General features: G+C 42.1%; 5 protein-coding genes across 16 annotated transcripts; 3 read left to right on the top strand and 2 right to left on the bottom strand.

Moving 5' to 3' along the window:
• The first annotated feature begins 1,066 nt into the window (after positions 1–1,066).
• On the top strand, positions 1,067–35,437 carry elmo2 (engulfment and cell motility 2). Of its 7 annotated transcripts, none has more exons than XM_036950235.1 (23): positions 1,068–1,195; positions 2,652–2,722; positions 15,010–15,110; positions 15,928–15,968; positions 17,367–17,439; positions 18,740–18,790; positions 21,772–21,941; positions 22,321–22,420; positions 23,205–23,350; positions 23,662–23,740; positions 27,750–27,785; positions 28,221–28,271; positions 28,413–28,535; positions 28,648–28,767; positions 28,930–29,034; positions 29,194–29,302; positions 29,544–29,680; positions 29,922–30,085; positions 31,735–31,847; positions 32,016–32,123; positions 32,467–32,549; positions 33,556–33,633; positions 33,792–35,437. In XM_036950235.1, the coding sequence occupies exons 3-23, from the start codon at positions 15,033–15,035 to the stop codon at positions 33,990–33,992; spliced, it is 2,166 nt and encodes a 721-aa protein (XP_036806130.1). In that variant the 5' UTR covers positions 1,068–1,195; positions 2,652–2,722; positions 15,010–15,032; the 3' UTR covers positions 33,993–35,437. The 7 variants fall into 7 exon arrangements, with proteins under 7 accessions (XP_021424616.1, XP_036806130.1, XP_036806127.1 ...); XM_036950232.1 differs by having other exon boundaries at positions 23,205–23,356; XM_036950233.1 differs by having other exon boundaries at positions 1,180–1,199; positions 23,205–23,356.
• A 10,299-nt stretch (positions 35,438–45,736) lies between these two features.
• LOC110494154 (TBC1 domain family member 20) lies at positions 45,737–57,724 on the top strand. Of its 2 annotated transcripts, none has more exons than XM_021568935.2 (8): positions 45,737–46,522; positions 48,386–48,571; positions 50,653–50,733; positions 51,265–51,451; positions 51,811–51,912; positions 52,048–52,189; positions 52,524–52,708; positions 56,117–57,724. In XM_021568935.2, the coding sequence occupies exons 1-8, from the start codon at positions 46,465–46,467 to the stop codon at positions 56,382–56,384; spliced, it is 1,209 nt and encodes a 402-aa protein (XP_021424610.1). In that variant the 5' UTR covers positions 45,737–46,464; the 3' UTR covers positions 56,385–57,724. The 2 variants fall into 2 exon arrangements, with proteins under 2 accessions (XP_021424610.1, XP_036806125.1); XM_036950230.1 differs by lacking the exon at positions 45,737–46,522 and adding an exon at positions 46,616–47,140.
• A 177-nt stretch (positions 57,725–57,901) lies between these two features.
• Positions 57,902–70,334, bottom strand: rbck1 (RanBP-type and C3HC4-type zinc finger containing 1). 3 transcript variants are annotated; one of them, XM_021568931.2, is made up of 13 exons: positions 69,989–70,334; positions 69,769–69,816; positions 69,421–69,565; positions 68,726–68,822; positions 68,395–68,593; positions 68,097–68,203; positions 67,817–67,990; positions 67,459–67,619; positions 65,708–65,819; positions 65,229–65,408; positions 65,012–65,110; positions 64,535–64,678; positions 57,902–59,093 (listed from the first exon to the last, which is right to left on the bottom strand). In XM_021568931.2, the coding sequence occupies exons 1-13, from the start codon at positions 69,990–69,992 to the stop codon at positions 59,013–59,015; spliced, it is 1,551 nt and encodes a 516-aa protein (XP_021424606.1). In that variant the 5' UTR covers positions 69,993–70,334; the 3' UTR covers positions 57,902–59,012. The 3 variants fall into 3 exon arrangements, with proteins under 3 accessions (XP_021424606.1, XP_021424608.1, XP_021424607.1); XM_021568933.2 differs by having other exon boundaries at positions 70,032–70,334; XM_021568932.2 differs by having other exon boundaries at positions 70,113–70,334.
• A 245-nt stretch (positions 70,335–70,579) lies between these two features.
• LOC110494155 (repressor of RNA polymerase III transcription MAF1 homolog) lies at positions 70,580–76,597 on the top strand. Of its 2 annotated transcripts, none has more exons than XM_021568938.2 (7): positions 70,580–71,476; positions 71,679–71,807; positions 72,537–72,705; positions 73,108–73,229; positions 73,908–74,027; positions 74,683–74,775; positions 74,963–76,597. In XM_021568938.2, exons 1-7 carry the CDS (start codon positions 71,394–71,396, stop codon positions 74,985–74,987), a joined length of 741 nt encoding a protein of 246 aa, XP_021424613.1. In that variant the 5' UTR covers positions 70,580–71,393; the 3' UTR covers positions 74,988–76,597. The 2 variants fall into 2 exon arrangements, with proteins under 2 accessions (XP_021424613.1, XP_021424612.1); XM_021568937.2 differs by having other exon boundaries at positions 74,960–76,597.
• Positions 76,598–79,299: 2,702 nt separating this feature from the next.
• Positions 79,300–84,585, bottom strand: LOC110494152 (tribbles homolog 2). 2 transcript variants are annotated; one of them, XM_021568930.2, is made up of 4 exons: positions 83,734–84,585; positions 82,591–82,893; positions 81,992–82,284; positions 79,300–81,546 (listed from the first exon to the last, which is right to left on the bottom strand). In XM_021568930.2, the coding sequence occupies exons 2-4, from the start codon at positions 82,891–82,893 to the stop codon at positions 81,087–81,089; spliced, it is 1,056 nt and encodes a 351-aa protein (XP_021424605.2). In that variant the 5' UTR covers positions 83,734–84,585; the 3' UTR covers positions 79,300–81,086. The 2 variants fall into 2 exon arrangements, with proteins under 2 accessions (XP_021424605.2, XP_036806124.1); XM_036950229.1 differs by having other exon boundaries at positions 82,591–82,895; positions 83,742–84,585.
• Positions 84,586–121,896: the final 37,311 nt, after the last annotated feature.

Genomic DNA, 121,896 nt, shown 5'->3' with positions numbered 1-121,896 from the left:
TTTCACTCTGAATTAGGTTTAGTATTGTGGATGTTGTTGATCCATCCTCAATTTTCTCCTATCACAGCGCTAAACTCTCAACATTTATTTCATTTTTCGCCAATTTCGTGATATCCAATTGTTAGTCTTGTCCCATCGCTGGAATTCCCGTATGGACTCGGGAGAGGCGAAGGTCGAGAGCCATGCGTCCTCCAAAACACGACCCCCGCCAAGCCGCACTGCTTCTTGGGAGGCCTCTAACTTTTAAAAAATCACCATTGGCCTCATGGGGAAATCCCTGAGTAGTTTCCTTCCTTTCTGGCAACTGAGTTAGGAAGGATTCCCGTGTCTTTGTAATGACTGGTTGTATTGATACACCATCCAAAGTGTAATTAATAACTTCACCATGCTCAAAGGGATATTCAATGTCTGCTTTAAATTTTTATTTGTATTTTTTTACACCCATCTACCAATAGCTGCCCTTTGCGAGGCAACCTCCCTGGTCTTTGTGGTTTCATTTGTTTGAAATTCAGTGCTTGACAGAGATGAGGTAGTCATGAAAAACGTATGTTAAACACTATTATTCCACACAGAGGGAGTTCATGCAATTTGTGTGACTTGTTAAGTATATTTTTACTCCTGAACTTATTTAGGCTTGCCATAACAAATGGGCTGAATACTTATTGGCTCAAGATACTTCAGCTTTTTTAAATTTGTAATTTAAAAAAAAATCTAAAAATCTAATTCCACTTTGACATATGTGGTATTGTATCTAGGCCAGTGACACCACATCGCTATTGTATCCATTTTAAATCCAGGCTGTAAAACAACAATGTGGATAAAGTAAAGGGCTGTGATTACTTTCTGTTGTCTGAATGGAAAATAAAAACATACATGTCTGTAGTAAATGCTGTTTTAGATCCCCCCCCCCCCTTTCCTTGGTAGATATAATATTTTTTGAATATGGTGTCATGAGATCAATTATAACATGTACATGTCACATTAGGATATGTATTAAATGTTAATGTGTGCATTGCCCTGCACATGCACTGATTCAAATCAAAATGTTGAATTTCTGTGAAAGACAGGATTCTTGTGCAGTAGCCATGGACATATACTTTATGTCCCGCCTACGAGGCGTGGTGATGTATCGTCTTACCACAGATGCTGCATTGGTGGAAGTATCAAACGGCGGCGATCCGGTCCAGGCCATGGGGTAGGTAACCGCAGTTACATGAACTATTTACTATCAGTAAATGAACCATTTTGAGTAATTATAGAATTTTGTCGTTATATTGTAGTCACTGTTGCGCACCTGCAGACCAAAAAGCACATCGGCCAGTAGCCTAGTGAAAAATAGATGTTTGCGAATGAACAAATCGCTCTCCTATGGAATATCGTGTGTAGGCTTTTTTTCTCAGTGTGGTGATTCACTCTTGAGACGAATACGTTCTATAAATTCATACAGTTAGGATTTTATTCACTTGGATGGGATTTAATTGTTGAAATATGAATGCCCAGAAGTTATGTTGAGCGCTGGCTACAATTTAATTCAAGGTAGCTGTTTCTTAAATTAGTAAATGGATTTACATGCTTTGCCATCCGATGTGGCTCATTTACAGCCCCACTGCCTTCGGTTGCTAGTAAATTATCAACGCTCACTAGGCTACATGTGAGGTTATCATGGTTTTTAAAATGATTATTAATATCCGTTTCACAATTTGGCCAGGTTTCTGAAAATACAGCGTTAAGAGCAGGAATGTCATTTTAAAGCAATGCATTGTGGCTGCAGCCCATTCTGTCATAATTACACTGGCCTTACAAGGTGGTGGTGGTCAGCAGTAATTGATGCTGGATACATTTGTAACAATGTATCCAGCTGCCTTGTGTGACACACTGAAACCACCCTCATCTGTCTGAGGGGGGACTCTCTGTCCCCATCATTCTACAGAAGGTCGATATTTGTCCTCCTGCAAGCTGGGGACGTGTCACTCCGTAACCTATCAGATCAGGTACCTACCTACCTGTCATACTATGTGAAGAGCCAGGATCATGCATGAGTCCTGAAAACAAAGGATTAACTAATTTTCCTGTAACATTGCCACTCAGGATTTGTAGTTAGGGCCAGTACATGGTAGGCTATGGGGTCTTTAGGATCAGTTATCTGAAGTCTCTCCTAACTTTTACAGATTAGGTACGTCAGTGGTTGCTTGAGTAGCTGAGCTCCTCAGCAGCATCACCAGCAGACAGTATTATCCTTTATTTTAGTCAGGATGCCTTTGAAAATGTGTATTTTGTCTTGCAGTTTTTACATTCCCACATCAATAAGAATTGCAAGACAGAATCCCTCTGTCTATAAAATAAGAAATTCAATACACTCAAATGATGTCAGTTAAAAGCGTTCTGCAAGATTGAAACCAATCTGAGATGCAATTAAAACAGTTTTAGAAGGAATGTCTGCATGAAAGCAGGTTGTCTGTATTTGACTGGTTATTAACATCACGACAAGGATAAAGGGAACTTCTCAAGGAAGGGATTTTATAGGGGTGGAGAAGCATTTAAAGGTGGAATGTTTGACTATATTTTACAGTTCCTCTAATGATACTTTCCCACTGTTAGGCTTTGCACCAGTGTTTGACCCAAAGATGCCTTGACAGTTTCTGTCTTTACAGGGGAACTGATGCCATGGTCTGAAACGTGAGATTGAGAGAGCGAGTGAGGTGCCCACTCAACGCTCCAACAGGTGAGGATGGTCACCATATCTTGTTAAGATGAGACCCAGGATGAGAGGAGAAAACATAAACCATGGCACCCACTTAACCTCTGGGATATTCAGGACGGTAGCGTCCCACCTCAACAACAGCCAGTGAAAGTGCCAAATTTAAAACAACAAATCTCATAATTAAAATTCCTCAAGCATACAAGTATTTTACACCATTTTAAAGATAAACTTCTCATTAATCCAGCCACAGCGTCTGATTTCAAATAGGCTTTACGGCGAAAGCACACCAAACGATTATGTTAGGTAAGCAGCTAAGTCACAGAAAAACACAGCCATTTTTCCAGCCAAAGAGAGGAATCACAAAAAGCAGAAATAGAGAGAAAATTCATCACTAACCTTTGATGATCTTCATCAGATGACACTCATATGACTTCATGTTACACAATACATGTATGTTTTGTTCGATACAGTTCATATTTATATCCCAAAATCTGAGTTTACATTGGCGTTATGTTCAATAGTTCCAAAACATCTGGTGATTTTGCAGAGAGCCACATCAATTTACAGAAATACTTATCATAAATGTTGTGTTATACATGGAACTTTAGATACACCTCTCCTTAATACAACCGCTGTGTCAGATTTCAAAAAAGCTTTACCGAAAAAGCACACCATACAATAATCTGAGTACAGAGCTCAGACAACAAAACAGCCAAACAGATATCCACCATGTTGTGCAGTCAACAGAAGTCAGAAAAAGCATTATAAATATTCACTTACCTTTGATGATCTTCATCAGAATGCACTCCCAGGAATCCCAGTTCCACATTAAACGTTTGATTTGTTCGATAAAGTTCATTTATGTCCAAATACCTCCTTTTTGTTTGCGTATTTAGTACACATTCCAAACTTACGACGCACAGGCAAGTCCATGCGAAAGTTCAGACAATGTTATATTACAGTTCGTATAAACATGTCAAACGAAGTATAGAATCAATCTTCATAAATCTTCGATATTGTTCCAACCGGAGAATTCCTTTGTCTGTAGAAGTGCAATATGACCCCATAGACACGGTGTATTCGATAGGCAATGAGTTGAAAAACTACAAACCTCCTGGTTGGATTTTTTTTTCTCAGGTTTTTGCCTGCCATATGAGTTCTGTTATACTCACATACATCATTCAAACAGTTTTAGAAACTTCAGTGTGTTTTCTATCCAAATCTACTAATAATATGCATATATTAGCAACTGGGCCTGAGTAGCTGGCAGTTAACTCTGGGCACCTTATTCATCCAAGCTACTCAATACTGCCCCCCAGTCCCAAAGAAGTTAACAGTTAACGAGATTAGCATTGCCGACTTGATAGATTTGCCTTTAGGCATTAGAGAAGAGCCCTGGCTGAGATTCTTCTTCAAATGTGTGGGGGAAAGTTGTGCTAGGATGGAAAAGGAGTAGGTCTTTTTGTTTTGAATTCACATTGAACAAGATGGCTGTCTAGACTGCATAGTCCTCGTTATGGGCAGAGGGAGAAGCCTACTAAATTAAGAATGTCTCTCTCAGGCTTACTGGGCATCTGTTTTCAATTCCCTCCCTTATTGCCCAGGCACATAGGTCCTGACATGTACTGACTGTCTGATTTGCCTCCTCCAACCTAGACACACACACACACACACATACTGTTTCTCTTAATAACCTCTTAGCCTTGTCCTTCATGGACTCTGGTTTCTTATTGGTGCTTAGTGGTTTCCCCCACCATTGTGGCTGTAAGCATATGGCCCTCTGACAACTACTGGAATTCTGAGTTAGTATTCAGACGGTATCCTCACTATGCTGGACTTAGTGTTTCATGCCATGCATATCGTTCCCCATGTAGAATATTGACTCAGCTCTTATTTTCTTAATTTAAAATTAAATTATATATCAGTCATGTTTGCTTGCTTTGGTTCAAGAATTTCATTGATACCCTAATTTTTTAAGATTTTTGTAGAGCTAGTCAGTGAACTGAGAAAATTAACACCATTCTTGCCAGCTCTAGGTACTAGCACACAGCTCTAGCTCTAGCACGCAGTGATGCAATCTTCATAGACAAATATTGGCAGCAGAATGGTCTTACTGAAGAGCTCAGTGACTTTCAACGTGTAACTACCGTAGGATGCCACCTTTAAAAGTCAGTTAGTTAAATTTCTACCCTGCTAGAGCTGCCCGGTCAACTGTAAGTGTGCTGTTCTTGTGAAGTGGAAACGTCTAGAAGCAACGACGACACAATCGCAAAGTGGTAGGCCACACAAGTTCGCAGAAAGGGACAGAGTGCTGAAGTGCGGAGCTCGTAATAATAGTCTGTCCTCGGTTGCAACACTCACTACCAAGTTCCAAACTGCCTCTGGAAGCACAAGAACTGTTTGTCGGGAGCTTCATGAAATGGGTTTCCATGGCCGAGCAGCCGCACTCAAGCCTAAGATCACCATGCGCAATGCCAAGCGGTGGCTGGAGTGGTCTATAGCTCGCCGCCATTGGACTCTGGAGCAGTGGAAACGTGTTCTCTGGAGTGATGAATCACGATTCACTATCTGGCAGTCCAAGGAACGAATCTGGGTTTGGCGGATGCCAGGAGAACACTACATGCCTGAATGCATAGTGCTAACTGTACAGTTTGGTGGAGGAGGAATAATGGTCTGGGGCTGTTTTTCATGGTTCGGGCTAGGCCCCTTAGTTCCAGTGAAGGGAAACCTCAGCGCTACAGCATACAATGGCATTCTAAAATCAGCAAAAAAAAAAAGAAACATCTCATTTTTCAGGACCCTGTCTTTCAAAGATAATTCAAAATCCAAATAACTTCACAGATCTTCATTGTAAAGGGTTTTAACACCGTTTCCCATGCTTGTTCAATGAACCATAAACAATTAATGAATATGGACATGTGGAACGGTCGTTAAGACACTAACAGCTTACAGACCATAGGCTATTAAGGTCACAGTAATGAAAACTTAGGGCACTAAAGAGGCCTTTCTACTGACTCTGAAAAACACCAAAAGAAAGATGCCCAGAGTTCCTGCGTGAACGTGCCTTAGGCATGCTGATAGGAGGTATGAGGAGAGGTGATGATATGTGGCCAGGGCAATAAATTACAATGTCCGTACTGTGAGATGCCTAAGACAGCGCTACAGGGAGACGGGGGACAGCTGATTGTCCTCGCAGTGGCAGACTGTGTAACATCAGGTACAGGATGGCAACAACAACTGCCCTAGTTACACCAGGAACGCACAATCCCTCCATCAGTGCTCAGACTGTCCGCAATAGGCTGAGAGAGGCTGGACTGAGGGTTTGTAGGCCTGTTCTAAGGCAGGTCCTCACCAGACATCACCGGCAACAACGTTGCCTACAAGCACAAACCCACCGTCGCTGGACCAGACAGAACTGGAAAAAGTGCTTTTCATTGACGAGTCATGGTTTTGTTTCACCAGGGGTGATGGTCGGATTCGCGTTTATCATCGAAGGAATGTGCATTACACCGAGGCCTGTACTCTGGAGTGGGATCGATTTGGAGGTGGAGGGTCCTTTATGGTCTGGGGCGGTGTGTCACAGCATCATCGGACTGAGATTGTTGTCATTGCAGGCAATCTCAACGCTGTGCGTTACAGGGAAGACATCCTCCTCCCTCATGTGGTACCCTTCCTGCAGGCTCATCCTGACATGACCCTCCAGCATGACAATGCCACCAGCCATACTGCTCATTCTGTGTGTGATTTCCTGCAAGACAGGAATGTCAGTGTTCTGCCATGGCCAGCGAAGAGCCCGGATCTGAATCCCATTGAACACGCCTGGGACCTGTTGGATCGGAGGGCTAGGGCCATTCCCCATAGAAATGTCCGGGAACTTGCAGGTGCCTTGTTGAAAGAGTGGGGTAACATCTCACAGAAAGAACTGCCAAATCTGGTGCAGTCCATAAGGAGGAGATGCACTTGTTGTTCAGTTGTTGAATCTTATGTTCATACAAATATTTACACATGTTAAGTTTGAAAATAAACACAGTTGACAGTGAGGGGACATTTCTTTCTTTGCTGAGTTCAGATGATTCTGTGCTTCCAACTTTGGCAACAGTTTGGGGAAGACCCTTGTCTGTTTCAGCATGACAATGCCCCCGTGCACAAAGCGAGGTCCATACAGAAATGGTTTGTCGAGACCGGTTTGGAAGAACTTGACTGGCCTGCACAGAGCCCTGACCTCAACCCCATCGAACACCTTTGGGATTAATTGGAACGCTAAATGCGATCCAGGCCTAATCAATCGCCCAACATCAGTGCCTGACCTCACTAATACTCTTGTGACTGAATGGAAGCAAGTCCCCACAGCAATGTTCCAGCATTTAGTTGGAGGGGGGGCAACTCCATATTAATGTCCATGATCCTGGAATGAGATGTTTGTGTAAGTAGGTGTCCACATACTTATGGCCATGTAGCGTATCAGAAGTCCATTCACAAAGTGGAGCTGACAGCTGCAGTACCATTTGTACTGGACTTGACTAGTGCTGTGGCTCAAACTGTTATCGTAGAGGTTCCTTTGTGGAGACTGCAGTCAGCGGTAGAGGTCTTCACAGGTCCAACTTCCAAAATGGACCTGGGGTTTTCCCGCCCTGACCAGATATAAATAAATGTTTTGAATATAGACCTGTTCCGAATGGACACGGGGACAACTAGACCCGTTCCGTATAGACCGGGTTGGATCCATACCCAGTCCGATCTGAGTGAGGGAAGCAGCAGATGTTTTTTTTTTTTTTGAGCTACTGATAACCAGACCTGAAAGCGCAAGAGGGAGAGAGAAGTGCCGCTCTAGCAGGCAGGGGAGCTGTCGTTCTGTGAACGTACTGTGAGCGAGTGGCACAGGAGCAGGAAGGGAGAGACTAGAGACCGCAACCAATCAAGCGGACTCGCGCTATAGTAGACATAGCTGATGTGACTTGGTTATTTATCATCCAATATGATTGCTCAGTACCTGTCTTGACTGCGTCAAACCGGGAAACGCTAGTTAAGCTAGGTAACGTTTGCTAGTTAGGCTAGTTGAGGCTGCAGTGCATGTGCTTTCTCATCCTACAGTTACACAACAACTCCATCCACTCCTTGAACTTTTAATTCCTTCATTGTAATTCCATCTTCCATTGATTAGATACAGTGGGGCAAAAAAGTATTTAGTCAGCCACCAACTGCAAGTTCTCCCACTTAAAAAGATGAGAGGCCTGTAATTTTCATCATAGGTACACTTCAACTATGACAGGCAAAATGAGAAATAAAATCACATTTTAGGATTTTTAATGAATTTATTTACAAATTATGGTGGAAAATAAACTTTTATTATTGACCAAATACTTATCTCAATACTTTGTTTTATACCCTTTGTTGGCAATGACAGAGGTCAAATGTTTTCTGTAAGTCTTCACAAGGTTTTCACACACTGTTGCTGGTATTTTGGCCCATTCCTCCATGCAGATCTCCTCTAGAGCAGTGATGTTTTGGGGCTGTTGCTGGGCAACACGGACTTTCAACTCCCTCCAAAGATTTTCTATGGGGTTGAGATCTGGAGACTGCCTAGGCCACTCCAGGACCTTGAAATGCTTCTTACGAAGCCACTCCTTCGTTGCCCGGGTGGTGTGTTTGGGATCATTGTCATGCTGAAAGACCCAGCCACGTTTCATCTTCAATGCCCTTGCTGATGGAAGGAGGTTTTCACTCAAAATCTCAAGATACATGGCCCCATTCATTCTTTCCCTTACACGGATCAGTCGTCCTGGTCCCTTTGCAGAAAAACAGCCCCAAAGCATGATGTTTCCACCCCCATGCTTCACAGTAGGTATGGTGTTCTTTGGATGCAACTCAGCATTCTTTGTCCTCCAAACACAACGAGTTGAGTTTTTACCAAAAAGTTATATTTTGGTTTCATCTGACCATATGACATTCTCCCAATCTTCTTCTGGATCATCCAAATGCTCTCTAGCAAACTTCATCCGGGCCTGGACATGTACTGGCTTAAGCAGGGGGACACGTCTGGCACTGCAGGATTTGAGTCCCTGACGGCGTAGTGTGTTACTGATGGTAGGCTTTGTTACTTTGGTCCCAGCTCTCTGCAGGTCATTCACTAGGTCCCCCCGTGTGGTTCTGGGATTTTTGCTCACCGTTCTTGTGATCATTTTGACCCCACGGGGTGAGATCTTGCGTGGAGCCCCAGATCGAGGGAGATTATCAGTGGTCTTGTATGTCTTCCATTTCCTAATAATTGCTCCCACAGTTGATTTCTTGAAACCAAGCTGCTTACCTATTGCAGATTCAGTCTTCCCAGCCTGGTGCAGGTCTACAATTTTGTTTCTGGTGTCCTTTGACAGCTCTTTGGTCTTGGCCATAGTGGAGTTTGGAGTGTGACTGTTTGAGGTTGTGGACAGGTGTCTTTTATACTGATAACAAGTTCAAACAGGTGCCATTAATACAGGTAACGAGTGGAGGACAGAGGAGCCTCTTAAAGAAGAAGTTACAGGTCTGTGAGTGCCAGAAATCTTGCTTGTTTGTAGGTGACCAAATACTTATTTTCCACCATAATTTGCAAATAAATTCATAAAAAATCCTATAATGTGATTTTCTGGATTTTATTTTCTTCTCATTTTGTCTGTCATAGTTGAAGTGTACCTATGATGAAAATTACAGGCCTCTCTCATCTTTAAGTGGGAGAACTTGCACAATTGGTGGCTTATTTAAATACTTTTTTGCCCCACTGTATCTCCTAACTTTTGCCACACATGGAGGCTCTGACTGTAGCCTATTGCCACTTTGACTTATGATTGGCCAACAATAAGCTACACACGTCACGCTCCACTCTCATGAAAAAGCATGAGCAGCAGCATAAATAATACAATTTCTCTTTCTACTGCAGCGGTCTCGTTCGAATCTGTACGGCCGTTCTGGACAAGTCGGTTAAAATTACACATACCCGAGACCTGTGAAAATCAGATCAGACCCGTGACATTATTTAGAATTCTGGATCCGGTCCTGCATTGGGTCTTGAGTATTCGGGTACAGGTGGATGGATCTGTGAGGACCTCTAGTCAGTGACTTTCGGACTGGACGATTGTGTCCGAAATGGCACCCTGTTCCCAATGTAGTGCACTACTTTTGACCAGAGCTCTAATAGGCCCTAGTTATTCCCATTTGGGACTGGGAATGGACTTCTCTTATTTATACCCCCAGACAATGGCAGCATTGTGGCCCAGATGATGTGTCATGGCAGGAGTTCCTGTCTGGCAAGGTTAAGTTAGCCATTACATGTGCCTTGTCTTCCGGCATCTATTTTCATGTTGTTGTTGATGTTTGGCCACAAATGCACTGACAAGAAAAACATGTTGTCTGTGAAATGAAAAACTAGAAATGACTTTGAGAATTAAACCCTCACAAAGAATCCCCAACGCTTTTGATGTGTTCTTATAAACCGTTTGTGTAATTGTATGCAGCAGTGAAACATGGTTCATTAGCTAATGCTTTTGTGTATAACAGTGTGGTTAACTTTACAGGTCTGTTTTTCTTGTTCTTTCATTTGTGGATGTGGTTTGTTATAGTGAAGTCAGAGTATCTGAATGTGCTCTGATGAGCTGTCCTGCACTTGCCAGTCTTGGACTAAAGTCTTCCAAGTATTTTTCTGCAGCTTTTTCACAGCCTGTTTAGGCAGCCTGTTGCACAATGCCCCATTCATCATTCCAAGCCAAGTCTCATCACTGATTGTTGTTTGACTTGGTGTTCTCATTCAGCTAAATTCTCCTATCCCCTATCCTTCCTACCAGGCAAGTCTCCTCATGTATGGATATTATTGCCTGATTTGAGAGAAGAGGAAATACTTTATCAAAAGGCAGGATTGAATTGGATCCAGCTGGTTATTAGAGGTGTTACGAATGGAATGACATTTTCCTCAAGAAAGTAAACAAGTGTTTTCACAGACCATTTTAAGTGTTGATCATTAGGCCACTACTGCAGATTATGAATTTAACTTTGTCTTTTCAGTAGAATCAATTGATCATCAACTGAAATGCTTGAATTTATTAGTTCATGGTCCCTGAAATTGTTTGCTGTGAAAATATCCGTATTGAAACTCAGGTGTCCTCAGAGAACCAAGGCAAGCAAACAGACACTTTTAAACCATGTCCACACACCATCTGATCTCCAGCCAGAGTCAGGGCCGGATTACTGAACAGGCACGCAAAGAAAACAATTCTGAAGTTTTGGGGGGCCGAGATAGCATAGGATAGCAAAATGTGTACAATTGCAGGAAATTAACTTTATAACTGCAATGTATTTCATGCCAAATGTGAACAAAAGCATGAACTGAGCTGTATAACAGCCCCCGGAGACAGGAGAGGGAAATCCCCCCCCCCCCTCCTCCAAAAAGCCCCCTACCCTTCTCTTCTCCCCCTACCGCCCAATACTCAACAAAACATTTTGATTACAGCTATTTGGCATTTGCCCAGTGCAGTGACAAGCACTGCTTGATTATGTGTTGTGTGGTTCCCCAAGTAAAATGCCCGCTGTTGGCACTGATTTCTACTGCTTTGACGCGCACTCTCATCTGTCGTCACACGACGCCAGCCGAGTGCGGAGCAAAGAATCCCTGTGGATTTAGAATAGGGAGGCTAGCAGGGGTATACCTGATGCTGGTGCTGTTGTATCTGCAGTAGATCGGGGAGCTGTGCTAAACCAACCCCAGCCCACGTACAGGTTCTAGGGCTCCTGAGTGGGAGGACTGAGCCTGCCAGAGATGTGGATGTATGAAACTTGCTGTTTCTCACTACCACAGATTGTGTGTGTGTGACTGCATTCACATTTTCTGTAAAGAAATGCGGATAAAGATTCTCAGTCCGTAGGCATCTGAATACAATGTCAATGAATGAGAATGTTTTGATTTTTCTGGCAGTAACACCAGAGAATACCACCCTATAGTGGAGTTTCCCATATATTCATTTAGCTGCAGCTTTTAAAGGAATAGTGCAATGTTTTGGCAATTTAAGCTGTTTAAAAAAAAAAAAAATGTTTTACTCATAGATACCATTGTTATGTCTTTGCATGCAGTTTGAAAGAAGTTGCTAACTAGCATTAGCACAATAACTGGACCTCTATGTGAACAGCTAGCCTGCTGGATGTCTACAGATGTGGTCAGCAACAGGCGAGGGGGGGATTTTTTGGTAAAAAATATTAAAATCACCAGAAATTCAGCTAAAACTTTGTTTAATTTAGTTAATCTGTTCACCTACTATTCCCACGAATAAAAGAGCCATGTGATTGTGTCTCAATGCAATCGAGTTGTAAAATTATTACTTTCAAATACAATCTTTTTTTGAGTATGGTGGTGGTCAATTTGCAGTGTACAAATTATTATAAATGTTACGGACCAAATCGTCCTGTGGCTGAATCAGTTGCCTACCGCTGGTCTACAGGAACAGCTAGCATGCTAGCTTTTCCCATAAACTTCCAGTCATTGCGCTAACACTAGTTAGCAATGGCTTGCGAAACTACCTTCAACTTCCTTCAAATTGCACGCAGACAAAAATGGTATCCATGAGTTAGTGACTCTTTGTTAGTAGAAAAAATGCTTAATTTCCCAAATCTTGTACTATCCTTTGAAGATCAGTGACAAGTCACAATGTATATTTGTAGCAAACCGAGCGACCAGTGTGGTGAATGAGAGCCACAAGCAAACAGCCATTGCTTTCTCATCTCCCTATAGTGTAGTGGTGCTCATCTGTTATACACTGCTCAAAAAAAAGGGATCACTAAAATAACACATCCTAGATCTGAATGAATGAAATATTCTTATTAAATACTTTTTTCTTTACATAGTTGAATGTGCTGAGAACAAAATTACACAAATTATCAATGGAAATCAAATTTATCAACCCATGGAGGTCTGGATTTGGAGTCACACTAAAAATTAAAGTGGAAAACCACACTACAGGCTGATCCAACTTTGATGTAATGTCCTTAAAACAAGTCAAAATGAGGCTCAGTAGTGTGTGTGGCCTCCACGTGCCTGTATGACCTCCCTACAACGCCTGGGCATGCTACTGATGAGGTGGCGGATGGTCTCCTGAGGGATCTCCTCCCAGACCTGGACTAAAGCATCCGCCAACTCCTGGACAGTCTGTGGGACATGATGTCCCAGATGTGCTAAATTGGATTCAGGTCTGGGGAACGGGCAGGCCAGTCCATAGCATCAATGCCTTCCTCTTGCAGGAACTGCTGACACACACCAGCCACATGAGGTCTAGCATTGTCTTGCATTAGGAGGAACCCAGGGCCAACCGCACCAGCATATGGTCTCACAAGGGGTCTGAGGATCTCATCTTGGTACCTAATGGCAGTCAGGCTACCTCTGGCGAGCACATGGAGGGCTGTGCGCCCCCCCCCCCCCCCCCAAAGAAATGCCACCCCACACCATGACTGACCCACCGCCAAACCGGTCATGCTGGAGGATGTTGCAGGCAGCAGAACGTTCTCCACGGCGTCTCCAGACTCTGTCTGTCACGTGCTCAGTGTGAACCTGCTTTCATCTGTGAAGAGCACAGGGCGCAGGGGCGAATTTGCCAATCTTGGTGTTCTCTGGCAAATGCCAAACGTCCTGCATGGTGTTGGGCTGTAAGCACAACCCCACCTGTGGACATCGGGCCCTCATACCACCCTCATGGAGTCTGTTTCTGACCGTTTGAGCAGACACATGCACATTTGTGGCCTGCTGGAGGTCATTTTGCAGGGCTCTGGCAGTGCTCCTCCTGCTCCCCCTTGCACAAAGGCAGAGGTAGCGGTCCTGCTGCTGGGTTGTTGCCCTCCTACGGCCTCCTCCACGTCTCCTGATGTAATGGCCTGTCTCCTGGTAGCGCCTCCATGCTCTGGACACTACGCTGACAGACACAGCAAACCTTCTTGCCACATCTCGTATTGATGTGCCATCCTGGATGAGCTGCACTACCTGAGCCACTTGTGTGGGTTGTAGACTCCGTCTCATGCTACCACTAGAGTGAAAGCACCGCCAGCATTCAAAAGTGACCAAAACATCAGCCAGGAAGCATAGGAACTGAGAAGTGGTCTGTGGTCACCACCTGCAGAACCACTCCTTTATTGGGGGTGTCTTGCTAATTGCCTATAATTTCCACCTGTTGTCTATTCCATTTGCACAACAGCATGTGAAATTTATTGTCAATCAGTGTTGCTTCCTAAGTGGACAGTTTGATTTCACAGAAGTGTGATTGACTTGGAGTTACATTGTGTTTAAGTGTTCCCTTTATTTTTTTGAGCAGTGTATTTCAGATGGTGTCAACATAGTTGCATTTTGGAGTAGAATGTATTTTTCAAAAGTCACCAGAAGTGACCTTCTCAGTCGTTCTACAAAAAAAAAATCTCCCAGGATGCATGTGCCCTGACCCCCGCAGCAAAGAGCACAAACCTCACCCCCCTCCCCATGCTGTCTTTGCCACCGCTGCTGAAAAAAATCCTAGAGAAAACTGCATCGGAAGACAGACAAAATAATGTGTGTTTTAACAAGACACGGGATGTTTTTCTTTGTCAAATCTGGTTGGTTTTAGTGCGTGTCTATTTCTGGCAGCGACAGAGCTGGAGTCTAGTTCAGGCTACAAGATGCATAATATCAGCCTGTTTTCTACTCTGTGGTGCAGGGCTTTGATGTTGAAAACCCCTGGGCACTGATATTTAGACTTTTTCTCCCCATCGTTGGGCTTGTCCATCAGGCTGTTGAAATGCCCCTTTTGAAGTGGATGTAGGTAATAGATAAACAAAGTGTGGTGCTACCTACCACGGGTAATACATCTGAGGATTTAATGGCATTCATAGCTGATACCTTAAGCCACTGCAGCTGTAAAAACTGTCCTGGGCCCATCTTTTTACATTAACATGTCCTCTTAAAAACAACATTTTGTCATGTGGGGAAAGCATAACCAAAGATGGGCTATGGCAAACTGGACTGTAATGAGACAAAATTGAGTAGATGTTGTTGCTAAAATGTACATTTAAGAGGAGTGTACTTGTCTGACCTTGTGCCAATGATAAGGAACAGGCTTTCTAGAATACTTTTCGACAGGCGTCATGGTGTTTTTAAGCCACAATTGGGTTTTAACTATGAAATGTAAAAATTGCTGTCAAACCTTCATACCAACATAATGTGATCATGGTGACCTATGTAATAATGTAACATGGTGGCAGACATGGGATCCCTATATCTAACAGTGTAACAGTAATAAAGGGCTCTCATCTTCTCTGTGATGTCTGTCCTCCAGTGGCGTGTGAAAGGACAGCAGCCATGCCACCCCACTCTGACATCGTCAAGGTGGCCATCGAGTGGCCCGGCGCCAATGCCCAGCTCATCGAGATTGACCAGGTCGGTGCCTGTCTAACCCCCCCCTAAAGGACAAGACATACCAACATGAATGTCGGTCATGCGCAGTAGAATACCTGCTTGGTATCGGCGAACGGTGTCGATTCAACGTGTAGAATCGTCGGGAAATTAACAGAAAAATGAGAGCCGATATTCTGTGGTCAGAGGCGATAGGATGGCCACTGTGCTCGGCTGCTGATTGTGTTGGTTGGTCTTGTCCTTAACAACATCAATCCTCCACTCTGTATACTCAACCAAACATTTTATAGAAGTCTATTTTCCGGGTGCCGGAGACTTTAAACTCCAGAGACTCCATGTTAAGTAATTGTAGGGAAAAGACATCTACAGTATGTTTCTGCTCAGACCAGCATAAACTACTGAGATTTTGTTGGTAAGTCTAGCACATCTTTCGACTCTCAGCATGAACTGTAATGTATGTCGCTGGCAATGACATGAAACCAAATCCATCAACGTTTGTTTTCCACTGAATGCCAAGCTAGGCAAGGAATGAGAACCATTGTTGAAGATACTTTAGGGCAGCGTTTCCTAAACTCGGTCCTGGGGACCAACAAGGGGTGCACGTTTTTGTTTTTTGCCCTCGAACTACACAGCTGATTCAAATAGTCAAAGCTTGATGAGTTCATTATTTGAATCAGCTGTGTAGTGCTAAGACAACCAAAACGTGCAACCCTTGGGGTCCACAGGATTGCCTTTGTAAAGCTCTGCTATAGGGCCTTTTTATGACCAATCGGCAACTTTCCTGTGATTCCAGTGGCTTTGCAGAGTTTGACTGTTTTTTTTGTCTGTTGTGTGTTTGCAGAAGAAGCCTCTGTCCTCTATAATACGGGAGGTGTGTGATGGGTAAGCACCAGGTCCACACCCAGCTGTTTCTGCTCACGCTGGAGATAATGGCCGCACAATGTTTACGACTGATTTATATATGTGTGTGATATGAGCACACACGTGAACGCACACACGTGAACGCACACACAGACACACACACCCTGCGTTCACTTATGTAAGATTAGTGCTAGCTAGACAGACTTAGTTAGGGCCAAATGTATAGCAGGTCCATATTGAGAACACACAAAGGAACATTAGTAAGAGCCATTACACATGGACTGGATCACACATGAGTTTCATTACAATGACAGAATTCTTATTATAAAATGACTTCTTTAAGGGTCTATATATATATATTCTATATTATAATATATTACCCTGTGTAGAAATGGAACAGTTTGTGCCTGTTGGAATACTGCAGAACGTTCTGCTCAAAATACAAAACATGTCATTTGAATGCTTTCTACATTCTTGCTCCATCATACCCATTGATTCACTATGCTATATTATCACACAAGTTTAGAATGCTATTGCATTCAAAGATGTTGGATATCATTCTTCACTTTTGAGGTGCAGATATTTCTACAATAACATACGAGGCATTTCAGTGTTATCTCCAGATACACATAAATGCTGTGGCTGCTTGGCTCCCGAGTGGTGCTGCGGTCTAAGGCACTGCAAGAGGAGTCACTGCAGTCCCTGGTTCGAACCCAGGCTGCATCACATCTGGCTGTGATTGGGAGTCCCATTGGGCGGCGCACAATTGGCCCAGCGTCGTTTGGGTTTGCCCTGGGTAGTCCGTCATTGTAAATAAGAATTTGTTCTTAACTGACTTAAACACACACCTCTAGCCAATACACTAAAGGAGGTCTAATGGCTCATAGATGGGGGCCAGACTTGAACTTTTAATGTGTTTATACTTATGTAACCATTTAGACCCCCCCCCCCCCCCCCCCCCCTCGAGTGCCTCCTCCCATTGCCTTTCCTTTTCCTCTCTCTTGTCTCCTGGTCCACCTTGTCTGTCTATGATTACTGAGACTTTTCTTAACTCGCTACTTCTCCTTATCCCTCTCTCTCCAGTGCTTCCTCCTACTCTCTTGCTCTCCCTCTCGCATCTGAATGTATTTTTTTCGCCCACTGAATATCACCCTGTACAATCTTCTCCATCTGCTCCTCTTGCAAATAGAAATGCTCGAGGCTCCGATAATGACTTTTATTAACCTTATGCACATGGTATGTATTTTCTGTAGGGTGGAAAAACAAATGCACAGCATTACAGTAGGTCTTATTGAGATACGTGTGGGTTTAGCTTCTGCCTGCCTCATGTTTAGGGAGGTCAGTGCACTCTGGTATTGAGTGGAAAATTGGCGAATTCATTCACCTACTTTTCAATTGATTTTGTGCGTGTGTCCACAGCTGGTCTCTGTCTGGCTCTGAGCAGTTTGCCCTGCGTTACGCTGACGGTCCTCAGCTCTACATCACTGAACAGGTGAGCCTCAACACCTGGCAGAATTCATTACTATAATACACTACGTGGTTCCTTAGTTAATATGTTACTGTTAGTACACTATATGACCAAAAGTATGTGGACACCTGTTCGTCGAACATCTCATTACAAAATCATGGGCATTAATATGGAGTTGGTCCCCTCCTTTGCTGCTATAGCAGCCTCCACTCTTCTGGAAATGCTTTCCATCAGATATTGGAACATTGCTGCAGGGACTTGCTTCCATTCAGCCACGAACATTAGCGATTAGGGCTGGCTCGCAGTCGGCATTCAAATTCGTCCCAAAAGTGTTTGATGGGGTTGAGGTCAGGGCTCAGTTCAGGCCAGTCAAGTTCTTCCACACTGATCTCGACAAACCATTCCTGTATGGACCTCTCTTTGTGCACAGGGGCCATTGTCATGTGAAAACATGAAAGGGCCTTCCCCAAACTGTTTGCACAGAATTGTCTAGAATGTCATTGTAACCTGTAGCGCTAAGATTTCACTTCACTGGAACTAAGGGGGCTAGCCCGAAACATGAAAAACATCCTACTCCACCAAACTATACAGTTGGCACTATGCATTGGGGCAGGTAGCATTCTGGCATCCGCCAAACCCAGATTTGTCTGTCGGACTACCAGATGGTGAAGCGTGATTCATCATTCCAGAGAATGCGTTTCCACTGCCCCAGAGTCCAATGGAGTCCCCAGAGTCCCCAGAGTCCAATTTACACCACTCCAGCTGAAGCTTGGTGATCTTAGGCCTGTGTGTGGGTGCTCGGCCATGGAAACCCATTTCATGAAGCTCCCAACAAAGTTATTGTGCTGACTTTGCTTCCAGAGGCATTTTGGAAATTGGTCATGTGTGTTGCAACCGAGGACAGAAGATTTTACGCTCTTCAGCACTCGGCGGTCATTTTCTGTGAGCTTGTGTGGCCTACCACTTCTCGGCTGAGCCGTTGTTGCTCCTAGACGTTTCCACTTCACAATAACAGTTGACCAGGGCAGAAATTTGACGAGCTGACTTGTTGGTAAGGTGGCATCCTATGATAGTGCCACGTTGAAAGTCACTGAGCTCTTCAATAAGGCCATTCTACAGACAATGTTTGTCTATGGAGATTGCATGGCGGTGTGCTCGCCATACACCTGTCAGCATGAGTGTGGCTGAAATGGCCGAATCCACTCATTTTAAGAGGTGCCCACATACTTTTGTGTATATATAGTGTATGTCATATCACCAATATGAAGTTGTTGCTACAGCATCATGCTGTGGTAGTAGCAATGTTCACCGTCTTTCTTTCCAGAGCCGTAGTGAAATGAAGAATGGGACCATCCTTCGATTAGCCATATCTCCCGTGAGACACTTTCTCTTCTTGTACATGCAGTTATTTTCATTTTTTTCAAGTAAATTACCAGTATTTCTTAGGTATATTTTATTAACTCTATATAGTGACTGCAATGCTCATAGTTTCACCAATGATAAACAGGGAGAGGCTATACAGACATGCCTGGTGCCCAAAATTGATAACCTATGTCGCGTAGTGAGAGTTGAGTGTGGACTAATGGATTCGGTTCAGTCAGTCATCCTGATGAGCCCTCCTCAGCTAGCTAGTTTATGCTTGTGGCTAGAAACTTCAGTGAGAATGTGAAACTTGTTTGCCGAAGTTGGGACTTGGGAGTGTTCAGAATTATTCCGTTTTTATTGGACTACATAATCAACAAATGTGCTTTAGCTGCCTGTCACCCTTGCCTGATATTAGCTACACTATAGCTACTTCCCTAAAAATGAGTTACTGCAGGACAGCCAGAAAGTACTGACCCTACCTTTACGCTTGTTTACGCTGAGCTATGGGGTCGGAATGCAATCTTGCTTACATTAAGACACCGAGGAGCCGGCATGAGATATGGGTCGGAAAATGTACCTCAATTCAGGGATGGGATATCAAATAAAACATGTATTTGCCACTGTACTCCACACTGCCGCATAGAGAAGATTGAAATACTGCTGCTTTTTCCGGAAAACTTCCCTTTTTGTCCTCATGCTAGCTAGCAGTAGCCACCGCAGCCAATTTTAGAATGGCAGTGTCAGCCAATCAGCTCCGTTGTTGTTTGTGACGTATCATTCCATAATGGCTACTGGTAGCTAGCATGAGGATGCAAAGGGCAGTTTTCGGGAAAAGTATTTCAATCTTAGCAATGGAGCAGTGTAGATAATTGTACAATTTTGGAGTACCGTGGTATATCCCATCCCAGCATTAAGGTACGTTTTCAGACCCATATTGCGCGTTGGCTCCACGGTGTCTTAATGTAACCATGAATGTGTTCTGACCCCAGTGCAGCTCAGTTTAAACGAGCGTAAGGGTAGGGTCGGTATCTTCTGGTAGGCTTGGGTGGTATATCATATACCTGGTTATTTGGAAAAAAACATGGGATGGTTTTTCAATACCTTCAAAATTATTTATTAGACATTTTTGAATAAATCTGAATATTTGTAGCTACTTTTTAACTTAATACCTGCAGTCAACTTGTGCAATACTTTAGGAGATAAAGCAGGTTGTGTTCTTTAATTTCACCTGTCACATTATTTTACATAATGAAGCTTACCGTATTTTCTCAGAACAGTTGAGCCAGTCTGTTTGTAAATAGCACAACGGGAGACGGCGGGAGCTGGTGAGTCTATAGTGTTCTATATCGGCGAGGCTCTGTTGTGCGGTGTACATGGGGAGATGAAGTTACACTTGTATTCAATTCACTACTAAATTTTTGCCATCAGATATCTTATAATGGCTTTGTTGTGGAAATTTCCTCTATTTACCAAATCATGAGAGCAAACCACACACAAGTCAGAGTTAGTTATCACAAAAGTCCATCTTTAATTATATGAGCTCTATCACAACCCTGTGACTCTCAGATCAATTCAGTGTCTATCAATGAATTCTCTGAGAGTCCCTTACACATTTCAACTGAGATCCTTTATAGCAAAGACACACATAGTGAGACAGCATAGGCATCATTTATCATTCAGCTTTGTCTCCTAAACTATGTTATTTTCTCAAACTCAGAACCATAAACCAATCCTCCATATCAACAGGCATATATCAAATCCATCCTATCTTGACAAGATCACAGAGACACACTGACTGGCACACAGACATTGTGGAGCCAAGAGATACATGCTTGACCTCTCCCCTCTCTCCGGCCCAAGCAACTTAGTCTTGACATAGAATATAAAACATCTTACCTATGTTAACAACTAATTCTGATTATTCCCCAACAGCTTTCTGCCAGAAGTCAAAGAGCTCTGGATGAGTTATCTGTAGAGCTTACATTTTTCCTTATGCTTCCTACTAGTGTTTTTTAAAAATCCGTTCTTCTCCTCTGTGCTCCGTGTACACATTCTGCTCTTCCTTCAGAAAAGCATTCATCACAACTTTGTTCATTTGCACAATTTATCTTGTTCACTTTTGCTTGTAAATATCCACACTAATCGAAAATGACATTCGGTAGCTACTAGCTATGCTTGTATTTCTTATGAGCTGTTTTTTTCCTGTCTTTGGGATTAGTTTATGTCCGTTTATGTCTTTCATTAGCATTTAGCTAACAGCGTCTTTGTGATTTCGCTATTAGTTTGTGCTCATTTTGTTAGCATTCTGGTAAGAGGCCCAATGGTCATCCCGATAGTTACAGCAAGTTATTTCTCGTGTAGGCTGCTATCCTACTCAAAAATATAATAGAGTATTGAACAAATTGGCTAATGCCAGCGACGTTATACAGCTGCCCGGTGACGAAACTATTGCCCAGTGGGAAGCAACAGTGGAAAGCAGTGAAGCGCCTCGGTACAACATACAACACCTTTGCATTGGTCATTCACACAGGCTTGCGTTAGCTAATTGGCATGTCACGGTGACATCCAGATTCCAGATGGTGACCAATACTAAGTTATTTATCCCTCGCCCATCAAAAATAAACACAACTTTCTTTTACAAGTTTTAACTAGCGCAGTGCTGTTGTTGCCAGATAGCCAGCATAAACTAGTTAGCTGGAAAGGGCTTATCAGAACGACTGACTGAACTGAATCCATTAGTTTCCACTCTGCTCTCAGCTGAGTGACATGTCATCAAGTTGGGCACCTGAAGTATCCGTATAGCTTCTCCCTAATAAACAGATCAAAAACATGGCAGCTGCTTTAGACTAACCCTATTGCTGACTTATACGTTTCGGTCACTGCCTACATGTATCAAGCTAATGTAGTTGTTGAGGTAAACCAGGTAAAAAAAAAAATGTCAATAATGGCCAACATTGCCTTGCCTGACCCCCACCCACCCACCCACAATAGGCCCGTGCAGCACGGCAGCTCCTGGACAGGATCCAGTCTCATGGCATAGATGCCCGCCTGGAGGCCCTGAAGGAGCTGGCCAAGCTGTCAGCTGACCCCACCTTTGCCACCGAGTTCATCAACATGGAGGGCATCGGGACCCTGGCGCGCCTTGTGGAGAGCGGCACCCAGTGAGTCTCATGCAGTGTATGGTAAACTGCCACTAGACGCTGATCTTGGGTCAGTTATTCATTTTCCCCACTAATGATTAAGGTAATAACTGGGCGAGGGGAAGCTGATTCTAGATCTCTACCTACTGGGAAACTTCACTCTGGAGCGAGTCTCATTATGGTCTTGTACAGACAGACACACCATGTTGTAGGGTACATACCACACCACAGCCCTTGGGCTACTTCTACTGGCTACTATAAGCCTTTCTGGATATGGTTGCCGTAGGCTAACACTGATTGCCCTATACTGATACCTTGCTGTTTGTGGCTGCAGTTGTCTTGCTTCTTTTCCCCATAAGTTGGTGAGTGTTGTCCTCTGACTCTGGTTTCCTCTCATCAGCTTTGGAGAGATGCTGGCCTTCACTCTCACTGCCTTCCTGGAGCTGATGGACCATGGAATAGTGTCCTGGGACCTCATCTCTCTGTCTTTCATCAAACAGGTCAGAATCCATACCTGCCTCAACTAAACAGTTCAGGCTGCATATATCGGAAATGCTATTCCCTATACAGTGCACAACTTTTGACCAGGGTGCATAGAGCTCTGGTTAAAAGTGCACTTCATAGGGAAAAGAAAGTGCACTTCATAGGGAATACGGTGCCATTTCGTAAGGCAGACACTCTCAACGTAACACTTGTCATATAAGGAAGCCACTGTCAGATTCCTACACCATCCACAATGGAAGTAAGACTCAATGTATTTCTGACTTATTTTGATGGAACTTGGCCCTATACATTATGTGAACTATCTTTCTCAGTTTGAACACTGGTAAAATGAATTTGGGTGGGTTCAGTAGTTTGAGGCCTATCTCGAAGTCCTCCCCCATGTTTTTTTTTTTCTCTTTTCTTTAATTACTTGACCTTCAACACCTCACTGGTTGCCAGAACTGAGTGGGTTGCGGTTACCTAGCAACCCCCCATGTTATTTGGAGCTCTTTCAGCTGAATTGTCTGTGAAGTTTTCACCCTGATGAAGTCCTCTGAAGTGCTGCACAGCAACAAGCACTGTAGAATTTAGATGCATCATTTTCTATAGGCTGTGCATTTATGCACAAGTATGGATATTATTCATTTTTTTTGTCAACTGTATGTCATTTCATAGACCTACTTTTCAAGTCCTAGTCTCGAGTTTTCAAATCTACTTCCATAAACCAAGTTGTAATCAAGAAGACCCTAGATTTATGTGTCCATTTTAATGGAGTATTTCCCTCCTATCCTGTCTGGTCAGATTGCGGGCTATGTGAACCAGCCGATGGTGGATGTGTCAATCCTGCAGCGCTCTCTGGCCATCCTGGAGAGCATGGTCCTCAACAGCCACAGCCTCTACCACCGGGTGGCGCAGGATATCACTGTTGGACAGCTCATCGGACACCTGCAAGTGTGAGCACACACACACGCACTGGGGCCTCCCACATACAGCTATGTGGGGGATGTAGTCGAAGTTAGTGTGTAGAAATGTAGTGGCGTAACTTACTAATGTCGGTGGAATCAAACGTAGATGACGAGCCTTGCCTTGCTACGCAACCTTATGACTAAGCTTAGAAGTGTAGAACCCCAGACTAATACTATCTGAGTACTGTATTAATACATTTAACCAGCTGCTACTTTAGTTTTTGTAACCGTGTGAGAATTCCTAGAACCAGATGCTTCTAACTGGTGTTGCTGTGTCTGATATGCCTTTTTAGATCCAATCAGGAGATCCAGACGTATGCCATCGCACTCATCAACGCCCTCTTCCTCAAGGCACCGGAGGATAGACGGCAGGTTAGTACAGTACCTGCTCACCAATACACCGAAAGGGTACCCTTGCAATATACACTACATGACCAAAAGTATGTGGACACTAGGGATCTTACGGTGACCGTATTCCCGCCACACTGGCCGTCACGAGTCATGACGGCAGTCAAATTCCACTTGACCGTTTAGTCATGGTGATTAGGCTTCTCCAAGCTCTGATGCTGCTGATGGCTATTAGTAGCCTACCAAACATGCTAACTGCCTGGTACTCAGCTCTCTATAGTCCCTCTAATCACTCTGACATCGATGCAAATGTAATCGAAAATCTAATTTAACACTTCATGAGAGCCCATGAGCTCATGTTGCGCAACATTTCAATAGGCTATGCAATTGCATGAGAAAACAGAGTGATGGCCTCTACTAAAAAGAGGATCCCACCAGATTTCTATAGACTAGACCTACTATATTTATTTCTCAACTTTTCTAATATTAAGCACATCGCGTCTCTTTACAACAGGAGTATAGCCAACCTGCCTGGCATGAAAATAAACCACGGAAAAAGCATACTCCATTCGCTATCTAATTGCATAGATGGCACATTCTTTTTCCACTGCTCCAGTTTCGTGACCGGTTCATGATAGTGGTCCGTTCTAAATTTAAAACAAATTTCACACACATATTATTTAGTATATGTAAAGACAATATTGAATCAAGAATGTTGTGATGGGTGACAATATTAGCCTATCACTTTGTGAATGATATATTATCACTTGTGAATCATGCCCAGCTGTTGCACATGCTTTTTTTGTGAGACTTTTTCCAAATGAAAGTCACACACCTCATATAGCCTAGCCCATAGGCCTACAGTGCCTTCGGAAAGTATTCAGACCCCTTGACTTTTTTAACATTTTGTTTAGTTACAGCATTATTTTAAATAATCCTAAACAATCTACACACAATACCCCATAATAACAGCGAAACAGGTTTTTAGAATTTTAGCAAATTTATTAAAAATAAAAAGCAGAAACCTTATTTGCATAAGTATTCAGACCCTTTGCTTTGAGACTCGAAATTGAACTCCGGTGCATCCCGTTTCCATTGATCATCCTTGAGCTGTTTCTATAACTTGATTGGAGCCCATATGTGGTAAATTCAATTGGTTGGACATTATTTGGAAAAGCACACACCTGTCCATATAAGGTCACACAGTTGACAGTGCATGTCAGAGGAAAAAGCAAGCCATGAGGTCAAAGGAATTGTCCGAATAGCTCCGAGACGGGATTGTGTCGAGGCACAGATCTGGGGAAGGGTACCAAAACATTTCTGCAGCATTGAAGGTCCCCAAGAACACAGTGGCCTTCATCATTCTTAAATGGAAGAGGTTTGGAACCACCAAGACTCTTCCTAGAGCTCGCCGCCCGGCTCTAGGAAGTGCGCAATCGGGGGAGAACGGCTTTGGTCAGGGAGGTGACCAAGAACCCGATGGTCACTCTGACATAGATCTAGAGTTCCTCTGTAGAGATGGGATAAACTTTGAGTGACAACCATCTCTGCAGCACTCCACCAATCATGTCTTTATGGTAGAGTGGCCTGACGGAGTTGGAGTTTGCCCAAAAGGCCTCTCAGACCATGAGAAATAAGATGCTCTGGTCTGATGAAACCACGATTGAACTATTTGGCCTGAATTTTATAACCCTTGACAAGCACACCTGATTAAACTTGTCAACAAGCCCTCAATGAGCTGAATGAGGTATGTTTGTCCAGGGTTACAACACACTGCTGTAGTAGATGGCTTGCTCTCCAATACAATGTAGAGGAGTCATGAAATAAACGTGGTTGCATGAAGATAATGTAAACGTGTGAAAAGTCATTTCAATACCCTCTTTTCCAGGACAAAAATACCATACCAGTTTAACATATTTATTCACACAAAACAAAATACATTTTTTTTAGTAAGGCAACACAATATATATAGACAATGATTTATATATGAATACCATATGTACAGTTGAAGTCGGAAGTTTACATACACCTTGGCCAAATACATTTAAACTCTGTTTTTCACAATTCCCGACATTTAATCCTAGTAAAAATTCCCTGTCTTAGGTCAATTAGGATCACCACTTTATTATAAGAATGTGCAATGTCAGAATAATAGTAGAGATAATTATTTATTTCAGCTTTTATTTCTTTCATCACATTCCCAGTGGATCAGAAGTTTACATACACTCAATTAGTATTTGGTAGCATTGCCTTTAAATTGTTTAACTTGGGTCAAACGTTTCAGGTAGCCTTCCACAATGCATGGCTGTGTGCTCGATTTTATATACCTGTCAGTAACGGGTGTGGCTGAAGTAGCCAAATCCACTAATTTGAAAGGGTGTTCACATACTTTTGTGTGTATATATAGTGTATTTACACTGAACCATGGTCACTCATACATGCATAACACCTACAGTGCCTTCAGAAAGTATTCACACCCCTGAACTTTTTCCACATTTTGTTAAATTGATTTTTTTGTCACTGGCCTACACACAATACCCCATCATGTCTAAATGTGTACAAATCAATGAATGAAAATGAAAAGCTGAAATGTATTGAGTCAAGTATTTCATCCCTTTGTTTATGGCAAGCCTAGGTAAGTTCAGGAGTAAAAATTTGCATAATAAGTTGCATGGACTCACTCTGTGATATTAGTGTTCAACATGATTTTTGAAATACTACCTCATCTATGTACCCCACACATACAATACATAAGGGAATAATTGGTAGATGGGTAAAAAATATCCCTTTGAGAATGATGAAGTTATTAATTACACTTTGGATGGTGTATCAATACACCCAGTCACTATAAAGATACAGGAATCCTTCCTAACTCAGATAGGAAGGAAGATAGGAAGGAAACATCTCAGCGATTTCACCATGAGGCCAATGGTGACTTTAAAACAGAGTTGAATGGTTGTGATTGGAGAAAACTGAAGATGGATCAACAACATTGTAGTTACTCCACAACACTAACCTAATTGACAGAGTGAAAATAAGGAAGCCTGTACAGAATACAAATATTCCAAAACATTCATCCTGTTGGCAACAAGTCACCTAAAGTAATTACGTTTTTGTCCTGTATACAATGTGTTATGTTTGGGCCAAATCCAACACATTACTGAGCACCACTCCATATTTTCAAGCGTTGGTGGCTGCATCATGTTATGGGTATGTTTGTAATTGTTAAGGACTGGGGAGTTTTTCAAGATAAAACAATAAACTATGGTGCTAAGCACAGGCTAAATCCTTGCGGAAAACCTGGATCAGTCTGCTTTCCACCAGACACTGGGGGATAAATGTACTTTTCAGCAGGACAATAACCTAAAACAAGGTTTCCCGAAGTCGTTCCTGTGCAGTCCCTGAGACGACCAGCCCTGAGAGGGTGGAGAGGAGGATTTCATGCTTCATGGTGTCAGCCTGAGCTCTCTCCATTAGCCCCTAGAGCAGGGTTCCAGCCCGCTGGCCCAATTTTATTTGACCCCCAAATTTTGTGAGCAAAAACAAAGTATTTAAAAAAAAAAAAGTATTTTTTTATTGTTCTAGTTTTCGTTGTTGGACATAAACTCTAAAATCATCAAGAAATCATCTCAAAGTGATTAGGAAATCTGTTCCCAAGTTTTCCCATTAATAGAGGCAAAGGCCTATGTGATCGTATCCAAATGTTATCAAGGTTTGAAATTATTCTGTTTTTGTCATGCTATATCTGTTTGGGATTCTTGAGGTCAATTTGCAGTGTACAAATTATTTATGACCATGTTCCGGCTCCCCCGCAATCCACTCAAGGACATCGCCGTGTCATGTCACATACTGTACTGTTGTGCTCCGCGTTGCCATGCCATATCGTGCTGTACCTTACTGTACCATGCTGTTACTGTGCATGCTGTATCTTGTGATGTATGCCTGTATCTCATGAACCATGTATAAGTGTGCACTATTTGTTTCCATTGCCATTGCCATCACCGGGAACCCCTCCCAATCCACCCCCTCTCAGGAAGAGCATAATAACCCCCTGGACCAGCGGCTCACTGTGAGTACACTTCATCCCACAATCCTTCGCTCCATCCCCTCCGCCCCCTCTTCCCTCTGATCCATAGAGAACCATGGACTGCCACCCTCAGAGTTCAATCCACTCAGATGAAGTCAGTGGGGAAGAATACAGTATGCAATCTTGTCATAGTAACTCTGGGTCCCTATAGTGGTAGCAGCTGCGTTCTGCACTATTAGACATGTCTCACTGGTGATGACATCTATGATGATGTGACCCCCCCCCCCCACACACACACACACACAATAAATATGGAATTGTAACAGTTATGAATCCATCCAGGGCCTAGTGATTTGATTGTGAGCCTTTCCTCAAATGAGCCTTTTGATATTGTTGTCTGGTAATAAGCTTATTGCCTAGCTGTTCCATACTGGCCTTGCTTTTGAGGCTCACTGTATTTGTCTATTTCCCTCTCAGGAGATGGCGAGCACCCTGGCCCAGAAACACCTGCGATCCATCATCCTCAATGTGAGTTTGGGGGAAAGCCTGAGTGTAATTGTCTTGGATAACCAGTCACAACCAAACAGCCCTTCATAATAACATGATGCTTTCTAAACAGTACAGATGGAGAGGTGCTGCTGCTCCTAATATGTGTGTCATCTCTCACAGCACGTTATCCGAGGCAACAGACCAATCAAAGCCGAGATGGCGCACCAGCTCTACGTGCTGCAGGTGCTGACCTTTAACCTTCTGGAGGAACGCATGATGACCAAGATGGATCCCAGCGACCAGGTAAAACGACCAGAAGCAGTTTTTATTTTTGTATTCCCTGAGTCTTTTACCTCAACCCTTTTCACCCTCATACCATTTGATGTTTTTAAGTTCTGCGCTCATCCATTTCCAGGCCCAGAGGGACATCATTTTCGAGTTGCGCAGGATTGCGTTTGACGGGGAGAACGACCCCAGTGGCACGGAGAAGAGAAAGGCCATGTACACCAAGGACTACAAGATGCTGGGCTTCACTGTGAGTCCAGCTAGTGGGTTGCTTTCATCTGCATAACTGCTCTCTAGAGAGGTTGTTTGGGTCGGAGAGTGAGTGGATGTGTTAAAACGGTTGTTTGGGGTCATAAAGGGATTGCTATGGGTCTGTCCTTGTCATTGACTCACCTGTCGGTTGTTTCTCCAGAACCATGTGAACCCTGCCATGGACTTCACGCAGACCCCTCCAGGGATGCTGGCCCTGGACAACATGCTCTACCTGGCCAAGCTGCACCAGGACACCTACATCAGGGTGTGTGTGTGTGCCATTTTAAGACAGAGCCTGTACCACACTCTCCAGTGACTGTTTTCTGTGACAAAAAGTTCAGAACAAATACATGTTATATTTCAAATGGTAGCACTGGAGTTTTCCCGAGTGTGACCATATATGTGTGTGTGTCACTCACATCAGATTGTTCTGGAGAACAGCAGCCGCGAGGACAAACACGAGTGTCCTTTTGGTCGCTGTGCCATCGAGCTCACTCGTATGCTGTGTGAGATACTACAAGTGGGAGAATTGCGTGAGTACACTTCTCGCAGATGGACACCACACATTACGATGGCTTTAAGGCGGACGTGGCATTCAAGGAAGCCTCAATCTTTTTGGGGCTTGTCCAAGCTAATCAGAGTGGCCAACCTCATTCATTTTTAATGTACTTGTATCCTCAGAGGGATAACTGGTGTATAATTTTTCAGGACAACCTCATGCATTATAATAAGTATTCGATGGTGTGTGTGTGTGTGTGTGTTCCTTCTCTCCAGCCAACGAGGGCTGCAACGACTACCACCCCATGTTCTTTACTCACGACCGGGCGTGGGAGGAGTTCTTCTGCGTCTGCATCCAACTGCTCAACAAGACCTGGAAGGAGATGAGGGCCACGGCTGAGGACTTCAACAAGGTCAGAGTTCATCCACCGGAGTCGGTTGATCACTTGGTTACTTAGGACTTAGGCCGTTAATGACTCCTATCCATCCCACTTTGTTTATCTGGTTGACTCTGGTTGGTAAAGGAAAAGCTGATAACTCGCATGGCTTCAATGTAATGTAACAAGTGCCAATGTTTTGACAGCTAAGCTGCCTTAATTTATCAGGGTTTTCACTAAATGTTTGACTCTGGTTGTTAACCCATTGGTTGGCCAGGTGATGCAGGTTGTTCGGGAGCAGATCACCCGGGCTCTGGCCATGAAGCCCTCGTCCCTGGACCATCTGAAGGGTAAACTGCGAGGCCTCAGCTACTCTGAGATACTGCGTCTGCGCCAGTCGGAGAGGATGAGTCAGGACGACTTCCAGTCACCACCCATTATGTCAGTCCCACATCCACGTTAACTTTTTGACTTTGTCCATCAGATTAGTCTGCCTCTGTGTTTGGGTTTAACCCCTCGTGTCAGCATTTTAGCGCCTCTTCAGACTTTGTTTTCATTTCAAAAGTTTCATGGTACTGTATGACAGGATTGGGGTCAATTCCATTTAAATTCAGGAAGGAAACTATGGAGCCCCTTAGGGGTCAAGGTGGAGAAAAAAACTGCCAGGCTAATCCATTCCCTTGTTTTTTTTTTATCCATTTCTTCAGATTCTTTATTCGTTCCCTCAGTTTATTCCTGATTTGTGTAGCTCTAAGCCTAAACACTCCATTCTCCTCATGTAGGCTACCATGACAGCCCCACATGGCCGATAACATATTATCGGCCATGTCAATTACATGCTTCAAATGGTGATGATCACTGACCATTCAATAGCTTATTTCCAGTTTCAGTGTTTTCATATGCCTCCGAGTCATATGGGCAAATAGGTAACGGGTGTGCAAAACCCATGAAGTAGGCTAGGTCATTTCAATAGCCTGAAAAGCCAGGAGCCTCACTAGCAGTCAACTGGATGATGCATGTTTACGATGCAAACCAAATAGGCTACACAGTTGTCTATTTTGCGCACCTCTCATCCCTGTGACCCAGTGTTTGACCCCTCGTGCATAAAGTTAGTGCCAAGTACTCCAGTAAAACATGGTGCAGCCAAGCGCCTGGGTGTGTTTGTTGTTTACAATTGTGCATGTGACTCATAGAAGGCAGAAAGGAAAGGCATGCAAATTGATTGTGCATCATTTCCAAGAAGCTTCGGTGTTACCAGGTACAATGATGCACTCGTCCCTGCGCTCGGCAGGTGAACTTCTTGTGCGACGTAGCCAACCAGACACAGATCGATGGTTTAAATCAACTCTGGCTCTATGTTCATAACTAAAACTGTCTATTTCCTTTGTTGCGATGACAATGCGTCACCTGGAAATTAACTAAGTTCCAGGCTAGGGTAGGTAGCTAAAGAACTCTTCCAGAATACAGATATAGAACAGCGAAGGTCATGAAGCAGAGCCAGATGGAATTCTTGCCTAGGGATGAGAGCTCATCACTGCACCGTATTTGTACCTTGAGGGGTTTTGCACGCCCGTTACCTATTATTTGCCCATATGACTCTGAGGCATATGAAAACACTGAAACTGGAAATAAGCTATTGAATGGTCAGTGTTCATCACCATTTGAAGCATGTAATTGACTAATTATATTTAGGCTGCAATATGTTATCGGCCATGTGGAGCTGTCATGGTAGCCTACATAAGGCGATTAATTTTTTTGTTATCTGTGAACGGATACAAAAACAGAGGGAACAAATAAAAAATCCAGAGGGAATGGATAAAAAAAAAGTGGGACCAGATTAGCCTGGCTTTTTTAAATTTCTTTCTCCACCATGACTAAAGGGGCTCTGTGGGACACTGAAATTCCAATTCCACTTTTTTTCTCATTGAAAAGCATTCAGGAAAATTGGAATTTCAGTTTACGTTCTGAATTGACTGAATTGAAATGGAGTTGACTCCCACCCTGCTCTATGAACAATATAGGTTAGTTAGCATGTGTGTGTTTTGGTTGCTGTTCAATGCTAACAGACCTATGTGAGTGTTGTGTTGCAGTGAGCTACGCGAGAGGATTCAGCCAGAGATCCTGGAGCTGATCAAGCAGCAGAGGCTCAACCGCCTGTGTGAGGGAAGCTGCTTCCGCAAGCTGGGCAACCGCCGCAGACAAGGTGGGCACACACACTTAAATAAACAAAGTGGTAGGAGCAAGAGCAGTGTGCGGGTTTTCTTTTAAAAAGCATTATTCCTACGCACCTGCAACAAGATATGTTTTTGAATATTTGCTGAGCACTACCTTTGTGGTTTTTTTCACTGCCGTCATCTTTTGTCCTCCTCAGAGAAGTTCTGGTTCTGCCGCCTGTCTCTGAACCACAAGGTGCTGCACTATGGAGATCTGGACGAGTCTCCCCAGGGGGAAGTGCCCCTTGAGCTGCTCACCGACAAGAGTGAGTCTCCTGGCTGCAACTTTGTGTCTCCCCCCACTCACTCTCAGTGATGGGGTCACCGTGACCTGTGCAATCGTGACTATTTGAGATTCGAGTGAGGTTGCCTATCAAAAGGCAAGCTAATCAGGTGAAGTCTCATTGAACATGGAGAGGCATTTAGTTCTGAGCTGATGTTGCACAGATTCACTTGTCGTCTGGAGGGCAGACGATCCAGTCAAGTGTTACGACTGACACTGACTGATCCACATCACACCTAGGTCAGTGGAACTGTGCAGTGGTTGACTTAGATAAATGCCTGTTCATCTCGTCTTAATTTCCTGCTCTTTGTCATCTTCCCCTTCAGTCCCCGTGTCTGATATTAAGTCTGTGGTGACGGGGAAGGACTGCCCCCACATGAAGGAGAAGAGTGCACTGAAACAAAACAAGGTAGGCTACTGTGGCCTCTTATCAGCAGAGTGCATCCCAAATGGTAACCTATTCCCTATATACTGCACTACTTGGATATAGGGTGCAATTTGGGACATAGACCTATTGGTGTGATGTCTGTTAGCATGACTGATATGTAGCTACGAGCCCTACCTCTTCTTCAGCTCATTGGTTATGGAGTATCTAGGGAGTTTCTCAGTCCTCTGTTCTCTCCTCGACTCCTCCGTCCTCTCCTACGCGACCTGGAAACCAATAAGTGGTCTCCATATGTATGAGAGTGTCAGTTCGTTAATATGTCAACGGAGGACTTTGCTCCTCTTCTCGATTGCCATCTCCAGCGGAGGACACTCCGGTGTATCCTACTGCGGGAAGACTTTTGAATTCTGCCACATCCCCTTTGAAACAGCTGTTTTCTCGGGTGAGAAAAGCATGTACACATTTAAAAGCTATATGTAACAGTGTTGCTTCTGTCCCTCTCCTTGCCCCGGCCTGGGCTTGAACCAGGAACCCTCTGAACACATCAACAAGAGCCTTCCACGGTACTATTCACTCCACTAAAAGCCACGGCACTTGCAGAGCAAGTGAAACAACTACTCCAAGGTCTCAGAGCAAGTGACGTCGCTGATTGAAACACTACTAGCGCACTCTGCTAACTAGCGAGCCATTTCACACCGGTTACATATACGCTACTTATCCTTTTATCTATAAAATAGCACAACTAGCTACATTTATTTTTATCTCTTTACACATGTTTTGGGATTCCACCTCCTGGAAACGTCCTTTGTCTGATAATGTGCTAAAGAAGGAGTCTCATTTCATTCAAGCCCATTTGTTTTCACGTTTCCTCGTCTCCTCTCCTCGATTACTTTTTTCAAAAAGGATGCAAGGAGAGGACAGAGGAGAGGATGTGAGGAAATCCAATTGAGATTCTCCACATCATCCTAGTGCACTGCATGATGTTTATATTAGAGGTTTGGACATGAGGTGTGCTCTCTTGTTTGGGTAGGAGGTTTTAGAGCTGGCCTTCTCCGTCCTGTACGATCCTGATGAGAACCTCAACTTTGTGGCCCCCAACAAATATGAGGTGAACGGCATGTTTAACCCCTCAGAATTAATAACTCTGAAGACATGATCTGCTTTGTATGTGAGGGCATACCGCAAATGTACTGTATGTTATCTGACCCGTGCTCTCTATTTGCTTTGTGTGTTGTGTGCGTGCATGCGCCTGCCTGCACTGAGCAGTACTGTGTCTGGACTGATGGGCTGTGTGCGTTGCTGGGCCGAGAGATGGGCAGTGACCTCACCCGCAGCGACCTGGACACGCTCATCTCTATGGAGATGAAGCTCCGCCTCCTGGACCTGGAGAACATCGCCATACCTGAAGCCCCTCCCCCTGTGCCAAAAGAGCCCAGCACTTACAACTTCACCTACAACTACGGCTGAGGGGTTTGTGTGAGAGAGCTGGGCCGTATTTGTGTCGGTGTGTGTGTGTGGGGCACGGTTGCGTGTGCATTTGTGTGTAATAAGACGGAGGAAACCACTCATCCCCTAGCCACTTAATCTTGAAATCAACATCACTTGTCTGATACTCTGAAATCCAACTGCCCACAAATAATACAGGCAGGCTACGTAACACTAGACAACAAAATGTTCCATTGTATTCTTTTTAAAAAGCAACGTTATGGTACATGCTTGATACGAACCTGAAAGTTAATATTTTGTTTCGTAATTCAAATACTTCATGGCCGTACCACCTTTTTTGTTAAATAAGCTCTGTGTTTTGAACAGTTACAGCTGAGCCCCAAAATTGCTTCATGCATCGTTATAACAATAGAACCAGATCTGTTTGAACTGACACATCACGGCCCAGGGTCTTTTCCAAGGTGTTGTATTCAAGCCACTCCCCGTGGCTGCTCATCCTCTAATTCAGTACTAATCAATATTATGGATGTTTGTTATGCAGAATCTGATTATATTTTTGTAAATGACTGTGGACTCAGCTTTGAAGAGAAGGAACATCAACGTTCTAGCAACCTACTCATTTGACTTTAAAAGATTGAGCTAGGTATTAAACTGACAGAGGTATCAGAGAAAGCAGTAAGCCATTTGTAGGCTTATTTGTCTTCTATAATTATTATACTTTGCACAGTCAAACTCAGTTGCCAAATGGTGATCTGTATGTGGAGACATTTAACACTAAACAAAATGGACCTTTCACCACGCAAGCACTCTGAAGTCACATATTCTCTGGAATTATTAGGTTAGGAGATGGCCAAAATGCCTCGTAACATGAATCCTCAATGGTCAAGGTGTCAAATATTGAATAATGTGTTTTTGTTGTATCTTGCACTGCTGATGAAAGTAACAAGAAATGTGCTCAGTATATGCTATTGGAGTTTGGTTACACTGTACGTAAATGAATAGGATTCAGTGGTCTTGTATTGCAAGTTATTTGTAAAAGGGTTCTACCTTTGTAAAGGGGTTCTGATATTTGATGTCCCATTGTTCATAGTACACAATCTAAAAGGGATGTTATGTCAAAGACATCACTGTCAAAAGCGTGTAGCTGCTTAGAGAATTCTACAAAATGCCACATTGAACAAAGTCGGGTTGCTAATGGACACCCCAACAGTATAGAGGCTTCTGAAGAGGCTTAAGCATTAGGTACTCTTTAACATGACGTGCTAAACCATGACCGTGTTCAGGCTAGTGCTGTTAGTGAATGACATGTTAGTCATGAAATACATGTACAGTTGAAGTCAGAAGTTTACATACACTTAGGTTGGAATCATTAAAACTCGTTTTTCAACCACACCACAAATTTCTTGTTAACAAACTATAGTTTTGGCAAGTCAGTTAGGACATCTACTTTATGCATTACACAGGTCATTTTTCCAACAATTGTTTACAGACAGATTATTTCACTTGTAATTCACTGTATCACAAATCCAGTGGGTCAGAAGTCTACATACACTAAGTTGACTGTGCCTTTGAACAGCTTGGAAAATTCCAGAAAATGATGTCATGGCTTTAGAAGCTTCTGATAGGCTAATTGATATCATTTGAGTCAATTGGAGGTGTACCTGTGGGTGTATTTCAAGGCCTACCTTCAAACTCAGTGCCTCTCTGCTTGACATCATGGGGAAATCAAAACAATTCAGCCAAGACCTCAGAAAAAGAATTGTAGACTATTTCCAAACGCCTGAAGGTACCACGTTCATCTGCACAAAACAATAGTACACAAGTATAAACACCATGGGACCATGCAGCCGTCATACCGCTCAGGAGGGAGACGTGTTCGATCTCCTAGAGATGAACGTACTTTAGTGCAAAAAGTGCAAATCAATCCCAGAACAACAGCAAAGGACCTTGTGAAGATGCTGGAGGAAACCAGTACAAAAGTATCTATATTCACAGTAAAACGAGTCCTATATCGACATAACCTGAAAGGCCGCTCAGCAAGGAAGAAGCCACTGCTCCAAAACCTCCATAAAAAAGCCAGACTACGGTTTGCAACTGCACATGGGGACAAAGATTGTACTTTTTGGAGAAATGTCCTCTGGTCTGATGAAACAAAAATGGAACTGTTGGCAATAATGACCATCGTTATGTTTGGAGGAAAAAGGGGGAGGCTTGCAAGCCGAAGAACACCATCCCAACCGTGAAGCACAGGGGTGGGAGCATCATGTTGTGGGGGTGCTTTGCTGCAAGAGGGACTGGTGCACTTCACAAAATAGATGGCATCAGTATTGGAGTAGCCATCACAGCTCCATGACCACAATCCTATAGAAAATGTGTGGGCAGAACTGAAAAAGCATGTGCGAGCAAGGAGGCCTACAAACCTGACTCAGTTACACCAGCTCTGTCAGGAGGAATGGGCCAAAATTCACCTAACTTATTGTGGGAAGCTACCTGAAATGTTTGACCCAAGTTAAACAATTTAAAGGCAATGCTACCAAATACAAATTGAGTGTATGTGAACTTCTGACCCACTGGGAATGTGATGAAAGAAATAAAAGCTTAAATAAATCATTCTCTCTACTATTATTCTGACATTTCACAATCTTAAAATAAAGTGGTGATCCTAACTGACCTAAGACAGGGAATTTTTACTAGGATTAAATGTCAGGAATTTAGCCAAATGTATTTGGCTAAGGTGTATGTAAACTTCCGACTTCAACTGTACGTATGGTATTCATATATAAATCATTGTCTGTATATATTGTTGCCTTACTAAAAAAATGTGTTTTGTGTGAATAAATATGTTAAACTCGTATGGTATGTTTGTCCTGGAAAAAAGGGTATTGAAATGACTTTTCACACGTTTACATTATCTTTATGCAACCACGTTTATGTCATGACTCGTAGGCCATACAAGCTCATAGAAACTGGATTGCTGAGTTCTAAATCGTGTAGCGTGTAAAAATTGTCTGTTCTCGGTTGAAACACTCAGTGAGTTCCAAACTGCCTTTGGAAGTAATGTCAGCACAATAACTGTTCGTTGGGAGCTTTATGAAATGGGTTTCTATGGCCGAGCACACAAGCTTAAGATGGCCATGTGCAATGCCAGGGGTTGGCTAGAATGGTGTAAAGCTCGCCGCCAATGGACTCTGGAGCAGTGGAAACGCGCTGTCTGGAGTAATGAATCACACTTCACTATCTGACAGTCCGAAGGACAAATCTGAGTTTGGCGGATGCCAGGAGAACAGTACCTGCCCGAATGCATAGTACCATCAGTAAAGTTTGGTGGAGGAGGATAATGGTCTGGGGCTTTTTTTCATTGTTAGTTCCAGTGATGGAAAATCTTAAAACTACAGTATGCAATGACCTTTTAGATGATTCTGTTCTTCCGACCTTGTGGAACAGTTTGGGGAAGGCCCTTTCCTGTTTCAGCATGACAATAACCCTGTGCACAAAACAAGTTCCATACAGAAATGGTTTGTTGAGATCAGTGTGGAAGAACTTAACTGGCCTGCACAGAGCCCTGACCTCAACCCGATCGAACACCTTTTGGGATGAATTGGAACGCCGTCTATGAGCCAGGCTTAATCGCCCAACATCGGTGTCTGACCTCACTAATGTTCTTGTGGCTGAACGGCAGCAAGTCCCCACAGCAAAGTTCCAACATTTTGTGGAAAGCCATCCGAGAAGAGTGGAGGCTTTATAGCAGCAGGGTTGGGACCAACTCCATATTATTACCAATGACTTTGTAATGAGATGTTCGACGAGCAGGAGTCCACATACTTTTGGTAATGTTGTGTAGGGCCGGCAGGCCAGGAAGATAGGTCCGGCTGGCTGGCCAGGTAGGAAGGTCTGGTCGGCCAGGTAGATGGGTCGGCAGACCTTCACGGTAGATAGGACTGGCCAGCCAGATAGGTCCAGCCAGCAAGCCGGCAAGGTAGGTTGGTCCAGCCAGGTAGATAGGTAAGGCCAGCCAGTCAGCCAGATAGATAGGTCTGGCTGGCCAGGAGGTTGTAGGTCCGGCCTGCCAGGTAGGTAGGTCCTGCCGGCCAGTTAGGTAGGTCCGGACCTACCTATCTTGTCGGCCATCCGGCCGGACCTAGCTGTTAACCAGCTGGCCGGACCTAACTATACCGCTGGCCGGACGGACTTAGCTATCTGACCATCTGGCTACAGTGCATATAGAAAGTATTCAGACCCCTTAATCCAAATTTTGTTACGCTACAGCCTTATTTTTAAATGTATTAAATTGTTTTTCCCCTCATCAATCTACACACAATATCCCATAATGTTTTTAGGACATTTTTGCAAATATATTAATAAAAGATTAACTGATATCACATTTTATGTAAGTATTCAGACCCTTTACTCAGTACTTTGTTGAAGCACCTTTGGTAGCGATTACAGCCTTGAGTCTTCTTGGGTATGATGCTACAAGCTTGCCACACCTGTATTTAGGGAGTTTCTCCCATTCTTCTCTGCAGATCCTCTCAAGTTCTGTCAGATTGGATGGGGAGCATTGCTGCACAGCTATTTTCAGGTCTCTCCAGAGATGTTCGATCGAGTTCAAGTCCGGGCTCTGGCTGGGCCACTCAAGGACATTCGGAGACTTGTCCCGAAGCCACTTCTGGATCGTCTTGGCTGTGTGCTTAGGGTCATTGTCCTGTTGGAAGATGAACCTTCGCCCCAGTCTGAGGTCCTGATCGCTCTTGAACAGGTTTTCATCAAGGATCTCGCTGTACTTTGCGCCATTCATCTTTCCCTCTATCCTTTTCCAGTGATTTGGAAAGGTGTGTGCCTTTCCAAATCATGTCCAATCAACTGAATCTACCATAGGTGGACACAATCAAGTTGTAGACACATGTCAAGGATGATCAATGGAAACAGGATGCACCTGAGCTCAATTTTGAGTCTCATAGCATACCTTATTTCCTTACATAAATAAGGTATTTCTGTTTTTAATTTTTAATACATTTGCAAATATTTATAAAAACCTGTTTTCAAATTGTCATTATGGGGAATTGTGTGTAGTTTAATGAGGGGCAAAAATGATGTAATCAATTTTAGAATAAGGCTGTAATGTGACAAAATGTGGAAAAAATCAAGGGGTCTGAATACTTCACGAATGCACTGTATCTGGCTGGCTGTCCTGGACCTACCTACAGTTGAAGTCATAAGTTTACATACACCTTAGCCAAATACATTTAAACTGTTTTTCACAATTCCTGACATTTAATCCTAGTAAAAATTCCCTGTCTTAGGTCAGTTAGGATCACCACTTTATTTTAAAAATGTGAAATGTCAGAATAATAGTGATTTATTTCTGCTTTTATTTCTTTCATCACATTCCCAGTGGGTCAGAAGTTTACATACACTCAATTCATATTTGGTAGCATTGCCTTTAAATTGTTTAACTTGGGTGAAATGTTTTGGGTAGCCTTCCACAAGCTTCCCACAATAAATTGGGTGGATTTTGGCTCATTCCTCCTGACAGAGCTGGTGTATCGGAATCGGGTTTGTAGGCCTCCTTGCTTTTTCAGTTCTGCCCATAAATGTTCTATAGGATTGAGGTCAGGGCTTTGTGATGGCCACTCCAATACCTTGACTTTGTTGTCCTTAAGCCATTTTGCCACAACTTGGGGTCATTGTCCATTTGGAAGACCCATTTGCGATCAAGCTTTATTGTTGCTTCAATATATCCACATATTATTCCTCCCTCATGATGCCATCTATTTTGTGAAGTGCACCAGTCCCTCCTGCAGCAAAGCACCCCCACAACATGATGCTGCCACCCCCGTGCTTCACGGTTGGGATGGTGTTCTTCGGCTTGCAAGCATCCCCCCTTTTCATCCAAACATAACGATGGTCATTATGGCCAAACAGTTCTATTTTTGTTTCATCAGACCAGAGGACTTCTCCAAAAAAGTACGATCTTTGTCCCCATGTGCAGTTGCAAACTGTAGTTTGGCTTTTTTATGGCGGTTTTGGAGCAGTGGTTTCTTCCATGCTGAGCAGCCTTTCAGGTTATGTCGATATAGAACTCGTTTTACTGTGGATATAGATACTTTTGTACCTGTTTCTTCCAGCATCTTCACAAGGTCCTTTGCTGCTGTTCTGGGATTGATTTGCACTTTTCACACTAAAGTATGTTCATCTCTAGGAGACAGAACGTGTCTCCTTCCTGAGAGGTACGACGGCTGTGTGGTCCCATGGTGTTTATACAGTGGGGCAGAAAAGTATTTAGTCAGCCACCAATTGTGCAAGTTCTCCCACTTAAAAAGATGAGGCCTGTAATTTTCATCATAGGTTCACTTCAACTATGACAGACAAAATGAGAAGAAAAAAAAAAATCCTACAAACAAGCAAGATTTCTGGCTCTCGCAGACCTTCTTTGAGGGTCCTCTGTCCTCCACTCGTTACCTGTATTAAATGGCATATGTTTGAACTTGTTATCAGTATAAAAGACACCTGTCCACAACCTCAAACAGTCACACTCCAAACTCCACTATGGCGAAGACCAAAGAGCTGTCAAAGGACACCAGAAACAAAATTGTAGACCTGCACCAGGCTGGGAAGACTGAATCTGCAATAGGTAAGCAGCTTGGTTTGAAGAAATCAACTGTGGGAGCAATTATTAGGAAATGGAAGACATACAAGACTACTGATAATCTCCCTCAATCTGAGGCGCCACACAAGATCTCACCCCGTGGGGTCAAAATGATCACAAGAACGGTGAGCAAAAATCCCAGAACCACACGGGGGGACCTAGTGAATGACCTGCAGAGAGCTGGGACCAAAGTAACAAAGCCTACCATCAGTAACACACTACGCCGCCAGGGACTCAAATCCTGCAGTGCCAGACGTGTCCCCCTGCTTAAGCCAGTACATGTCCAGGCCCGTCTGAAGTTTGCTAGAGAGCATTTGGATGATCCAGAAGAAGATTGGGAGAATGTCATATGGTCAGATGAAACCAAAATAGAACTTTTTGGTAAAAACTCAACTCGTCGTGTTTGGAGGACAAAGAATGCTGAGTTGCATCCAAAGAACACCATACCTACTGTGAAGCATGGGGGTGGAAACATCATGCTTTGGGGCTGTTTCTCTGAAAAGGGACCAGGACGACTGATCCGTGTAAGGGAAAGAATGAATGGGGCCATGTATTGTGAGATTTTGAGTGAAAACCTCCTTCCATCAGCAAGGGCATTGAAGATGAAACGTGGCTGGGTCTTTCAGCATGACAATGATCCCAAACACGAAGGAGTGGCTTCGTAAGAAGCATTTCAAGGTCCTGGAGTGGCCTAGCTAGTCTCCAGATCTCAACCCCATAGAAAATCTTTGGAGGGAGTTGAAAGTCCGTGTTGCCCAGCACCAGCCCCAAAACATCACTTCTCTAGAGGAGATCTGCATGGAGGAATGGGCCAAAATACCAGCAACAGTGTGTGATAATAAACCTTGTGAAGACTTACAGAAAACGTTTGACCTCTGTTATATACCCTTTGTTGGCAATGACAAAGTATTGTGAAACTTTTTTGTTATTGACCAAATACTTATTTTCCACCATAATTTGCAAATAAATTAATTAAAAATCCAATAAATAAATTAAAAATCCTATCATGTGGTTTTCAGGATTTTTTCCCCCTCATTTTGTCTGTCATAGTTGAAGTGTACCTATGATAAATTACAGGCCTCATCTTTTTAAGTGGGAGAACTTATTTTAAGTGGGAGAACAATTGGTGGCTGACTATATACTTTTCTGCCCCACTGTACTTGCGTACTATTGTTTGTACATATGAATGTGGTACCTTCAGGCATTTGGAAATTGCTCCCACGGATGAAGCAGACTTGTGATCTACCAATTTTTTCCGGAGGTCTTGGCTGATTTCTTTTGATTTTCCCATGATGTCAAGCAAAGTGGCAAGATTTTGAAGGTAGGCCTTGAAATACATCCACAGGTACACCTCCAATTGACTCAAATGATGTCAATTAGCCTATCAGAAGCTTCTATAGCCATGAAATTTTCTGGAAATTTCCAAGCTGTTTAAAGGCACAGTCAACTTAGTGTATTTAACTTCTGACCCATTGGAATTGTGATAGTGAATTATAAGTGAAATAATCTGTCTGTAAACAACAAAAATTACTTGTGTCATGAACAAAGTAGATTTCCTAACCGATTTACCCAAACTATAGTTTGTTAACCAGATATTTGTGGAGTGGTTGAAAAACAAGTTTTAATGACAACCTAAGTGTATGTAAACTTCAGACTTCAACTGGATCTGCCCGGCTTGCCGTACCTACCTATCTGGCTGGCCAGCCTTACTTCTATATCTGGCCCGGACAGACCTACATATCTGGCCGGTTGGCTGGTCTGGACGGCCGGACCTAGCTATTTGGCAGACCAGACCTACCTATCTGGCTGGACCTAGCTATGTGGTAGGACTGCAGGCCGGGCCTACCTATCTATCTGGCAGGCCGTCAATACATACAGTACCGGTCAAAAGTTCGGACACACCTACTCATTCAAGGTTTTAAATGTTTTTTAAACTATTTTCTGCATTGTAGAATAATAGTGAAGACATCAAAACTATGAAATAACACACATGGAATCATGGAGTAACCAAAAAAGTGCAAAACAAATCAAAATATATTTTTCATTTGAGATTCTTCAAAGTAGCCACCTATCTGGCAGACCGGACCTACCTATCTGACTGGCCAGCCGCACCTATATATCTGGCCGGCCAGACCTAGTTATCTTACCGGCTGAAGGGACCTAGATATTCGACAGACCAGACCTAACTATCTGGTTGGCCGGCCGGCAGTACCAAACTATCTGGCTGGCCGGCAGGACCAAACTATCTGGCTGGCCAGCCGGACCGAGCTATATGGCTGGCCTGGGTCCGGTTTGCCAAATAGCTAGGTCCGATCTGCCAAATAGCTATCTTGTTGGCCTGTCGGCAGGACCGAGCTCTCTGGCTGGCCGACTGGACCCACCTATCTGGCTGGCCAGCCGGACCTAGCTATGTGACCGGCCGACCAGACCTAGCTATTTGGCAGGCCGACAGGCCGGCCAGATATATAGGTGTATAGGTGTGGCCAGATATATAGGTGTGGCCTGCACATATATTTATATTTATATTTATATATATATATATATGTGTGTATTTATTTATATATTTATATATATATTTATATATATATATATTTATATGTATTTATTTATATATATATAAATAAATATATATATTAATATAAGGACAAGGATATCCCTGCCGGCCTAACCCGGACGACGCTGGGCCAATTATGTGCCGCCCCATGAGCCTCCCGGCTGCGACGGAGCCTGGACTTGAACCCAGAATCTCTAGTGGAACAGCTAGCACAGCGATACAGTGCCTTAGACCACTGCGCCACCCGGGAGGCGACCTACATGTCTTGCCGGCCAACCGGACCTACCTATCTGACTGGCAGGCCGACCTGACCCACCTATCTGACTGGCAGGCCGACCTGACCAATCTATCTGTCTGGCGGGACCTAGTAATCTGGCTGGACCCACCTATCTGACTGGCAGGCCGACCGGACCCACTTATCTGACTGGCAGGCCGACCGGACCCACTTATCTGACTGGCAGGCCGACCGGACCCACTTATCTGACTGGCAGGCCGACCGGACCCACTTATCTGACTGGCAGGCCGACCGGAACCACCTATCTGGCCGGACCCTAACTATCTGGCCGGCTGGACGGACCTACCTATCTGTCTGGACCTACCTATCTGGCCGGCCGTCATGGACCTATATACAGTGCCTTGCGAAAGTATTTGGCCCCCTTGAACTTTGCGACCTTTTGCCACATTTCAGGCTTCAAACATAAAGATATAAAACTGTATTTTTTTTGTGAAGAATCAACAACAAGTGGGACACAATCATGAAGTGGAACGACATTTATTGGATATTTCAAACTTTTTTAACAAATCAAAAACTGAAAAATTGGGCGTGCAAAATTATTCAGCCCCCTTAAGTTAATACTTTGTAGCGCCACCTTTTGCTGCGATTACAGCTGTAAGTCGCTTGGGGTATGTCTCTATCAGTTTTGCACATCGAGAGACTGACATTTTTTCCCATTCCTCCTTGCAAAACAGCTCGAGCTCAGTGAGGTTGGATGGAGAGCATTTGTGAACAGCAGTTTTCAGTTCTTTCCACAGATTCTCGATTGGATTCAGGTCTGGACTTTGACTTGGCCATTCTAACACCTGGATATGTTTATTTTTGAACCATTCCATTGTAGATTTTGCTTTATGTTTTGGATCATTGTCTTGTTGGAAGACAAATCTCCGTCCCAGTCTCAGGTCTTTTGCAGACTCCATCAGGTTTTCTTCCAGAATGGTCCTGTATTTGGCTCGCAAAGTTCAAGGGGGCCGAATACTTTCGCAGACACAATGCCACAGATGTCTCAAACTTTGAGGGAGTGTGTAATTGGCATGCTGACTGCAGCAATGTCCACCAGAGCTGTTGCCAGAGAATTACGTTTTAGAGATATTGGCAATATGTCCAACCGGCCTCACAACCGCGGACCACGTGTTTGGTGTTGTGTGGGCGAGTGGTTTGCTGATGTCAATGTTGTGAACAGAGTGCCCCATGTTGGCAGTGGGGTTATGATATGGGCAGGCATAAGCTACGGACAATGAACACAACTGCATTTTATCAATGGCAATTTGAATGCACAGCGACACCGTGTTGAGATCCTGAGGTCCATTGTCGTACCATTCATCCGCCACCATCACCTCATGTTTCAGCATGATAATACACAACCCCATGTCGCAAGGATCTGTAAACAATTCCTGAAACCTGAAAATGTCTGCATTACTCACAATTCCTGAAAACTGGCCTGCATACTCAGACATGTAACCCATTGAGCATGTTTGGAATGCTCTGGATCAACCTGTAAAACAGCGTTTTCCAGTTCCCGCCAATATCCAGCAACTTCGCACAGCCATTGAAAAGGAATGGGACAACATTCCACAGGACACTATCAACAGTCTGATCAACTCTATGCGAAGGAGATGTGTTATGCTACACTCCAGATACTGACAGGTTCTGATCCACACCCCTACTTTTTTTTTTAAAGGTATCTGTGACCAACAGATGCATAACTGTATTCCCAGTCATGAAATCCATTGATTATGGCCGAATTAATTTATTACTCAGTACCCCCACCAATGTATGCTGGGTGTAATAACTGCCGTGGTTGATGCTTTTTGCCTACTCGGAAATGACGATATGAAACGTTGATTTGAACCGTCTGGCTTTAATTGTGGGTCAGGCGGCGCCCCTATGATTCATATCCCGTGATTTCTGATGATAGTTCCCCATTATATCGATTGATTGGGTCTGTATGTGGTAGGAATTACAACCCTTGTTGAAAAGGGCAGTGGCTTCGGCTAACCTCATATAAATATATATATATGAAAAAAGACGGGTTCCAGCAGCATCCTTGCTCTGTACGTCAACATCACCTGTAGCGTATTCATTACGCCGATTCTGTTGAAAAATGTTTTTTAAACGGAAGCAAACTGAACGAAACGTGGAGGGACTTAACAAAAACTGTCGTTTTGCTATGTTTGCTTCCGTTTGGTTCTTAAACGCTAAACCATATACAGTTATCTGTAAGTAAAGGGTTTCCGTAATGAATATGCCCCTGCTCGACAGCAATCAGCGCGGGCACCTTCACCAAAGCATCGAATCACAGAGTTTCTAAACCCAGAGGCGCAACATTACGAGACTTCCGGGAAGGCTGGCTAAATAGACGAGGCGGGAAGTCAATGAGAGAAGTGAACAATTATTATTTAGTTTTTAATTTTCTCTAAATCTAAAGGCACAACTTAGATTCGAGCCAATGTTTTAAGTAATCGAACATGGTATTACCCCAACCTTGTGAAAGTAACAAACTGACACGTTTTCATTTTCGTCAAAAACGACTTGATAACGAAAGACTTCCGTTGATTTGACGGCCTGCACATGTGGAGTTTGGCGCTAGACGACCGTTAGTCCCGATTACAAGTTTATACGCATGAGCCTTGCTTATACAACGTCGCCATGACATCGCCTACAAGCGTGATCGGGGAATTCTATTGGATAAACAGTTTTAGCCTATCTTCATACTGTACAGTCTTTGATCAAATTAATTGTCCGGCAAAAGCCTAACGTAGCTAGCTGCCTAGCTAAATTGTATCTTTCTAAATTATTACGTTAATTATGTGAGTAATCAAATGTTTGCAATTGGCTATACTTTGCGATAAAATAACCAATAGCTGAATGACGTAGATAACTGATATATTTAGCAAGCTAGGCTAGCTTGGTATTGGTAACATTTGTCATGTACAGCTAATCAGTTTGTTGGAGAAAGAAAATGATATCTATCCAATAGTATAATCTACGATGACGAGAAGATTGTAGTGTGGAAACCATGAAAAGATCTAGAAGTGTTGGTGCGTCTTCACCTTTGAATGGGATTGGAAAACAAGGTAACGTTATTCTAACGTCGTGGACGTTCATTGTTTTTTTTGTTTAGCTAGCTAGTTAACGTTAGCTAGCTGTTAGCTAGTTACCCAATTAGTTGAGAGGATGTGACGAATGTGTCTGGCTAGCTAACTAGTTGTCGTGCCATGACGCATGTTTGCAAACTTGTTTTAACTAGATTAGCTAGCTAACGTTTACGTTAACAGCTGGAAAACGAAATGCATTACAGTTAGCTAACAACACACCATTCATTGACTGGTAGTTACCCAGGCATTATTTGACATGGTCTCCTTAACTCTTTCACCAATCACCGGAACAGTACTAGGAACGTATAAGAGAACGGGGTTATACTACAGGCTTCCTTAAAATACATAGCTAAATTAACTATAATAAATATTTAATACTCCTGAAAGCACACAAGTATTGGCAGTTTGTGTGGCTCAGTGACATCAATATCCAGCAAAGGCACAGTGCAGGGGGACTGTCAAAAGGTCATGAATTGGGCTAGCCAGGTACTAACGTTACATTACATGATGGTTGTAACTCCCCAACCCAGTGGTTAATTTACTGAAGTACTCCCTCACACTTCAGTCAGCTGGGTGTCTGCGGTTCAGTTTTGTCAGGTATGTACTTGCTTGTCTGTTGCAGTGTTTCCTAAACAAAATGTTTTATTTTAGGAACTCAGTCCAGCTTTCAACTCATTCTTGAAAGTTTTAATAGTAGAATGCACAAGGTGCAATTTCGAAATTGGGTAGTGCATCATCAGGTTTCCTCTTGTCATGTCAGTCATTGCCAGTGGTGGAAAAAGTACCCAATTATCAAGTGAAAGTCACCCAGAAAAATACTACTTTAGTAAAAGTCAATAAGTATTTGGGTTTTAAATGTTCTTGAGTATCAAAAGTAAAAGTATAAATCATTTCAAATTCCTGATATTAAGCAAACCACGCAGCACCATTTTCTTGTTTTTATGTATTGTTTTACAGATAGCCAGGGGCTATCTCCAACACTGACATAATTAAGCATTTGTGTTTAGTGAGTGTCTTATGTATGTTATAATAAGCACATCAGACTGTTTTAAAAAAAAAAATTTTTTTACAGATAGCCAGGGGCACACAACAACACGTAGACATGATTTACAAACAAAACATTTGTGTTTAGTGGGTCCTACAGATCAGAGGCAGTAGACATGACCAGGGATGTTGTCTTGATAAGTGAGTGGACCGATTCCTGTCCTGCTAAGCATTGAAAATGCGAGTACTTTTAGGTGTCAGGGAAAATGTATGGAGTAAAAAGCACATTCTTTTCTTTAACAATGTAGTGGAGAAAAAGTAAAAGTTGTCAAATGTAAATAGTAAAGTACAGATACCTAAATAAACTACGTAAGTAAAAATACTTTAAAGTACTACTTAAGTACTTTACACCACTGGTCATTGCATACCTTAGAGAGCTATTTATAACTTATCAGAAATGTCCAGATCACCTAGCCCATGTAGGTGTTTTTTAGCCCATAAATTTTGTTGTAATGTTTGAGTCACTCAAATATCACATAAATAAACAATAAATATGACAAAATGTGTAGAATTGCACAAATGGGCTTTTAACCTACAAAATGTTCTGTGTTAACAAGAGGGGTGTGAACAGTGCTTGTGCCTATAGAAATAGACATGTGCGTGGGGGGGGTTCAGGATGTTCCCCACTGCTGGAAGGGGGGCCTGAGTAAAAACGTTTAGGAACCCCAGGTCTGATGGATACTTTGCCTGTCCGCTTCCGAGTTTAGCTATCTCAGGAGGATGTTCTGGCTAATGGCCACTGTGCTACTGTAACTGCTGTGAGTTGAGACCTCACCTGAACCATTGTCATGTGGACAGATGGGGACCCCCGGAGGAAGAGGAAGTTAGCGGAGATCTCTCAGGCCCTGAACGTGACGCCAGTTGATGTGGCAGTGCTGAGGAGGATGGCCATCAGCGAGGGGGGGCTGCTCACTGATGAGATCCGCTGTAAAGTGTGGCCACGGCTGCTCAACGTGCCCACCGACATCCTGCCTGAGAAATCAGGTGAGCTGCCTTGCCACTGCCACTGACAAACCAGGGATGCCACTAAGGCTAAAAAGGGTAATAGTCCTGTATCAAGCGTAGGGGCATGTATTGGAGTTATTTTTAAGGGGGATTTAGGGTTTGGCAGGGGTCTGAGCTTAATTGACAGCAGATTTTGTCACTTGAGTTAGTCTACTAATTGCTGAACCTGAGAGTTTCATAAATTACAGTAGAGTCCACATCGCCACTGCAATTGCCTATATATCTTCCATGCGCCCAACAACCGTTGTTGGTTAACAGTAGTAATGCACGGATGTAACATTTTTGGCCAATACAGATATCCAATATTGTAGGCCGTCATTGTGTAGGCCGTCACACCACACTGACTAAAAAGTTATTTTGTTGGCATTTACATATGTCCCCATTACCAGTAAAACATAATCAAATCCTATTTCATTCACTTGCTGCGCTGTTTCGTTATTCAGTCGTTTGATTCTCAACCAGGATTTCTATGGAACGATGTTTGGGTCTTTTCGTGTCTTAAAATATACTATTTAACACGATTTGACGTGTCGATTAAGCTTGTTGACCAATCAGGACCTGAATATGACTGCACATCATATAATAATTTAACGCGTTGGTAATTTTTTCAACGTAGTTATTACACGTTTACGTCATGTACCACTCACTCGTATTTCATATGTCATAACAATTCATTGATGTATGCTATGATGCTGGTAAAGTTGTCTCGCGCACCTACAGTGCTGGTCATTTTAAAAAAAAAGCTAGCTAGCTCATGGATTCACACAATGTTCTTTCCCAAAAACATAGCAAAACGACATATGTTTCAGTAGCTATAGTTTGCTAGCTAACTATATAGCTAGGTGTCATCTAAAATAACCCTAATTTATAAGACAGTTCTTATTTGATTAATGGTGTTCGGACCCATCTATGTGAAGCTAGTCACAATAAGGATTAGCCACAACAGTGGACCTTGCGGTTAGCCTTCAGAATAAAAGTATGGCATAATTATACTAATTGTATTTATTTTCATTACTGTCGATGACATACTTTTAGTTAGAAGGCAAACCGCAAATTCCTTTTTTTGTGCCTAATCCTTATTGTGGCTAGTTTCACAACCCGGTCCGGTCGAGCCTCAATAGCCAGATGAAGCTAGCTGGCTGCATATAACGTTAGCTTTGGGCAACAAGGTTAAGTAGCTGGCTAGCTATTTATTTTCATGATCTTAAGTTCAATTTCAATAGAGCAACAAGTGGCAACCTAGCTAATACTTACTCACAAGGATTCCTAAATCATTGCTAAGAATAATGAAAATGACTGCAGTTTCTACTGGTCATTGTTTTCAGGCTGGTTGTATTGGTGCTATCTAGGTACCAAGCTAAAGCTAACTACGCCAGATGTTGTGGTCAAACAAATGATGCTTTATTACCAACGCGGTATTGTAAACACATAGTTCGTGACCGGTGTTTTCTTGTTTGCAGAATTTTTTGGGTACATTTTTGACAGTGCTACTGTATCTTTTTTGACACGCAAAGACCCAAACGGTGTTCCATAGTATGTACTTCTTAAAGCTAATAGCAGTGACGCCATTACTGTGTAACTCCAGTAGGGCAACATCTGAAAAATAGCGCACTTGGTAGTGTTTACCGGGTGCACGACCAGTCGGCGAAAGCCAACATCACCCACGACAGAGAACGGTTGATTGTCAAGGGCAATGAATTCCATTATCTTGGCTTTAATGGATTACGCCTTTGAGTTGTCTTGCTGAAATTGTCTTACACTTTCAAATGACTGCTCGACTTGTTGACTGCTCGAGCCACACAGCAGACATTGTGGGCTAAGTTAGGAATGCTGTGTTGCACATTTAGAGGCAAATTTTACGTGGCGTCATTACGTAATGTTCATACCTATATAAACGTAGGTACGTCAGCTTTGACATCGGTTTTGCACATCGGTGTTAAACTAGACATCGGCCGATACCGATGTTGGCATTTTTGAGCTAATATCGGCGGATTCCGATATGTTCACCCGATATATCGTGCATTCCTAGTTAAGTGTGACCTGATCTCTCTCTTCTCCAGAGGAAGTAGAGCGGGAGAATAATAAGGACTATAACCAGGTGCTGTTGGATGTCCAGCGTTCCCTGCGAAGATTCCCTCCTGGTGAGTGACACTGGTCTTAGAATAGCACTAAATCATGTGAGGCAGTGGTGTGGTTTGTCATCATTGTCTGATCTGGCTGCCTCCCGCTTGAATTTGACTTGTGTGATGTAGGCCTACAGACTACGCAACCCTGTCAGTTTGTATTTGTTTCTTTTGGAGAGTGTCCTAGATGTCTATATGTTACTGCTTTTATTTATTAAAGCAGCAGAAAGTCCCAAAATGATTACTGGGAATTCTTTGGAATTCTGCCATGCTTGTGTTTCACTGGCCAAGAATTCAGGACAACCTTTTTGTATGTGAAAGTTTGGTTTGTCAGGAAGGGTGTGACGTCTTCTTTTTCAGTTGTATACTACAGAAGCCTAATTTGGGAGCTGCCTGCATAACTTGGTCTCCTGTTGACATCCGTGCATAAGATACACAAAGGCCAAGTTATACATGCTTTTCCCTAGTTAGGATTTGGCCCATAATGAGGAAATCAGCTGGGCCTTTTGACTTGTGACCTTTTGACATTTGACTCATCTCCCTGTGTAGGCATGCCAGACGAGCAGCGAGAGGGCCTCCAGGAGGAGCTGATTGACATCATCCTGCGGGTGCTGGGAAGGAACACTCAGCTGCACTACTACCAGGGCTACCATGACATCGTGGTCACCTTCCTGCTGGTGCTGGGCGAGCGGCTTGCTACCGCTCTGGTGGAGAAACTCTCCACGCACCACCTCAGGTGGGTCTCTGTCTCTCTAGGTGCTTCCCTCCCATAGGAGCTTGGCTTTCAAAGGGGTTTTAAGTAGAATGGAAGCCATGTAGAAAATAGAACATAGCCAGTTACAATAACAGCACCTCCTGTTAGTTTCAGCATTTTATACTGTGTACAGGTTTAAATAACTGTAAACTGCGCACAGCTGGCTAGATGAGTCATCCTATACAGTTGCTGCTGGAGACGAGGCAAGTCTCGAAGCATTTAATTTAACAATACGCAGTGCTACTTTCTATTTTATGATTTGACAGACTGTCTTGTTGATTATCTGATTCTGGTTCAGTTTGTCAAGTGTCCAGTTTCTCTCTCCTGTTTCTTTACTGCAGGGACTTTATGGACCCCACCATGGACAACACTAAACACATCCTTAACTATCTGATGCCAATCATCGAGAGGGTCAATCCAGAGGTGCATGACTTCATGCAGCAGTAAGCATCTTTTCTCTTGTTCTGTTGGTACAATCAGTAATTTGTTCAAATAACTAATGAGCACAACTGATGTAGCTATAATACCAATTATTTGACTTATTGCTAAATGGGTGTCATTACGTTTTGTGTCCTCAGGGCGGAGGTGGGCACCATCTTTGCCCTTAGCTGGCTCATCACCTGGTTTGGCCATGTCCTGTCAGATTTCCGACACGTTGTGCGGTTGTATGACTTCTTCCTGGCCTGCCATCCCCTGATGCCAATCTATTTTGCTGCTGTGGTGAGTGTTCTTTTTAGGACTAAAGTAGAGCATTTTTCTAAGTGACTCCAAACATAACCCTATTTTTTTGTCAGTTGACATGGATCTGATAAAATGTGACTTTAGCCATCCTTAGAGTTCAAATGTGCCTTTTATAAAAAAATACAAATAAATGTTTTTTTCCAGCAGCAAAGAGCTTAGCTGACCACTTATGCTGTGTTCTTGTCTTCGGACAATGTCTTCTAAGTTGCCGTAGAAGTTTGATAACATCTATTGAATTCAATAAAATGTTAACTGCTTGTTGTACTGTGGGTGTGTGCGCGCTCACACGCCGTTTGGTCGGTGTCTGTTTCAGATTGTGCAGTACCGGGAGGACGAGGTGTTGGACTGTGAGTGTGACATGGCGTCGGTGCACCATCTCCTGTCCCAGATCCCCCAGGACCTGCCCTACGAGACGCTCATCAGCCGCGCAGGAGACCTTTTTGTCCAGTTCCCCCCCTCCGAGCTGGCCAGGGAGGCTGCCCAGCAGTACAGTCAACAGTAAGCCTGCCTGCCTCTCTCGCTTGACTCTGTCATGTAGTCTCTCCCATGGATTCTCTCACCCTCCCCCACTAGATCCTCTACCTCCTCCTACATCTCCTTTCTCCAAGCCTCTTTTCCTTTTTCTGTCTTTCCCCCTTTCTTTTTCTCTTTCTTTCCCCCCTCTTTTTATTTGCTGTTGCGAGTCATTAACACTCTGAGATGAGAGAGTGTAATCTGACAAAATAACCTTCATCTCCCCTGACAGGTGAACTGGGCGCTAATAACCTGACACTGAGCTAATTCTGTCTACTCCTTCACACTAGCCTGTACGACAATTATCATGTACTTATTTCCAGCGTATTTAAACAATGACACAGGAATTTGAACATGTACGTGTGTCTTTCTATAAATAATGTGGCCAATGTGTGACATTGGGATAAACATTTCTAAATAGTTTGAAACTAAACTAAAATACATTTTATGCAGTTACAAATGTGTACTTTGAGGAATAAAAGTGAATATATGCAAATTGGCCCATAACTCCAGCTATATAACAACATAGGCCTAGACTATACATCCTTTAAGCAGGGTTCATTTATTTAATTGTACATATAGGGCCTAATATAGAACCCTCCCTCCCCCAAAAGCATGCAAAAGTAGGCCATAACCACTTTAGAAATAATGAATTCTTTAGGCCTTGCTTAGGCATTGATATTCAATTATTACATTCTTAAAATATGAGAATAATGTGGACATTGCATGACTACATAGATTGGGGTAAGTCTGGCGACTTTTCTGTTTCCTGTGTGGCAGACGCAGGCACACATAAAGCCATGAATAGCGGTAGCATTAATCTCACCGTCGCTGTTTTTATAATGAGAAAGTGACCAAAAACCAGGTTGCTTTTTTAAACAGAAGGATTTGTATGGAAAGCCAAGTTGAAGCCAACATTAGATGTTGTCCTCATAATAACCGCACATGGTTTTAACTCAACAGAGTAGAGTAACACCCTTCAATTGAAGTAGCGGGAAACATACAAAAGTGGTCACATCTTACAAAAACGGCTAAAAATGTAATCACAGATAATTATAAGGGAGCATGGGAATTTATCAATTGACTACAATAATTACAAGGACTTTTCAACCACCACATGTTTAAGGTAGGCCTATACCAGTACTTGAATTTCTGAGCTCCAAGTTCAAGTAGGTTACTTCAAGCTCCTTATATTGTTTAACATTGCAGTTGTAAAATGGAAGCCAAAATGTATTTATCATGTTGTTTAATTGAAAAACAGAAAGGAAAACGCAGCACACTGCTGCTCATGCTCCCAGGTGATATTTATCTACAACAGCGTTTCGTCCCTTAGGTCTTCATCAGGCGTTGTTGTAGATAAATATCACTTGGGAGCATGAGCAGCAGTGTGCTGCGTTTTTCAATTAAACAACACGATAAATACATTTTGGCTCCAGCAACTGCAGAAGGATGTGCTTATGTTCTTCAGCTTTTGTTCATGTTATTTCATTACCAGATCATATTGTCCAATAAGCCCACTAGGCTATGTCATTTGTTGCCATATATATGCAGAATAATTATTAGGAATAGCGTTGGGTGTTGCGCTATAGCCTATCCTACACAATTGCACACAGTAGACTATCCAATCATGAACTCGTTACCTTGATGCATTCTCTGTTAAATCTAACGAGATCCTGTTGTAAATCAAACCGACAACAACCGATGATCAACAACAATTCACTAGGGATATTCGATCCAACGTGGATCCAGGCACAACTGTCTTCACCAGCGTAACGAATGAGAGACAAATATTCTTGACATTCCTTGCGAACACTTGGACTGTTGTTTTAATCACATGCGCGATCACAACAGCTTTTTGTCACTTGACGACTATTATTCTGAAAATTCCTTCCTGGATCAGATGATGTGTGAAAATACGCATCCAACAAGTATTATGCATAATTATTGAAGAACCACAGTGTCAATTTAGGTTTGAAGTATAAAGGTAAGGTGACTCTCGGTTAGAAGCATTCGTTTTTTGCAATCACATACATTATTTGGGATTTGTGTGCCCATAAAAACTGTTTTCACGCCGTAACCTAAGGAGACACAAAATGTTACACTGCGGCGTGGTAGGAAGGCCCGGAAAATCGCTAAGACTCCAACCACCCAAGCCATAGACTAATCTCTCTGCTTCCGTATGGCAAAAGGTACCGGTGCATCAAGTCTGGCAACAACAGGCTCTTGAACAGATTATACAAGCATTAAGATTGATAAATAGCTACATGGACTAATTAATTGAACTTTTTTATTTGTGCACTGTCTCCATGCACACTCACGGGGCCCTACACACTTCATCTGTTCACTCACACTTAATATGCACAATATAATTTCTACTGACCCTACAGACACGCACACTCACTCACATACAAACTGCTGCTAGTCTGTTTATCATATATCCTGTTGTCTAGTCATCTTACCCCTCCCTATACATATCTGCCTCCATCGCTCCAGTGTCCCTGCACATTGTAAATATGGTATTGAAACTGACCCTGTATATAGTATGCTTGCTTACTTATTGTGCTCTTTCTATTTCTTGTTTTTTTTCTCTAGTATAACATTGTTATTGATTATTGCATTGTTGGGTTTTGAGTTTGCAAGAAAGGTATTTCACTGTACTTATGCATGTGACATTAACTTGAAATTTAAAATTCTGAGATCTCCATACAAAAAAATCCAGGATTCTTACAGGGTTCAAGTTCATTGTCTAATTTAACTGATTCATGCGTAATATATTATATAATGACAACTTACATAGCCATAAATGCAAGGACAGACAAGTTATGTTTTATGTCATACAATTTGAGAAATCCGTCAACACAAACCATGAGAGAGGGTTAAAACAGGTTTTAAACCAACTCTTGAATTTAGTTGAATATAGCTATGTTCCCCCCTTATATCTTAATATAATGACATGGAAATAAATTGGCAGATTATCATCAATTACTTCTCAACAGCTGTAACAAGTTGTCCAGCTTAGGAAATCCTCACGGGTATCCTAGTTTATAGAAATACACACATACCCCAAGCGAAGGTTCTGTATATTTAGGAAAATACATGTCCTTCTGATGTTTGTTCTCCTAAGCTATACCACTAGTATGGGAGACCAATAGAACTAGTTTGTACTAGAACAAGTAACACGGTTAGCCCCAAACAGCCATGAAATCATGCAAATTCCTCTGCGCTATCCCAGCAGTAGCTGCCTGGTGTTAATAACATTGTCCTCTGTCTCCTCCTTCACGTTAGCCTGTAGGTCTGTTATCATGTACTTATCAGCATATTAAGCAATGACTCTTGAATTTGAACATGGCTGTAGCCCTCCTGGTGTTAAAACCATTGCCATCTGTCTCTCAGGATGGCAGCCTCCACCTTTAAAGACTTTGATCTGACCCCGGAGCAGCAGCGGCCGGACACGGTGCTGCGGAGGCGGCGGAGAGAGAAGCAGGCACTGAAGGGAGCTGCTGCAGGTGCTATGGTGGCGACCGCCCAACCCACCACGGCTCGGCGCTTCGTCCGACTGGCCGTCATGGGGCTCACTGTGGCCCTGGGGGCAGCCGCCCTAACCCTGGTCAACACGGCCCTAGAGTGGGCGCCCAAACTGGACCTACACCTCTTCCCCTGAGAGAGAGTGAAGGGGACTTGTAGGCGAGTGAAGGGGACTTGTAGGCGAGTGAAGGGGACTTGTAGGCGAGTGAAGGGGGCTGATGGCCATTACAGCAGAAGACATCCACAGGAAGGAGAGAGAATAGAGATCTTTAAAGAGAATATGAAGTTATTTTCCACATTAATATGAAGGACGTGAATGGAACAGAGACTTGACTGTCAACGTTGTATTTAATTTATATTTGTTAATAAAACCGAATGGTGATAAATGTTGTGCTGAGCGAGATTAAACTATTAGGAGTGATGGCAAGTGACAACTTATAGCAAAGACTTAGGTTTCCTAGGTTGAAGAGTTGTCACTGGGGTCGAAACTGTTGCCAATGAAGAGCGTGTGTGTGTCTGAAATGGCTCCCTATCTAGTGGACTGTATAGGGAATAGGGTTTCATTTAGACGGTCTGTGCTGTCAGGTTCAGGGGTGAGTTAAATGTCCCTCTGAACCTCACATGGGCCATATTGGCACAAGGACAGAGATCCTGCCACTGGTATGGTCCCCCCCGCAGATCATCAAGTTGAATCCTCTGCCTTCAACACATCATGTCCCTCTTCCTTTCCTTTCATTCTGTACCGAGACCAAATACACACGTCTTAGTCCCATCTTTGTATGTTTAGCACTTCATTTTCTAATTTTCTAAAGCATCATTATTATTGTTAAGTTATAGGAAATATAAGTTTTGTACAAGCACACCCATTTTTAACATTATATTAAATTAACAGAATCCACTTGGGTCTTCTGACCTTATGGATGACAATTTGCAATAGCTCTTTTCCACAGCATGCCTAAATTAGGTTAGGTTTGGAATAGGTTAGCTTTGTGATCTGCGACAAAGCACCGATAGCACTCCCAGACAATCCCATGAGCCGTGGCTTGATCCCATGCTTTTATTGCACTATAATGAAGTCCTATTACATTGTTTGTACACCCTATCACATTTCAACCAAACTCACCAAATGGCCTGGTTGTAGAAATGACAAGTTTTTTTGCACATTTAATTTTAAGAAATGTCACTTGAGCTTAAAGACTACAGTTGACACAATTTGAATGTGTCGCATTGGACCTACTGAAATTTGTTCAACAGAGATACATGAGTAGAATCATGTGTAGTCGACTCGATTGTGACACGCAGATACTCAGCGGTGCCTATTGACTCCATCAGTGTTAGCCATGGATGGTTTTCATTGCACTGAAATAGCCTCATTCTGTATCATTGCAATGGTTTTTATCTGCCTTTTATGTTGAATTGTTATATTTGTCATGAGAACAATAAAAAAAAAATTAAAAACAAGATCAATGCAAACTGCATAGGTTGAGTGGACATATCTGTTTAGTTCCTATGTATCGCTACATATAGACTATTTCATCAAGGTGAATGCAGTAGTGAAAAAATGAAGGAAACGTTGAAAATCACCGGAGTCTAAGGTTTCTACCATCTTTGTTTACGCTAAGGGCTAAAAATTACTCAAAGCAGCAGACAGACAACACAATAAAACCCCTTTATTCTGGATCATTCATGAAGAAAAGTTGTTCTTTTCCCTAAAGTAAATAATGCTTTACATTCGCCAAACAAAATAGTAATTGTGCCCTGCAATGGTATCATCCTTCAAAAAAGTAGCTAATGAACATAGCTAAGACTTGCATTATACTGCACTGTATGCAGTGTTAAAACAATTGGCTACGCCGAAACAGATCGGTTTCGTTGTAGTCATCAATAACGAAAAAGTATGGATGGCTTCTGCTGGGAGTGTTCAAAAAAACACTTCCAATAAGGCTGGAGGAGTGGTCAAACCAAACTACAGAAGAATTGGGATTGTTCATTACTGCCTTTTGATAACTTACAAAATCTAACAGAACCAATGAATGTTAAATATCCCTTAATTACAGTTGTACACATTCAGTCCAAAGAAAAGTAAATAGTTGTCCCCATTACAAGGTTACAATATGTATCTGTTTTAGTATCTCTAGTGTTAATGCTTTTAAGGTCATGACTAGAACCTTACTGCTGATGAGGAGTTAAACAATTAGCCAACATTTATTTTCTACATGAAGGACAATATACAATATTCTTCCAGTGTCTAAGACTCTTGCCATTTAACAAAACAGAAGCGTGCATCTCAAAGAAAACAATGAGCATCTTGAATTTATTTCACAACCCTGTTTTGTTTAAATGGAGTGTCCCCTGTCAGATATAGGTGGTTATACACCTCTAACATATTTAACAATTGTCCTACATGTATAGAGCAAAACGTTTATATTATTCCTCTAACTAGGTAATAAAATGTGTGATACACCAACGTCAATTGAACCATCAATTAAACACCGCCCAGGGATAATTGGTGTTCAAAGTAATATAAAAGGCCTTTGGAAGGAAGACCAGCCAGTGTCTTCACAAAGGACTGAATAACTTGATCCATGTGCAGAACTAAAGTTTTTACCCAAATCACCCCTTGACATCCGTGCATGATCTTTTCAGGTTAGTCCAGGTTAGGATTACTGAGGAGTGAAAAATAGTCTCCTTGCCTCACAGGACACTGAGTGTGTCCCGATATGGACTGCCCATCCAGCACCATGTTGAGATGGAGTGGGGCCCCTCAGTGGCAGTTCTGGCAGTTAGGGTGACAACGCGCCCCATCGAATCGACATCCACAGCCTCCTGAGTTGTCCCCAGAACCCTGCAGAGAGGCATCAGATACGTAAGGAATAATCAACAAGTTCCAAGATGAACTAGCGGAGTGGAACTGACCAACACGAGTTTAATTATTTTCCAGAGAACGCATTGAGCCCCGAGTTGATTATCCCTCATACCATGGCTATAATTTAACACATTAGCCACTAGAAATGAATGTATTTAGCAAGTTTACAAGATTGTGACAGTAGTTGCCTTAGTGACAAAACAAACAGACTTGCTAGTTTAGCTAACTAAACCATCAATCAAATGTATTTATAAAGCCCTTTTTACATCAGCTGATGTCGGTGCTGTACAGAAACCCAGCCTAAAACCCCAAACAGCAAGCAATGCAGGTGTCCTAGCTTGCTATTATGAAAATTGAACTCAACAATGCCAATAATGTTTTCAATTATACTTTTGCATTCAAAAGCAGCTCAAACATAGAACATGTAGGAACGAACTATAGCCATTGAATTCTACTGCGAAAATATACCATGCATTATGGGGAAATAATGCATGCGCTAGAATGCCCTTCAAGCCAATCAGAAGTGAGTATTAAACAATGCCATGGTACAAACTTTTTAATACACTCAGTTCTAGAGGATATGCAAAGCCTTATAGTACTGTACCATGTATTTAACACCAAAGCAGTACTGGATTGGGGTAGATCAGTTAATAATATAGATTTTTTGTGTTTTCACTATAGAATCCATCAGATTTTAATATCTGACCTAAGATATCTGAATGACTTAATAAAGAGTATAGCATTCAAACTGGGCATGGTAACTTTCAAATCTTTTGGTGACCATAGTGATATACTGCAGTGCTTTCAGAAAGTGTTCAGACCCCTTGACTTTCAAAATTTTGTTACGCCTTATTCTAAAATGGATTAAAGAAAATACATTTTTAGACATTCTGTCATTCACTACCACTACCGTTTCGTTTGATTTGCCCTTCAGTTACAATAAACTACTCTTACAGCTACTTCCTCCCCACTCTAATACCTCACCGTGCTAGACCATTCTAAGAAGAACCTACCCTATGGCACAATATCAAGATAAACTGTTTTTTAGACATTTTTGCAAATGTATACAAATTATTTTTTGACTGGTACTGTAAGTATTCAGACCCTTTGCTATAAAAGTTGAAATTGAGTACAGGTGCACCCTGTTTCCATTGATCATCCTTGAGCTGTTTCTACAACTTGATTGGAGTACACCTGTGGTAAATTAAATTGTTTGGACATGATTTGGAAAGATACACACCTGTCTGTATAAGGTCCAACAGTTGACAGTGCATGTCAGAGCAGAAACCAAGCCATGAGGTCGAAGGAATTGTCCATAGAGCTCTGAGACAGGATTGAGTAGAGGCACAGATCTAGTGAAGGGTACCAAAACATTTCTGCAGCATTGAAGGTCCCCAAGAACACAGTGGGTGGCCTCCATCATTATTAAATGGAAAAGGTTTGGAACCACCAAGACCTTGAACTGGCCGCCCGGCCAAACTGGAAGAAGGACCCAACGGTCACTCTGACAGACCTCTAGAGTTCCTCAGTGGAGATGGTTGTTCTTCTGGAAGGTTCCCCCATCTCTGTAGCACTCTGCCAATCAGGCCTTTATGCAATGGTGTAAAGTACTTAAGTAAAAATACTTTCAAGTACTACTTAAGTCGTTTTTTGGGGTATCTGTACTTTACTATTTATGTTGTTTACAACTTCTGCTTCACTACATTCCTAAAGAAAATAATGTACCTCTTACTCCATACATTTTCCCTGAAGAACTTTTTATGTTTTGAATGCTTAGCAGGACAGAAAAATGGTCCAATCCACACACTTATCAAGAGAACATCCCCGGAGACTTAACACTAGAGCACACCCCCATTCTCATCGACCGAGCTGTAGTGGAACAGATTGAGAGTTTCAAGTTCCTTGGCGTCCACATCACCAACAAACTAACATGGTCCAAGCACACCAAAACAGTCGATGAAGAGGGCACGACAAAACCTATTCCCCCTCAGTAGTCTGAAAAGATTTGGCATGGGTCCTCAGATCCTCAAAAGGATATTATACAGCTGCACCATCGAGAGCATTTGGTTGCATCACTGCCTGGTATGGCAACTGCTCGGCCTCCGACCGCAAGGCACTACAAAGGGTAGTGCGAACGGCCCGAAATATACCACTGGGGCCAAGCTTCCTGCCATCCAGGACCTCTATACCAGGCTGTGACAAAGGAAGGCCCTAAAAATTGTCAAAGACTCCAGCCACCCAAGCCATAGACTGTTCTCTCCGCTACCGGACAGCAAGCAGTACCAGAGCTTCAAGTCTAGGTCCAAGAGGCTTCTATACAGCTTCTACCCCCAAGCCAACAAATGGCTACCCAGACTATTTGCATTGAAACCCCCCCCCCCCCCCTTTTATACTGCTGCTACTCTCTGTTTATTATCTATGAATAGTCACTTTAATAACTCTACCTACATGTACATGTTACCTCAATTACCTCGACTAACCGGTTCCCCCGCACATTGACTCTGTACCGGTACCCCCTGTATATAGCCGCGCTATTGTTATTTTACTGCTGCTCTTTAATTATTTGTTACTTTTATTTCTTATTTTTTTAGGTACTTTTCTTAACTGGTTAAGTTGGTTAAGGGCTTGTAAGTAAGCATTTCACTGTAAGGTGTGCCAAACCTGTTGTATTCAGCGCATGTGACAAATACAATCCAATTTAATTTGAACGAGGGAAAGATGAACGAAACAAAGTACAGAGATTCTTGATGAAAACTGGCTCTAGAGCACTCAGGATCTCATACTGGGGCAAAGGTTCATCTTCCAACAGGACAACGACCCTAAGCACACAGCCAAGACAACTCAGGAGTGACTTCGGGACAAGTCTCTGAATGTCTTTTGAGTGGCCCAGACAGAGTGGCCAGGACTTGAACCTGATCGAACATCTCTGGAGAGACCTGAAAATAGCTGTGCAGCGATGCTCCCGATCCAACCTGACATAGCTTGAGAGGATCTGCAGAGAAGAATGGGAGAAACTCTCCAAATACAGGTGTGCCAAACTTGTAGCGTCATACGCAAGAAGACTCGAGGCTGTAATCGCTACCAAAGGTGCTTCAACAAAGTACTGAGTAAAGGGTCTGAATACTTATGTAAATGTCATATTTCCATTTTTTGTTTTTTATAAATTAGCAAAAATGTCTAACATCCTGTTTTTGCTTTGTCATTATGGGGTAATGTGTGTAGATTAATGAGGGGGAAAAAAAACAATTTAATCAATTTTAGAATAAGGCTGTAACCTAACAAAATGTGAAAAAAAGTCAAGGGGTCTGAATGCTTTCCGAAGGCACATCCCTTCAAATTGGTGGATTCAGCTATTTCAGCCACACCAAGTGGCTGACAGGTGTATAAAATCGAGCACACTGCCATGCAATACACAAACAATGGCAGTAGAATGACCTTACATGCTGACCACACCGGTCGCGTCGCATGAGCGAGTGTTGCAAAATAAATTGACACATACATGTTATTCAATCATTGCACCCACACTGCTCGCGCGCGCCAATGCGTGTCTGCGTTGCCAGATGCTAAAATAGAAGTTGATTCTATTTGTGATGCAGAACGCGCTGCAAGTCGTGCCTCTCCCATCTCCTCATTGGTCTTTAGAAGCATATACCCACGTGCCATCTTCTCATTGGTTTTTTGGAACATATACCCACGTGGGTGATTGAAAGATAAACTGAGGTCGGTTGTGGTAATGCACCTTATTATGAAAGTTAGTTGTCAAAAGCCATATAGTCCAAAGAAGAAAAAGAATCCTGGAAGGAGGAGAGATGACTAAAAACGATTCAGTTGACTGTTTTACGTGTAGATTAATAGAGTAGAGGACCTTGTGCATTTCAGGTAAAATAACAACTCAATGTTTATATCCCAGGACAAATTAGCTAGCAACAGCAAGCTAGCTAGCTAAATTGCCATAAATGTTTAATGCTTTTTGACCTGTCTCCAAAATATAATTGGTTCAGAGTTTGTTTTGATATTTCAACCTGCATGTCGTGATCACGTTTGATGTGGGGGGACAAAATCAATTTGCGCACGATGGCGCACGCACGCATGCGTCCGGTTTGGGCATGGTGTAACTGAAGAGCTCAGTGACTTTCAACGTGGCACCGTCATTGGATGCCACATTTCCAACAAGTCAGTCAGTTTGTTAAAATTCTGCCCCGCTAGAGCACTATAAATGTTGTTATTGTGAAATATAAACGTCAATGAAGGCTTTGCTATGAAGTGGTAGGCCACACAAGCTTACAGAACAGGACGGCGAGTGCTGAAGCGTGTAAAAATCGTCTGTCCTCGGTTGCAACACTCACTACCGAGTTCCAAACTGCCTCTGGAAGCAATGTTAGTACAGGAACTGTTCGTCGGGAGCTTCATGAAATTAGTTGCCATGGCTAAGCAGCTGCACACATGCCTAAGATCACCATGCGCAATGCAAAGCATCGGCAGGAGTGGTGTCTAGCTCACCGCCATTGGACTCTGGAGCAGTGGAAACACGTTCTCTGGAGTGATGAAACACACTTCACCATCAGTCCGACAGACGAATCTGGGTTTGGCGGATGCCAGGAGAATGCAACCTGCCTGAATGCCTAGTGCTAACTGTAAAGTTTGGTTGAGGAGGAACAATGGTCTGGGGCTGTTTTTCATTGTTCGGGCTAGGTCCATTAGTTCCAGTGAAGGGAAATTAACACTATAGCATACAATGACAATCTAAACGATTCTGTGCTTCCAACATGTGGAACAGTTTGGGGAAGGCCCTTTTTTGTTTCAGCATGACAAAGCGAGGTCCATACAGAAATGGTTTGTTGAGCTCGGTGTGGAAGAACTTGACCTGACTTCAAGCCCATCAAACACCTTTGGGATGAATTAGAACGCAGACTGTGAGCCAGGCCTAATCGCCCAACATCCGTGCCCGACCTCACTAATGCGCTCGTGGCTGAATGGAAGCAAGTCCCCGCAACAATGTTCCAACATCTAGTGGAAAGCCTTCCCATAAGAACTGGCTGTTATGGAAGCAAAGGGGCGACCAACTCCACATTAACACCCATGATTTTGGAATGAGATGTTCGACGAGCAGGTATCCACATACTTTTGGTCATGTAGTGTATGTTTGAAATTGTGCCATAGGGTAGGTTCTTCTTAGAATGGTCTAGCACTGTGAGGTATTAGAGTGGGGAGGAAGTAGCTGTAAGAGTACAGTTTATTGTAACTGAAGGGCAAATCAAACGAAACGGTAGTGGTAGTGAATGACAGAAATCAGTCGGGCCGCGAGCGTCGATGCCGTCAAAATCGCCATGCGCTTCAAATTAGACAGCAAATATATTTTTCTTGCGTCGAACGAGCAACGCTCATTCATGTTTCGTTTGATTTGGCCTTAACTGTCTTACGTTTGGTCCCCAGCGAGCCTGCTTAGTGACCCAGCAGATCTCCGTCTTACACATCAGGCAGCAGATCCAATCACAGCCGTCCTTCTTCTGAACTATGACCTTACACTTAGGACATTGCATGGCCTCCCCGTTCTGCAGTAAGGACTATCGAAGAAGACAACAGGAGCTCCAGGTTAGGTTTACCCATAGATATCATATCACAGTACAGTCGTATAACAACCCAATAGTGGGTTTAATCAAGATTAGGTATACCAGTAGACTTCACATATGGGTTCGGTAGTGTAATAGGCTGACAGTATGTGTAATCTAAACCCATAAGCTTCATATTTCAGTTCAAAACTATAATAGGCCGATAGTATGTTTCACCCCCCAAAAAACAGACTTCAAATAGCAGTTCAGTAGTGTAGTATGTCATGTTCAATCCAAGACAGTGCTATATCACTGAAAGGGAATACTATCTGCCTGTTACCACATTACCTCCAGCATCTGTGTGGTCTGTTTTGCAGCCACGTCATTCTCAGCTCTGATCCGGAGATCATCTTGATACTCCTTGCAGTTCATGTCTTTGTGGATGGCCTTAAAAAGAGGTTGACAAAAAGGTTGTTGGCCAAGCACCTATTGTTATCTTCATAATTTATTTTAGCATTCAAGGGGGGACAAAGGAGGAAGAGTGAGAGAGAGAAAGTTGACACACCTTGCAGAGGAGGCAGTTGGTCTCTTTGCAGAGCTCACAAATAAACTCATTGACTTCGTCCTCAAAGATGCACCAGCCAGCGCAGTCGGGGGTTTTGCAGTGGTAGCTGTTCTCACTCCGCGTCTCAGCAATACTGAGCCTCAGCTCTAGAAGCTTCTGGTGCTCCTCCTGAGAAAGAAGCTAAAGAGACAAAGAACAGGACACTGTAGAGTACAATGGAATGGATGAAATATTTGTTATGGTGATGAATATCTTTCACAAAAATCATCTTTGGGTCTTTGAAAAGCACTATATAAATGCCATGTATTATTATTTATTATTATTATAAGCACCCTACATAAATGATACAAGGCATTATCATCACTTGATACAGAGAGCTATAGTGAGATAGCCTGGGTAGAGCTCTGTTTTTTCTTTAGCCAACCAAGCATAAACTGACTGGCTGCCAGGCTAATGGCGAGAGCACCAGCAGGACTCACAGATTGGATCTCCCTGTCCTGCAGCTTTCTATCACAGCTGTAGTCTTCATCCCCATAAGGGCAGGTCACCTCTGGATCCATGCTATTCACTATGGTTCCTTTAAGACACTCCCTGTTTAAAGAAAACACACAAATAAGAAGGCATTTAACCTGTCTATGTCTCAAAATATTTTATTATTTAGATGGTCATTTTTTTATTTATTACAGATAAAACATTTATGGGAAAATCTCTAAAATTGATACAAGGTCAGTAAGTATTTAATTTCTATATTATTGATAGCAGTGGAGCGACAGTGATCTACTCCAGAGAGTACCAGCCAGGGCTGTGTCTCAATAGTTGTAGCTTTGTTTCCTCGTGCATGAGACAAGTAATGGAAGCCATTTTATAATATTAAGGATTGATCAAAATGTACAGAATGGTTACCTGGAGGGAAATTGCGTAGGGTCCTCCTTTTTCAATCTCAGTCAAGGGGAGGGTTTAGTACTTTTTCAATCTAATCCAGGGGAGGGTCATGTAATTTGTAATTGACGAAATTTCAATATTTCTCAGTGTTTTAGAATTAGTTGCTTATTAGGCTATATATCAATGTGTGCTCGATGCCGCTCCTCATCTCTTATTTGCCGCTGGGCGTGCAATTTCAAGTGTGCCTATAGGAAATTTAGTCTGGTCTCAATCCAATGATCCATAGCCTATAGACCATAGGCTATAAAGTGCATGCTCGGAGAGGCACAGAACAAAGTTATATTTCTAAGATAGCCGCAGTGAAAATAAAACTAGGCTGCATTACACACGGCAATGGATATTCCAACCCTGAGCCCCGGCCTGCTCTGCTCTTGCTGACCCAAAACTTTTTGTCTGCTGCCAATGGCTGTGCTGTGTAGGCTTACAGTGGCAGTTCAGTAGGAGAGTCAAAGGCTGCTTCCAAATGTTTTTATTTATTAGGCCAAGTCCACAAAATGCACTATCTTGCGCGCGGACTAGCCTATATCCTATGTTTTGAAGAGAGCGCGAAAATGAGAAGGAGGACCGGATGTCAACTTTGATAGCTTGCTAATACTTTAATTAATTTTATTAAAAACAATATGTTTCTTGTCCATGATGTAGTTATCATATTTATTGACATCACAATAAGCCAAATTTGAGTAGTTTACATCGTGGGGCTAAAACCTAAAGCAGCAGCCGCGTCACAATAAATCGGAAACGGACACCTCATGGTGCTGAAAGTAGGCAAATTCAAGTAGACATAATTCATTTCAACCATTTTTTTTTATTTTTATTAGACTTAACTAACAACAACAAGGCTTTATATTTGACTCTATTTCTTCCTATTTAAGAAATAAGAGGTAGGCCTACCTGTTTGACAGATGAAATTAGGCTATAGCCATAAATTTTGTCGGTCAATTCCTCCACCCACAACCTCCTGGCCTGCAGCCCTCTGCGCTATCACTCTTCCTGCATTGCCATGTAATGCTTACAGGATGAAGAACAGTTTCTAAAACTGTGTATCTAAGGCTCTGGTCTGTCCAGGAAGTGAGGGTAAACGGTATACATATTCTCTGCTATCTTTTTTTATTTTAATTATTATTTTGGGTATAGGGGATGGTCACTTTTTTCAAGCGTTCAGAGGGTTTAAGTCAAATATATTTTGCTGAAGGGAGGGCAGTCCATTTTTCATTTCAGTGAGGTCCGTGTAACCCTATTATAAATAACATTTACCCCCTTACTGAGATGTAGCCAAGATGTGCTATACCTGCAGAAAACATGCAGGCACTCCCGCAGTGTGGCTCCCTCCCCTGGCGGAATGGAGCAGAGGCAAATAGGACAGTCCAGCTCCTCTGTGTTGGGGACGAGGCTGTGGGCGTCTGTTTCCACCAGACTCAAGAAATTCCTCTCCCGCTCTTCATCCAATGCCTTCATCGTCCCACAGCAACAGAGCGGTAAAATTAAGGGAACGCTGTCTTTCTCATTTAATAAGGTGGGTACACACATTAAAGCAGTCATACCAAGTGTCTTTTTAGCTATTTGTAATTATGACATGATTGTCACGAAAATCTGAGTAACACGTGTATATCTCATATCTTGCAACTCATATCTTGTTTAAAGCATACCTGCTGGTACTGTAGATTGGCCATCTCCTCTAGCCGGAGTCTCTGGATCTCCTGCTCATCAGGCTGGTAAACCTCAGGTACTTTATAATCTTCTGGTCTTTCAGACCCACACATCTCACAGCCCGGCCTCGTTGGCTTGTTAGCATAGGTGCACACAGAGCATGACCAACCCACCTAGTTGTCCCCACACACATATGCAAGCACACATTATTGTAGAAACGGTCATGGTTATCGTATATGTATACAATGAGTCATTGCACAGTTTGCATTATAATCTTACCGGAGGCTTTGGTTGCAGAGGAGGAGGTGCTGGTTGTTTAGTTTTGGGAAGTGGGGTTGGTCCAGTTGCTCCTCTGGCCAGTAGAGGACTCAATGACTCAATGATACCTATACCATGATGGCAACAAGTCAAAATACAAACATGGCTGTCTATAATGGAGGGAAATATTTTAAGGTATAGGTTGGTGTAAGTGTGCATGTGTGTGTCACAAGCTGATACGTTGACAACCTGTGCCTTGCTCAGTATACTAGGTTCTTATTGGAAGACTAGTCAGTGCTGTATGACAGAGTATCCTTACTGTCTAGCCGACGGTGCTCCTCCTCCTGGTTCACTTGCTCCCGGCTGAGGTTGGCAGCCTGGGCAGACTTGATGTACAGGTAGGCTTGGTCTCCATTCTTCCTTACCCCATGGCTGTACAGAGTTTTAGAGTCCCGTGCCAGACGCTTACCGATCACCCAGCTTTGCAGAGATGGATGAAATCCATAGTCAGTATTGATCTGTAGAGAGAAATTCAAGAATGCATGGGGTCTCGGTCTCCACTTTTTTTCACTGCAAATATGTGTGTTCAAGATAATGAGTAAATATCAGAGCTGTTGGTGAAAATGGGTTGCAACAATTATTTATTTTACCTTTTCTTTCAGATCTGAAATGGTCATGTCAAGTGTTACCAACAAAGTAACCGGAATATAGTTTTCTGACTGTGCATCCCCGACTCCCACCTTCAACCTGCAGCAAAGTAACCAATATAGGTAACTGGGTCTGAATGTCTCAGCACTAAAACAACACAGTTACAAAGGTGTTACACTTGATTAAAGCTGCAATATGTCACTTTGTGGGCCAACCAACCAAATTCACATACAGATTGGTGTTATAGATGTGTCATTCTCATTGAAAGCAAGCATAAGAAGTTCTATGTGCACTATTTCTATGCTTCACGTGTTTAAATTTCGTATTTCCATATTTTACTTTCGGTTTGGTACACCAGCTTCAAACAGCTTAAAATGCAATAATTTTGTTTATGGAAAATATATTTCATAGCGGTTTGAATGGTACAATGATTTTCTACACTCTACTTGTTTGTTTTAACAATTAGACTTGTAGCAACCAGGAAATGGTGGGGCGATTTCTGCATAATGCATCTTACGTTTTCAAGGTGGTGAGCGATAGAGTAAAGTAAGTAATCCACAATCGCTTGTACCTAATAGCTTGTTACAGCCTAATTACATGTTGATTATTCCACTTGCGTTTATTCTGTTATAGGCTAATCCTATATAACTAATGTAAAGTATGACCCAACAGAATACTACTAAATGATTCCACCTACCGAATAGAGTCTTGGGAGTAAGCCTTGCGGGAGATAATGACAGATACTGGTACACACAACTCTGCAAGCTGCTCTGAACACCTTTTGGCTTCCTCTTTGTCACCACAGCTGATGGCCTCACTCAACAACTGGGCTAGCTCCTCCGCTGCAATAGAAAAATGACATTTTCATCAATGCACAGAACACTCGATACTCAATTAAACTTGGTCAAAAATAGACCAGCTATTGTACGTTTCACGTTCATATGATGTCATACTATCATTGCTCTTTGGCCGTTTATTGACCTGCCCATTTAGACATGATCAGGAAATCAGATAGGAGACTATTATGAAAACTCTCTATTCTTACCCTCTACTAAGTTGCTTGTGAAGACCTCAGGAGAAGTCATAGTTAGACCTATTTTAAGAAATGACAAGAATAAGAAAGTAATGATGCAGAGAAGAATAACACACAGTGAAAAACAACATCATGTGAAACGGAAACGTTCACTTTGACAGTACTCTATCCCATAAGGAAGACCATTACTATTAATATTGTATTGTATGCTAAACGACATGTGATACTTTACCCATAAGTATCCAGAGACTACCAAAATTGAGAGAGAAATTTACATAGAATGGGTCACACAGCAGAGTGAAGGTGGTAAAGGCGCTCGAGCTTCAAGTTGATAAAACTGCAAATGGGTTTCTCACCTGATCAGCGCGCAGTTACGTAATAGGGCTATCAGGCTTCTTCATAGAGTTTCCTAATCTGTTGATAATTAACTTACCTTTCTCTTGCCACAAAATTTTACGTAATTATAGAACTTGAAACCACTTCTCTTTACGTGTAGCTACTTCATTATCAAGATTATAAGGCTAGCTGAATGAAAAGTGAAACGAAACTTAGCTAGCTATATTCAGGAAGTACGTTTTTAAAGGATTCATTTGCATATTACAATTTATGACATATCAGTACTGTACATAGATAGTGATGAGAGACTGCCGTTTCATAACATCCACATAGACCAATATGTATTTTAATAATTTATTACATGATATTTGCTTTTTGTGTGTTAACTTCTAATGCAAGTGCAAGTATACTACAAATGGACGAAGTGTTATGATAATACGTCATTGCATGTTTATATGGCCCCATGGCGCCCCCTTGAGGCAAAATGCGCTGAAAGAGGAAGGGCTTGTAGGGAAGAAGGAAGTGCAGTTACACTGAGGAAGGATCAAAACAACAAAATTGTTTTGCTGTTTTAATAGACAAATTCAGGTGCATATCGAATGCGAAAGGCTTCGAGAAGCCTGGGATTTCTCTTTAAGTTCTGATACAAAAGCTGGGATGAAGATTTTTGTATCTAATTTCAGTTTATTTAATGGCAGGTATTGGAAATTTCACAGTAAAAAGGAAGATATTTTTATCAGAAATATAAGTGCCTTAAGCCATCGACAAAGGTATTTACATCATCCGTAAATTAATCGTGCAATATTTAATTTGAAGTGTGTTATTGAAATTGGTTACTTTGGTGTTGAGTTAAGCGAGCGCAAAATACACCGAACTGTTTTGTGCGCGCGAGCTGAGGATCTTTCTTCTCCACGGCCCGTTGTCTCAGAGGTATTAAATGCAAGGCAAGCTTTGTTGCAGGATTAGCAAAATGGCTAGCTCCATTAGCTACGCAGCTTGATAGGCCTGAAAAGTTTAAGCGTTTGCTGTTTTTTTGAACGAGACATTTGACCGAGTTTGTTATGGGCCAGTGCATAGCTAATTGTTAGCCTAACTAAATTAGTACGACCATTGTTGAATATCTAACTAAAGTGTACAAAGCAAGACAGGGGTGTAAAGACAAGTGTAATTTTGTTTATCAGAATTGATGACTTGACCTCCTGGTGGTGACAAATAGCAGTGTAGTATTCAAACCTAGGTGCTAAACAGGGGATGAGTGCATTTTAAACAATATATATTTTGCATAAGAAAACAAACTCAAGATGAAACTCCTGGAAAATTCAAGTTTTGAAGCCATAAACACCAGACTCACCATTGAAATGGGGGACTGTCAGATAATAGGAAGGTAAGTTTTCAACACTTCAATGTGCCACCAACCCATTTGGTATGTAGACCTAGAAATGGGAAAACATTTGCACAGAATTTAACAGACCTAACACAACTTAACTTTGTTACACAGGAAGTTGATTTTCACAATCACATCATTTGCTTAAGTAGATGCATGATGTGAAGAACCATTTTTTGTTTTGCACTGTGTCTTTCCTCAGGATCGAAAGCTACTCTTGCAAGATGGCGGGCGAGGACAAGCAGATGTTCAAACAGTTCTGCCAGGAGGGACTGCCTCATGTCCTGGAAGCCCTGTCCCCTCCACAGTCCTCAGGAATCAGCCCCAACAAGTAAGACTACAGATCTGCAGAAAAACATTGTTTGAGCTCAAGAAGCAGTAATAGCAGTATGCAAATCAGAGAGCTAAATGAACAGCTCTTTCACTGAGGTGATTCGGTTCCAGACATTCACCAAAAAGATCCCTTCAAAAAGAGCTGTTCGTTCGCAAACGACCTATCACTAGTTGGTATCAGACCTCATGCTCCGATACCGCCTGCCTGACGGTAAGGGAGAGAACAGCTCGTGTATGGGGTCCTAGATGATGTTGCGTGCCTTCCTCAGGCACCGTTTCGAGTAGATGTCCCGGATGGGTGGGAGCACGGTCCCAGTGATTTACTGGGCCGTCTTCACCACCCGGTCAGGATGCTTTCGGTGGTGCAGCGGTAGTATTTGGAGAGGACCCGGGGCAGCATGTCGATTTTCTTCAGCCGCCTTAGGAAGTAGTGATCTATTCAGTACTTGGGAGAAATGGTCAGTGTTTTTCAGATAAATGTAACTAATGCATGTAGTGTTCACACACACTTTATAGTAGATGTATAATATAGTGATAGTGAATTGAATGTGTTCTAGTCATTACACTTCTATCTGTATTCTGTAATGATCATGGCCTGGTCACTTGGAAGACCTAGAAGAATCCTTTAGTTCCTGTCAAGCAGACAGTGTGTATGACAAGTATTCACAAGTGTGCACTGAACATCTTCATAACACTAACTAGGGTGTGGTTTTGTGCTGTGGTGTAGGTTGAGCCAGAGTCAGAGTGGAGATGAGGGAGAGGGGCCTCTCTCTGACAAGTGCAGCAGGAAGACCCTCTTCTACCTGATTGCCACCCTCAACGAATCCTTCCGCCCCGACTATGACTTCAGCCGCACCAAGAGCCACGACTTCAGCAGAGAGCCCAGCATAAACTGGGTGAGGATTTAATATCTCCTACCTACATAACTATGCCTGTACCTGCCTCACGTTGCTGGTAGGAATTGCTTACACCAGAACCAGCGTATTCTGCTGGTTTTGCGTCTTGGCTTTCACTACACAGTAGCTGGAGTTGATTGGGCTTGACGTGCCGAGGCAGCTTGTACACGACCCAAAGCCTGTCTGGTCTCATGTGGTGTGAGACTGTAATCCATTACCTGGAGGACAAAAGGCTTGGGAAGGGGACTAACAGATCAACTCCAAAATGAAGTTTTGGACACTGTGCTTGAATCTATTAGTTGATGTCTAGACATGGTCAGTGTTGGCTAAATCCTAACAGGGCCTGATAAACACGAAAGTTCTGTGTTTGTATGGCATTATTAACGCAGTGTATGATGTTAGGTGTTCAACGCGGTGAACAGCAGTCTGTCGGCGGCGGCTGGGGAGGAGTACAGTCGGCTACAGCCCCAGCTATGGGAGGCCATTGACACAGAGATCTGCCTGTCGGAGTGTGACATCTACAGGTGAGCAATTCCATTTTTTCTTAAAGGTAGAGAGGGTATGTGTGGTAGACAACGGGTATTTGTGGTCTGGAGTTGGCAGTGCTATCACTACACCAGGCTCTGGCACGAGCACCGCCACCTTTAAACATATGCGAGGAGACATACCGGTAACTGACAAAATAAAGGAGACACCAACGTAGTGTCTTAATAGGACATTGCTCCACCACGAGCCAGAACAGCTTCAAAACACAGTGGCATAGATTCTACAAGTGTCTGGAACTCTATTGGAGGGATGCGACATCATTCTTCCACAAGAAATTCCATAATTTGCTTTGTTGATGGTGGTAGAAAACACTGTCTCAAGTGCCGCTCCAGAGTCTCCCATAAGTGTTCAATTGGGTTGAGATCTGGTGACTGAGACAGACACCCTGTAAACCCCCTATGCTCCTTTGAGACCCCTCTTTCAAAGTCACTGAGGTATTTTCTTCTAGTCATGCCAAAATAATGGGAAACTGGGCATTTTTAAACATCAACTTAAGCATGATGGGATGTTAATTCCTTAATTAACCCAGGAACCACACCTGTGTGGAAAATACTTTGTATAGTCATTTACTCAAGGGTTTGCTTTATTTTGGTAGTTACCTGTACATGTCATTTGTAAACCAGAATGTAAAGGCCATTTTGTTTTGGATGTTGCAGCTACAACCCAGACCTGGACTCTGACCCGTACGGAGAGGAGGGCAACATGTGGTCCTTCAACTACTTCTTCTACAACACGAGGCTGAAGAGGATCGTCTTCTTCACATGCCGCTCAGTCAGGTAAGACTGAAGACTGCAAAACACATCATTATTACAGTTTTGTGCTCTGTATTGAAAGTCCTCAATTTTAATAATCTTGATTGATGTGCACAGTTCTTTGGGGTTGTGTTAAAAATGGACTAATTAACCAAATATGAATGTATTATTTTTGAGTGACCTATACTTTTTTTTTTAACTTCTCATGTCCATTTGAAGTGACAGTTGTCTGGGTATGGTATTCTTTTATCTGAGTGGAAATCATCTGTTTACGATCTGAACATGGTTGGTCAAAGACAATATAACTGCATACTGGCAATACGATCAAAAAAATAAATACTTAACTTTTGCTCAAAGCTCAATGCATGGATAAATATCCTTGGCTGTCAGTCAACATAGCCAAAGAACCAGGGAAGGGATAGAAATTAAGCTAACCCGCTAGCCTGAGGCTAGTACTTTTCAGACTGGGCTGTTAGAAACTAACCCGGCAGTGATATTTGTCTTTTCAAACATCGCATGGCACTGATTTTGGACCCGACTGTTACCTGGGCCAGTAGAAATCTGTCTACTACTCCGACTGGCGAATGCCCAAAATACTTATATGCCATCCCTGAAATAATTTCTTATACATTGAAATGGTCTGTGGTGAGCAACATTTGCCTTTGTCTCCGCATGTTAGTTTATTCATGGCCCCACGGGACTCTGGCATTGGCAACGAACTGGACCTAGAGCTGGATGAAGATTGTTATGATGAGAACATGGATGAAGAGAGGTGAGGAGGACACGGCCTGCATTCTTCACAGAAATGTTTCCTCAAATAGAAAAACCGAAAATGTGATTGGTATGGAAAACATGGAGAATGAAACTGTTTTACAGTCTTTGTTAGTAGTGTTCGTGGGATGCATCGTTTGGGGCGGTCTAATCTTCTAATCTGATCCATGTATTTCTTCTCTCAGTAGGTATGGTGCCCTGTGTGCCCAGTGACGCGCCAGTCCCATTCTCATGCAGGAGCAGACCGTATACTTGGATGTCTGTCTGTACCCGCGTCGCCACCATTTCTCTTACAATCTTAAACTCGTTCGGGTTGGGATTTTATTTAAACATTTTTCTTATTCATTTGTTTGGTGGACCTCATGTTTTACTGAAGTCAGACTGTGAGCTTGGAGCTCTGTTACTCTGTTACTTTATTTGTGTCTCATTTTAGTTTTCCATTGCTATGTTCTCCTTACCTTGTTTATCAGAAGCAAAAGCATTTGTGTTTGGTGTGTGTTGTTTGACCTGGAATTGGAGCAAGTTCTGGCACTCATTAATTTGCAACATATTTCACATTGTCTATGCTGGTGTTGGTAAGCACAGTTTGGGATTTTTATGATCATGTTCTTTTTTTCAAGCTTTACCATTCCAAAGTGTAGGATGTTGTCGTACCAAATTGACTCAATTTAGGTTTAGGACCATTCTCAGACTGCATGCTTGAGGGCATGTTTGAACACAAGGGGGCATGCTCAACTTAGCTTATGGAAAACTCACATACCAGCTTGAATCAGTCTGCCTCTTGGATATGTTATGCCTTCCATACCAATGCTACTCAAACCTACAATGTTTTTATTTATTTAGCGACAGGACTTAGTGCAGTCTATAGTTTTATGGGTCATGCCAGCAAATACAATTCTGCTGCATCGCTGTTCCAAAAGTACAGCAGAATCTAGTTCTGATTCTCAATCCTATGATGTGTTTTAAGGACGAGTGTGACGTGCATTCTCACATCAAATACAAACTCTGCCTGTGGAGTGTACTGTTTGAACCTAATTTACATATCTTGTGTTTTAATAACTTTAAAGTCTTTTTAGGTATTGCTTTAGTTGAACAGTTTTTAGTTTGTCTGAAGAGTTTATGACCGCAGAAGTCTAGCTATAGAGCAGTTTCCGTTTAGTCCAACTGTTGCTCTCTCACCGTGTGTGGTGTTTTGAAATGTCATTTTAGACTTCTAGTTTCAAAACAAATCTAGTCTGAGTTTCCTTTCACTAAAAAACTGCCAGTAGAGATCCGTGATGCCTATCGTCCAACTTTCCTTATCAAATGACACAATGGAAATGTACTTAATATAGAATAACGCATTTGTGATTAATGGGAGGACTGGCTACCTATTTAAGGCTAGTAGTTTGAGTGGTTGGTTAGCTGGATATCGATCCTCACAGCCACTGTATCAGTATTGTGTTTGTCCTACTGAATACATGGACAGTGTTACTCTAACAGATGTAGGATATTCATTTGATCACCCTGTTGCAGGTGAACTTTCCTGCAATGCAGGACATTTTAAACGTGTAGTGTACTTAAGGTTTATAAAGTAATTTCCACTTTGAAATTTTAGACCGGATTTTCCCTTACAAAACATGTCAATGAATTATAATTCACATTTCCTGTTGCTGCAGGATTATTTTCCTGGTGGAGCAAACGGGCTCAAATTAAGATCCTATATCTGTATGTGGCATAAGTCTTGCTCTTGGCTGTTTTTGTTCAAGTAAAATGTGACAAAGACACATCCTTTGTACTTTGGGTACAAAATAGTAAAAAAATACAGGTGGGTATTCTAAAGTTGCATCCAGTCCCTTCTATGTGATGTATATCTATCTGCCTCTAGTGTAGAACATGCTCCCTAGAGATGTTAACGCAAACCTGTCCTGAATTTACTCAGATATTGATTTCAAATGTCAACAACATCCAAAGTGATCAGCGTATTAGCTTTAGACATACATACTTTGTGCAGGTAGATATGGCTACAGTACATATTTCCTTGTTGATTGTCTTATTCTTTGTCTACTTAACAGACGTTTTAGAAGTACGTGAAAAGTTTGGACACACCTGCACATTCAAGGGTTTTTCTTTATTTTTACTATTTTCTACGTTGTAGAATAATAGTGAAGACATCAAAACTATGAAATAACACATGGAATCATGTAGAAACCAACAAAGTGTTAAACAAATCAAAATATATGAGATTCTTCAAAGTAGCCACCCATTGCCTTGATGCCGCTTAGACATCGCTCATCCATATATTTATATGTACATATTCTTATTCCATCCCTTTACATTTGTGTGTATGAGGTAGTTTTTGTGGAATTGTTAGATTACTTGTTAGATATTACTGTGCACTAGAAGCACAAGCATTTCGCTACACTCACATTAACATCTGCTAGCCATGTGTATGCGACCAATAAAATGTTATTTGAATTTGAAGACATCTTTGCACACTTGGTATTCTCTCAACCTCTTCATGAGGTAGTCACTTGGAATGCATTTCAATTAACAGGTGTGCCTTGTTAAAAGTAAATTTGTGGAGTTGATTTCCTTATTGCGTTTGAGCCAATCAGTTGTGTTGTGACAAGGTAGGGTATACAGAAGATAGCCCTATTTGGTAAAAGACCAAGTCCATGTGATGGCAAGAACGACTCAAATAAGCAAAGAGAAACAACAGTCCATCACTACTTTAAGACATGAAGGTCAGTCAATCCGGAACATTTCAAGAAAGTTTCTTCGAGTGCAGTTGCAAAAACCATCAAGCGCTATGATGATGAAACTGGCTCTCGTGAGGACCGCCACAGGAAAGAAGACCCAGAGTTACCTCTGCTGCACCTCAGATTGCAGCCCAAATAAATGCTTCACAGAGTTCAAGTAACAGACACATCTCAACATCAACTGTTCAGAGCAGACTGGGTGAATCAGGCCTTCATGGTCGAATTGCTGCAAAGAAACCACTACTAAAGGACATTAAATAAGAGACTTGCTTGGGCCAAGAGACACAAGCAATGGACATTAGACTGGTGGAAATCTGTCCTTTGGTCTGATGAGTCCACATTCAAAATGTTTGGTTCCAACTGCTGTGTCTTTGTGAGATGCAGAATAGGTGAACAGATGGTCTCTGCATGTGTGGTTCCCACCATGAAACATGGAGAAGGTGTGGGGTGCTTTGCTGGTGACAGCGTTGGCGATTTATTTAGAATTCAAGGCACACTTAACCAGCATGGCTACCACAACATTCTGCAGCGATACCCAATCCCATCTGGTTTGCGCTTAGTCCCACTATCATTTGTTTTTCAACAGGACAATGGCCCAACACACCTCCAGGCTGTGTAAGGGCTATTTGACCAAGAAGGAGTGTGATGGTGCTGCATCAGATGACCTAGCCTCCACAATCACCTGACCTCAACCCAATTGAGATGGTTTGGGATGAGTTGGACCGCAGAGTGAAGGAAAAGCAACCAACAAGTGCTCAGCATATGTGGGAACTCGTTTAAGACTTGGAAAAGCATTCCTCATGAAGCTAATTGAGAGACTGCAAGGCTGTCATCAAGGCAAAGGGTGGCTACTTTTGAAGAATCTCAAATATATTTTGTTTTGTTTAACACTTTTTTTGGTTACTACATGATACCATATGTTATTTCATATTTTTATGACTTCACTATTATTCTACATTGTAGAAAATAGTAAAAAATAAAGAAAAACCCTCGTAGCTGTGTCCAAACATTTGACTGGTACTGTAGATGTCACTGTTGATTTGTTGTGATCAATTTGGCCCATGTGTGATGACCAGGTGGTTATGGTAGGGACAGGCAAGCTTTTTTTCTGACTTCCTGATGATATGGTCCAATTACATACTAAGAAGCAAGATAATATTGCTAAAGAAGGCTAATGCTTTTGTATCAGAGCCACATTTATTTTAGTCTGTGGTAAAGACCAGGATATATTATCTGTCAAAACATTTGGTTTTAAATTCCCATCGCAAGGTTGACCTATTTATTTAATACATTGCAGAAGAGTTTAATTTTCTTTCTGGCACCTTTTAAAGACCTCATACTTGTTGTTTTTCTCCATTTGTCACCAACTGACCATGTACAACAAAGGTCTTGACTAAAACATGTTTTTATAACACTGATTTAAATCATGTAGATGCATTATTTTCTTGACAAACTCGGGTGAGTGTTTTTCTTCAAAATCGGTGTAATCCAACCGGTACAAGACTTGGAATGAGGCTAGGTAGTGCATCATTACTATTGTCAGCCGTAGCAGAAACCCGACAGAATCTTTACTATTAAGTATGAATTGGTCATAACCTCGGTCCTTGCACGTTACATCCTGGTATTAGTCCAAGCTGAATCAAGGTGTGCTTATAGTTAAATCATTTCTTGATTCAATGCAATTATTTTTCTGACCCGGAAAATAGAGATTGGGTAATGAAGTGTTACAAACATCTCTGACAACACAGTTTGGTCTTATCACAAAAAAAGCTCATTTGCAAACAGTCAGTTCAAGGATTTATTTTTTACTGGCAACAAATACTTGTTCACTAAAGTACATCCACCAAACAAACATCAGAAAAAGTGTGTACTTTTCTTACAAAAAAGTATTTACAAAGTCACAATAAGAGCTGTGGCTTAGTGTAGGATCTTAGATCTATTTAGGGTCAGCGAACTGCATGCAGGCATCACGACTAACACACAGTACTGTGTAAAGAATGTGATACCTTTGTTTCTTCAGGTCAACAGATACTAACACGGTTTCACCATTACATGGGTTTTCAAGATGTTTAAAGTACACTACAGCACTGTATTCTTCAGGATCTAACCCACTGCACTATATACTTCTACAGACATTAACTCACGCCTGAGGTAATGACTACACTTGTCTAGGAATCTAGGACACCATGCTAACTCTGACATCATACGTTTGTCAGAAAACATACAAACCCTGTGACCGAGGCGAACGGTCACTGAATCACAGATGACAAACTATCAGCACACCACAAGTGATGATTGAGGGTAGCCTAGTGCTGCGTTCATAACCAAGTGGGAAGGTGGTAATTACCAGTTGTCAAGTCGTAAATACCAGTTGGATGCATTGATGCTTTAAACTTGTTGAGAATGCCGAGTTGGGTAATGGCCAACAAGCTGTCAACAACTAAAAGCACAGCTATCATGCTTGTGAACAAAGTGTTCAAAAACCATATTAATAGATTGCTTTTTATAAATGTTTTGTTGCATTTAACTGCTGAAATTTCCTTAGTAGGTGACCTCAGATCAGCATGTAAGAGAAGTCAGGGATGATAGACGAGTTTCCCACTAGTAATTACCAGTTGGAGGGGCGTTCAAGTGGACTTTCCCAGTCGTATGTGGTAAATACCACCTTCCCACTTGGTTATGAATGCAGCATTAGTCTTTGGTAAAGCAAAACTCAACTTCTGATAGGGATATAGGGAGGGGGACTAAACATAAACTGTGGTTATGAAAACAAGGCACTTCAACGGTTGGTAGGATCCATCGGTCACTGAAATATATAAACAGTAGGCCTACATAAAAAGGCACAAAACGTGCATCAAGTATTCCAGGATTTCGTCAAGTTCGGAGGTATCAGGTATCAACCCGGTCAGATATAGATCTTCGATTTAGTGTTCCCAACGGAGTTGCTCGACAAAAGAATAGTAAAATTACTGCTTTTTGTGAAGGGGAATACAGCTCGACAGACTGCTTCTATAGGGCATGTTATCTGAAGATTTTTCACCTGTTCTTCCCATTGAGTCAACAAAACATTTTCATTGGTTAAAGCACAATAGTTGGGTAGCTTTTGAAAAGCACCTCTCTTGATGTTTCACAGCAGTGTGGGACTAACTGCATTGGACCCTAGACCAGCAAGTGTACAACTACCTCGACGGAGGTAGGTGTACACGTGGCCAGGAGATACAGTATTTGGTAGTTACTGCTTTGTTGTCTGCAATGCCAACAGATGCTTTGACACAGAACTATGTTATACATTTGGTAACACTTCAGATTGACGGCCATGCATAACAGGTTCATAACTTCTTCAAAAGCACAACTTCAGCATATATACATGCTAATGTCTAACAGCAGGTTAACAACACTGCAGTTGTAGACATTTGCAATGCCTTGTGTTTCTTAAATGTCACCAAAAATTTCAGGTAGGGAGAAAAGAAACTGCATTACCAGTATTTCCTATATGGAGATTATGCCGCTGTACTTGCATCAGTAGGACAAAGTGGACGATGAAGGACAGAGGATATTTAACATTTTTATTCTAGAAACACGTGTCGTCGGTGTAGCTGGGGACCACTTGGTCAGTGCAGTTTCTGGGGTTGAGGTGCGTGTTGGGAGGTGTTGTGTTGTTGGAACAGTTCAGCCACGGGTGGAACAACAGCTCCGAGGCCTCCAGTCTCTCTGAGGGAACTTTTCGCAGCATGCAGCACACCAGCGACTTGGCCTGCACTGAGAGTGACTCTGGCACTGTGAATGCCCCCCGGCGGATCTTACTGAAGAGCGCAGCAGGCTCCACGTCTTGGAAAGGGTAACGTCCCACCACCATGGTGTACAGCACCACACCCAGGCTCCACACGTCGGCAGCCTTCCCTGAGTAGGAGTGGCGCGAGTTGAGGATCTCGGGGCCCACGTAGGCCGGGCAGCCGTGCTTGTCCGTCAGAGAGTCGTCGTCCCCATGGAGCAGACATGAGTCTTCCAGGTTCTGAAGAACAAGCTTGGTCCTAAGGAAAACCAGAGAGAGAGGTTGAGTCATCATAGTAATCAAACCCCCATGGTGGGACATCATGTTTTCTGCTTTGTGTGATTTACAGGTGGTGCACTGGGTCATATGCATGCATAATACAGTGGCTTACATAACTGTCTGGAATAACACCGGAGTTTACAGGGTTGGAGAAATTGCAGTCCTATATGACAGTTATGATGTCACGATTAAGGCATTATGAAGATCTTTAGAGTCATTTTAACAGTTACCCAACTAAAGGGCTTTCTTTAGCCGTGACATAACGGAAGTTAACATGGCCAGGCATATGTGGACTGTCTAAACATTCAGATGATGAATTTGGGACAGGTCTCAGTCACTACTGTAAGGCAATCTAACCTGCAAACAGATGATCATGTTCCTCAGCTAAAATTCGATTTAAGTCAAGAAAAGTGTCAACTACTAACCTCTGCTGGTCCACGAAGACAAACTTGCGCAGCTTGAGGTCACGCAGGACAACGCCGTGCTCGTGACAGTGGGCCACCGCCGCTGCCATCTGGCCGAAGAGACGGACCGCCTCCTCCTCCTGGAGCCGCTTGCACGTGCGCACGTAAGAGTGCATGTCACCGTAGTTATGCTGAAAGAAGACGTAGACGCTGCGCTCGCCCATCACCACCTCTGCGATGCGGCAGATGTTGTCGTGGGGCAGTAGGCGGGCGTAGGGGGCGATGAGCTCCTGGTACCGCCTCATAGAAAACACCTGGTAGAGGACATGGGGTAGAGTTAGGTTACAATTCATAAGTTCATGGTCAAATTACAGACCAAACTACAGTACAGCTATGCATATTCTTTATTGCCTGAGGATAATGTACCCATTCGAGTGTCAAAGAACACCGTGTGTTCCTGTGCATATGACAAATAAGCTGAATTTGAACGGCACAAAAGGGATGTGTGTGCATAGGTCGATTTCACAGCCACAGTATCAAGCAAGTACCGACAGACAGTTGGGCGACTTGATTAAGCAAACAGTCACACCACTATCTGGTCATGTAGCTACAATACATACCTTGCAGGTGTACTCCTGCTCTGTGACCCTATGGACGGCCCTGTAAGTCTCTGTTCCCTCTGTGGGTTCAAGGAGGACGTAGGGCCCGATGCAGGACACACAGTGGTGGTCGGAGCCCACAGGACCCGGACTGTGTCTCAGGGGCCTCAGGCATGGGGCCAGGCCGGGGGATGAGGGTGGCAGGCTCAGTCGAGGACGCTTGCATTTCAGGGCCTCTGTGTAGTCCTGGGGGTCATCCAGCTCCAGCCGCTTCAGCCGCAGGGGACGAGTAGGCGCAGGGGCGGGAGAGATGTTCACACTCATCTGAAAGAGTCACATGGATTGTTTTAGTGGGTTTCATTGCAATATGTGTAGGACGTGACTGAACCACATGTAGAGTAGGGTTATCCTAGTGGGTTGTATGATTTGTGTTTGATTGGATATGCTGATAACCACATTTCAAATACACAGTGAAATAACTACCTATAAAAACTTACTGTGTGCAAATACTGTATATTTTTTATTGCACATACAAAGCATAATTTACAACTTGGGGAACTTGGAGAGGAGATGTGAATCATATCCACCATTAAACAGTGCTAAATAACAGGCTACAAGTTATTGGATGACGCCATCGAGCCTTGACTGATGAGCAATGTCTGTCATATGCGTTACTCAAATTACTGACGGTTTCTTTCGAAATGTGGCTTGTGAGTCAGTCATTCTCAGCCAGCCAAATGGAAAAAAAAGTTAAATACATGGACGGACGTCATGATAAAAGTGACGTCAGGCTTCCCTTAGCTTGCGCCAAGGCCTGAAGTTTTACAAGTAAAATAAACATGATACATTTACATTATAACTAGAAGAGGTCACATGGGGGTCATGTTATTAGTCGAAATAAATATTTGTTGAACCGGGTAAAACTGGCCAGACCAGCGAGCAATTCTGAGAAATAGAGCGACCTCGGGATACTTCACGAGCGCGAAGAGTGGAAGGGAGAGTTGCACCATCACTTTCTAAAAGTTTAACATTGTTGTTTCACGACAACATACAACTAAAAAAGGTATGAATTGTCAATACATGTCGGGACTGCAAGCAACCCCTTCAACTGTATGATAAAAATAGGATACTGAGATAGGGTGAAAATTGTGAACAAGTTCTTACCTTGGCAGTGGAAGACAAAGGGGTCAGCTCTCCAGAACAGAACAATGGTATGGTAACTCCAGCTTTTGGTGTAGTGCTTTGCTTGTCAAGAAACTCGAAATGTGCAGAAAACGTAGCAAAACCCTTGCTGTGTAGAGGAAACCAAATAATTTTGATCGCTTCAGACAAAATGTTTTTCTTCCTTCTAGAAGAAAGTGGTTAAAGGGAGTCTAACGTATTTACAGTTGCATGTGCAAAATATGTAACCATAACATACGAGTTCAAATTAGCTTTCGTCGTTTGTTGTGCGGGATGTCTGTTCACATATCCAAAGCAAAATATGTATTAAAGTCCTTGACAAATTGAATAGGTTATTTTGCTTTGAAGAGAGGCGGCAACACTGGTGTCTCTACTGTTGTTGGTACAGATGCCTTTGTTCCATTCCCGGTGTGTAGCGACTTGTGTATCCAGTGTTTTCCTTGCGAAAAAGCCAGCGACTTTTAGTAGAAAACCAGCAAAACCTTCTATAAATAGTGAAAATACACGTTTAAAGACTCTTGCACAATAATGAAGAAAGAGCGCCTACTTGTCCGAAGTAGTTATGGAAACTCGTGGACGCGTCCAGATAAATAATTGGTCATAGGGAAGAAAGAGTAAGCTACACGTCCCCTATTTGGTCAATTGCATAGTAAACCTTTAATTTCCAAATGGAGTCCCTAAAAAGTAGATTTCTAATCAGACGTGCCCCCACCGACTGATTGAGAATGGACTGGACAGCACATTGGCTTCAACTATCCTTTCTGTTACAGCAGTGAAGTTGGTGATGCGCGACTGAGCATGATTGCAACATCGTAGCTCCACCCCCCTGGTCTGACGACATCAGCCGGGGAACGTCGCAATAGTCACCCAGGCAGTTTACTATTGAATGGAACAAAAATAATCTTGCAATTTAAATCTGAAATTGCAAGGTGTGGTGCAAGTCATTGATCATAAAGTAATTATGTGACAAAATCCAGTTGAGGTGGAATACATCCAAATGTGCACTGACCAAATTAATTCAAAACGATTTACTCTACATGCAAGAGTTGCATATATAATTATTTTTACTTTTTTTCTCCAAAGGACATCGGGCATGTTATTTAATAAGATAAAACAAATTGTCACTATAAACCCAACCATATGTTGGACAGGGTTTGCCACACCCCTGCTATGACTCAATAGCAATGATTGTATTGCACCATTCTTCACAGTGCATGCTCTCTGGATGGCATGCACATGGGGATGGGTTAATATTAATCATGTATATAAACCATGGATTGCTGATGCTATGTATTGACCAAGGACAGGCTTTGAAGCCACTGGTTGGCCATATTGTCACTCCTCAGAAAAGCAGACCTAAATAGAAATGAATGGAATTCTACAGTATTTCAATTAAATGTTTCAAGGACAAAATGTATTGAAATATGTTTTGTTGTAGTGGGGACAGTAACATTAGTACATAAAAAAATATATACTTGAAGGAAAATCTCTATATATATTTTTATTATTATATATATATTGTTTTATGTTTAGCTCACATAATATCATTTACAAGTATGCATTAAGGTGTCTGTAATAGCATAAAAGTGGCAAAAACAAATGTAGAAATTAAATAAATGCATTTCTATATCTTCCAAAATATTTTTAACACCTGCCAAGATGGAGGCGCGGTGGCTTCAAAACAGAGGCCCCTGTCAAGTCATCTTGTGTATATGTAAATCATTGGTTATTTTGGGTTAGCAAATATCTGTTTGATTGTTGTAACTATGGAAAAGTAGAGAAATTGACTTTGAAAGTAGAAGTGTGTTGTCCTCACATCTATGTTCAACACATTTTGCAAGTATCAGAAAAAAAGTGCCTAACATTGATTACAGAGCTAAACAAATTCAGTAGCCTGGATCAAATACATTTTATCCGGCTATTGATACAACAACTGTCCTCCACGTATGTATGCCTCACTAACACACACGTGGAGGACAGTTTCACATTATTAATGTCAATGAAACACATGGATCTTTAGTACTGCATAGGTAGCTTTTAATGGCCTGAGCTTGTGCTTGAGTTGCACAACGTTCACTTCAAAGTCGTCTTTGTGTGACCAAAGATAGGATGTAATGCTTCATTACTGGTGTGGTCCTGAGCTGAGTCAGAGGGTGTGTGTTTGTGTGTGGTCTCATTTGACTAATTTTACTGCTTTTGGGTTCCAACAGTCCTCACAAGGATAGTAATTCAAGGAAAATGTGTGGGGACATTTTGCTGGCAACCTAAAGAAAGAATTACATTTTAGGGTTAGGGTTACAATTAAGGTTGCGATTAGGGTTAGGGGTTAAGATTAGGGTTAGGTTAATTTAAGGTTTAGGAAATATATGATTTTGAATGGGAATAAAGTTTTGGTCCCTACTTGGGTAGTAAAACCAACGCGTGTGTGGGTGAGGGAAGCGTCCTGTGCCTGTGCCGTGATGACACCTAGTCAGACCTATGAGTGGGAGATCATCCTTGCCTTAATATTGAAACATTTCAATTGCACACACAGCGTTGCATGACTGGTAGAGACATTGCCTGAGGCTACAGCCATGAAATTGTCACTCGTCGCAATGTAACTTGGCAGCACTAAATATCCTAAAATATTCTCTGGGAGCCTTTCTCTCCCTGCCTGCCTGCTGCCTCAATCTTCCTTCATTAACTCTGTGAGTCACAGTTTGATGATGAATGAATCACCCTCTGTATTAACATTTACATGGAAGGATTATGAAACAGAATAATTTGTGTTGGCACCATAGCAGTCTGCAAATAGTGCAATGATAAACCAATAACTATCTCTCTACAATAGATGGCAATCAGAGGAAATTGATTAGTGGGGGAAAATTACTAGATTTCTCTGAAACTCTCAGCTGTGTTGAAGTCATACTTCCTGGGTTGAGCAACAGTAGGCCTATCGCAATGGGAGCATAAGTCGCTGTTCTCACAGTGGCGTGCCTTGATGCTGGAGTCATGTAGACTTGGCTGTTCTGGTAACCCATGATACAAAATGTCCTGGTAACCCCTACACAATGTTCAGTGGTGACAGACTCTCAGCCTGGGGAACATGGATTGGAGAGGGCTGGCTCAATGAGAGGGCTAGCTCAATTAGCCTAGCTAACAAAGAGGTTATAGCTTTTATTTCTGTGGGTAATTGGATTATCAGTACTTCTAGGGGTTTCAATGGCTCTTTTGGAGTTTGGGTCTTCAGCTATCAGACCACAGAGTTCCTGGCATTCACAACAGACAGACACTACCATGAATTGGGCCTCTTCCCACTACTGTAATGATTCAGTCAGGGGAAAGAAAAGGGCAAGTTTGGGGTATTGCATCATAATGCTGCTTTTGTGGTGGATGGTTCTCTGTTAGGGAAAATATCTGCAGGACTTTTTAACTGTGACCAGGAAGATAAATAACAGCAGAGCCAACCATACTCGGCTTGGCCTCATTCTGGCACGGCCACAGCAATGCAAGAGATTACGAAAGCAGAAATTCCATTGCAGCGACAGGTCTTTTTGCATAAACAAGTTAGACAGTGGTGTTCTTCTCAGGCAAATGGTACCTGCTCCTCTGACCGTGCTCCTGAAAAAAGCCGCTCATGCTCCCCAATGACATTTGACAAAACTTATATTTCAGTTATAGCTCATTGTTCTTAAAGATATTTAATGAAGACAATAATTTGTCACATCAGCTGATGTAAAAAAGGCTTTATAAATACATTTGATTGATTGATTAGACAGATTAAAAGGAAACTGAGCCCGATTTTCCCATTAACTAAACAGAACAGTTATAATACAGCTTCATAATTGTGTTAATTTATCCACTTAACCTGATGATGCCATCTGGTTTGCTATTTTATTAATCACATTAAAGATTTGTCCTTTGAAGCAGAAGCTACAAAGTACCTGTCACCTTCCTCTAGCCTTTCAATGGAGAGGAGATTCAATTAACTGGCATCTGTCAATGTATGCTTCTTTCTAGAATTGAATTATAAGAGGCCACACTGCTGCCACCGTCCCTTATGGCCTGTCCTAAGGCCTTCATCCAGACATTGTATTGGAACCTATCGTGACCTATTTAGCCCTGTTGACTGTAACTAGCTGTGCACTGACAGACCTCCCCCTCATTAGACACTGAGCGCTAATCTCTTTACAGATCAAAAGTCGCAGGCGTCAGGTTCCATTATGACTGGCCTTTAACGCTTCTTACTGCTGGCTGTGGTGGAGCAGCTCCACCACAGCTGGGCTGTGGGTGTTTGTGTATTGCGTAGGGAGGCACGGTTTGTGTATGGTTTCTAATGGCTCATTAATGTCTAATGCCCTTTGAGGAAGCAGTAAATCCCCATGGCCTTCCCCTTCTACCCCCCCCCATCACCAGTCCCTATTTATTTCTTTATTCTAGCTCAGTGACGACAGAGTTTTGCTTTCAGTACTTTGTGCCTACTGCATTATCTGCACATTACTTTTAATGGCAGTTCAAACCATTTCTAAAGAGTGATGCATCCAAAATGCTGTTGTGCAAACAAGGTCCCGAGACTATACAGTTTTAAATAGATTCCATGACCTACCCAAAATATTTATATTATCCCCTAAACAAATCACCAGAGACATTTGATCCTTTTAAACCAACGCCCTTAAGAAAGTAACATGTACACTGAACAAAAAAACGCAACATGTAAAGTGTTGGTCCCATGTTTCATGACCTGATTAAACAGCATGATCATTACACAGGTGCACCTTGTGCTGGGTACAATATAAAGCCACTTTAAAATGTGCAGTTTTATCACACAGAACAATGCCACAGGTGTCTCAAGTAGAGGTCGACCGATTAATCGGAATGGCCGATTTAATTAGGGCCGATTTCAAGTTTTCATAACAATCGGAAATCAGTATTTTTCGGCGCCAATTTGCCGATTTAAAAATATATATATTTTTAAATGCCTTTATTTAACTAGGCAAGTCAGTTAAGAACACATTCTTATTTTCAATGACGGCTTAACTGCCTCGTTCAGGGGCAGAACGACAGATTTTCACCTTGTCAGCTCGGGGGATCCAATCTTGCAACCTTACAGTTAACTAGTCCAACGCAATAACGACCTGCCTCTCTCTCGTTGCACTCCACAAGGAAGCTGCCTGTTATGCGAATGCAGTAAGCCAAGGTAAGTTGCTAGCTAGCATTAAACTTATCTTATAAAAAACAATCAATCATAATCACTAGTTAACTACACATGGTTGATGATATTACTAGATATTATCTAGCGTGTCCTGCGTTGCATATAATCTGACTGAGCATACAAGTATCTAAGTATCTGACTGAGCAGTGGTAGGCAGAAGCAGGCGCGTAAACATTCATTCAAACAGCACTTTCGTGCATTTTGCCAGCAGCTCTTCCTTGTGCGTCAAGCATTGCGCTGTTTATGACTTCAAGCCTATCAACTCCCGAGATGAGGCTGGTATAACCGAAGTGAAATGGCTAGCTAGTTAGCACGCGCTAATAGCGTTTCAAATGTCACTCGCTCTGAGCCTTCTAGTAGTTGTTCCCCTTGCTCTGCATGGGTAACGTTTCTTCGATGGTGGCTGTTGTCGTTGTGTTGCTGGTTCGAGCCCAGGGAGGAGCGAGGAGAGGGACGGAAGCTGTACTGTTACACTGGCAATACTAAAGTGCCTATAAGAACATCTAATAGTCGAAGGTTAATGAAATACAAATGGTATAGAGGGAAATAGTCCTATAATTCCTATAATAACTACAACCTAAAACTTCTTACCTGGGAATATTGAAGACTCATGTTAAAAGGAACCACCAGCTTTCACGTGTTCTCATGTTCTGAGCAAGGAACTGAAACGTTAGCTTTCTTACATAGCACATATTGCACTTTTACTTTCTTTTCCAGCACTTTGTTTTTGCATTACTTAAACCAAATTGAACATGTTTCATTATTTATTTGAGGCTAAATTGATTTTATTGATGTATTACATTAAGTTAAAATAAGTGTTCATTCAGTATTGTTGTAATTGTCATTATTACAAATAAATAAATAAAAATTGGCCGATTAATCGGTATCGGCTTTTTTGGTTCTCTAATAATCGGTATCGGCGTTGAAAATCATAATCGGTCGACCTCTAGTCTCAGGTTTTGAGGGAGCTTGCATCTGGCATGCTGACTGCAGGAATGTCCATCAGAGCTGTTGCCATAGAATTTAATGTTCATTTATCTACCATAAACTGCCTCCAACATCATTTCAGAGATTTTGGCAGTACGTACAACCAGCCTCACAACCGCAGACAACGTGTATGGTGTCGTGTGGGTGAGCGGTTTGCTAATGTCAATGTTATGAACAGAGTGCCCCATGGTGGGGTTATGGTATGGGCAGGCATTTCTACGGACAATGAAGACAATTGCATTTTATTGATGACAATTTGAATGCACAGAGATACCGTGACGAGATCCTGAAGCCCATTGTCGTGCCATTCATCCGCCGCCATCACCTCATGTTTCAGCATGATAATGCACGGCCCCATGTCGCAAGGATCTGTACACAATTCCTGGAAGCTGAAAATGTCCCAGTTCTTCCATGGCCTACATACTGATCAGACATGTCACCAATTGAGCATGTTTGGCATGCTTTGGTTTTACATGTATGACAGCATGTTCCAGTTCCCGCCAATATCCAGCAAATTAGGGTGACAACATTCTACAGGCCACAATTAACAGCCTGATCAACTCTATGCAAAGGAACTGTATTGTGCTTCATGAGGCAAATGGTGGTCACATGAGAAACTGACTGGTTTTCTGATCCACGACCCTACTTTTTTATATTTTTAGGTATCTGTAACCAACAGATGCATATCTGTATTCCCAGTCATGTGAAATCCATAGATTAGGGCCTAATGAATTGATTTCAATTGACTGCTTTCCTTATATGAAATGTAACCCAGTAAAATCTTTGAAATTGTTGCGTGTTGCGTTTATATTTTTGTTCAGTATAGTTTTGGCTAATAGATGTTCTGGGTATTGACCGAATTGAATGCTTCTGTGTGGTCGGAAGGAGGAATGTTTAAGGGCACTGCCGCCTCTGGCTAATCCACAATCAATTATATACTGTGGTCATGTTTCTCTTGACCTGTTATTTTTGAAAAGGTTAACCAGAGGTGGGTAGAGTACTGAAAATCTGTACTTAAGTAAAAGTACTGTTACTTAGATTGTAATTTACTGAAGTAAAATTAAAAGTAGCTATCCAAAGAAACTACTCAAGTACTGTGAGAGTAAAAAAGTATCCAGCCAGAAAACGACTTAAGTACTAGTTACACATTTTTTGGGGTAATTTTTTTACACCTCATAGTAAACTGTGACAGCAAACAAAAATAACAACAACTTGACATTCATTTATTATTTAAGCCTGCCAGCACCAATTTGCAGATGTCCACCAGCACAGATAGTCTCCAATGAAGAATGATATCAAACAAAGTCCGTAGGCTGTACAGTTTCAATTACGGTCTTATTCAAAGTTGACTTAATATCTATCAATGTGCTCAATTTCATCAAAAAGGTAAATGGTACTCGATGCATTGGAATAATTTCACAATTTCAATAGCATTAATAAATATCTATCATATACATTTATTTCACAATAACATTTCAAGTACATGTGATGGTGAATACGTGCTTTTTACTCCGAATGAAATATCAAGGAGGATCAGGTAAGTAAAGACTTGGTGGAAGCACCAGCCTCCTCAGTCTTCTGAAAACCTAACCCTGGGAGAGAGTTGTATTTTTCAGAGACAATTACACACATTTTTATGCCAAAGACCCACCTGAATGGCTTTCCAAGAGGTGTTGCGTGTTCCTGAGTGGTCTAGTCTCAGTCCTGACTTAAATTAGCTTGAAAATCAGAGACAAGGTTTGAGTATTGCTGTCCATCAATGATTCCAAACTAAATGTACCTAAACTTGAGCAATTGTGACAAAAACAATGGAAAAGTTGTTGTGAAAAGTTTGTATAATATTTTTTCTAAATGATCACAGCTGTAATGGCTGCCAAATGTGCATCCAACGAGTATTAACTCTGGGGTGTGAAGACATGCAATCAAGACATCTTTGTTTATTTTTGGATTAATAAGGAACATTTCTATAAGCAGGTTGTAGGTTGTGTAGATCTGTAGAAAAATAATATAATTTGTTCCCTTTTTAGATTAAATTTTGAGGCAGCAAAATGTGAATACTCCAAGAGGTGTGTAGACTTTCACTAGGCACTGTAACACAGTATTTAAATTAGTTATTTTATACAGTCATTATTGCACATCTTTATCAAAGTTGACATTTTCGGACCCCACTATATATCATTCATTTATAAGTCCACAAATCGATTTAGCAACTAAGGAATCTAGCGTTTAAATGATTGTGAATGCACTCCATAGAGTGTGTACTACATGATGAAATATTTAAGAAATGATTGGGAGGAAAGATGGGAATGCTAATTTAAGTGGTGTATGATTATAGACTTGAGGGGGAAAAAAGTTCAACTCAATCGCTCACATTGATAGCATAGCATGACACCCAATAACCTATTAGGGACTTCCCTGTTCATTCCCCTTATTTGTTTATTTCAGATGAAATGTGTGGCATAACTTAACTCAGAAACAAAGCGGAAAATGCTGAGTTAAGCAGTTCTTGTGAAAGATTTCACAATTATAAGTCACGTCCCTAACGATGCAATAATTATTCGGAAGTGATGACCATGAAGGAAACCGAAAGTCTCTCCAAACAGTTGGCAAGTTTTTTGGGGGGGTTAGCTGGATATTTTCTGGTTAATAATAATGACGAATTAACACAGACTTTCTTCTATTGTAACTTATTTTGGTACATTTTGGTAAATGAAGAAAAAAAATCTATGAACATTGAACAGCTGTTTTAACCAGTTCATTCTCCTGCTGTAGGCTATTGCCTAACGTTAGCCACTGGAAAGGTGCAGACAATCTATCTTTGATCCCCTCCCTAATGTTAGCCACTGGAAAGGTGCAGACAATCTATCTTTGATCCCCTCCCTAACGTTAGTTCAGCTGTTTTGTGCCCTTTTCTATCAAAACAATAAAAAAGCCTGTCTCCACAATGAACTCCTGCCTTAGTGTTTATGTGAGTCATGTAAAACACATATCTTCGAGTCTTGTGTAAACATAGAATGGGGCCTCTGAAACTGAAATGACCTTTCACAAGTGAACAGAGCCGGTAGCCGAGGGCAACCAATACAATCTCACGAGAGCCTTATGACTGTAATGAAATCATAATGTGGGCTAAGTGAAATCATACCGACCTGGCATAGAAGCTGAGGAGCCTGGGTCTACATGAACAGAGCCAGTGGATGCCCAGGTCAAAAGAGAATTAATAACTAAGACCCTGTGTTGAGCATGCAGTGAAATACTGAGAAATTTATTTTGTTTTTTTGCTGACAAGGCCACACACAATGAGCCCATTCTCTTCCCTATAGTCTACAGTATGTGTGTCTCTACCATTAAGGCAAACCACAAACAAATACACAAGAGATTTACACATGACACAACAGCAATTTCCTATTTTCAACAGAACACTAAATTAACATGGGATTTTCGCTGGCAGGATTTGGGTCAACCAAATGCTTCATTTTGTGTCCAATGCGGAATTATCATGTAAAAAGGAAAACAAATTAGGAAAAGGATTTATACATTTGTAAAGAGTAATGCTGTATGTGTTGCTGAGTGTTGCCATGGCTCACTGTAGCCTTCAGTCCAAGCTTGATGTAAACCACTAGGGCTGGCATCCTATTCACTATATAGTGCATGACTCCTGACTAGGACCCCAGAGAACAGGGTGCCATTTTGGGATGCAAAGAGATGTGATTTTTAAAGGCCTCCAAGCCACTGTGTTTCATCTCGTTCCATCGCTGCTAGCTGGTGCAACGGATCTATCTCTATATTGAGAATGACATTTCAGATGCATTTCCACACCCAGCCACAAAAGTGGCCTTTTCGAGTCAGCTGCGTTTTCTCTCTGAATCACATGCCTTTCATAACAAAATGTGATGAAATCAGAGGCCAAGTGCTCTGACTCAACGGTGGTCTGCCATTAACGCCAGGCTATGCCCAGAGACAGAGCACAGCCTGGTCTGGTCTGGCTACACTTAACACATACATACAGTATGGACCAAAACAGCAGGGTTCTCCTTGGCGTATTGTTAAGCTCTGTTTTCCCATCCAAAATGAAGGTCTGATCATCAAAACAGAGTCTTATTTGCTCTCTCTCACTCACTTTAACTTCCTCACAGTATCACCTTTTAGGCTTGTTTTGTCAGACTATATTTCCCAAAATATCTATTTATTGGATGAGGGATGTGCAATCAATCCGTGTCGAAAGCTAAAGCAAAAGAAGGAAAGGCTATACAGAGACACTTGGCTTGACTAGCACCTTGACACAATTGACAGATTGATATGTCCACCACATGGACATCAATCAAAATCAGATTCAATAGTCTTAACCTGGGGTTTCCTTCTGTTTGGAAGAGTCTACTGTATATTGAGTGGCTAGTAGTGAGCTATTGAGTTCACTGATGTGTTCAGCTGTCAAAGGTATAAATGACTCAGTCTTTCTGTGACTGTGGTACAGATTACACGGTCTCTAGTGTGGGTAGTAGGGGTTGGTGTTGACTCCATAGTGACTGTTTGTGTGTTTTCTCACTGGCTTGGCGTGTCACAACCTGTGGGATTCCCCAATAAGAATGTTGCTTTAAAGTAGATTGTTCTGTAGTTTTACTGATCATTTTACACCTTGTACCTTGCCCTCTGCTGGCTCCTCTCTATCACACCCTTATACATGTGTTACTAACAGGTAACATCTTAGTTGCTTTCCAAGCTGTATTTAGGAGAGAGGGGACTATTTTGACTGAACTGATCTCTGTCATTCTGATGAACTAAGACAGTGGGTAGCTAGATATAGATGTAAAGGGGTTCCATGTGATTGATTCTCCACCAGACAGCTTTTTGAAGTTTTGGAGTCTAAAATAGTTCTCTGTGATCAAGGGATTTCACTAAGGACCCTGGAGACAGGGCTGGGACAGTAGTCAGGAATCAGGATGCAATTATCTGGGACACTTCCCATTGGATTCTCTGAGAGGATTTCCCATCTCAGCCCCCATCAAAGTCCCACACAGGTCCATTGGCAACAACAAGGCCCATTCCAGCAGGAAAGGGTGAAACTACTGTAGTGAAGTGGTGGGGCTGAGGTCTGTGGTTTAGCCAGCGTTTCCGCTCCCCACTCATATGACTCCTGTGAGTAACCAGACCCCCTAGACCATGCAGCTGCGGGTAGAACAGGCCCCAGAACTGCATGTGGAGGGTTGTGAAATCCATGTCGAAAAACACTTGACTTGACTAGCACCTTGACACATTTGACAGACTGATATGAGTCCAGCACATTGAGATCAGGGAAAATACCATTTGATATCTCTCATGACAAGGTCATTCAAATGTAGATAAAATAATACTGCCGTTCATTAGAAAATAACTCTTATCAGCAGTTGCCAACTCATCTCAGTGTTGGGAGCTTCATCCTGCTAGGAGCAAGAAACTGATGGGACTGTCTGTGCTTTATCTGAGCTTTGATTGATTTCCTCATATCCTCCTTTGTACTAGTGCTTTCCCCTCGGCCACCACAGCATCCGTCTCCCTGTCGCCCATGCAGCCGAGTCGCACACCAGGAAGGAAAGGGAAGTGAACACGTCGTTTGCATAGCTGGGTGGGTACAGACAGATACATGAGAAATGTCCTGGAACTGAAGGAGTTCATCCTGTGTGCAACTTTAATGAGGACTAGTCAGCGTGGTTGTACAGTATTCATACCCAGTCAAGAATTAAATATTGATTGATAGAGGGGATTTGATATACACTAGATACTAATTAATGCAGTAGTATGAATAGGTTACGATATACTTCCGAGATTACAGTTGATAAAATAGCAATAGCACTGTACTGTAGTTCCCATATACGGTGCATTCGTAAAGTTTTCAGACCCCCCCCACATTTTAAGTTACAAACTTATTCTACAATTGATTAAATAGTATTTTTTCCCTCATCAATCTACACACAATACCCCATAATAACAAAGCAAACATTTTTTTTTTTTATTTAGCAAGTTTATTAAAGATAAAAAACTGAAATATCACATTTACTTAAGTAGTCAGTACTTTGTTGAAGCAACTTTGGCAGCGATTACAGCCTCGAGTCTTCTTGGGTATAAGCTTGACACACCTGTATTTGGGAAGTTTTTCCCATTCGTCTCTGCAGATCCGCTCAAGCTCTGTCAGGTTGGATGGGGAGCGTCACTGTACAACTATTTTCAGGTCTCTCCAGAGATGTTCGATCGGGTTCAAGTCCGGACTCTGGCTGGGCCACTCAAGGCTATTTAGAGACTTGTCCCGAAGTCACTCCTGCGTTGTCTTGGCTGTGTGCTTAAAGTCATTGTCCTGTTGGAAGGTGAACCTTCGCCCCAGTCTGAGGTCCTGAGCACTATGGAGCAGGTTTTCATCAAGGGTTTCTTTGTACTTTGCTCCGTTCATCTCTACCTCGATCCTGAGTAGTCTCCCAGTCTCTGCCGCTGAAAAACATCCCCACAGCATGATGCGGCCACCAACATGCTTCACCGTAGGGATGTTGCCAGGTTTCCTCCAGATGTGACGCTTGGTATTCAGGCAGAAGAATTCACTCTCAAATCTCAATCGCAATTGAGACAGCTCAGACACGAGACCTATGTGTCAGAGTCTACAGGCAATCACGGACTACAAAAAGCTTAACATTCAGGCCAAAAAGTGCAATCTTGGTTTCATCAGACCAGAGAATCTTGTTTCTCATGGTCTGAGAGTCTTTAGGTGCCTTTTGGCAAACTCCAAGCGGGTTGTCATATGTCTTTTACTGAGGAGTGGCTTCCATCTGGCCACTCTACCATAAAGGCCTAGTGGGTGGAGTGCTGCATAGATGGTTGTCCTTCTGGAATGTTCTCTCATCTCCACAGAGGAACTCTGGAGCTCTGTCAGAGTGACCATCAAGTTCCCTGACCAAGACCCTTCACCCCTGAATGCTCAGTTTGGCCAGGAGTCCAGCTCTAGGGAGAGTCTTGATGGCTCCAAACTTCTTCCATTTAAGAATGATGGAGATCATTGTGTTCTTGGGGACCTTCAACACTGCAGACATTTTTAGGTACCCTTCCTCAGATCTGTGCCTCGACACAATCCTGTCTCGGAGTGCTACGGACAACTCCTTCGACCTCATGGCTTGGTTTTTGCTCCGAAATGCACTGTCAACTGTGGGACCTTATATAGACAGGTGTGTGTCTTTCCAAATCATGTCCAATCAATTGAATTTACCACAGGTGGACTCCAATCAAGTTGTAGAAACATCTCAAGGATGATCAATGGAAACAAGATGCACCTGAGCTCAATTTCGAGTCTCATAGCAAAGGGTCTGAATACTTATGTAAATCGGGTGTTTGTGTTTTGTATTTTTTATAAATTTGCAAAATGTTCAAAAAACCTGTTTTCACTTCATCATTATGGTATATTGTGTGTAGATTGATGAGAAAAAACATTGATTTAATACATTTTAGAATAAGGCTGTAACGTATCAAAATGTGGAAAAAGTCAAGGGGTCTGAATACTTTCTGAATTAACTGTAAATCTGCAGATTTATACAGGAATTCATTTATAACCCCAACCCCATTCTTCTTATTACCTCAGGCTTATATCACCCGCATTCCTAATACAACACCTAACTCCCCTTGCCCAGATGACTGCTAGGGTAGTGGCAGCCATTTCAGTGCACGCAGGCTTGGGATTGGAACTCTGATGAAACACTCTGTAATGCCGCATGTCGGCATGACAATTCAATAGAGGGTCATACACCAGGGTCAAAATAATCTTCCTCTACCATCGGCACTCTGTTTGGTTCAAATTGCAGGCATTGTTCACTTTTGACAGTTGAATAAAAATAACTTTAAATAGTTTTTATTTTTCTTGCGAACTCCCACTGGGGAGAGTGTGTACAGCGCTGCATGATGCAATTCAGACATAATCACATGCACTTAATGAAAACGACACAGAGTCTTGTGAGAACTCTGGAGAAGTAGGATTCTGAAAGGTAGGGTTTCTGTCACGAGTTAAAGCCTGTGATAATATGAGCCTTCCTTCTTCCTGATAAATTAAGTAGACGTTTTTGCAATCGGCGGTAGGAATCAATTCTGTGGAACATCCCTATTTCAAAGAGCATGCTATGAGGAAAAAGCAACCTCCCTATTACCTCAGTCTCAACATAGTTCCACTGAACTTCTGGGTTTAAACAAAGAGGCAGTGTGTAACTGTGTTAATGTCATACTTCTAACAACAGAGTAGGATCAGATGGGTTTGGGTGTCCTCAAGGTGGCCTCTGCCTCAGACCACTGTCATATGGTGTATTCTTATAACTCAGTGTGACTCTCCTGAAATGTTTGCTTGTCTGAGATGATAATTAGCCTCATAAATTCTGTGAGATCAGGATGGTTGTACGAGGCTAGATGATGATGGTGATGATGAGTATTTCTCACACCACACACTCAGATTTTCCATACAGATGCACCACAAACGAGCACAGACAGTGAAACCTGTATATAATTAACTACAGTAACATGCCTCGGGCTAATCTGGGAGTGCAGCAACCTCTCTCAACGATTTGTTTTGAGAAGAGAGGAGGAGGGCCACATTTTTGAATATTTAATTGCTGGTAGCATGTGTTGATAGTTACTATAGTGACTTCTTTGCGCTGACTTTTGTTTTCGCTCCTGGTGTGTCGACACAGTTCCTGTTGGCGGTGAGGGAGAGGTTGAGCAATCCCCTGGGCCATTGCGTAAGCTGGCCCCCTTCACTTTCAGGTACGAGCTAGTGAATCTGTCTGTGTGGCTGAAAGTCAAGCCTCTTCTAGGAATGTGATACGTGTCAGAGGAGCGGGATTGAGGTAATGCCATGCAAATACTGCTCCAGCTCCACTGGCTGCACAGCTACACAGACACAGCACACAGGGGAGGTTGTGCAAGACCTGACACCTGCTGAACAGTGGCAGGCAGAAACACATGAGGGGGTGGGCAAGAGAGAGGAAGATTTAGAGAGACAGGGGGAGACAGAGGAAGAGTGGAGAAGACAAAACAAGAGGTAGATATAAAGAAAGGTTGAGAGAAAAAGGTTAAGGGAGGAAGAGTAAAGAAGAGGAGAAAGATTCAAAGGGAAGACGAGCATTGATAAGAAGTGAAAGAGAAACCAAGAGATTGACAGGTATTGAGTCAGACAGTGTGTGAATGAGAAGTAGCTAGGGACATAATAAAAAAGTGAGTGAGAGAGTAGATGGGCTAAGAAATTGGCAAGGAGCATGATTGACAGGTAGAAAGGAGAGAGCAGAGAGAGAGAGAAAGTAAAAAGAAACAGAAGCAGACAAGCCACAGGTTGAGAAAGAAGTAGAGGCACAGAAAGTGAGTAAAGGAGAGACTGACTGAGAGGGAGAGAATGGGAAGCAAAGAAAGTGAGGAAAAAGTGGAAGAGAAAGAGAGAAACATTGTTTAGACCAGTACTACACACCAGTCTGATCACTGTACCTTGAGGTTAACTTTTTCACTCAGGAATGATTTTTCTTCATGTTAGAGCCCTTTTTCTGACCTCAGAGCGCCACGGTTAAGGCTTGTGTATGTGTGTGTGTGTGTGTGTGTGTGTGTGTGTGTGTGTGTGTGTGTGTGTGTGTGTGTGTGTGTGTATAAGCTCTTAGGGATGACACAACTGCCCAGACAGGGCCGTGTACATACTGTAGTGTACACCGTCAAATGCAACGCCAGGCAATAACAGTGTCTCCATTGCAACAGATGGAGCAGAGCGGGACTGACTGCTATCATGCCGTAACGAGTTGCAATCAGTGTGCAATGATGACCAACACTTAGGCATCACCTCTCCACACACATAGTCTGCTTGCGCGTTTCAAGCGGCACCACAGGAGTCAACAGCAATGGAAAATGCAGTTCTATTCATAGATTGCATGAGAGTTGCAGGAGGTGAGCGTGTATGTTGGATCAGGAGTTTTCAGTGCCAGGTGCTGAAGAGGAAAAGGATTGACTGGAAACGTTATGCTTTTTTTTGGATTGGAAACGCATAACATATTCATGAACTATGTGTAATATATTCATAAATGCTACATACTGTAAATGCATATAGTAGTTATGCATCCATCAGTAGGGATGTCACTGTCATTGTCTGTTAACCTGTGGTTGTTGAAATAACATGACCTAAAATTAGCATTTCTTAATGTTTAGTGCCTACAGACACAATAAAATACATTGACATCTGTCATCCATATATTGACTCAATTAATCATGGAGATCTAGTTTGTAGACTCCCAAGTTTAACAGGTTTGATTGGGCGCCAACCGTACAGTAACACCCACAGGAAAAAACAACACCCCCCCCCCCCCCCCAGAAATTCACCCTCTGCGAAAGGGAAGTGCTTATCTGTTGTTCACAGCCTCGTTGGGGACTCTTTGGTTTGGTTTCCACTAAAAAAAAATAAAAAAAGGAAGTGCTGAGAGGTAAATCTTTTTCTGTGAAGGGAGTGTCTGATAACATTGGTATTCCCCTACATACACACACGCACGAGCAACACACGCACGCACACGCTCTCTCTCTGACAGAGCTAATTGTGGAAGGGCAATGTCGTAGCAAGTTCTTCTTGCTGGAAAAAGTGACAGGCCCTGGAAAGGGGGGCGTAGGTACGCTACAAACGGCTGAGAAGTGGTCAGAAAGCATTACTCATTGCCAGAAACAGAAAGTCATATTGGGTGAACAGATAGCCCAGCATTTTTCCCTCTCAAGGGCATTTCCATGTTTTTTTGCTGACCTTTATGTCTTTACGTAGACATAATATATGATATTGGTGTACTTTTAGAGACATTTCAATCTACTCTTTTAATACAGTCATAATATCCTATAATTGCTATATGCATCCAGATGTATTTCAATATCAACGACATGTAACTTTTGTTGCTCTTGTTTTGACTCCAAGCTTTTGTTGGCATGGTTGTGTTCTGCTGTGGATCTGGTTGTAAGATGACTGTCTGCAAATATGTTTGTGTGTGTGTATGTGAGTCTTTCTGTAAACTAGGGTACCAGTGATTTCCTACACTGGACAACTTGTTACATCTGTTGATACGTCATTGATAGTAATCTGCCATTTTCTGTATGTCATTAAATGAAGATGTAAGGGGGATCATAGCTATATTCAATCAAATGTACAAGTTGATGTAAAACCTGTGTTTAACACTTTATCATGGTTGGTGTCTTGACAGATTTGTCTAAAATCGTGTGGCATAAACAAATTCTGTCCTTGCATTTATGGCAGTGTAAGTTGTCGTTATGTAATATATTAAGCATTAATCAGTTAAAATAGACATTGAACTTTAACCCTATAAGAATCCTGTATCTAGCTGTCGGACAGTTTTTGGTATAGAGCTCAGTGTCACGCCCTGACCTGAGATATCTCTGTTTTCTTTATATTTTGGTTAGGTCAGGGTGTGACTAGGGTGGGTATGTTAGTTTTGAATTGTCTCGGATTTTTGTATTGTCTAGGGTTTTCTAGGTCTAGGGGTTTTTGTAATTCTATGTTGGCCTGATATGGTTCCCAATCAGAGACAGCTGTTTATCGTTGTCTCTGATTGGAGATCATATTTAGGTAGCCATTTCCCTTTGGTGTTTGTGGGATCTTGTCTATGTGTAGTTGCCTGTCAGCACTCGTTTGTATAGCGTCATGTTTCGGTTTGTTATTTTGTTAGTTTGTTCAGTGTTCATTCTTTTAATAAATGAGAATGTACGCATACCACGCTGCGCCTTTGTCCGATCTTTATAACAAACGTGACACTCAGAAATACATTGTAGCTATGTAACATATTGTGTCTCCTTATATTACATGGTGAAAACCGTTTTTATGCGCACACAAATCCAAATAATAAATGCAATTGAGAAATCAAATACTTCTAACCAAAAAAGTCACCTTACCTTGATACATAAAACCTAAATCGATACTATGATTAACGTGGTTCTTCAATAATTATGCATAATACTTGTTGGATGCGTGTTTGGTGTCCAGCTGATTAGTTACGCCGTGATATTTTCACACATCATCATCTGATCCAAGAAGGAATTTTCCGAATGACAGCCAAGTGGGGAACAGCTGTTGTGATGGCGCATGCAATGCAACAACAGCCCAAAAGGTATTCGCGAGGAATGTCCAAAATATTTTGGTGTTTCATTTGTTACACCGGTGAAGACAGTTGTGCCTGGATTTGTTTTTATTTAACCTTTATTTAACTACGCAAGTCAGTTCAGAACAAATTCTTATTTAAAATGACGGACTACCTTGGCCAAACGATGACAACGCTGGGCAAAGTGTGTGCCGCCCTATGGGACTCACAATCACGGCCAGATGTGAATCAGCCTGGATTCGAACCAGGGACTGGAGATGCAGTGTCTTAGACCGCTGCGCAACTCGGGAGCCCCTCCCCAGACCTCGATCCAGTGGCGATTTTAGCTTGTAAATGTTGCTGGGGCAAACTCAACCAATTTTTTTAGATGGTGCCAGAAAAGCCACTACATAACAGAACACTAAACAATTAATTAATTGCACGATAATGGTGACAAACGGTGCCTACAAACTGTTAGAACTTTCCTTTCAGCACCACGGAGTGAATCCTTACCACCGCTACACCTGGCTATCAGCGGAGCCTTGTCTGGCAGCGAAACAGTTCATTCAGCCTCATTTACTGCCTTAAAAAAAACATAGCTGATATGACTGACTTCCTTAAGTAAATATGGTTTCTACTGACTCCTTGTGGATTTGTGTAACTCGATAAGAACCGCATTCTCCTTCAATATTAATGCCGGAATGAGTTTTGACTTTTGAACCATACACAAACATTATTACATTTATGTTCAGTAATTTCATAATGTTTGTTATTATTTCATGAACACTTAGCTCTAAGTACAGTGCATCGGAAAGTATTCAGACCCCTTTACCTTTTCCACATTTTGTTACGTTACAGCCTTATTGCAAAAATCACTGAAGCTGATTTTTATCTCCCTCACTAACTTTAAGCACGAGCTGTCAGAGCACCTCACAGATCACTGCACCTGTACGTAGCCCATCTGTAAATAGCCCATCCAACTACCTCATCCCCATACTGTTATTTATTTATTTTTTGCTCCTTTGCACCCCAGTAATCTCTACTTGCAGATTCATCTTCTGCGCATCTATCACTCCAGTGTTTAATTGCTAAACTGTAATTAATTTGGTCACTATGCCCTGTTTATTGCCTTACCTCCCTTATCTTACCTCATTTGCACACATTGTATATAAACTTTTTATATTGTGTTATTGACTGTATGTTTGTTTATTCCATGTGTAACTCTGTGTTGTTGTTTGTGTCGCACTGTTTTGCTTTATCTTGGCTAGGTTGCAGATGTAAATGAGAACTTGTTCTAAACTGGCCTAGCTGGTTAAATAAAGGTGAAATAAATAAATAAATACAATTATTACCTCATCAATCTACACACAATACCCCATAATGACGAAACAGAAACAGGCTTTTAGACATTTTTGCAAATTTATTACAAATAAAAATAAATCACATTTATACAAGTATTCAGGCCTTTTACTCTAGTACTTTGTTGAAGTACCTTTGGCATCGATTAGGGTGCAGGCCAGGCAGCAGGCTGTTAGCCAGCCTGACAGCTTAGTGGAGTCTGCCACTAGCACAGTCAGTGTAGTCAGCTCAGCTATCCCCATTGAGACCGTGTCTGTGTGTCGATCTAGGTTGGACAAAACTAAACATGGCGGTGTTCTCTTTAGCAATCTCACTGGAATAAAGACCTCCTCCATTTCTGTCATTATTGAAAGAGATTGTGATATTTCACATCTCAGAATAGGGCTACTTAATGTTAGATCCCTCACTTCCAAGGCAGTTATAGTCAATTAACTAATCACTGATCGTAATCTTGATGTGATTGGCCTGACTGAAACATGGCTTAAGCCTGATGAATTTGTGTTAAATGAGGCCTCTCCTCCTGGTTACACTAGTGACCATATCCCCCACGCATCCTGCAAAGGTGGAGGTGTTGCTAACTGTAGCAAATTTCAATTTACAAAAAACAAAATACTGTTTTTTTGTCTTTTGAGCTTCTAGTCATGAAATCTATGCAGCTTACTCAGTTTTTATAGCTACTGTTTACAGGCCTCCTGGGCCGTATACAGGGTTCCTCACTAAGTTCCCTGGATTCCTATCGGATCTTATAGTCATGACAGATAATATTCTAATTTTGGTTGACTTTAATACTCACATGGAAAAGTCCACAGACCCACTTCAAAAGGCTTTCGGAGCCATCATCGACTCAGTGGGTTTTGTCCAACATGTCTCCGGACATACTCACTGCCACAGTCATACTCTGGACCTAGTTTTGTCCCGTGGAATAAATGTTGTGGATCTTAATATTTTTCCTCATAATCCTGGACTATTGGACCACCATTTTATTACGTTTGAAATCGCAACAAATAATCTGCTCAGACCCCAACCAAGGATCACCAAAAGCCGTGCAATAATTTCTCAAACCCAAAGATTCCTAGATGCCCTTCCAGACTCCCTCCACCTACCCAAAGACGTTAGAGTACATAAATCAGTTAACCACCTAACTGAGGAACTCAGTTTAACCTTGCGTAATACTCTAGATGCAGTCACACCCCTAAAAACAAAAAACATTTGTCATAAGAAACTAGTTCCCTGGTATACAGAAAATACCCACGCCCTGAAGCAGGCTTCCAGAAAATTGGAACGGAAATGGTGCTACACCAAACTGGAAGTCTTCCGAATAGCTTGGAAAGACAATACTGTGCAGTATCGAAGAGCCCTCGCTGCTGCTCGATCATCCTATTTTTCCAACTTAATTGTGGAAAATAAGAACAATCCAAAATGTATTTTTGATACTGTCGCAAAGCTAACAAAAGCAGCATTCCCCATGAGAGGATGGCTTTCACTTCAGCAGTGATAAATTCATTAACTTCTTTGACGAAAAGATCATGATCATTAAAAAGCAAATTACGGACTCCTCTTTAAATCTGTGTATTTCTCCAAAGCTCAGTTGTCCTGAGTGCACAACACTGCCAGGACCTAGGATCAAGGGAGACACTCAAGTTTTTTAATACTATATCTTTTGACACATTGATGAAAATAGTAATGGCCTCTAAACCTTCAAGCTGCATACTGGACCCTATTCCAACTAAACTACTGAAAGAGCTGCTTCCTGTGCTTGGCCCTCCTATGCTGAACATAATAAACGGCTCTCTATCCACCGGATGTGTACCAAACTCACTAAAAGTGGCAGTAATAAAGCCTCTCTTGAAAAAGCCAACCTTGACCCAGAAAATATAAAAAAACTATTGGCCTATATCAAATCTCCCATTCATCTCAAAAATGTTGGGAAAAGCTGTTGCACAGCAACTCACTGCCTTCCCGAAGACAAACAATGTATACAAAACGCTTCAGTCTGGTTTTAGACCCCATCATAGCACTGAGACTGTACTTGTGAATGTGGTAAATTACCTTTTAATGGCGTCAGACCAAGGCTCTGCATCTGTCCTCGTGCTCCTAGGCCTTAGTGCTGCTTTTGATACCATCGATCACCACATTCTTTTGGAGAGATTGGAAACCCAAATTGGTCTACACGGACAAGTTCTGGCCTGGTTTAGATCTTATCTGTTGGAAAGATATCAGTTTGTCTCTATAGATGGTTTGTCCTCTGACAAATCAACTGTAAATGTAGGTGTTCCTCTAGGCTCCATTTTAGGACCACTATTGTTTTCACTATATATTTTACCTCTTGGTGATGTCATTCGGAAACATAATGTTAACATTCACTGCTGTGCGGACGACACACAGCTGTACATCTCGATGAAACATGGTGGAGCCCCCAAATTGTCCTCCCTGTAAGCTTGTGTTTCAGACATAAGGAAGTGGGATGGCGGCAAATGTTCTACTTTTAAACTCAGACAAAACAGAGATGCTAGTTCTAGGTCCCAAGAAACAAAGAGATCTTCTGTTGAATCTGACAATTAATCTTGATGGTTGTGCAGTCGTCTCAAATAAAACTGTGAAGGACCTCAGCGTTACTCTGGACCCTGATCTCTCTTTGGACGAACATATCAAGACTGTTTCAAGGACAGTTTTTTTCCATCTACGTAACATTGCAAAAATCTGAAACGTTCTGTCCAAAAAGTATGTCACTTCTAGGTTAGACTACTGCAATGCTTTACTTTCTGGCTACCCGGATAACGCACTAAATAAATTTTAGTTAGTGCTAAACACAGCTGCTAGAATCTTGACTAGAACCAAAAGAATGTATCATAATACTCCAGTGCTAGCCTCTCTACACTGGCTTCCTGTTTTCAAGGTTTTACTGCTAAACTACAAATCATTACATGGGCTTGCTCCTACCTATCTTTCCGATTTGGTCCTGCCGTACATACCTACACGTACACTACGGTCACAAGACGCAGGCCTCCTTACTGTCCCTAGAATTTCTAAGCAAACAGCTGGAGGCATGGCTTTCTCATGTAGAGCTCAATTTTTGTGGAATGGTCTGCCTATCCATGTGAGAGACGCAGACTCGGTCTCGACCTTTAAGTCTTTATTGAAGACTCATCTCCGTCCCTAGGAGGGGTGCGTCACTTGAGTGGGTTGAGTAACTGACATGATCTTCCTGTCCGGGTTGGCGCCCCTCCACCTGGGTTTGTGCCGTGGGGATCTTTGTGGGCTATACTCGGCCTTGTCTTAGGATAGTAAGTTGGTGGTTGAAGATAACCCCGTGGGGGGCTGTGCTTTGGCAAAGTGTGTGGGGTTATATCCTGCCTGTTTGACCTTGTCCGATGGTATCGTCGGACGGAGCCACAGTGTCTCCCGACCCCTCCTGTCTCAGCCTGCAGTATTTGTGCTGCAATAGTTTGTGTTGGGGGGCTAGGGTCAGTCTGTTATATCTGGAGTATTTCTCCTGTCTTATCCGGTGTCCTGTGTGAATTTAAGTATGCTTTCTCTAATTCTCTCTTTCTTTCTCTCTTTCTTTCTTTCTTTCTTTCTCTCTCTTGGAGGACCTGAGCCCTTGGACCATGCCTCAGGACTACCTGGCCTGATGACTCCTTGCTGTCCCCAGTCCACCTGGTTGTGCTGCTGCTCCAGTTTCAACTGTTCTTCTATATATATATATATATATATTCTTATTCCATCCCTTTACTTAGACTTGTGTGTATTAGGTAGGTGCTGTGGAATTGTAAGACGGTTAGACATTACTGCACTGTCAGAACTAGAAGCACAAGCATTTCGCAACACTTGCATTAACATCTGCTAACCATGTGTATGTGACCAATAACATTTGATTTGAATCTTGGTTTCATCAGACCAGAGAATCTTGATTCTAATGGTCTGAGAGTCCTTTCTGTGCCTTTTGGCAAACTCCAAGCAGGCTGTCATGCCTTTTAGTGAGGAGTGGATTCCGTCATACCACTCTACCATAAAGGCCTGATTGGTGGAGTGCTGCAGAGATGGTTGTCCTTCTGGAATGTTCTTCCATCTCCACAGAGGAACTCTGGAGCTCTAGACAGGTGTTTGCCTTTCCAAATCATGTCCAATCAATTGAATTTACCCAGATGGACTCCAATCAAGTTGTAGAAATATCTCAAGGATGATCAATGGAAACAGGATGCACCTGACCTCCATTTCGAGTCTCATAGCAAAGGGTCTGAACACTTATGTAAATAAGGTATTTCTGTTTTTTATTTTTTGCTAAAATTTCTAAAAAGCTGTTTTCGCTTCGTCATTATGGGGTATTGAGTGTAGATTGATGAGGATATTTTTTAGATTAAGGCTGTAATGTAAGAAAATGTGGAACAAGTCAAGGGGTCTGAATACTTTTACGAGTGCAAGTGCAAGCAAACAAGCTGCAACAAGGTAGGCGTTCGTTCAGCACTTTCAAAATGGACACCTATATGGTCTAAAAGGGAAAAAGGAAAATACAATCACAAGGATCAACTTTTATAGACAGTATACAAATGCATAGACAGCGCATTGGACAAACAAAACAACCCTTGCAATATCAACTAGAATTACATGGGTCTATTACTTTTGAAATGGACAGCGACAGAATTCAGAACATGGGCAGTTCTTAAAGTACTCTAGAACGAGGCCCGAGTTCCCGACTTGGAATTCCGAGTTGGATGACCATTCAAAATGTATTTTCCCAGTCGGAGTTCATTTTTTTGCGAGTTCCCAATTGTCTTGAATGCACTGAAGTTGGAGATTTCAGAGTTCCACGTTCTGAGTTCCCAGTTGTTTTGAATGCGACAAAAGTCATCCTGAATTGACAGCATGGACAATGTATTAAATATTTTCTGGCCGATGGTGCTGTGTGTGAATGTTTAACCCTTTAAGCTTGGAAAAGAGACCCTTTTAGACATGTTTTAAATCCTTAAACCTGGACTTGGAACGCACACCCTTTCAACCAAATAGCTGGCAGGGGAAGCAAAATAGTGATTGCTTGCTTGCAGTTAGCCACTGATTCCTTCCAAACCACTCATTGTTGAATTTTCGATTTCCGTCTTGTTGTGTGATGTTTATGTCCAATGGCTGATGAGCACTAATACATTTATTTGTAATTTCTCTTCATATGACAAGGATTGAAAATAATTTTCCAGTATATTGTTGACGTGATTCATGATGATGACTGCTTGCCTCGCTATCTAATCTAGCTTGATAGCTAATATTTTGAAAGTAGCCTATGATGTCGAGATGATCAGTCCAATCAAAGTTACGGTGAAGTAACTTTATTTGACGTAATTATATCTGTGGTCAATTTCCTTGAGCGTTTTTGGACAGGCACTTTTAATGTAAATATATGGCAGCTCCCAATATGGCTTGAAATGCCTAGCCCCCCCTTTATATTATATGGTGATGTAGTGTCCCCATGAGTGACAGAACACTGAGCCAATCACGGCACAGCTAGAGAAGATTACCCACGCATATGCCCTGTGCTTTCCTGGCTGCCCCTCCGTCACAGAAACATCTGCATTTTGGAGCTGCCTTACTCTATTGTCTGCTTGCCTGGAACCATGTTAAATCTAATATCCATTGCCAATTGAGGTTGATTGTCTGTTGTCTGCTTGATTTACAGCAGGGTCTTATTAGATTTAACAGAGAAAGCATCAAGGTAATGAGTACATGTTTTCATATGTTTTTGTGCCTTGGATTGGACACTAAGTCTACTGTGCGCAATTGTGTAGGATAGACTATTGCGCAACACCCAACACTCTTCCCATACATGTTTCTGGGTATAATGAAAACAAATGACATAGTCTAGTGGGCTTATTGACAATATGATCTGGTAATGAAATAACATGGCAAATACATTTTGTTTTCCATGTCACACCTGCAATGTTAAACAATACAAGGGGCTTGAAGTAGCCTTCTTGAATTTGGAGATTTGGAGCACAGAAATTCAAATACTGTAAAAGGCCTAGCTTGAAAATCAGACATTTTCTCAATTTGGTTCTTGAAACGTCCTTGTAATTACTGTAGCCAATTTATAAGTTATCCTGCTCCCTTATAATGATCTGTGATTTTATTTTTGATCAGTTTTTGTGAGAGTGGCCACTTTCGTTTGTTTCCCACAGCTTCAATTGTAGGGTGTTGAGCTACTTTGTTGCGGTAAAACCACATGCTGCTATATGAGGATGACAACTTCTAATGTTGGCTTCAACTTGGATTTCCATGCAAATCCTTCCATAAAAAAATAAAACTGGTTTTTGGTCACTTTCTCATTATAAAAATGGCGATGGTGAGATTAATGCAACTCTATTCATGGCTTTATTATGTGTGCCTGCGTAAGCCACATAGGCTACAGAAAAATGGCCATGCATGCAACATTCCTGCAGTCAATATGTCAATTGCACACTCCCTCAAAACTTGAAACATCTGTGGCATTGTGTTGTCTGACAAAACTGCACATTTTAGCGTGGCCTTTGATTGTCCCCAGCACAATGTGCACCTGTGTAATGATCATGCTGTTTAATCAGCTTCTTGATATGCCACATCTGTCAGGTGGATGGATTATCTTGGCAAATGAGAAATGCTCACTAACAGGGATGTAAACATTTATTTTGCAAAATATTTGAGAGAAATACACATTTTGTGTGTATGAAAAGTTTCTGAGATCTTATATTTATGAAAAATGGGACAAACACTTTGTATGTTATGTTTATATTTTTCTTTAGTAGGCTATACAGTGGGGTAAAAAAGTATTTAGTCAGCCACCAATTGTGCAAGTTCTCCCACTTAAAAATATGAGAGAGGCCTGTACTTTTCATCATAGGTGCACTTCAACTATGACCGACAAAATGAGAAAAGAAAATCCTGAAAATCACATTGTAGGATTTTTTATGAATTTATTTACAAATTATGGTGGAAAATAAGTATTTGGTCAATAACAAAAGTTTATCTCAATACTTTGTTATATACCCTTTGTTGGCAATAACAGAGGTCAAACATTTTCTGTAAGTCTTCACAAGGTTTTCACACACTGTTGCTGGTATTTTGGCCCATTCCTCCATGCAGATCTCCTCTAGAGCAGTGATGTTTTGGGGCTGTTGCTGGGCAACATGGACTTTCAACTCCCTCCAAATATTTTCTATGGGGTTGAGATCTGGAGACTGGCTAGGCCACTCCAGCACCTTGAAATGCTTCTTACGAAGCCACTCCTTCGTTGCCCGGGCAGTGTGTTTGGGATCATTGTCATGCTGAAAGGAGGTTTTCACTCAAAATCTCACGATACATGGCCCCATTCATTCTTTCCTTTACACGGACCAGTCGTCCTGGTCCCTTTGCAGAAAAACAGCCCCAAAGCATGACGTTTCCACCCCCATGCTTCACAGTAGGTATGGTGTTCTTTGGCTGCAACTCAGCATTCTTTGTCCTCCAAACACGACTAGTTTAGTTTTTACCAAAAAGTTATATTTTGGTTTTATCTGACCATATGACATTCTCCCAATCTTCTTCTGGATCATCCAAATGCTCTCTAGCAAACTTCAGACGGGCCTGGACATGTACTGGCTTAAGCAGGGGGACACGTCTGGCACTGCAGGATTTGAGTCCCTGGCGGCGTAGTGTGTTACTGATGGTAGGCTTTGTTACTTTAGTCCCAGCTCTCTTCAGGTCATTCACTAGGTCCCCCCCCCGTGTGGTTCTGGGATTCTTGTGATCATTTTGACCCCACGGGGTGAGATCTTGCGTGGAGCCCCAGATCGAGGGAGATTATCAGTGGTCTTGTATGTCTTCCATTTCCTAATAATTGCTCCCACAGTTGATTTTTTCAAACCAAGCTGCTTACCTATTTCAGATTCAGTCTTCCCAGCATGGTGCAGGTCTACAATTTTATTTCTGTTGTCCTTTGACAGCTCTTTGGTCTTGGCCATAGTGGAGTTTGGAGTGTGACTGTTTGAGGTTGTGGACAGGTGTCTTTTATACTGATAACAAGTTCAAACAGGTGCCATTAATACAGGTAACGAGTGGAGGACAGATGAGCCTCTTAAAGAAGAAGTTACAGGTCTATGAGAGCCAGAAATCTTGCTTGTTTGTAGGTGACCAAATACTTATTTTCCACCATAATTTGCAAATAAATTCATTAAAAATCCTACAATGTGATTTTCTGGATTTTTTTTCTCATTTTGTCTGTCATAGTTGAAGTGTACCTATGATGAAAATTACAGGCGTCTCTCATCTTTTTAAGTGGGAGAACTTGCACAATTGGTGACTGACTAAATACTTTTTTGCCCCACTGTATATAAATTCTACAATTGCATAACATTGAGGTCCTTGAAAATTACGATTAAATGCTTGAAAAAGTCCCTGAAAGTCCTTGAATTTTAATTATCAATGTCTGTATGAACCCTGCTTAAAGGATGTATAGTCCTTGGCCTATGTTGTTGTATAGCTGGAGTTATGGGCCAATTTGCATATATTCACTTTTATTCCTCTATGTACACACGAACTGCATAATTATTATTTTTTGGTTTCAAACCATTTAGAATGTTTTATTCCAATGTCACACATTTGCCCCATTATTTATAGAAATACCCATGTGTTTGTGTGTGTATAATAATAATAATAATAATATCGTTTGGTGGGTTTCACAAGTGTGTATTATACGCATGTGTGAAATGGAAATGTGTTTTTTTGCATATCCCAACTCCTCCTGAGACACCCTCGGAGAGTAGGGTCACGGCCAGGGTCATATACGTGAGTCATTCAGAAAGCATGTGGGGGTGACCTGGCTGTAGTCATGACTACGGTGTGAAGCCAAAGGTTTCACAGTGCCGTGTGTGTGTATGTGTATGCCAGTAGCGGCCCATGGTTTCATAATGGCATGGTTGTGTTGAATTTTACACAGCCATGTTCTCAACGTACAACTAACCCTCCAGTCGGACAAGTTTACTAGATACTATTCACCATAGGGTTGAGTCTAACACTTTTGTAGAGAAATTATGATAACACTTTATTTCGATAATCCATCTGTAGATGCTCTAGAGACCATCAGTAACATTTCAACTAACCCTAAACTTAACCCTTACCCTAACCTTCATTTTTTAAAACTAGGCAAGTCGGTTGAGAACTCATTTTTATTTACAATGACGGCCTACCCCGGCCTAACCCGGACGACGCTGGGCCAATTGTGTGCCACCCTATGTGACTCCCAATCACAGCCGGATGTGATACAGTCTGGAATCAAACCAGGGTCTGTAGTGACACCTCTAGCACTGAGATGCAGTGCCTTAAACCGCTGCGCCACTCGGGAGCCCCAACCTTAACCCTAACCGTAAATTTGACAAGCAGTTGCTTGTCAACAGATAGTTTGTTGATAGTATGACCATCTGTAGAGCACCGACAGATGGAAATTCCTGACTATCCAAATAAAGTGTGACCAAAATGATGAATAGTATTGAATGTAACATTTTGTGGCATGTGCATTTTTTGTGTTTGTGTGTATGTTTACATATTCTTGCTGCTCTCTTTCCTTCTGTTCCTATTGGAGAAGCTGTGGATGCAGTTGAGACACATTTCATTGGAGTATGTTTTCTTTTTCTATCTCTCCATGCAGGTACCAAATATTAAAATCCATCCAGACACAAGTGGTGTCATCCCTGACTTCACACGCAATGCCAGAGTGAAACGGGTTGCATACAATCTTAGCAAAAATAACAGATTAGATTTTCATTCAAGATATGAGATGGAAGGAAAGGAAATACATCTTACTGTACATCCACATACAGTGCATTCGGAAAGTATTCAGACCCCTTGACCTTTTCCACATTCTGTTACGTTACAGCCTTATTCTAAAATGTATAAACATTTTAATTTTTTTCCTGTTTTTGCTTTGTCATTATGGGGTATTGATGAGAACATTTATAAATAAAAAAAAACATTTTAGAATAAGGCTGTAACATAACAAAATGTGCAAAAAAGGGAAGGGGTCTGAATATTTCCCAAAAGCACTGTATAGCTAGCTACCTATTTATAAAACATGTGCTACTACAGTATAGATGTGATTCTGAAAACGATGAAGCCCTCAGAATGGATTTCTGAGACCTACAGTCATGTGATGTATCCAGTTACCCATTCAGCTCCTGAATGCTCAGCTGAGAGTGGTCTCACTGATGCTCATTGAGATAGGGAGAGAGAGAGAGACATTGTTAAATGTACCTTTAGCCATGTAGAGTGAATTGGCGTGACACCCTATACTCGTGTAGATGGAGAGCGGTGCTCAATTTGACAGCCTGTGTGTTTGTATAAATACAGAGACTGTGTTACTGACGCCATTTTCAGTGAGAAGCTGCGTCCCAAATGTCACCCTTGCACTACTTTTGACCCTATTGGTCCTGGTTCCAATGTAATTCCACTATATAGGGAATTGGGTGCCATTTGAGACGCTGCCTTACAGATTGAGAGATGGTGTTTGATAACCCTCATTGCATAGCCTGCAGTGTGATTGACCTTAAATTGTACTCTTGTCTGTGCTGAGGAAGTCAGTGTTCACACATTCTTGGACCGGCTATTAATACAAGGAATTTGTGTTTCCCGTGAAGGAGAGAGCTGTGGCTCTGTGGTGTGTGTGTATGTGTGTGTGTGCGTGTGTGTGTGTGTGTGTGTGTGTTTGTGCACATTCTAATGTGTGTGTGTGTGTGTCACTTTATGCAGCCTTGACCTCTCACTTCCTAACACATCTGACATTTAAGTGGAGCCGTTCCCAGAGCAGAGCATGTCAAAGACTTCCCGGGTGAGATGGGGTAAAAATGTTTTTCTAGCTAGGTCTGTGATCCTGTAACTATCAATCCCTGAGCTCAAACAACAAAAAACAACAACATAGATTTTCTGGTTAGGCCTGCTCTGCTGTGTGGGCTTGAGGTACTGGTTTGGTGTTATTCAACAGTGAATGTTTCATTTCCCCCTTCATTCAAAAAAAGGAGAATAGTTCATGATGAGAAGGGGGAGGTTGGTTCTTTCCTTAGGGTGGCTAAATTCTGGTAATTCTTTCCCCCAAAATCCTTGGTTTGACAGAAATCCTGGTTAGAGTATTACAGATTTTCTGCTTATTCCCTTCTTATTCTGGGAAATTTTCCAACTAGTAATTCTTCAAAACCTGGGTATTTGGGGACAGTTATGAGATTTTTGCAACCCTAATCCTTCTGCTTTGTAACATGAGGACGGTCCCATTCCCTGTGGGCCACACCACAGAGCCTCCAACATCCTCCCAGTCACACACAATGAGGCTGCTTCATCATCACAAAAGCATCTTTGTCACATGCTATTGGTTAGCGCTCGGCTAAGATATCTTCCTTCCACTTGTGTCTCATCCCTGACGATTGGGGCGACACAAAGAGAGAGCCTGTCTGAAAAGCATCATGCCACATTTCCCTGTTCCAGCCCTGAAGTAGTGTAGTGTGCTCTGCGGACGAGACAAGGGTGGTGTGACCACAATCCAGTCATTACATGACATAGCCTCTAGCCAGTTTAAACAGGTTTGTGTTTCTGTACTTTCTGTAATGTGGTACTAGCGTTGACTCCAGCTGTTGATGTCCCTTAGGGTCTGATATCGCAAGACTACTGGTACATTTTGCTCTCTTCCATCCAAGTGTACATTCAACTCCTCATTGATGAGTAATGACATGGCTTGGGACTGTTTTGAGGGTAAACCGGAGCACGCATGTCCAGAGCAATTAAGACAGACATGCACCTTTGACTGCACATAGAAATTACACATTATCAACAGCTATACAATTAGGAAACACTGTAAAGTACTTGCAGGCATCAGAAGGATGTACAACAATACTCATTCTCAGTAGCACTAGCTCCAGACACACTAGGCTATGTTTCATATCCCCCAGGCAAAATAAACCTGCTACTTTTCATTTGAAGGACTACATTTAGATATCTCCACATCGACAGTAAGCACAACAGAAGCCTGGGGTACGTTAGATAGACTGTAGTCCTTCAAATAAAAAGTGACAGGTTTATTTTGCCTGGAGGATATGAAACATAGCCTAGTGTGTTAGATAGACTCCAAGTATAGAGACATTCTCAAAGGATGATGTCATTCTTTGTAATTCACACCTCAGTATGGGCGATACACTAGCATTGAGCTTCTCCGGCTGAGGAAAGATCCCCTAGATGAGCGCTCCTCCTCGACCCAACACGCACACATACACATTGCCTTTTGTCGGGATTGAGTTCACAAACAGAAACACAGTAACTTCAACATATTATGGCATCATGCCAGGCCTGGGAGTCAGTGAATTCAAAACCATATTCCCTGTCAGAGAGAATGGACTGTTTGGAGCCAATTGTAATTTTCCAATTATTTCTATTGCCACATTGCTATATGTCTAATTATCCGTCTCTTCCCACCTTTTATAATAAAGTGAGCGATTACACTAAGCACCAATGCACTTTATGGCTCGACTGCATTTCCTGCATCATCTCTTAATAGCAACTGAGGCCTCATCCTGTTGCTGCTGTAAGATAACACTAATTGGTCAGTGTTGTTGGATTCCTCTCATGAAACAGGTTTTGGGCTCATTACAGGACACTCTCCTCCTCCTCATCCTCTTCCTCCTAATGCCCAAAGAGAGAGGCTGGATGAGATGATCGGGGCCAGGAGGAGGGCCAGGTCTGCTGTTAATGGACTATTGTCTCTCAGATAGCCTGGAGAACCTGCACAGTCACAGACTGACACACTTGCAGACCTAAAGGTAGATGGAGAAGGATCCAACAGTGATATCTTCTGCATCTCCAGATTATTCTGACGGTAGAGCTGCACTAGACAACAGTTGGAACTCTCAGTGAATAGAAATGAAAGGAAGGATTGGAACTGCTGGCTTGCTAAATCTACTTCCTGGTCTAATATTAGTTTCTGTCAAACTTGACTGAATTCTAGTCACAGACGCGTATTTGTACCATTGTTCAATTCATGAGAGGAAGTGTGGAAGTAGTGCCCACTTCAGGAGAAAGATGGAGAATCGAGACACAGCCTGACTCCTCTCCCCTTGGGCCCGGCTGGTTAGGTCTGGGCCCATTGCTCAACATTCTCCCTCCCTGGTCATGTGAAAAGAAAGCGAGAGGCAGCGGCGCACAGGATGTGCAGTCTTGGAGCCCACATGCGGGCTACATATTTATCATAATCATTTTATTGGGTACTGTTGGCCTAATTCAACATATTTCCATTCATTCCTTTGTACAGTATATGTTGTAGGCTACATTTGTATCAATCAAAATGTATCAAATTGAGGAGGCACATGCTGGCTCAGTTTCATTGAGCCTGACTTGATGACGCCACACAAATCAAAGGAACAAAATACACAGCTTCCCAAAACGTGTCCACTTCCTTTAAAACAAGATGGGCAACTGAACTCAAATTTCCCCTGTTCAAATTCCCCTGATCATGACAGAGGCTCATTTTATACATACTGTATATATATATATTTATCCAGTGGATTTCCCTCTAATCTTTAGCATGATTTATTTTTCTGAGGGGCTCTTCAGACCAGGAGGTGTGGATGTGAGAAGGGAAGGGGGGGAAAGGGGGAAGGAAGTGGGAGCAGTGATGGAAGAAGTACTCAATTGTCATACTTGAGTAAAAGTAATGATACCTTAATAGAAAATGACTCAAGTGAAAGTCACCCAGTAAAATACTACTTGAGTAAAAGTCTAAAAGTATTTGGTTTTAAATGTACTTAAGTGTCAAAATTAAATGGAACTGCTAAAATGTACCATTTTCAAATTCCGTATATTAAGCAAACCAGACGGCACCATTTTCCTTTTTTTTTATTGACGGATAGTCAGGGGCAGACTCAGACAAGACATCATTTTCAAACAAAGCATTTGTGTTTAGTGAGTCTGCCAGATCAGAGGCAGTAGTGATGACCAGGGATGTTCTCTTGATAAGTTTGTAAATTGGACCATTTTCCTGTCAAAATGTAACGAGTACTTTTGGGTGTCAGGGAAATGTAGGGAGTAAAAAGTACATGATTTTCTTTTGGAATTGTATTTTTATTTTATTTAACTAGGCAAGTCAGTTATGCGCAAATTCTAATGTAATGAAGTAAAAGTAAAAGTTGTCAAAAATATAAATAGTTAAGTACAGATACCCCCAAAAACGACTTAAGTAGTACTTTAAAGCATTTTTACTTAAGTACTTTAGGAAGGGGAAACGAGGGGATATGGCTTTAGCATTCACACAGTAAGTCAGTCAGGAGAATTGCTTTCAAAGCTCAATACTGACCTGATAATGAATCACTTAATTTTCCTTTCCCTGATAGCCACACCAGTGCACCATTCTGCCTGCTTGGCCTCCTTTAGTCTCACTCATTGCAGAAATGCATGCAAGTTTCATAAAAATTAAGAGATACATAGGTACTTTACAGTACTGAAATCAATACTTTTTTGTGTTAAGTGCAAATATCAGTTACATGTTTATAGATGTTATATCAGTTACAATAAACCCTGTATATAGTATGCTTACCCCCGTATATAGTATGCTTACCCGCTATATAAAGTATGCTTACCCCCTGTATATAGTATGCTTACCCCGTATATAAACTCACCAAAAAAAGAAACGTCCCTTTTTCAGGACCCTGTCTTTCAAAGATAATTCGTAAAGATCCAAATAACTTCACAGATCTTCATTATAAAGGGATTAAACACTGTTTCCCATGCTTGTTCAATGAACCATAAACAATTAATGAACATGCACCTGCGGAACGGTCGTTAAGACACTAACAGCTTAGGACACTAAAGAGGCCTTTCTACTTATTCTGAAAAACACCAAAAGAAAGATGCCCAGGGTCCCTGCTCATCTGCATGAACGTGCCTTAGGCATGCTGCAAGGAGGCATGAGGCCTGCAGATTTGGCCAGGGCAATAAATTGCAATGTCCGTACTGTGAGACGGCTAAGACAGCGCTACAGGGAGACAGGATGGACAGCTGATCGTCCTCGCAGTGGCAGACCATGTGTAACAACGCCTGCACAGGATCGGTACACCCAAACATAACACCTGCGGGACAGGTACATGATTATTTTTTAGTATTGCTTACCCCCTGTATATAGAATGCTTACCTCCTGTATATAGTATGCCTACCCCATGTATATAGAATGCTTACCTCCTGTATATTGTATGCCTACCCCATGTATATAGTATGCTTACCCCATGTATATAGAATGCTTACCTCCTGTATATAGTATGCTTACCCCATGTATATACAAATGCTTACTTACTTTCTCGTCGTATTCTTATTTCAACTTCTTGTGTGTTTTTGTTCTACTGTGTGTTATTTTTAGTATTATATTGTTATTGTTTACTGTATTGTTGGATTTAGAGCTTCAAAGAAAGGCATTTCACTGTACTTGTGTACGTGACATTACATTTTGAAATGTATTTTTAGGACAGAAAATGAAAACGAACATTTGCCTTTTTATAACCTGGGATTGGGCATGCGAGAGCTCAACAGTAGATTAAGGCAGAGTAGATTAGGATTGAGATTAGGATTAAGATTGAGATTTTGTAATGAATTTATCTGTGGAGATTAGAAACGGTCTGGCAGCAGGAGGACTGGTGGTGAGGATAGGGTCAGGACTGAAACAGGTCTGAATCTGCCTCCACCACTGTCACCAGACTAGAGTTCCTGTATCCTGACTCATAAACTGACCTACACTGCCACGCAGTGGCAAAATGCTACAACTACACCAAGTGAACCTTGGTGAGTATCAATACCAATATAATCCACAGACCATTTTATAACAATGATGTAAACAAACAGTAGAGGCGTTTTTAGAGAAATCTGATTTACCATAATAATTGCTCAATATAACACACAATAAATAACTTGGTACATACTGTATAGTAGGCGGTAGCTATCTAAGACCAATAATCATAACTGAGCGTTTTGTTGTCATAATAGGTTTATTGTAAATGCTGTATGGTACATCTGCAAAGAGATTTTTTTCCCCCATTATTTTGTCTCTTCACAATCAGATATTTTCCCACCAAAGTCTCTTTTATGTTGTCTGATGAGAACCTGCATAGGGCATGCAGCCTACTGTACTACGTGTAGTTTCTGACCTTTCTTTCTCTCATTGAGTGGGATAATGATTCTGGTCAATGGGAGCTGCCAACTTCCTGCTGTAGTATCACATATCCTTCCAGCCGGTCTGTCAGGAAGGCCTTCTCACTATTCCCCATAGTGATTTACTCTCCACTCATAATACAAGAGAACCTATTGAGCAACTGCAACACTGATTTGAGTCAACCTCTATGTCCCAAATGGCAACCTATTCCAAAGGGCCCTGGTCAAAAGTAGTGCACTATAAAGGGAATAGGATGCCATTTGGGATGTATGCAAGGTCTAAGATCACTCAGTGGTGTTGTTCAGGATATGTTTGCAAGATCCGTTCATTCAGTGTTGTTGTATATGAAATGTTTGAACCAATCTCCAGGGAAACACCCAATGCTCTTTTATACTGAACAAAAATATAAACGTGACATGTACATTTTGGGTCCTATGTTCCATGTGCTGAAATAAAATATCCCAGAAATTTTCCAAATTATTTCTCTCAAATTTTGTGTACAAATTTGCTTACATTCCAGTTAGTGAGCATTGCTCCTTTGCCAAGATAATCCATCCACCTGACAGGTGTGGTATATCAAGAAGCGGATTAAACAGCATGGTCAATACACAGGTGCACCTTGTGCTGGGGACAATGTGTAGTTGTGTTGCATGTTAAAATGTGTAGTTGTGTTACACAGCATAATACCACAGATGTCTCAAGTTTTGAGGGAGCGTGCAATTGGCATGCTGACTCCAGGAATGTTCACCAAAGCTGTTGCCATATAATTTTATGTTCATTTCTCTACTACAAGCCACCTCCAATGTTGTTTTAGAGAATTTGGCAGTATGTCCAACTTGCTTCACAACCGCAGAACACGTGTATGGCATCATGTGGACGAGTGGTTTGCTGATGTCAGCCTTGTGAACAGAGCGCCCATGGTTGCGGTGGGGTTATGGTATGGCAGGCATAAGCTACAGAAAACAAGCTCAATTGCATTTTATCGATGGCAATTTGAATGCACAGAGATACCATGACAAGATCCTGATGCCCATTCATCTGCTGCCATCACCTCATGTTTCAGCATGATAATGCATGGCCCCATGTCATAATGATCTGTACACAATTCTTGGAAGCTGAAAATGTCCCAGTTCTTCCATGGTCTGCACATCAGACATGTCACCAATTGAGCATGTTTTGGATGCTCTGGATCGACATGTACGACAGCGTGTTCCAGTTCCCGCCAACATCCAGCAACTTCGCACAGCCATTGAAGAGGAATGGGACGACATTCCATAGGCCACAATCAACAGCCTGATCAACTCTATGCGAAGGAGATGTGTGACGCTGCATGAGGCAAATGGTGGTCACACCAGATACCGACTGGTTTTCCGATCCATGCCTCTACCTTTTTAAGGTGTCTGTGACCAACAGATGCATATCTGTATTCCCAGTAATGTGAAATCCATAGATTAAACCTAATTTATTTATTTAAATTGACTGATTTCCCTATATGAACTGTAAAGCAGTAAAATCATTGAAATTGTTGCATGTTGCATTTATATTTTTGTTCAGTATATTTATCTATTTAAGATTTATTTTACCTGAGGGACGATTCTTGTTAGCATACAGACCTGAATTATGTTAAGCTGTACATGCAATATTCATCACTACCAAACTCTCTGCATGTAGGTAGTCGTGGGTTTACTGAGGTGAAGTCGGACATGCTCTCTTCAAACACTCTTTCAAACATCTCCATAGAGACCACCAGGCTAGACTTGTCTCTTCTTATTCACATCACGTATTGTTATTGTGGTGCGGTACACACTTAGACTATTTATGATTCCTACTTATGATCTGCATAATACTCTCTGTATGTAATGTTTATTGTACAATGACATTACCACGACAACAGTCTTAGTGCAATTAAGGTCCGTACCTCGTTAGTGATATGTGTGAGTTGGAAGCTCGGCAACACGCACGCACACACACACACACACACACACTAACATACACTGAGTTTTTAATAACGTATTTTGTTCAGTCCCTGGCTATCGCCAGCTCTCTAAGCCGTACTCTCATTTAGGAGAGTGCTTCAGACGTGAAGTAATACCTTTAAATAATGTAGAATGTTTTTCACATGGAGATCCAAGGAAAGCTCCTCGGCTCCCTGGCTCATTAAATCTTCAACTAAATGTGGTTATCCACCAGGGTATCAAAAATGTGTCAGAGGAATCAAAAAGACTCTTCCACATCTCATCTCTGCTTTGGCTCTCTGTGAGTAAATGCCTTGAAATGAGCCCTTACGCAACAAAAAGGTTCTCCAGATTCCAGAATTATACATGCTAGAGTTGTTTTTATTGATCTCGGTC

The sequence above is a fragment of the Oncorhynchus mykiss genome, chromosome 17, assembly GCF_013265735.2.
Source record: "Oncorhynchus mykiss isolate Arlee chromosome 17, USDA_OmykA_1.1, whole genome shotgun sequence".
Lineage (NCBI taxonomy): Eukaryota > Metazoa > Chordata > Actinopteri > Salmoniformes > Salmonidae > Oncorhynchus > Oncorhynchus mykiss.
This window is presented reverse-complemented; position numbering and strand designations above follow the sequence as displayed.

What these genes read in the sequence shown, in the direction of transcription:
- elmo2 (XM_036950232.1), top strand. Translation starts at nt 15,033, where the DNA reads ATGCCACCCCACTCTGACATCGTCAAGGTGGCCATCGAGTGGCCCGGC. An exon ending in CTCATCGGACACCTGCAAGT is followed by an intron (nt 23,357 to 23,661) that starts GTGAGCACACAC and finishes ATGCCTTTTTAG; the next exon opens with ATCCAATCAGGAGATCCAGA. An exon ending in ACCAGGACACCTACATCAGG is followed by an intron (nt 29,035 to 29,193) that starts GTGTGTGTGTGT and finishes CACTCACATCAG; the next exon opens with ATTGTTCTGGAGAACAGCAG.
- LOC110494154 (XM_021568935.2), top strand. Translation starts at nt 46,465, where the DNA reads ATGAAAAGATCTAGAAGTGTTGGTGCGTCTTCACCTTTGAATGGGATT. An exon ending in GTGCATGACTTCATGCAGCA is followed by an intron (nt 51,913 to 52,047) that starts GTAAGCATCTTT and finishes TTGTGTCCTCAG; the next exon opens with GGCGGAGGTGGGCACCATCT. An exon ending in CAATCTATTTTGCTGCTGTG is followed by an intron (nt 52,190 to 52,523) that starts GTGAGTGTTCTT and finishes TGTCTGTTTCAG; the next exon opens with ATTGTGCAGTACCGGGAGGA.
- rbck1 (XM_021568931.2), bottom strand. An exon ending in TGCCTGCATGTTTTCTGCAG is followed by an intron (nt 65,820 to 67,458) that starts GTATAGCACATC and finishes TTCTTTAAACAG; the next exon opens with GGAGTGTCTTAAAGGAACCA. An exon ending in AGACCACACAGATGCTGGAG is followed by an intron (nt 64,679 to 65,011) that starts GTAATGTGGTAA and finishes CTTCTTCGATAG; the next exon opens with TCCTTACTGCAGAACGGGGA.
- LOC110494155 (XM_021568937.2), top strand. Translation starts at nt 71,394, where the DNA reads ATGAAACTCCTGGAAAATTCAAGTTTTGAAGCCATAAACACCAGACTC. An exon ending in GACTGTCAGATAATAGGAAG is followed by an intron (nt 71,477 to 71,678) that starts GTAAGTTTTCAA and finishes GTCTTTCCTCAG; the next exon opens with GATCGAAAGCTACTCTTGCA. An exon ending in TCAGGAATCAGCCCCAACAA is followed by an intron (nt 71,808 to 72,536) that starts GTAAGACTACAG and finishes GCTGTGGTGTAG; the next exon opens with GTTGAGCCAGAGTCAGAGTG.
- LOC110494152 (XM_021568930.2), bottom strand. Translation starts at nt 82,893, where the DNA reads ATGAGTGTGAACATCTCTCCCGCCCCTGCGCCTACTCGTCCCCTGCGG. An exon ending in AGCAGGAGTACACCTGCAAG is followed by an intron (nt 82,285 to 82,590) that starts GTATGTATTGTA and finishes GTCCTCTACCAG; the next exon opens with GTGTTTTCTATGAGGCGGTA. An exon ending in GTCTTCGTGGACCAGCAGAG is followed by an intron (nt 81,547 to 81,991) that starts GTTAGTAGTTGA and finishes GGTTTTCCTTAG; the next exon opens with GACCAAGCTTGTTCTTCAGA.